Here is a 131,780-nt window from a genome sequence, read left to right on the forward strand (position 1 = left end):
GAAAAACTAACAGGTCTGTGAGAGCCGTAATTCTTACTGGTTGGTAGGTGATCAAATACTTATGTAATGCAATAAAATGCAAATTCATTACTTAAAAATCATACAATGTGATTTTCTGGATTTTTGTTTTAGATTCCGTCTCTCACAGTTGAATTGTACCTATGATAAAAAATTACAGACCTCTACATGCTTTGTAAGTAGGAAAACCTGCAAAATCTGCCAGTGTATCAAATACTTGTTCTCCCCACTGTATGCATAGGCCCCCGCCTCGTGTCTTACCAGAGGCTGCTGTCTTATCCTGAAGATAGAGTGTATAACAGGCCAGCTGTATATTCTTGATGTCGCCGTTCAGCCACAACTCGCTGAAACATAGATATTACAGTTTTTAAAGTCCCGTTGGTAGGATATACGTGCTTTCAGTTCGGCCCATTTATTTTCTAGCGATTGAACGTTAGCTAGCAGGAGGGAAAGCAAAGGCAGATTAGCCTGATCCTAACAAGGCACCCTGATCTTTTTCCGCAAAATCTCAGTTTCCTTCTCCAGCGAATGATGGGGATCTTGGCCTGGTCGGGTGTCTGTAGTAGTATATCCCTCCCTTCCAACTCATTGAAGAAAAACTCTTTGTCTAATCTGAGGTGAGTAATCTCAGTTCTGATGTCCAGAAGTACAGAGAGATCATTGATAAAAATCTGCTCCAGAGCACTAAGGACCTCAGACAGGTCAAAGGTTCACCTTCCCAACAGCACAATGACCCTAAGCACACAGCCAAGACAACGCAGGAGTGGCTTCGGGACAAGTCTCTGAATGTCCTTGCGTGGCCTGGTCCTTGCGTGGCACAGAACCCGGACTTGAACCCGATTGAACATCTCTGGTGAGAAAATATCTGTGCTGTGACGCACCCCATCCAACCTGACAGAGCTTTAGAGGATCTGCAAAGAAAAATGGGAGAATCTCCCCAAATACAGCTGTGCCAAGCTTGTAGTGTCATACCCAAGAAAACACAATCGTTGCCAAAGGTGCTTTTACTGAGTAAAGGGTCTGAATACTTATGTAAATGTGATATTTCTAAAAACCTGGTTTTGCTATGTCATTATGGGTTATTGTGTCTAGATTGATGAGTGGAAAAAACAATCTAATCGATTTTAAAATACGGCTGTCACGTAAAAATTCTGTAAAACGTCAAGGGGTCTGAATACTTTTCGAATGCACTGTATATATCTCCCTGGCATAGTACATAATTTATGTAGCAGAATTCAAGTCATTGTTGAACTCACCTTGTTGCGCTGTGCTCACTTGAACAGGAAGGTGGAGCAGCAGTCCTTCATGTACAAATTTTGTCATCAAAGTCTGGCATTCTCTGGATTTATGGTGCTTTCAACACAACTGGGAACTCGGAAAAAAACGAGGTCGAATCATGACATTAGTAATCTTCATCACTACCTTGATTACTTCCCCTTTTTCTTCACTCTGTAGCCTCACTCATTAGGCAGTATTAGTTCTGTTTTCATGTCCAGACGCTTCTCTTGTTTTGTAGTGCTCCATGTTCGTTATTATTAAACGCAACAACTGCACCTGCTCCCTTACTCTCTGCGTCTTCGTTACAGAACACTGCCTCAAAATATGAAAGCCTTCCCTTCCTCATCACTATGGCTCCCGTACACAAAGTCATCATATCGTTGGCCCCGTGTTTTGGGATGTAGATGTGGACATCCGCCAGACTCTGGAGAGGGAACGCGTGCCTACTACCTGCCCTCTTGAGTGCATTTACGTCCTCACGGAGGTGAGGGATCAGCTGTTGACCTGGGCGAATACATCCCTCGCTGCTGGACATCCAGGAATTACCTACACTATTCAATCCATCTCTGCAAAGTACTGATGGCCAACTTTGGCACAGGACATCGCCCGCTATGTCAATTCATGCTTCGTATGAGCCCAAACTAAATCTCCCAGGCACGCTCCAGCTGGGAAGCTCCTTCCCGTGCCTCAGCAGCCTTGGTCCTATCTGTCCATAGATTTGATTTCGTTACGGATCTCCCTCCGTTTGATGGTTTCACCACTATTATGTTTGTTGTGGACAGATTCTGTCACGCCCTGACCATAGAGAGCCCTCGGTTCTCTATGGTGTTTAGGTCAGAACGTGACTAGGGTGGTGTTCTAGGGTGGTGTTCTAGTCATGATCATATTTAGGAAGCTCTTTCTCCCACCTGCTTTGTGGGATATTGTTTTGAGTGAGTGCATGGAGCACTACGGTACTTCACAGTTGTTGTTTGTTTCACTAAAATAAAGATGTGGAAACTCCAATCACGCTGCGCCTTGGTCCGCTCATTTCAACAACTGTGACAGATTCTCTAAATCCTCCCATTTTATCCCTCTGCCTGGTCTCCTTACCGCACTCCAGGTCGCTGAGGCACAGTTCTAATAGGTCTTCCGGAACTATGGCCCCCAATTCACGTCACAGGTATGGAAAGCCTTCATGGAGAAGCTGGGGGTCACGTTACGTCACGCACACCTGCGACCCATCATCATGCACACCTGGACTTCATCACTACCTTGATTACTTCCCCTTTATCTAACACTGTGTAGCCTTTCTCATTAGGCCGTATTGGTTCTGTTTTCATGTCCAGACACTTCTCTTGTTTTGTATTGTGCCATGTTCGTTATTATTTAACTGAACAACTGCACCTGCTTCCTGACTCGCCTGTGTTACCATTACACTGGATGACAGTTCAAAACGTATTTTCCCAGTCGGCGCTCGTTTTTTTTCAGTGTTCCCAGTTGTCTTGAACTCACTGAAGTCTGACGTTTCAAGTTTTTTTGAACTCGGAAGAAGTCATGCTGGATTGACAGCATGGCCAATTCATTCAAACTTTTCTGGCACATGGTGTTGAAGGTTTTTCCTTTTAAGCTTAGAAAAGAGACCCTTAAACACCCCCACTCCACAGAATAGCAGGCTAGTGATTGCTTTGAGATGCTTGCAGTTAGCCACTGATACCTTCCAAACCACTCATTGCTGAATTTGCGATGTCCAACATGTTGTGTAATGTTTATGGCCGAAGAGATAATTTCTCTTATGACAAGGATTGACAAAGATTTGCAAGTAGTTTGTCGACTTGATTCATGATGATGAATGCTAGTTTGCTAGCTGATTTTGACATGATCAGTCCAATCAAAGCTATGGTATATATATAACATGATTTGATGTCATTTTATCTGTGGCTAATGATATTGATCCTTCTTGGATGGACACTTCTAATGTAACTCCAATTTTGAATTTTGCGGTGATGTGGTGTACCCATGAGTGACAGAACACTGAGCCAAACACAGTGCAACTAGAGAACATTACCAACCCCTACGCTCTGTATTTTCCGCTGGCTGCCCCACCACCACAGAAAGCACTGAACTAGGCTGAAGCACCTGCATTTTGGAGCTGCCTTACTCAAGAAAGCAAAAAAAGACCATGTTTGTATGCGGCTTTATTAACTGATATGTGAAACGTATTAATGCCAAAATATTATGCAAAGCAGGCAACAACAACAAAAAATGAAGAGTCGCAACTGGGTAGATGGTGGCAGATTGCAGATTGCAGTAAATTGCATCATATCATTGTGTCAGACTATCACAAGGGTGAGTTAGAGTGCTGATTATGCTTTTGTTTTCTCTCACTCGAAAAACAGAAAGAATGTATGATTTATTTATTAAATGTACTTATTTATTTAGCCAATAAAGTGTATTAGTCATCATAAAGCTGAGTGACTTACTAATTTGTTGCCACACCCTGATCTGTTTCACTTGTCTTGTGCTTGTCTCTACCCCCCACCAGGTGTCTCCTATTTTTCCCCATTCTCCACTGTGTATTTATACCTGCGTTTTCTGTTTATCTGTTGCCAGTTGGTCTTGTTTTTTCAGGTCTTACCAGCGTGTTTTCTGTTTCTCCTGTTCTCAAGTTTTTGTTTTCTAGTCTTCCCGGTTCTGATCTTTCTGCCTGTCCTAACCCCAAGCCTCCCTGTTGTTCTCTACCTGCTTGACTCTGACTTGTTTACCAACCTCTGCCTGTTCTGACCCCGAGCCTGCCTGTCATCCTGTACCTGCCTGACTCTGACCAGGTTTATAACTTTGTTATATTAAATATTCAGAGAATCGAACTATATGCCTCCTGTGTCTGCATCTGGGTCATATCCTGAGTCGTGATAGTACGAACCGGGCTCGACTAACCCAGCAGATTCAGACCAGCTTCGCAACGCTGTCTCCTCCAAAGGAGCCACCAGTGGAAGACACAAGGACCTACAACAAAACCTTATGAAAGGACTCCAGACCTTGGAAGAACGACAGGATCACACTTTCAATGCATTGCTCGAACAATACTGATGATTATCTACTAGGCAGCAAGCCACTATGGTAACCCCCCAGACTCTCAGTTACCCTGCTACCAGTGAGTCTTCTCCCCAGTCTACCCCGGCTTCTCAAGAACTTCGCTTACCTCCTCTGGAGTGCTACGCTGGAGATCCAGGAACCTGCCGGGCGTTTCTCTCCGTGCTCCCTCATCTTCGAGCTGTCTACCTGATAATGCTGATGTCTGGGAGGGCACTCACCTAGGCTACTGCAGTGTGGGAGCAACAATCCACTGTTTGCCTCAGTCTGGAGGAGTCTGTGGCGGAGGTTAGAAAGGTGTTTGATTCTCGGTTGTCCGGTGGAGAGGCTGCTCGGAATCTACTTCAACTGCGTCAAGACTCCCGTAGTGTCGCAGAATACGCGGTGGATTTTCGCACTTTGGCCGCCGGAGTCTCTGTTCAACACATTCCTTCATGGATTATCAGAGGTGGTTAAATACGAGCGTGCAGCCTGGGAGCTTCCCATGGACCTCGACTCTCTCATAGCCTTGACCATATTGATCAATGGCCAGCTTTGAGAACGTAGGACAGAGTGGAGGTCTGTTCCCGGTCACACTCGCTCGTCCACAGCTCCCACCTCACCTCCGGGGAATCCTGGAAGTCCCCGGTGTCTACAACACGGGGAGAATCCGATGTCACCCAAGTTCCCTTGGTAAGGGAAGACCCCCATGAAATGGACAAAAATGAATGGCAACTTATTGCCATTGGGCGAACCATATACACAATCGCAAATACCACTCAAATGGACGGCAGTTCATCCAAACCATATGGCAAGTGGAACATGGCAAAAGTGTCATACCCCAAAACTCCCAAAGATGGCTAGAGCGCTCTACCATAGATTTTCATATGGCAAATGGTCACAAAGTCAAGACCCAGGGGTCAAATTTTGAAAGATTACAACCCCCTCTAAAAAAGTGCTATCTGGACCATTTTTTGGACAAAACATGGATTTTTTTTGTCAGTTATACATATGTAATAACCGTATGAACATACATTTGTCTTCTTTTATTGAGTTTGTCCATAAGGCCTATGTTTTGTCCATTTTAAATATATGATCATAGGAAGTCGGCTTCCGAACCCAAAAGTCAGTAAACCGTGTCCAAATGGCATAAGAAATATCCAAATGGTATTTATACTGTCCAAATTATATATATCACTATGTTGAGCCCTGAATCAACTTATAAGGACTATTTGTCATGTTTGATCATAGGAAGTCATAGGAAGTAAGATTTGGTGCAATGAGAGAGAAGTGGGATTCTGTCGTTTTTTAAAATATTTTTTGAAAAACATCCAAAAGAATGAGCATGGGTGGGGTGTGCTCCCTACCCGGCCATGGACCCCTTGCACCCCCCTAAAGGCATTAATAAATCCTGTTAAGGCTAGGCATAATACTGCCCCCTTTGGATGAATTGCGTAAACTGAAAAAAAATCTGTCCAAAATTACTAATATATGCATATAATAATTATTATTGGATAGAAAACACTCTAAAGCTTATAAAACCGTTTGAATTATGTCTGTAAGTATAGCAGAACTCACAGGGCAGGCAATCTCCCAAACTAGTTTTGGAATCCTGAAACTTGGGGCAACTTTGATGTCATCGCCCCCACCCTTCCCAACCAGCTATGGATCTGGAGACACTTTCTATGTCTTCCACTAGATGTCCTCATTCAGTAAAGTGTTTAATTGTGCAAATCCCGCGAGCTTTGACCCTTTGGGAGGCAAAAGAGTGGGTGTCGTGAGAAAATACATGTGCGTTAGGGCGCGAATTGGACACAGACTGTTCCAGATTGCCTGAGAAGAAGTACGATTGTCCGGTTGAATTGAGAATTGTTTTGTACGTTTATAACATCCTAAAGCTTGATTCTGCACTCAGTTTGACCAGTTTAGTCGACATATAATTTGTAATTTTGAAGTTTTGATGCGCAACTGTTCGGGACCAGAAGTCATTTTGGGTGCATTTCAGCTGAAAGTGGTAGCAGATGCTACTATAAGGACACACGAACTGAAACAAAACGATGTATTGGGTAAGTATGACTCCTTCCACTACATTCTGATCGAAGACCATCAAAGGTAAGGGAATATTTATGTTGTAATTTTGTATTTCTCTTGACTCCAACATAGCGGAGAAATATTGCTTACGTCTGAGCGCCGTCTCAGATTATTGCATAGTGAACTAATTCTGTAACGTTAAAAATAAATGTGACACAGCGGTTGCATTAAGAAGCAGTGTATCTTTCTAACTATATGTAGAACATGTATATTTAGTCAAAGTTTATGATGTGTATTTCTGTTATCTGGCGGAGCTATCTATAATTTCTCCGGACATTTTTGAGCATTTTCTGAACATGGTGTCAATGTAAACGGAGATTTATGGATATAAATTGCATATTATTGAAAAAAAACATAAATGTACTGTGTAACATGTCCTATTACTGTCATCTGATGAAGATTTTCAAAAGGTTAGTGAATTATTTTTCTTTTAATCCTGCGTTTGTGATTGCATCTTTTGTTCGACAAAATGGCTGTATATCGTCTGTGTCTTTGTGGTGGTTTGACATAAATATGTGCTATGTTTTCGCAGTAAAACATTTTAGAAATCTGACACGCTGGGTAGATGAACAAGGTGTTTATCTTTCATTTGAGCTATTGGACTTGTTAATGTGTGGAGGTTAAATATTTCTAGGAATATTTTTGCATTCTGTGCGCCACCGTTTCAGTTGAGCGGGAGGTGTGGTACCCCCTGGGGAACCTGTACGGGTGCCGAATTCCTCCAGAAGGGGCAGTATTCAGGGCTAGCCCTAACAGGTTAACAGGTTTTAAAAACCATTTAAAAAATATGCTACTGGTAACCCTTTCAGATAACCAGGTGCATGGCTGTTCATTTGCAATGTCTTGCAATGGAAATTTACCATCACGAATTTGACATGCTCTAATATACTGCAGAAAGGCCCAATTGACTGGCCCGTTGAACTCGGGATGGCCGGGCAGTGATAGTGGTTCCTTTCCATCGCTCGTTGGTGTTGATTTCAGCATGTCAATTTGGTGATGGTAAATCCCTCATTAAAAACATTGGAAATGTACTTTCCATTTGCAATGTCTTACAATGGGTATTTACCATCACGAATTTGACATGCTCTAATATACTGCAGAAATGCCCAATTGACTAGCCAGCTGAACTCGGGATGGCCGGGCAGTGATAGTGGTTCCTTTTAGAGATCGACCGATTATGATTTTTCAACGGCGTTACCGATACCGATTATTGGAGGACCAAAAAAGCCGATACTAGTTAAACAGCCATTTATTTTTTATTTTTTATTTGTAATAATGACAATTACAACATTACTGAATGAACAGATATTTTTACTTAATATAATACATCAATAAAAATCTATTTAGCCTCAAATAAATAATGAAACAATTTGGTTTAAATAATGAAAAAACAAAGTGTTGGAGGAGTAAAAGTGCAATATGTGCCATGTAAAAAAGCTAACGTTTGAGTTCCTTGCTCAGAACATGAGAACATATGAAAGTTTGTGGTTCCTTTTAACATGAGACTTCAATATTCCAAGGTAAGAGGTTTTAGGTTGAGTTAATATAGTATTTATAGGACTATTTCTCTCTATACCGTTTGTATTTCATATTCCTTTGACTATTGAATGTTCTTATAGGCACTAGGGAGCACTATTTTTATGTTTGAAAAAATGACGTTCCCAAAGTAAACAACCTTATAATTGACAGATTAGGATAGAAAACACTCTAAAGTTTCCAAAACTGTCAAAATATTGTCTGTGAGTATAACAGAACTGATATTGCAGGCGAAACCCTGAGGAAAATCCAATTAGGAAGTGCCTCTTATTTTGAAACCCTTCCGTTCCTATGTATGCCTATCCTCCATTTAAAGGGATATCAATCAGATTCCCTTTTCTATGGCTTCCCTAAGGTGTCAATAGTCTTTAGACATAGTTTCAGGCTTTTATTTTGAAAAATGAGCGTGAAAGATCACATTGCATAAGTGGATAGGTGGGGGCTCTCAGAGTGAGTTTTTGCGCTACAGAGTAAAGCGGCCATTGTTCCTCCCGCTAATTATTTAAAAACCTACACACTCGGTTGATATACTATCGAATATATATTTTAAAAACTACACCTGAGGAATGATTATAAAAAAAAATTGACATGTTTCTGTGGACATTATGGAGACTATTTGGAATTTCCGTCTGCGTTGTTGTGACCGCGCTTTCCTATGGATTTCTGAACATAACGTGACAAACAAACGGAGGTATTTAGGGTTTAAAAATAATCTTTATGGAACAAAAGGAACATTTGTTGTGTAACTGGGAGTCTCGTGAGTGAAAACATCCGAAGATCATCAAAGGTAAACGGTTAATTTGATTGCTTTTCTGATTTTCGTGACCAAGCTTCCTGATGCTAGGCTATCGATAAACTTACACAAACGCTTGGATTGCTTTCGCTGTAAAGCATAATTTCAAAATCTGAGATGACAGGTGGATTAACAAAAGGCTAAACTGTGTTTTGCAATATTGCACTTGTGATTTCATGAATATGAATATTTTTTTGTAATATTATTTGACTGTTGCGATGCTATTCAGCGGTTGCTGACGAAAATGATCCCGCGACAGGGATGGGTAGCGTCAAGAAGTTAAGGTATCTTTCCTTTTATACTCAAGTATGACAATTGGATACTTTTTTCATCACTGCCTACATGTATCATTCAGTCATTACACTTGTGTAGGACCATCTGTATGGTGAGGTGTCCTGATTACCTGGCTTGAATGCTAAGGTGGGAAGATGTTCAATGGCTAGCACAGTTCACTTCGATTATTTTACGTGACTTTCTTTTGGCCTTTTAGGCTATAGAGGTCAGGTGAATAAGATAAATCAGTCAGTTGAATAAGCTAGGTGAATCAGGTGAATACAAATATAGCCCATGCCCATCTTGACATCAGGTAGGAATAGTAGATTGAGGTCTGTCGTCCTATTCCAGCTTTCATTCATCATACCCCTGTATTACAAATCTTGGTGGAACCACTTACAGGACTTAATAGTGCATGACTTATCCTCTGAGTTTCAATCAAACAAGCATAACCGGCATCACTGTGCTATCTTAGTATATAGCGCTGCCTCCCTTAAATTGCCTATGACTTGGCTTAACCAGGGTCCTCTACCTTGCCAACACAGGTGGCCACCCGCTTGACAACGTATGAACTGATTGAGCTATAGGAAAAGGATCCTGTTTGATAGCTCCATTGGCAATATTTCAAGCTAGCTGTGGAGTGAGCTTAAAACCTCTTTGGGACAGGTGGGGCGCTAGCATCCAGTGAAATTGGAGAGCGCGAAATTCAAAATACAAAATTTGTAATATTAAACATTCATGAAAATACAAGTGTCTTACATCGTTGAAAAGCTTAACTTCTTGTCAATCCAGCCACTTTGTCAGATTAAACAAATGCTTTACGCGAAAGCATACCATGCGATTATCTGAGGACAGCGCACTGCATACAAAAGCATTAAAAACATTTTCCAAACAAGCACAGGCGTCACAAAAGTCAGAAATAACGATAAAATAAATCACTTACCTTTGAAGATATTCCTCTGTTTGCAATCCCAAGGGTCTCAGCTATATAACAAATGATTGTTTTGTTCGATAAAGTCCTTCATATCCCCAAAATGTCTAGTTTAGTTGGCGCTCTTGATTCAGTAATCCACATATTTCCCTCGTTCAAAATACATGCAAAGGAATCCCTGAAGTTACCAATAAACTTCATCCAAACAAGTCAAATAACATTTCTAATCAATCCTCAGGTACCCTAATATGTAAATAAACAATCAAATTTAAGGCGGAGAATAGTATGTTCATTACCGGAGATAAGTAACGAAGTCAAAATGAGAGCCACTTAGAAAAACTACAAATTCTAGCTAATTTTTCAAAAAACAAACCTGAAACTCTTTCTAAAGACTGTTGACATCGAGTGGAAGCCCTAGGAACTGCAATCTGGGAGGTAATTCCTTTGATTTTCCCATAGACAGCCATTTCAATGGATTCTCCTCAGGTTTTCGACTGCCATATCAGTTCTGTTATACTCACATACAGTTTTAGAACTTTCTGAGTGTTTTCTGTCCAATACTACCAATTATATGCATATCCTAGATTCTGGGCCTCGTTAACAGGCAGTTTTCTTTGGGCAAATCATTCATCCGAATTTCTGAATACTGCCCCCTATCCCTAAAAAGTTAACTCTGTTATACAAGCATCACCACATGCACCACCTACGTCTCCAACGCCATTAGCGGTGACAAAGTTTTAGACCATTGCTATTCTACCCACAAACAAACGTACAGGGCCCTCCCTTGTCTGCAATTCGGCAAATCTGATGATGACTCCATAGTCTTGCTTCCTGTTTACAAGCAGAAGTTGACACAGGAAGTAGCCACGATTCACTCCGTTGAGAAATGGTCTCCAGAATCAGAGGTTATGCTACAGGACTGCTTTGCTAGTGCGGATTTGAAAATGTTTAGAGTCTCCGTCGATAACATTAACGAGCTAGCAACCTCTGTCACCGGCTTCATTAGAAAATGCATCGGTGACGTTGTATCCATGGTAATCAAGCCTACCACTGTAGTGTCATCTGCAAACTTGATGATTGAGTTGGAGTCGTGCATGTCCACGCAGTCATGTGAACAGGGAGTACAGGAGAGGGCTGAGAATGCACCCTTGTGGGGCCCCAGTGTTGAGGATCAGCGGGGTCAGATGTTGTTTCCTACCCTCACCAACGTCTCCTTGTCCCAGTCTGTAATCCCCACATGTTTTAAGATGACCACACATCATTCCTGTTACTAAACACTCTAAAGCTTCATGCCACAATGACCACCACCCTGTAGCAATTCTGTAATCATGAAGTGCTTTGAGAGGCTGGTTATGGCACAAATCTACTCCACCATCCCAGCCACCCTAGATCCACTCCAATTTGCATACCGCTCCAACAGATCCATAGACAACAATCTCAATTGCTCTCCACACTGCCCTCACCCACCTAGATAAGAGGAATATCTATGTTGACTTACAGCTCAGCGTTCAACACCATTGTCCCCTCCAAGCTCGTCACCAAGCTTGGGACTCTAGGTCTGAACATCTCCCTCTGCAACTGGATCCTGGACTTCCTGACGGGCCGACCCCAGGTGGTGAGGGTAGGACATATCACCTCCGCGACGCCGACCCATAACACAGGGACTCCACACGCGTGTGCTTAGTCACTTCCTGTTCTCCCTGTTCACCCACAACTGTGTGCCCACGCACGACTCAACACCTGATCACTGACAACGATGAGTCAGCCTACAGAGAGGACCAAGGAGCTGATGGTGGACTACAGGAAACGGGGACAGCTTCAAGTTCCTCTGTGTTCAACTCACTAAAGACTTAAAAATGTCCAAACACACACATGCAGTCATGAAGAAGACACGACAGTACTTCTTCCCCCTCAGGAGGTTGAAAAAGTTTGTCATGGGCCCTCAAATCCTCAAAAGGTTCTACAACTGTACCAGAGAGAATATATTGACTGGTTGCATCACTGCTTGGTATGGCAATAGCACCACCCTCGATTGCATGGCGCTACAGAAGGTTGTGCGGACAGCCCAGTACCTCACCGGCTGCCGAGCTCCCTGCCATCCAGGACATCTATATCAGGCTATGTGAAAAGAAGGCCCAGGAAATCGTCAAAGAATCCAACCACCCAAGCCATAGACTATTTTCTCTGCTGCCGCACGACAAGAGGTACCAGTGCATCAAGTCTGACACCATCGGGCTCTTGAACAGCTTCTATCTCCAAGCAATACGACTAACGAAATAGCTACACACACTATCTGAGTTAACCTGTATCTTTATTAACCTTTTATTTAAATCTTTGCACTGTCTCTATGCACACTCTCGGGGCCTTACACACTCGCACACACCGTCACTCCAACACACACACAAACACTCACTCCTTAATTTGCTCACTCACACATAATATGCACATATATTTATACTGACTAGATAATAAACAGAGTAGCAACAGTGTATGTGAAGAGTGTGGAAGTGTCTATATGTGAGTGTGTGTGTTTGGCGTCAATATTAATGTGTGTGAGAGTATGTAGTGTGTTTGTATGTATGCGTGTGTGTGTGTTGTAGTGTCAGTGTAGTATGTGTGAGTGTGTGGGTGAAGTCTAGTCAGTGTGCATAGAGCTATTGCAAGAGAGTTAGTGCAAAACAATAAAGATACAAAAAAATAATAGAGGGGGTTAATGTAAATGGCATATATTATATTACTCTAAAATATTTATAGGATGGCCAACCCTCTTGGGTGCAAAGCCAACATTGGATCTGACCTCAACTTTCCCGAAAATTCTGTGCTGCAGGATGACACACACTCGAAAATGCAGTCATGCAGAGCAAAACACATTAGTAGGGCCTTTTAAAATCAATTTAAATATTTAGCCTAATTCTGTATTCGCTTTTTAAAATTCTGTTTTCTCAGTTTTGTTTTTTCAGGATTTGGATATCCCCTGTTTTTTCTGGTTTTCCCCCAACTTTTTAAATTTAAAAATACTACAACATTTGATTTTCTGTGTTCACAACAATGATTAAACCGCATCAGTGGACCACTTTTATGGTCTGTGAAAAATCTAAGAAACTTTTGTGTAGTTACCATTTAAGTCAGTGCAAATGAACTGTTGTTTGGTTAATTAACAGTGTTTCGGTAGCGCAGTAAGCGCACATGTGATGGTGTTCGCAAATCAGACGGTGTTCGCAAATCAGATTTGTATTTATTTAAATTTGTTTTTAGTAATTAAATGTTGAGTTAGATTACATAGCTAGCTACCTCAACTGTTATTTCAAATAATTTTGGTTACTTCACAGCAATTGCTAGCCTGCTAACGGTAGCTGTTAGTGAGAACTTCCTAGGTGTTAACACATTTGTTTTTACATTTAAGCCTTTATATACAGTACCAGTCTGTCACAATCGCCTGGAGGGATGGGTGCAAAGTCAATTGCAGAGAGCAGAGGATACTGGGGAAAACCGTCTTTATTGGGATTCCCAAACGAACGCCCAAAACAATAGGCGATAAATAGACAGAAAAATAGTCCGACCCAACACAGGGCACAAACAGACAGGAACACAAAGACGCACACCCCTCGATGTCCAGAAAATAATCCTGCACAAACATAGGTGGGCCTAACAGGCTTAGATAGACATAAATTAAGAAACAAAATAAGGGACAGGTGCAACCAATAAGACCAAACGAACAGAAAAGGATAAAGGGATCGGTGGCGGTTAGTAGACCAGCGACCGCCGAGCGCCGCCCGAACAGGCAGGGGAGCCACCTTCGGTGGGAGTCGTGACACACTCAAACGTTTGGACACACCTTCTCATTCAAGGGTTTTTCAATATTGTTTCTATATTCTCCAATGTAGAGTAATAGTGAAGACAAACTATGAAATAATACATTTGGAATCATGTAGTAACCAAAACAGTGTTAAATTAATCAAAATATAAAAGATTCTTCAAAGTAGCCAACCTTTGCCTTGATGACAGCTTTGCACACGCTTTGCAATCTCTCAACCAGCTTCACTTTGAATGCTTTTTCAACAGTCTTGAAGGAGTTCCTACATATGCTGAGCACCTGCTTTTCCTTCACTCTGCGGTCCAACTCATCCCAAACCATCTCAATTGGGTTGCGGTCGGGTGATTGTGGAGGCCAGGTCATCTGATGCAGCGCTTCATCACTCTCCTTCTTGGTCAAATAGCTCTTACATAGCCTGGAGGGGTGTTGGGTCACTTTCCTGTTGAAAAACAAATGTCCCACTAAGCGCAAACCAGATGGGATGGTGTATTGCTGCAGAATGCTGCAGTAGTGTAACCGATGGCTAGCTAGTTAGCGGGGTGCACGCTAGTAGCGTTTCAATCGGTGACGTCACTCGCTCGGAGACCTTGAAGTAGTTGTTCCCCTTGCTCTGCAAGGGCTGTGGCTTTTGTGGAGTGATGGGTAATGATGCTTCGAGGGTGGCTGTCGTCGATGTGTGCAGAGAGTCCCTGGTTCGAGCCCAGGTAAGAGCGAGGAGAGCGACGGAAGCTAAACTGTTACATTGATGGTGTTGACCCGGATTACTGGTTGCTGTGGAAAAGGAGGAGGTCAAAAGTGGGGTGAGTGTAACATATGTGAAATGGCTAGCTAGTTAGCGGGGTGCGCTATTAGCATTTCAATTGGTGTGCACATCACACCAATTCAATTGGTGTGCACGTCACAACAGGGTCCCTGGTTCGAGCCCAGGTAGGGGCGAAGAGAGAGACGGAAGCTAAACTGTTACAGTAGCCATGCTGGTTAAGTGTGCCTTGAATTCTAAATAAATCACTGACCGTGACACCATAAAAGCGTCCCCACACCATCACACGTCCTCCTCCATGCTTCACGGTGGGAACCACACATAAGGAGATCAACCGTTCACCTACTCTGCGTCTCACAAAGACATGGCGGTTGGAACCAAAAATTTCTCATTTGGACTCCAAATTCCACCGGTCTAATGTCCATTGCTTGTGTTTCTTGGCCCAAGCAAGTCTGTTCTTATTGGTGTCATTTAGTAGTGGTTTCTTTGCAGCAATTCGACCATGAATGCCTGATTCACACAGTTTCCTCTGAACAGTTGATTTTGAGATGTGTTTGTTACTTAAACTCTGTGTAGCATTTATTTGGGCTGCAATTTCTGAGGCTGGTAACTCTATTGAACTTACCCTCTGCAACCAAGGTAACTCTGGGTCTTCCATTCCTGTGGCGGTCCTCATGAGAACCAGTTTCATTTTCCAGAATCCGGCTATCTTCTGTATACCACCCCTACCTTGTCACAACACAACTGATTGGATCAAACACATTAAGAAGGAAAGAACTTCCATAAATTAACTTTTAACAAAGCATACCTGTTAATTGAAGCTGGTTGAGAGAATGCCAAAAATCTCAAATATATTTTGATTTGTTTAAGACTGTTTTTTTAAAAGACTGTTTTGGTTTCTACATGATTCCATATGTGTTATTTCATAGTTTTGATGTCTTCACTATTATTCCTTAATGTATAATATAGTACAAATAAAAACAACAGGAATGAGTTGATGTGTCTAAGCCTTTGAATGGCTAAAGGTGTCTTACTTTACAGTAAGTACAGCATCATAAGATCCAAGGTATTTATGTATGTGTTATGAATTACCAAAGGGCTCTTACTTTTAAGTAAGTATAGCGTCATGCGATATAGAGTCTTTATGGATGTGTTAGGAATGTGCTGAATACTACAGGTGCAGACTTTACCGTGCAATGCTTACTTACGAGCCCTTTTCCAATAATATAGAATTAAAAAGTAAGAAAAAAATGTAAAGAAAAAAATTGCTAAATAAAACAGGGCAATAGTAACACAATAAAATAACAATAAGGAGACTATATACAATGAGTATCAGTACCAAGTCAATGTGCAGGGATACGAGATAGTTGAGTTAATTGAAGTAAAATGAGTAGCTGCAGCATACAGTGCATTTGGAAATTATTCAGACCGCTTCCCTTTTTCCACACTTTCTTACGTTACAGCCTTATTCTAAAATGGGTTCAATACTTTTTTCCACATCAATCTACACACAATGCCCAAAATGACGAAGCGAAAACAAGCTTTTAGACATTTTTGCAAGTGTATTAAAAATAAAATGTATTTACATAAGTATTCAGACCCTTTGCTAATGAGACTTGAAATTGGGCTCAGGTGCATCCTGTTTTCATTGATCACCCTTGAGATTGATCATCCTTGATGTTCGCCAACTTGATTGGTCCACCTGTGGTAAATTCAATTGGACATGGTTTGGAAAGGCACACACCTGTGAGGTCAAGCCATGAGGTCAAACGAATTGTATGTAGAGCTCCTACCTCGGAGGGTACCAAAAATGTCTGCAGCATTGAAGGTCCCCAAGAACACAATGACCTCCATCAAGACTTCCATAAAAAATCAGCCATTTCCAGCTACAATAGTCATTTAACTACATTAAGAATGTCTACACTGTATTTCTGGTCAATTTTATTTTATTTTAATGGACAAAAATTGTGATTTTCTTTCAAGGAAAGGACAATTCTAAGTGAACCCAAACTTATGAATGGTAGTGTACATATTACCTCAATTACCTCGACAAACCAGTGCCCCCTCACATTGACTCTGTACCGGTACTGTCATGCCCTGACCATAGCGAGCTTTTTATTCTCTATGTTGGTAAGGTAGGGGCGGCAGGGTAGCCTAGTGGTTAGAGTGTTGGACTAGTAACCGCAAGGTTGCAAGTTCAAATCTCCGAGCTGACAAGGTACAAATCTGTCATTCTACCCCTGAACAGGCAGTTTAACCCATTGTTCCTAGGCTGTCATTGAAAATAAGTATTTGTTCTTAACTGACTTGCCTAGTTAAATAAAGGAAAGAAAAAAAGAAGTGCAGGGTGTGACTAGGGTGGGTCATATAGGTAATTATATTTCTATGTTGGCCTGGTATGGTTCTCAATCAGAGGCAGCTATTTATCGTTGTCTCTGATTGGGGATCATATTTAGGCAGCCATTTCCGCTTTGTGTTTTGTGGGATCTTGACTATGTATAGTTGCCTGCGAGCACTATAGTAGCTTCACCTTTCATTTTGCGATTTATTCTTTTCTTTGAGTTTCACTTCCTAATAAAGAGGATGGAACCATACCATGCTGCATCTTGGTCCACTCATTATAACGATCGTGACAGAAGATCCCACCAACAACGGACCAAGCAGCGTGCCCAGGAGAAGCAGGGATCCTGGGCCTGGGAGGAAAGTGGGGAGTGGAGGACATCCTGGACGTAGGACGAGATTATGGCAGGAGACAGAAGCCTGCCATGGAAGCAGGAAGAAAGCAGCAAGGGAGCAACAACGACGACACCGGGGTTCGCGGCCACGACGGAAGCCCGAGAGGCAGCCTCAAAACATTTTTTGGGGGGGCACACGGGGTGGTTGGCGGAGCCAAAGGTTTGAACCAGAGCCAACTCCCCGAACTCACCGCGGGGAGTGTGTGACCGGTCTGGCACCATGTTTTTGGTGATACGCTCTCCATTGCACAGTCACAGCCCGGTGCGTTCTGTGCCAGCTCCTCACACTTGTCGTGCTAAAGTGGTTATCTGTCCAGGACGGATTGTGCCGGCTCAGCGCGCCTGGTCCCCAGTGCGCCTCCTCGGTCCAGGATATCCTGCGCCAGATCTATGCACTGTGTCCCCAGTGCGCCTTTACAGCCCAGTGCGTCCTGTGCCAGCTCTCCGCACTTGCCGTGCGAAGGTGGTCATTTGTCCAGGATGCGTTGTGCCAGCTCTACGCTCCAGACCTCTAGTGCACCTCCACAGTCCAGTACATCCTGTGCCTCCTCCCCGCACTCGCCCTGAAGTGCGTGTCACCAGCCCGGTGCCACCTGTACCGGCCCCACGCATCAGGTCTCCAGTGCACCTCCCCAGTCCAGTATGTCCTGTGCCTGCTTCTCGCGCTCGCCCTGAGGTATGTGTCACCAACCCAGTACCACCAGTGCCGGCCCCACGTACCAGGTTCCGGCGAGGATCCCCAGTCTAGAGCTTCCGGCGACGTTTCACAGTCCGGAACCTCTGGCGATGGTCCACAGTCCAGAACCTCCTGAGACGGTCTGCAGTCCAGGAACCTCCTGAGACGGTCCACAGTCCAGGAACCTCCTGAGACGGTCCACAGTCTGGAACCTCCTGAGATGGTCCACAGTCCAGGAACCTCCTGAGACGGTCCACAGTCCAGGAACCTCCTGAGACGGTCCACAGTCCGGAACCTCCTGAGATGGTCCGCAGTCCGGAACCTCCTGAGATGGTCCGCAGTCCAGAACCTCCTGAGACGGTCTGTGGTCCGGAGCCTCTAGCGATGGCGAGGCGAGGATCTACGGTCTGGAGCCTCCGGCAACGATCTACGGTCCGGAGCCTCCAGCGACGATCCACTGTCCGGAGTCACCTGTGACGATCCACGGTCCGGTTCCTACGGCGTCGACCCACGGTCCGGTTCCTCCGGCAACGACCCACGCACCAGTGCCGCCATTGAAGATGACGTATCCGCGAGCGAAGTGGGTACTTCGCCCCGCACTGGAGCCGCCCCCGACAGTAGATGCCCACCTGGACCCTCCCCTATTTAGTCAGGTTTTGCGGTCGGAGTCCGCACCTTTGGCAGGGGGAACTGTCACGCCCTGGCCATAGAGAGCTTTTACTCTCTATGTTGGTTAGGTCGGGGTGTGACTAGGGTGGGTCATCTAGGTGATTATGTTTCTATGTTGGCCAGGTATGGTTCCCAATCAGAGGCAGCTATTTATCGTTGTTTCTGATTGGGGATCATATTTAGGCAGCCATTTCCCCTTTGTGCTTTGTGGGATCTTGACAATGTATAGTTGCCTGCGAGCACTATAGTAGCTTCACCTTTCATTTTGCGATGTATTGTTTTCTTTGAGTTTCACTTCCTAATAAAGAGGACGGAACCATGTCACGCTGCATCTTGGTCCACTCATTATAACGATCGTGACAGGTACCCCCTGTATAAAGCCTCGCTACTGTTATTTTACTGCTGCTTTAATAATTTTTATTTGAATGTTTTACTCAATTTTTTCCTCAACACTTATTTTTCTTAAAACTGCCTTGTTGGTTAAAGGCTTGTAAGTAAGCATTTCACTGAAAGGTCTAGTCGGCGCATGTGACAAATACAATTTGAATTGATCATGGTAAGTGTTTCTTGATGTATTGCGCACACAGCAAATCTAAACCTACCCCTAACCACACTGATATCCTTATGTCTAAATCTTAAATTAATACCAAATAACACATTTTTGTTTTCATCCATTTTTATGATATAGCCAATTTCGACTTTGTGGCTGTGATATCTAGTGGAAGCAATTCCCTCTGGCCTCAAAGGAGAAACAACAGGCCGTACCTTCCAGCTAGCTAATTAGCAAAGAACATAGCTAGCTAGCTAATGGTTTCACCGAGAAGAAGAAAGACTACACCCTTAAAATCTTTGGTCAACGTGTAAAATGCTTGTGGGGAAAACAACGCCAATGAAAGTTACAAACACAAACCCTTTATTATCAAGACGTAGGACTGATACGACAGAGATGCACACGACACGTGGGGAAGGTGTTATAAGAAGTCATTGGTTGATAGATTAAGCCAATGAGTAATGCTTATCACGACACTTTGTATTGGCTAAGGAAGGCCAAGTTCTATGCATTGTTATTGTAACGTTGTTATCACTTTTCATCATGTCACAATAAGCTTTGTTAAACATCTGGTAAAAATGTTAAAAAAACATTTCATATTTTTTCATGTTGAAATTTTTTTGCATTCAGAACTTTGGACAATCTTAACCAGTGTTTCTTCTTGGTCAGGACCTTATTGTAAAATATAATGTGTTCTCAATTTGATAGGGCATTCATAAAGTCTTCATATCAATACTTCACAAATCATTTTGCCACCATTTAAATAGCATGACTAGATATTGAATGGTTTCTTTAGCATTTAGTTAAGCCTTAGTTTTGAAAAAGCTTCTTTACGTGTATAGTTTGTTCAAATTGGGACTGAAAGCTTTAATGCAAGTTTCTACAATGTTTCAGGTAGAAAATGCGACTTAAGGGTTAAAGGAGTTAGCCATATGTTCCGTGCACCCCTGCAATCCCTGGCACTCATCTGGTTTCCCTGTGCTGCCCCTCCTCACTCTTCCCCTCATTCGCTTGGCCCTCAGCCCAGAGAGAGCTGGAAAGTCCAATATTTTCCCCTCTAAGATTTAGACCTTACCAGTTTGTTAGAAATGCTGTGCCGATTTCTGGTCCCAGTACATCCCTGTGTGAATGTGTGAATCTTTACCCCAACATATACGCAGTATGGCTAATGTGCTGTTGCATGTCAATCATACTATCTTGCTTTATCCATGGAACATACATATATATTTTTATTCATTTAACCATTATTTAACCAAGTAAGACCCATTGTTTGAAACCTCTTTTGCGAGAGTGACCTGGCAAGAAGGCAAAACAGGGAAATAGCAGCATGTACATAAAATGTTACAGAAATACACACAAAATACAGTGTTATAAATACATTTGAATATTACCAAACCCTGCAGATGAGAAAGTTTAACGTGCATGTCACAGTAGGAATTAAATGATAAAACAATCAGACCCCTCTGAAAGATCAACGCTGATGTACTATCAGTCAACGTAAGGTTTGGCGGGATCTCTGGGGTACTGCAATGGAGAGATGTCTAATTTATTTAGCAAGTTACACATTTATCAACAGAGGGCGCTATTATGTCACAATAGCCAAATGCATAGACAGGTCATATCCAGATCACTGCCTACATAAAGAACAAGATATCAGTACAGCTGAATGTATGATCGCTTGCTTTGATCGGGGCAGGATTTGTGTTACCTCTGGGCCAGCAAGTCAAAGAAGAAAAGTGACACTGAAAACAGTGGGAGAGGGGAAGAGAGATAGAGCAATAAAGCATATGGGGTTTGGGAAAAGAGAGAGTGCAGGGGAGACCAATAACTTGGATGTGAGATGGAGTCCGAGGGGGAATGAAACAGAGCAGGAGAGAGAGAGGTTGCAGAGGAGAGAGTGGGAGCAGAGAGAGGGAGAGAGAGTTTGCTGAGTGTGAGTAGTATTTGATGTGTCTAGCCTCTCTTCTAAGCAACTTATTGGAATTAAGTGTCACTTCTACCTCCTGGAGCCTCTCAGCTGACCATTTCTCCTCTATCAGGAGTTAGCAGGCAGCTGCCCAGCCTACTGTCTCACACACACACACACACACACACACGCACACACACACACACACACCAACAGCGCTGGGGAGGAGCAGCACAAAGGCACTTCAAGAGGCAGTCGGATACACAGTCACCCTGGGATAGGAGTGTGTTTTCTATCAGGTAAGGTCAAACATTTGCTGTCAGTACTACCACTACTGTACTTCCTGCCTCTTTGCTTGGGCTGTGTTCAGTCAGTGTCTGCGTTTACATCCCAAGGCAATTGCTCATCAAGATGACATACATGCAATTGTGTTTTCATGGGATGAAAAGGATACTTTTAGCACAAATGCATATATGCATTTGTTGAGTGCCTATACAGTTGATAAAGTTGTTTACAGTGTCAACTCGGCCATAGTTTCTCATGAACCCCTTATGCTGTTGCTTGCCAGATCAAACAAAAACAATGAGGCTTGTCCTCACTCCTACTCAGTGAGTCAGTGGGTCTGGAGAAGGATTTGACATATTTTAAAACAAATAAGCCTAAGGCCTTCTCACAAGTCTGCAGCCTCCGTGTTTATTTTTTAAACTCTTGCTCATGCTTATGGAAAATCTATCTGAGAAACGGGAGGGGACAGAGGTCTTTCAAGCTGTGCTTCCCACAGGTGGGGAAACCTCTAGCTTAGAGTTAAATACTGTATAATGTTGCAGGGAGGTTGTATAGAAGTTTTGTTAAAGTAAAATACGCTTTTGGATGCCTAATGAAGAGCTTTGACATGCGCTAATCGATCGAAAGCAGCATCCAAAGAAGAGTCGGACAGATCCCATGCAGGCTTAAAGCATAGGGTGACAGGGACTAAAATATGACTAAATTACAAAAAATTGCTGAACTATGCCTTTGAAAAATGTCTCAACAATGCCTCAGACCGGGACGTTTCCATTGGTACAATCCCACTTAAGTAGTGTACTGTCATCATAACTCCCCATCCCCTCCCACCTCGTCCACTCCGTCATACCCCTGTCAGGATCTATTACGTTACACAGAAAAGCTATTAACATGAGATTGTTGTGTAATATTAACAGCATTTGAAATATATACACTACCGGTCAAAAGTTTTAGAACACCAACTCATACAAGAGTTTATCTTTATTTTTACTATTTTCAACATTGTAGAATAATAGTGAAGACATCAAAACTATGAAATAACACATATGGAATAATTTCCAATCCCTCTTATATTTTTATGGTAAATACACTGCTCAAAAAAATAAAGGGAAGACTAAAATAACACATCCTAGATCTGAATGAATGAAATATTCTTATTAAATACTTTTTTCTTTACATAGTTGAATGTGCTGACAACAAAATCACACAAAAATTATCAATGGAAATCAAATTTATCAACCCTTGGAGGTCTGGATTTGGAGTCACACTCAAAATTAAAGTGGAAAACCACACTACAGGCTGATCCAACTTTGATGTAATATCCTTAAAACAAGTCAAAATGAGACTCAGTAGTGTGTGTGGCCTCCACGTGCCTGTATGAACTCCCTACAACGCCTGGGCATGCTCCTGATGAGGTGGCGGATGGTCTCCTGAGGGATCTCCTCCCAGACCTGGACTAAAGCAAGGATGAAGCGAGACATGATGTCCCAGATGTGCTCAATTGGATTCAGGTCTGGGGAACGGGCGGGCCAGTCCATAGCATCAATGCCTTCCTCTTACAGGAACTGCTGACACACTCCAGCCAAATGAGGTCTAGCATTGTCTTGCATTAGGAGGAACCCAGGGCCAACCGCACCAGCATATGGTCTCACAAGGGGTCTGAGGATCTCATCTCGGTACCTAATGGCAGTCAGGCTACCTCTGGCGAGCACATGGAGGGCTGTTCGGCCCCCCAAAGAAATGCCACCCCACACCATGACTGACCCACGCCAAACCGGTCATGCTGGAGGATGTTGCAGGCAGCAGAACGTTCTCCACGGCGTCTCCAGACTGTCACGTCTGTCACATGTGCTCAGTGTGAACCTGCTTTCATCTGTGAAGAGCACAGGGCGCCAGTTGCGTATCTGCCAATCTTGGTGTTCTCTGGGAAATGCCAAACGTCCTGCACGGTGTTGAGCTGTAAGCAGAACCCCCACCTGTGGACGTCGGGCCCTCATACCACCCTCATGGAGGCTGTTTCTGACCTGCACATTTGTGGCCTGCTGGAGGTCATTTTGCAGGGCTCTGGCAGTGCTCCTCCTGCTCCTCCTTGCACAAAGGCGGAGGTAGCGGTCCTGCTGCTGGGTTGTTGCCCTCCTACGGCCTCCTCCACGTCTCCTGATGTACTGGCCTGTCTCCTGGTAGCGCCTCCATGCTCTGGACATTACGCTGACAGACACAGCAAACCTTTTTGCCACAGCTCGCTTTGATGTGCCATCCTGGATGAGCTGCACTACCTGAGCCACTTGTGTTGGTTGTAGACTCCGTCTCATGCTACCACTAGAGTCAAAGCACCGCCAGCATTCAAAAGTGACCAAAACATCAGCCAGGAAGCATAGGAACTGAGAAGTGGTCTGTGGTCACCACCTGCAGAACCACTCGTTTATTGGTGGTGTCTTGCTAATTGCCTATAATTTCCACCTGTTGTCTATTCCATTTGCACAACAGCATGTGGAATTTATTGTCAATCAGTGTTGCTTCCTAAGTGGACAGTTTGATTTCACAGAAGTGTGATTGACTTGGAGTTACATTGTGTTGTTTAAGTGTTCACTTTGTTTTTTTGAGCAGTGTATATATATTTATACATATGTACATACCCACATATAAATTCAGTAAAAAAAGAAACGTCCCTTTTTCAAGACCCTGTCTTTCAAAGATAATTCATAAAAAGTCCAAATAACTTCACAGATCTTTAGAAATATTTAACTTTCACACATTAACAAGTCCAATACCTCAAATGAAAGATAAACATCTTGTTCATCTACCCATCATGTCCGTTTTTTAAAATGTTTTACAGCGAAAACACAACGTATATTTATGTTAGACCACCATCAAATCAAAGGAAAAACACAGCCATTTTTTCCACCCAAAGATAAAATCACAAAAGCAGGATTAGAGATAAAATTAATCACTAACCTTTTGAAAATCTTCATCAGATGACACTCATATGACATTTTACACAGTACATTTATGTTTTGTTCGATAATATGCATATTTATATCCACAAATCTCGGTTTACATTGACGCCATGTTCAGAAATTCCTCCAAAATATCCGGAGGAATTATAGAAAGCTACGCCAGATAACAGAAATACTCATCATAAACTTTGACTAAAGATACATGTGCTACATATAATTAAAGATACACTGGTTCTTAATGCAACCGCTGTGTCAGATTTTCTTTTAACGTTCAGACGTAAAAGTATTTCTCCGCCATGTTGGAGTCAACAGAAATACGAAATTACATCATAAATATTCCCCTACCTTTGATGATCTTTCATCAGAATGCAATGAAAGGAGTCCTAGTTCCACAATAAATCATTGTTTTGTTCCATAATGTCCAATACTAGTGTCCAATTAGCTGCATTTGCTACCACTTTCAGCTCAGGTGCCCAAAAGCTGAAGTTGGTCCAGGACAACTCGCATGAAAACTTCAAAACGATATATTCCAGGTCGAATAAACTGGTCAAACTAAGTAGAGAATCAATCTTCAGGATGTTATTATCATATATATCCAATAAAGTTCCAACCGGATCATACATTTTCAGCTGCAGCCAAATGGAACGACGGTGGCACCCACAGAGAAATGCGCCACAGGAAAATGGCATTCTGTCGGGACAGTGACTATTTCCCCTCCCATTCGGTCAAAGTTCACAGCAGAAGCTTCATTCCATGTTCTACTGAATGAGGACATCTAGTAGAAGGCATAGCAAGTGCTACCAGATCCATATCTTGTTGGGAAAGGAAGGGGCGATGACGTCAAAGTTGACCCACATTCAGAATTTCACTTCTTGTTTGGAAGATTGCCTGCCCTATGAGTTCTGTTATACTCACAGACATAATTCAAACAGTTTTAGAAACTTCAGAGTGTTTTCTATCCAATAGTAATAATAATATGCATATATTAGCAATCTAGGACAGAGTAGGATGCAGTTCACTATGGGCACGCAATTCATCCAAAGTGAAAATACTGCCCCCTATCCTCAACAAGTTTTAAGGTCACAGTTATGAAAACTAAAGAGGCCTTTCTACTGACTCTGAAAAACACCAAATGAAAGATGCCCAGGGTCCCTGCTCATCTGTGTGAACGTGCCTTAGGCATGCTGCAAGGAGGCATGAGGACTGCAGATGTGGCCAGGGCAATAAATTGCAGTCTCCACACTGTGACACCTAAGACAGCACTACAGGGAGACAAGACGGACAGCTGATCATCCTCGCAGTGGCAGACCACAGGATTGCGGGACAGGTGCAGGATGGCAACAACAACTGCCCGAGTTACACCGGAAACGCACAATCCCTCCATCAGTGCTCAGACTGTCCGCAATAGGCTGAGAGAGGCTGGACTGAGGGCTTGTAGGCCTGTTGTAAGACACGTCCTCACCAGACATCACCGGCAACAACGTCGCCTATGGGCACAAACCCACCGTTATTGGACCAGACAGGACTTGCAAAAAGTGTTCTTCACTGACGAGTCATGGTTTTGTCTCACCGGGGGTGATGGTCGGATTCACATTTATCGTCGAAGGAATGAGCATTACACTGAGGCCTGTACTCTGGAGCGGGATCGATTTGGAGGGGGAGGGTCCGTCATGGTCTGGGGCGGTGTGTCACAGCATCATCGGACTGAGCTTGTTGTCATTGCAGGCAATCTCAATGCTGTGCGTTACAGGGAAGACATCCTCCTCCCTCATGTGGTACCCTTCCTGCAGGCTCATCCTGACATGACCCTCCAGAATGACAATGCCACAAGCCATACTGCCTTGTTCTGTGCGTGATTTCCTGCAAGACAGGAATGTCAGTGTTCTGCCATGGCCAGCGAAGAGCCCGGACCTCAATCCCATTGAGCATCCTGTTGGATTGGAGGGTGAGGGCTTGGGCAATTCCCCCAAGAAATGTCCGGGAACTTGCAGGTGCCTGGTGGAAGAGTGGGGTAACATCTCTCAGCACGAACTGGCAAATCTGGTGCAGCCCATGAGGTGGAGATGCACTGCAGTACTTAAAACGTCTTATGGCTTGGGGGCAGTATTTCGAGATCTGGATGAGAAGTGTGCCCAAAGTAAACTGCCTGTTACTCAGGTCCAGAAGCTAGGATATGCATATAATTGGATAGAAAACACTTCCAAAACTGTGAGTATAACAGAACTGATATGGCAGGCAAAAACCTGAGGAAAATCCATCCAGGAAGTGGGATTTCTTTGATGTGGATACTTTCCAATTGAATGCCTATCGAGTATCTAAAGGGTTAGCCTCTCTGGCGCAGGTGTTCCACTAGCGACCCACCTCGACAACATATGGTGAAATTGCAGAGCGCCAAATTCAAAATACAAAAATAGTCATAATAAACATTCATAAAAAATACAAGTGTTATACATCGGCATAAAGATGAACTTCTTGTTTATCCAGCTGCTTTGTCAGATTTCAAAAAGGCTTTACGGCGAAAGCATACCATGCAATTATCTGAGGACAGCGCCCCACTTACAAAAGCATACAAACATTTTACAACCAAGTAGAGGAGTCACGAAAGTCAGAAATAGCGATAGAATTCATCACTTTGAAGATCTTCATATGGTTGCAGTCACAAGAGTCCCAGCTACACAATAAATGTTTGTTTTGTTCGATAAAGCCCCTCTTTATATCCCAAAACCAACTGATCTTATTCTTGTGTGCAGCTGCTCGGCCATGGAAACCTATTTCATGAAGCTCCCGATGAACAGTTCTTGTGCTGATATTGCTTCCAGGGGCAGCTCTAGCAGGGCAGAAATTTGACGAACTGACTTGTTGGAAAGTAGGCATCCTATGACAGTGCCACGTTGATAGTCACTGAGCTCTTCAGTATGGGCCAGTCAATGTTTGTCTATGGACATTGCATGCCTGTGTGCTCGATGTTACACACCTGTCAGCAACAGGTGTGGCTGAAATAACCAAATCCATTCATTTGAAGGGTTGTCTACATACTTGTCTTTATATAGTGTATATTGGACATATAGCTATACATATTCCTGGTTCAAATCAACCCAAGATTATGAACCCTGAAGATGGGACAAAATGGATAACAAGGTGTCCCAGGGGAAGACAGCTGTTCCCAATCCCTACATTGCCCCATTCTTCCAAGAGCTCACTGAGCTTGAATGAAGACCTCAAGTGAGGTAAGTACACACACACACATACACACATGCTCCTCTGCATAGACATACAGTTGAAGTCGGAAGTTTACATACGCTTAGGTTGGAGTCATTGAAACTCGTTTTTCAACCACTCCACAATTTACTTGTTAACAAACTATAGTTTTGGAAAGTCGGTTAGGACATCTAATTTGTGCATGACATGAGTAAATTTCCAACAATTGATTACAGACAGATTATTTCATATATAATTCCCTGTATCACAATTCCAGTGGGTCAAAGGTTTACATACACTAAGTTGACTGTGTCTTTAAACAGCTTGGAAAATTCCAGAAAAGTATGTCATGGCTTTAGAAGCTTCTGATAGGCTAATTGACATAATTTGAGTCAATTTGAGGTGTACCTGTCAATGTATTTCAAGGCCTACCTTCAAACTCAGTGCCTCATTGCTTGACATCAAGGGAACATCAAAAGAAATCAGCCAATACCTCAGAAAAAAAACTGTTGACCTCCACAAGTCTGATTCATCCTTGGGAGAAATTTCCAAAAGCCTGAAGGTATCACGTTCATCTATACAAACAATAGTACGCAAGTATAAACACCATGGGACCAAGCAGCCGTCATACCGCTCAGGAAGGAGACTCGTTCTGTCTCCTAGAGATGAACGTACTTTGCTGCAAAAAGTGCAAATCAATCCCAGAACAACAGCAAAGGACCTTGTGAAGATGCTGGAGGAAACAGGTACAAAAGTATCTGTATCCTCAGTAAAACGAGTCCTATGTCGACATAACCTGAAAGGTCGCTCAGCAAGGAAGAAGCCACTGCTCCAAAACTGGCATAAAAAAGCCAGACTACGGTTTGCAACTGCACATGGTGTCAAGGTTGTGCGCTACTGGTGGAGAAGTCAGGTGCAGGAGAGCAGAGACTTGTGAACAGGCGCACACTTTATTAAGGCAGAGGCAATAAAACAGACAGATGCCACTGCGTCAAAACCTCCAGCCAAAGGTAAAAAGTGCAAGGAGTAAAACAGTCACAAAAATAAGCTAATGTTTAACAATTAACTTCATTAGGATAGGGGGCAGCATTGGGAAGTTTGGATGAAAAGCGTGCCCAGAGTAAATTGCCTGTTACTCAGGCCCAGAAGCTAGAATATGCATATGGATTTGGATAGAAACCACTCTAAAGTTTCCAAAACTGTTAAAATAATGTATGTGAGTATAACAGAACTCATATGGCAAAAACCTGAGAAAAATCCAACCAGCAACCAGGGAAATCTGAGGTTTGTAGTTTTTTAAGTGATTGCCTATCCAATATATTGTGTCTAAGGGGTCAGACTGGACTTCCTAAGTGTTCCACTAGATGCCAACAGTCTTTAGAAAGTTGTTTCAGGCTTCTATTGTGAAAGGGGAGCGAATAAGAGCTGTTTCAACAAGTGGTCAGGCTGAAAGCCTTTAGTTTAGTCTCGCACGTGGCCTTGAGCGCGAGCTCCATTCCCTTTACTTTCTAATGAAAACAGTATTGTCCGGTTGAAACATTATTGAATATTTATGATAAAAACACCTGTGGCAAAGAAGGGGGTCGAGTGATAAGTGGCAGATATGTGAGAGCAGAACTAATAAACGGGCTCTGCCCGATCACTAAAATGACCACCCCTGTCAGAACTACAGATCACAAAATGTCCGACCGCCAAAACTACAAGTCCCAGAAGCAAGGGGAACCCTCGGAAGGTGGAGCCGACTCACAGATAAAGGGTCAAGAAAAACCAGGAAGAGGGAGAGAGAGTGCTGGAAGGAGCTATGAACAATAGAGAAAGAGACTATAGAGATTGGCTGGATTTACCGTGTATGAGCTGGATTGTTTTGGACTTACCTGTTGGCGTTTGGACCTGGACCTACCGAGAACCCGATTCGTGTACCGAACCCTGCTATCCTTGACCTCGCCTACGGCCTGGGTGGACCAGGACGGAGAAACAAACACACAGGTACTGTCCTGTTCGAAAGAACTCTCATTCTTGGGTGATTTGGTGACAGTTTACCACTTAGGTTGTGACAAACGCTCCTAACCTTGAAGAGGTTTGCCACACGTGGTGGAGGATGCAGGTATGGACTAACATACCACTGGTTAGGTAGAAGAAAAAAAAAAAAATGTTCAGTTAGCACTCCAAAGGGGAGTCAGGTTTTTTTTTGTGTTTTGGCTTTGTTTGGTTAGGACAGTTTTTCAGGAAAATGAGTATGGAGGGAGCCATACAGGCCCTGTTACAAGCGGCCGCCCAACAAGAGGCAACTAGAGCTCAACAAATAGTTCATCAGGATGCAATGCGAATGTATCAGGACACGTTACAGATCCAGCACCGCACCAACCAGCTGCTCACAGAAGAGCAAGAGAGAAACACCCGGGAGTTAAGAGAAGGCCTAAAGGGGCTAGCGGACCAAATTGGGGCTCAATTACCAGCTGCAAATACCCAAAGGAGGGCCAATCATTTTCTTCAAAAATGACAGCGCAGGATGATGTGGAAGCATATCTTACCACCTTCGAAAGGACGGCAGAGAGGGAGAAGTGGCCGAAAGAAGAATGGGCAGGGCTTCTGGCACCATACCTGGCAGGGGACGCTCAAAAAGCGTATTTTGACCTGGAGTTGAAAGATGCACAGGATTACGATAAACTAAAGGGAGAGATCCTGACTAGACTGGGAGTGACTGATACCGTGAGGGCACACCGCTTCCACCAGTGGTCCTACCGACCGGGACAACCCCCACGAACACAGATGTTCGACTTGATTCACCTGGCACGGAAATGGTTGCGACCAGAGACCCGGTCATCCGCCGAGATTGTCGAGACCATCGTACTCAACCAGTTTCAGCGAGGTCTACCCCAAGAAGTGAGACGATGGGTTGGCCAGAACGAGGTACTTTCCGCCGACCATCTCGTGGGCCTGGTGGAACGGTATTGTACGGCAAGAACAGCTGAGCAGGCACAGGAGGAAAGATTCCCGTTCCCCAGGCATGGGCGAACCAGTGGACAGGGTAAGGCTGTCCCAACATTTAGAGGGGGAAGAGAGCAGCGTGGGGCCATGAGGAAAGAATCAGAATCAGGCCAAGACACTAAGGGAAAAACGGAAACCGGGACTGGGGGTCGAGGGGTCTCCCCGAACGCCTATTATCTGTTACAATTGTAATCAACCAGGACATATTGCAGCCTACTGCCCTATTAAAGAAGAGCCAATGCAATGTAACCTTGGTGAAAATGAAGATGATATACGGTATGCATGTCCTGTTGTAACCACTGTACTTGAAAGATCAAGAAACAAACATATGTGCAGGGTGAAGGTTGAAGGGAAAGAGGTTGAAGCACTGCTGGATTCCGGCAGTATGCTAACCCTGGTCGTTGCAGGCCTAGTGCCGAATCATAAACTGGATACAAGACAGGATATCAGTGTTACATGCATTCATGGGGATACCCGTCTGTACCCCACGGCCTTAGTGAGCATACAAACAGAGGACGGTCTGCTGGATTATGAGGTCGGCGTGGTCCCAAAGATGCCATATGATGTAATATTGGGTCGAGACTTTCCTAACTTTGCGGTTAGGCCACAAGAATGGCATATTTGAGAAGCCAACAACCCTGACCAAGCAGGAAGAAGCATGGGGCCTTCAACCAAAGCCAAGAAAAGAGGTCTCCCAGGGGACAACATCACAGGTGCTAGTAGGGGAGGAGGAGGATGAAGTGGCAAACCTCGCTGATAACGAACAGCCCAGTACTAGTGGGGCTGGGGTCGATCTGAATCCAGAGGACGACGATCTAGAACCAGCAGACCTGGCAGGGTCCTTGACTAATTTTGGGACGGCCCAAAACCAGGATCCAACGCTGCAGCAAGCCAGAGCAGATGTGCAGGTCGTAGATGGTACTCCCATAAATGTTGGGATGATGCCTAATAGTTTTCCCCACTTCATCATGAAAAAGGGTTTGGTGTACAGAGTCTCGAAAATAGGGGTTGATGTGGTGGAACAGTTGTTGGTTCCCACTCGCACCGGAGGACAGTACTGGATCTAGCTCATGGGCACATTCTGGGTGGACACCTTGGTATCGATAAAACCCGAGACCGGATTGTAAGGAGGTTTTACTGGCCAGGAATTCAAGCTGAAGTGGCTCGGCATTGTGGAGAGTGCCCGGAGTGCCAGTTAACAGCTCCCGACCAGCTTTTAGAAGCCCGTTAGTGCCACTCCCCATAATCGAAACGCCATTTGAGAGGATAGCGATGGATTTAGTGGGCCCACTACCCAAATCCGCCAGAGGGCACCAATACATTCTGGTCATTCTAGATTATGCCACTGCTACCCAGAAGCCATTCCCCTTCGGACGATGACTTCCAAAAATATCGCAAAGGAATTAGTGCTCTTGTTCACCAGGGTAGGGGTTCCAAAGGAGATCCTTACCGACCAGGGGACCCCCTTTATGTCCCGCCTTATGGCGGACCTTTGTAAACTGTGGCAGGTGAAACAGTTGAGGACATCGGTTTACCATCCTCAGACGGACGGGCTGGTTGAGAGATTCAACCGAACCCTGAAGTCAATGCTCAGGAAGGTAATCGATAAGGATGGGAAAACTGGGATTGCATGTTGCCGTATCTGATGTTTGCCATTAGAGAGGTTCCTCAAGCCTCGCTGGGGTTTTCCCTTTGAGCTGGTATATGGGAGGCATCCCCGGGAATCTTAGACATCGCCCGGGAAACCTGGGAGCACCAATCCACCCCGTATACTAGTGTCATAGAGCACGTCACGGAAATGCAAGATAGGATAGCCACAGTCATGCCCATCGTCAGAGAGCACATGAGACAAACACAGGAACACCAGCGGCACACTTATAACCGGCAGGCTACCCTGAGGGAATTTCAACCGGGAGATAAGGTGTTAGTGCTGATCCCCACGGTAGAGTGTAAACTACTAGCCACATGGAAAGGACCATATGAAGTACTGGAGAGAATAGGAGAGGTCAATTATCGGATCCGACAGCCAGGTCGACGGCCCCAGGAACAGATTTATCACATAAACCTGTTAAAAGCATGGAGAGAGAGAGAAACACTAATGGTCACATACCCCACACATTCAGGAGACAGCCGAAGTAAATATTTCACCCACTCTGTCCCCAGCGCAAGTACAGGAAGTAAAGACCCTGATCCAGAAAAACAGAGATGTGTTTTCAGAGGTACCTGGCCGAACTGAGGTTACGGCTCATGATATCGTATCCCTACCAGGGAGAAAAGTGAGTATGAGGCCATATCGGGTACCCGAGGCTCGACGGGCCGCGATTAGAGCAGAGACTGAGAAAATGTTGACAGCTGGAGTGGTCGAAGAGTCACATAGTGAGTGGTCTAGCCCAATTGTGATGGTCTCCAAGCCCGATGGGTCTTTGCGGTTCTGTAACGACTTTCGGAAGGTAAATGAAATCTCGAAGTTTGATGCCTACCCCATGCCCCGAGTAGATGAACTACTGGAGAAAATCGGTCATGCTCGGTACATTACGACCCTTGATCTGACAAAAGGGTACTGGCAAATTCCTCTGACCCCAGGGCCAAAGAAAAGACAGCCTTTGCAACACCTGACGGTTTGTTTCAATACACCGTCATGCCATTCGGCTTACACGGGGCCCCAGCCACCTTTCAACGGCTCATGGACAAAGTCCTAAAACCGCACAAAGCATACGCCGCAGCTTATTTAGATGACGTGGGGATCTACAGCCCAGATTGGGAATCCCACTTACCCCGGGTACAGGCAGTGTTAGACGCCCTTAGAAAGGCAGGGCTCACGGCAAACCCTGCCAAGTGTTATGTGGGTTAGAGGAAACAGAGTATCTGGGATACACTGTGGGAAGAGGGTTAATCAAACCCCAACATAAGAAGGTGAAGGCAATTAGAGAATGGCCGAAACCAGTAAATAAGAAGCAGGTTCGAGCCTTCCTAGGGCTGACCGGTTACTACCGGAAGTTCATCCCAAGTTATGCCACAGTGGCCGCCCCTCTTACCGACATGACTAGAGCCAGAGGGCCAAACATGGTCAAATGGGATGAAAGGGCCACCAAAGCATTTAGGACATTACAGGAGGCTCTCTGCTGTAATCCAGTGCTGGTGGTACCAGACTTTGAGAGAGAGTTTGTGGTTCAGACGGATGCCTCAGAGGTCGGCTTGGGAGCAGTGCTATCCCAAGAGGTAGAAGGGGTGGAACATCCCATCCTGTTTTTAAGCAGGAAGCTGGAACCACGGGAAACCAACTACTCAGTCGTTGAGAAAGAGGCGCTGGCAGTAAAGTGGGCTCTAGAAAGCCTGAAGTACTACCTGCTGGGGCGCCACTTCACCCTCATCAGTGACCATGCCCCACTCACCTGGATGCATAGGGCTAAAGAGAAGAACGCTCGGGTGATGCGGTGGTTTTTGAGTCTCCAACCGTTTCATTTTGACTTGAAACACAGAGCAGGGAAGGAAATGGGAAACGCGGATGGGTTATCCCGCATGCATGCATATTTTGCTGCGGTAGCCCGACCTAGGGGGTCGGATCTAGGGGAGAGATATGTGGCAAAGAAGGGGTCGAGTGATAAGTGGCAGATATGTGAGAGCAGAACTAATAAACGGGCTCTGCCCGATCACTAAAATGGCCACCCCTGTCAGAACTACAGATCACAAAATGTCCGACCGCCAAAACTACAAGTCCCAGAAGCAAGGGGAACCCTCGGAAGGTGGAGCCGACTCACAGATAAAGGGTCAAGAAAAACCAGGAAGAGGGAGAGAGAGTGCTGGAAGGAGCTATGAACAATAGAGAAAGAGACTATAGAGATTGGCTGGATTTACCGTGTATGAGCTGGATTGTTTTGGATTTACCTGTTGGCGTTTGGACCTGGACCTACCGAGAACCCGATTCGTGTACCGAACCCTGCTATCCTTGACCTCGCCTACGGCCTGGGTGGACCAGGACGGAGAAACAAACACACAGGTACTGTCCTGTTCGAAAGAACTCTCATTCTTGGGTGATTTGGTGACAGTTTACCACTTAGGTTGTGACAAACGCTCCTAACCTTGAAGAGGTTTGCCACACACCCTAAGGATCGATTAGAAACATTGTTTGACATGTTTCTATGAACTTTAAGGGAACTTTTTTGAATTTTCATCTGGACTTTGTGAGCGCGCTTTGTGCATTTGGATTACTGGACTAAACGCTAGAACAAAAAGGAGGTATTTGGACATAAAGATGAACTTTATCGAACAAAACAAACATTTATTGTCTAACATGGAGACCTGGGAGTGCCATCAGATGAAGATCATCAAAGGTAAATGATTAATTTTAACGCTATTTCTGACTTGTGACACCTCTCCTTGGTTGGAAAATGGCTGTATGGATTTCTGTGGCTAGGCGCTGACCTAACATGGTGTGCTTTCACCGTAAAGCCTTTTTGAAATCGGACACTGTGGCTGGATTAACAAGAAGTTTATCTTTAAAATGTTGCATAATACTTGTATGTTTGAGGAATTTCTGTTGTTTGAATTTCGCGCCCTGCAATTTCACTGGCTGTTGGCAAGGTGGGACGCTCACGTCCCGAACAATCCCAGAGAGGTTAAACATCCTTCGTGAAATACCACGGAATACAGGGGAAAAACCAGCCTGGCGCGTAACACGAAACACGTAACAAAAACAATTCCACACAAAGACATGCAGGGGGAACAGAGGCATAAATACATGCAGTGTGATTAGGGAATGTAAACCAGGTGTGCAGGGAACAAGACAAAAAAATGGAACAATGGAAAAATGGAGCGGTGATGGCTAGAAAGCCGGTGACGTCGACTGCCGAACGCCGCCCGAACAAGGAGAGACTTCGGCGGAAGTCATGACACATGGGGACAAAGATCGTACTTTTTGGAGAAATGTCCTGTGGTCTGATGAAACAAAAATAGAACTGTTTGGTCATAATGACCATCGTTATGTTTGGAGGAAAAAGGGGGATGCTTGCAAGGTGAAGAACACCATCCCAACTGTGAAGCACAGGGGTGGCAGCATAATGTTGTGGGGGTGCTTTGCTGTAGAAGGGACTGGTGCACTTCATAAAATAAATGGCTTCATGAGGCAGGAAAATGATGTGGATATATTGAAGCAACATCTCAAGACATCAGTTAAAGTTAAAGCTTGGTTGCAAATCGGTCTTTAAAATGGACAATGACCCCAAGAATACTTCCAAAATTGTGGCCAAATGGCTTAGAACAAAGTCAAAGTATTGGAGTGGCCATCACAAAGCCCTGACCTCAATCCTATAGAAAATATGTGGGCAGAACTGAAAAAGCGTGTGTGAGCAAGGAGGCCTACAAACCTTACTCAGTTACACCAACTTTGTCAGGAGGAATGGGCCAAAATTCAACTTATTGTGGGAAGCTTGTGGAAGGCTACCCGAAATGTTTGACCCAAGTTAAACCATTTTTAGGCAATGCTACCAAATACTAATTGAGTGTATGTAAACTTCTGACCCACTGGGAATGTATTGAAAGAAATTAAAGCTGAAATAAATCATTCTCTCTACTATTATTCTGACATTTCACATTCTTAAAATAAAGTGGTGATCCTAACTGACATACGTAAGACAGGGAATCTTTACTAGGATCAAATGTCAGGAATTGTGAAAAACTGAGTTTAAATGTACTTGGCGAAGGTGTATGTAACTTCCGACTTCAACTATAAATGAACACCCAAAGCATTGTCTTTTATGCTAGTCAGGAAGTAGAGGCTTTCATATTTTATTCTCAAGGAATATCTTCTGTCTGTATTGATTCCGGAGGGTTTTCATGACAGCTTTGAATGTCTGGAATTGTGTCCCAAATGGCATCCTATTTTCTATATACACAGTATGTATAGTCTATGGGCCCTGATCAAATTTATTGCACTTTATAGAGAATAGGGTGCCATTTGGTACGTAGTCTGGGAGATCAATATGAATTGCCTTGCTATTGTTAAGAGGAAGGTTATAACAGATGAGAGCAATGTTAATATGTTGAAAGGGCAACAATCGTTCAGATATAATTTCTCACATTGGCACAACATAACAGGAGATGCCTTGAACTTTATAGAGGCAGTAAAGTCATCTGTTTCACATTTGATTCGCTGGCAGAAAAATAAATAATTCTACTAATGATGCCATGATGAAAATATGACACCAATAAGGGAATGATTACGATGCCATAATAAATCAGGGGCCAAGTTCATCACCAAACATGGGAGGAGAGAGAGAGCTTGGATAGAGGCCTGCAGCATCTGGAGAAAACATTTAGACCATTAACCATTAACCATCCAAAACCTCTTAAAAGCTGATTAAAATATTCCCTGTTTGTGAACGACATGTTTAAAGGAAGTATTTGATGGCATGTATGGCTCTAAAGAGTCTCATGGTTTCGTGTTATAGAGTTAACACCAAGGTTTCATGGGTATTCACTTTTATCTATGAGAGGGTCTCTCTGGTGAGGGTTCCAGTGGTCGCCCTGTGGTCTAGGCTCTGTGTGTGTATGTGCATGCGGGTGTGAGTGTGTGCATGATTCTGTGTGTTTCTATGTGTGCTAATTTACAGTGCTGTAAATGTAGAAAATAGTCCAAATTAAGAAAAACCCTTGAATAAGTAGGTGATCTAAAACTTTTGACCGGTAGTGTATGTATTGGGGGAAGGTGTACATCTAACTGTGCATGTGTATGCGTGTAGCCCTGGTCTGTCTTTTTGTGTGTATGTCTGTGTCTGGGGTCCCTCCTCTGGCCCCACCTTTCTGTCCGGTGGGGGAGACAGTTTTTTAACAATTACCACTGACCTGTGAGTGATATACACAGTCTCTTGGTGAGGCTAGCTGTGGACGTGTGACTATTCCCCCCCAGCATACATCATACCTCTTCCACGTAAACAGAGGCCCCCAGACCCCTTCCCTAATGTACACAAACCCATGAGAAGCTGGAAACACAAAGAACTGATTTGGCGCATTACTCTTTTTCCCCTCTCTCTTGGGTAGGATGTGAAGATTATTCATAGATTATACATGTACAGTATGTACATTTGGTTGAAGTGAAGTTGAGGAAGAGCTCTGATTGTTTACATAGTGTGTTTATTTTTAATCTGTGATATTAAGGTTTACTTCCAAAAATGTGTAATCTCTCAAATTGCATAAGAATTTAAAGATGCTTTCCTCGCCCTTGTGATTGCAGAATGAATAACATACACAATTGCAGGATGTTATCTCCTAGGAAACAACATTACACAACATGTTTCTTCACTCAATTACACCATATGGAAAAACGTTTGTTCTCTCCTTACCTCGTGTCCAGTCAAATCAAAAACAAAAGTTGGAACAATTTTTTTTTTTATTGCTTCCCCTCTATAGCCCCTGCTCCTTTGCCTCCCCATCCCTCCATTGCTTCATCCCTCCATCTCTGTGAAAGAGCTTTTCACATCTTTCTGTTTTCTTTATGGTTTTCTGTATGGGCCCAGCTTGTCTGTCTGTCCGTCCGTCCGTCCTTCTCTCTCTCTCAGACCTCTCTCTCTCTCAGACCTCTCTGTTGTTAATCTCTTTAGGAGAGCCCTAAACAGAGTGAGTGTGACTTCTTACTGCCATTTTTTTCAGAGGAAAATGCCTTGACAACACAATGCTTTTGGAATACACTGCATAATATATGTTGCACAATTGATGGAGTTAATTAAGAGGGCTCATCAACTCTCATCACCTCTATTTCCATTTGGGTCCGAATGTCTTCCGAGTGTTTATACTTTGAAATGCCTCCTTAGTAGAGGCTGGTTGTGTTTTTTAACAGGGAGAGCAGAGAAACAGCCACATTATTATAATTATCAGATTATGGTTTGCGAGGCCCTGATCAAATGTGGCACAGAGCCAAAGGCAGCTGAGTGGCCCTTGGGGACCTGCATAGCTGGTGGTTAAAGTTGATTGATGACTAACGGCCCCGAGTGAACAGCTGTACTCAACATGCGGAGAGGAGAAACATCAGTTCCCAAACCTGAGAACAAGCAACAGTGAGAAACACTCCAACAATGAGAAACACTCCAACAATGAGAAACACTTCAACAATGAGAAACACTCCAACAATGAGGAACACTCCAACAATGAGAAACACTCCAACAATGAGAAACACATCATCAGTCAAAGACAGTTAAAAGGGCTTACACAACTACAATTTTTCAATAGCGACGTAAACTTTTATAGAATCGTTTTTTTATCACGATAATTGTCCCGCTCAGCGGGACAAACTGGGCAAAATTGGTTGAAATTATGTCATTATGACATAATTTCAACCTGTTTTTAGTTGTATTGATACCATTTCAACCAGTTTGCTAGCTGGATATGAGTTATCAACCATGACAGCTTGTCACGCCTTGGTCATAATGTTTTGTGTTTTCGTTATATATTTTGGTCAGGCCAGGGTGTGACATGGGTTATGTGTTGTGTTCGTATTGGGGTTTTATAGCATTGGGATTGTGAATGATTAGGGGTGTGTCTAGTTAGGCTTGGCTGCCTGAGGCGGTTCTCAATCAGAGTCAGGTGATTCTCGTTGTCTCGGATTGGGAACCGTATTTAGGTAGCCTGAGTTTCACTTTGTATTTTGTGGGTGATTGTTCCTGTCTCTGTGTAGTTTTCACCAGATGGGCTGAAATTAGGTTACGTTCTGTTTGTTGTTTTGTATTCAATAGTTAATTCATGTATCGCTATATCTTTCATTAAAGTCATGAGTAACCACCACGCTGCATTTCGATCCTCTCTTTCTACAAACGAAGAACGCCGTTACACAGCTGAGGTATTATTGTGGGAGATATCCAACTGCGAGGGCCAATCCTCTTTTAACAAGCTTCATTAAGTCACTTAACCTTGCCCTCGTAATCCTCCTGCAGAGAGTGGCTTACGTAAACAAGAACAGCTAATAGGCTTTGTTCCCTGACACTAGTGTTTGCTGAGACTGATCACCAGGGAGTTTCAGTGATACGTCATTTGTCTGTTATAATGCATATATGTAACAGAAGTAAGAATGAGCCGTAAGCTCACTTCACAGCTAGCTTGAAATTTCGCCTATAGAATAGAATAGAATAGAATCATTTTGTATAGCACAACTGGTTGGTATGTTGTCAAGGTCACGTGTTTGAGATCAGAGAACCATTGGTTTGAGGGGACAGGGACAGTGGAGGAAGCAAAGCTGTTAGCAGGACACTGTCAGTTTCATACACACACATGCAGTGAATTCGGGAAAGTATTCAGACCCCTTCCCCTTTTCTACATTTTGTTACATTACAGTCTTATTCTAGAATGGAGTGAATAAAAACATTTCTTCATCAATCTATGCACAACACGCCATAATGGGTTTCCAAGATGGCGTAGCAGTCGGACGTGTGTTTTGTCTTGTCCCGTCCTGTCTGGTGTAAATATAGTGTAAATATAGTTTTCCTCGTTTTTTTTTTTTTCTGTATATATTTCGTACCTATTTTAATCTCACTTTCCAACTACAGGCTGAATATACTCTCCTGCAACCCGCATCACCCAATGTGGTACGGATCTGCTTTTTCTATACTTTAGAACTGGAACCCTCATCAGAAGCTAGCCAGCTAACTAGCTACTAGCTAGTAGCTAGCCACTGCTAGCGGTCTTCAAAGCTAACTAGGACACCAGCGCGACATCAACCCAGAGCATATCAGACTGCTTTTTCTCTACCACATCTCCGGATTCCTACCGCAAGCTCTGAACCTTTACACCGGATCATCGCAACTAGCTAGCTGCAATCCGAGTGGCTACTCCTGGCTAACGTCTCTGTCCCAGAGCAAGCACCAGTTAGCCTTGAGCTAGCCTCGAGCTAAGCCCATCTCCCGACTAGCCGAAGAGGTCCAACAATACCTATTTTGCCAATTGGCCTGGAACCTCTACTGCCGACACGGAGCCCCGCCGATCCATCACGACTGGTCCGCCGACATAATCGTCCGAGGTGGTTTCAACAGGCTTTTCCGCTGCGACATCGCCAAAGATCCATCTGCTGGCCAAGGCCCGCGAGCTTTCTGAATCGCTGTGTCTCCAGCTCACCTAGCGTACTAGAGCACCTGTAGCATACTCCTGGGCTACAATTACCCGGCTTTGACCAGTCTGTCGATGTCACCGCATGAAGAGGAATAAACAGACTCACCCCATCGCGACGTCCCCCAAAGGTTAACTCTCTAGCCCTCGCTATCTCCCTGCTTGCTAATTCGGCCTGCTAACGGCTAGCTTGTCAAGCTCCGGTCCGCTAACTGCTACCTTGTCTAGCCCGGGCCTACGAACTGTTAGCTTGTTAGCACAGGCCTGCTAACCGTCTGAACCGCCACGTCCCAATCACTCTCTGACCCCATTTACTTTCTATCTCTTTTTGATTTTTAATTTGTTTATACCTTCCGGAAACCTGCCTCACCCAATGTGATAAGGAATCGCTATTACTTTTAATTTTAATTGTATTTTTATGACACACTCAAGAACCTCCAGACGCTAACCAGCTAACTAGCTACAAGCTATTTAGTCATTGTTAGTTTTTTAAAAACCTGGATAACACTCGCCAGCCCAGCTTCCCTGCCCATCCACCGCTGCCCCCTGGACACTGATCTCTTGGCTACATAGCTGACGCACGCTGGACTGTCCATTAATCACGGTACTCCATTCTGCTTGTTTGTTTTACCTGTCGGCCCCGTTGCCTAGTCAACGCCATTTTACCTGCTGTTTGTTGTGCTAGCGGATTAGCCTCGCCTACTGTTTTTAGCTAGCTTTCCAAATTCAACACCTGTGATTACTGTATGCCTCGCTGTATGTCTCTCTCAGATGTCAATATGCCTTGTATACTGTTGTTCAGGTTAGTTATCATTGTTTTAGTTCACAATGGAGCCCCTAGATCCACTCTGCATACCCCTGTTACCTCCTTTGTCCCACCTCCCACACATGCGGTGACCTCACCCATTACAACCAGCATGTCCAGAGATACAACCTCTCTCATCATCACCCAGTGCCTGGGCTTACCTCCGCTGTACCCACACCCCACCATACCCCTGTCTGCGCATTATGCCCTGAATATATTCTACCATGCCCAGAAACCTGCTCCTCTTATCCTCTGCCCCCAACGCTCTAGGCGACCAGTTTTGATAGCCTTTAGCCGCACCCTCATACTACTCCTTCTCTGTTCTGCGGGTGATGTGGAGGTAAACCCAGGCCCTGCATGTCCCCAGGTACGCTCATTTGTTGACTTCTGTGATCGAAAAAGCCTTGGTTTTATGCATGTCAACATCAGAAGCCTCCTCCCTAAGTTTGTTTTACTCACTGCTTTAGCACACTCTGCTAACCCTGATGTCCTTGCCGTGTCTGAATCCTGGCTCAGGAAGGCCACCAAAAATTCAGAGATTTCCATACCCAACTATAACATCTCCCGTCAAGATAGAACTGCCAAAGGGGGCGGAGTTGCAGTCTACTGCAGAGATAGCCTGCAAAGTAATGTCATACTTTCCAGGTCCATACCCAAACAGTTCGAACTACTAATTTTGAAAATTACTCTCTCCAGAAATAAGTCTCTCACTGTTGCCGCCTGCTACCGACCACCCTCAGCTCCCAGCTGTGCCCTGGACACCATCGCCCCCCATCTAGCTTCAGAGTTTGTTCTGTTAGGTGACCTAAACTGGGATATGCTTAACACCCCGGCAGTCCTACAATGTAAGCTAGATGCCCTCAATCTGACTCAAATCATCAAGGAACCCACCAGGTACAACCCTAACTCTGTAAACAAGGGCACCCTCATAGACGTCATCCTGACCAACTGGCCCTCCAAATACACCTCCGCTGTCTTCAACCAGGATCTCAGCGATCACTGCCTCATTGTCTGTATCCGCCACGGAGCCGCAGTCAAACGACCACCCCTCATCACTGTCAAACGCTCCCTAAAACACTTCTGTGAGCAGGCCTTTCTAATCGACCTGGCCCGGGTATCCTGGAAGGACATTGACCTCATCCCGTCAGTTGAGGATGCCTGGTCATTCTTTAAAAGTAACTTCCTCACCATTTTAGATAAGCATGCTCCGTTCAAAAATGCAGAACCAAGAACAGATACAGCCCTTGGTTCACTCCAGACCTGACTGCCCTCGACCAGCACAAAAACATCCTGTGGCGGACTGCAATAGCATCGAATAGCCCCGTGATATGCAACTGTTCAGGGAAGTCAGGAACCAATACACGCAGTCAGTCAGGAAAGCTAAGGCCAGCTTCTTCAGGCAGAAGTTTGCATCCTGTAGCTCCAACTCCAAAAGTTCTGGGACACTGTGAAGTCCATGGAGAACAAGAGCACCTCCTCCCAGCTGCCCACTGCACTGAGGCTAGGTAACACGGTCTCCACCGATAAATCCATGATGATCGAAAACTTCAATAAGCACTTCTCAACGGCTGGCCATGCCTTCCGCCTGACTACTCCAACCTCGGCCAACAGCTCCGCCCCGCAGCTCCTCGCCCAAGCCTCTCCAGGTTCTCCTTTACCCAAATCCAGATAGCAGATGTTCTGAAAGAGCTGCAAAACCTGGACCCGTACAAATCAGCTGGGATTGACAATCTGGACCCTCTATTTCTGAAACTATCTGCCGCCATTGTCGCAACCCCTATTACCAGCCTGTTCAACCTCTCTTTCATATCGTCTGAGATCCCCAAGGATTGGAAAGCTGCCGCAGTCATCCCCCTCTTCAAAGGGGGAGACACCCTGGACCCAAACTGCTATAGACCTATATCCATCCTGCCCTGCCTATCCAAGGTCTTCGAAAGCCAAGTCAACAAACGGGTCACTGACCATCTCGAATCCCACCGTACCTTCTCCGCTGTGCAATCTGGTTTCCGAGCCGGTCACGGATGCACCTCAGCCACACTCAAGGTACTAAACGATATCATAACCGCCATCGATAAAAGACAGTACTGTGCAGCCGTCTTCATCGACCTCGCCAAGGCTTTCGACTCTGTCAATCACCATATTCTTATCGGCAGACTCAATAGCCTCGGTTTTTCGGATGACTGCCTTGCCTGGTTCACCAATTACTTTGCAGACAGAGTTCAGTGTGTCAAATCGGAGGGCATGCTGTCCGGTCCTCTGGCAGTCTCTATGGGGGTGCCACAGGGTTCACCTCGGGCCGACTCTTTTCTCTGTATATATCAATGATGTTGCTCTTGCTGCGGGCGATTCCCTGATCCACCTCTACGCAGACGACACCATTCTATATACTTTTGGCCCGTCATTTGACACTGTGCTATCTAACCTCCAAACGAGCTTCAATGCCATACAGCACTCCTTCCGTGGCCTCCAACTGCTCTTAAACGCGAGTAAAACCAAATGCATGCTTTTCAACCGATCGCTGCCTGCACCCGCATGCCCGACTAGCATCACCACCCTGGATGGTTCCGACCTTGAATATGTGGACATCTATAAGTACCTAGGTGTCTGGCTAGACTGCAAACTCTCCTTCCAGACTCACATCAAACATCTCCAATCGAAAATCAAATCAAGAGTCGGCTTTCTATTCCGCAACAAAGCCTCCTTCACTCACGCCGCCAAGCTTACCCTAGTAAAACTGACTATCCTACCGATCCTCGACTTCGGCGATGTCATCTACAAAATGGCTTCCAACACTCTACTCAGCAAACTGGATGCAGTCTATCACAGTGCCATCCGTTTGTCACCAAAGCACCTTATACCACCCACCACTGCGACTTGTATGCTCTAGTCGGCTGGCCCTCGCTACATATTTGTCGCCAGACCCACTGGCTCCAGGTCATCTACAAGTCCATGCTAGGTAAAGCTCCGCCTTATCTCAGTTCACTGGTCACGATGGCAACACCCATCCGTAGCACGCGCTCCAGCAGGTGTATCTCACTGATCATCCCTAAAGCCAACACCTCATTTGGCCTCCTTTCGTTCCAGTACTCTGCTGCCTGTGACTGGAACGAACTGCAAAATCGCTGAAGTTGGAGACTTTATCTCCCTCACCAACTTCAAACATCAGCTATCCGAGCAGCTAACCGATCGCTGCAGCTGTACATAGTCTATTGGTAAATAGCCCACCCATTTTCACCTACCTCATTCCCATACTGTTTTTATACTGTTTTTTTATTTATTTACTTTTCTGCTCTTTTGCACACCAATATCTCTACCTGTACATGACCATCTGATCATTTATCACTCCAGTGTTAATCTGCAAAATTGTATTATTCGCCTACCTCCTCATGCCTTTTGCACACATTGTATATAGACTGCCCATTTTTTTCTACTGTGTTATTGAGTTGTTAATTGTTTACTCCATGTGTAACTCTGTGTTGTCTGTTCACACTGCTATGCTTTATCTTGGCCAGGTCGCAGTTGCAAATGAGAACTTGTTCTCAACTAGCCTACCTGGTTAAATAAAGGTGAAATAAAATAAAATAAAAAATAATGAAAAAGCGAAAACAGTTTTTTTTAAGAAATACTTTATTTACATAAGTATTCAGACCCTTTGCTATGAGATTTGAAATTGAGATCAGGTGCGTCCTGTTTCCATTGATCATCCTTGAGATGTTTCTACAACTTGATTGGAGTCCACCTGTGGTAAATCCAATTGATTGGACATGATTTGGAAAGGCTCGCACCTGTCTACAGAAGGTCCCACAGTTGACAGTGCATGTCAGACCAAAAAACCAAGCCACGAGGTTGAAGGAATTGTTCATAGAGCTCAGAGACTGGATTGTCTTGAGGCACAGATCTGGGGAGGGTACCAAAAAATGTCTGCAGCACTGAAGGTCCCCAAGAACACAGTGGCCTCCATCATTCTTAAATGGAAGAAGTTGGGAACCACCAAGACCAATATACTTATCCTCTTGCTCAGTTGTGCACCGGGGCTTTCCACTCCTCTTTCTATTCTGGTCAAAGGCAGTTTGTGCTGTTCTGTGAAGGGAGTAGTACATAGCGTTGTACGAGATCTTCAGTTTCTTGGCAATTTCTCGCATGGAATAGCCTAAATGTCTCAGTACAAGAATAGACTGATGAGTTTCAGAAGAAAGTACTTTGTTTTTGGCCATTTTGAGCCTGCAATCAAACCCACAAGTGCTGATGCTCCAGATACTCAACTAGTCTAAAGAAGGCCAGTTTTATTGCTTCTTTAATCAGAACAACAGTTTTTCATCTGTGCTAACATAATTTCAAAAGGGTTTTCTAATGATCAATTAGCCTTTTAAAATTATAAACTTGGATTAGCTGACACAATGTGCCTTTGGAACACAGGAGTGATGTTTTCTGATAATGTAACTCTGTACGCCTATGTAGATATTCCATTAAAAAATCTGCCGTTTCCAGCTACAATAGTCATTTACAACATTAACAATGTCTACACTGTATTTCTGGTCAATTTGATGTAATTTTAAAGGACAAAAAATGTGTTTTCCTCTAAACAACACGGACATTTCTAAATGACCCCAAACCTTTGAACGGTAGTGTATATAACGTGGAATAAAATTGTAATGAAATGTGATCTACTTCACTTTTTTATAATGAGGGGAGGTCTTCAGGCGACTAGAAAAAAATCCATGTTTGTAAAGTCAACACTAACCAGGTCCTTGATTATAATACGCCATACCTGGGTGCTTACAAGCCATGTGGGCATCATTAACACAAGTCCACCCTCTTACACATACTGTATATTACATGTTGTAATGATTTATGACAACCAAGTGAATTTAAGATTCATAAAACACAGATCTCTAACAATAATTTGGAATGCCAGATCAACTGAATGCTGGACTGTGTTTCCATTTTAATTTGACATGTCATAATGTTGTTGTTACTGATTAAATAAGCACTCAGCTTTGGTACAATATCCAAAGGTTTCAATACTGCCTTTACATAATGTTTGGACTTTGGGCGAAAGAGAATAATTCTAGTGATTCTGGGCAAATTCGTGGAAAAGAGCAAAGAGGCAAGCCAACAAGAACTGTGAGTTGTGGTTCTCCAGATTGTCTCTTTAGTTGTCAGAGGGATGCTTTTCTTCCTGGAACCCTTCCTTGTGCTAATATTTGAATTGGCTTGGGCTCGATAACTGCAGCATGTTGTCATGTGGAGAGACACAGCCATCTGAGTCAAAGTGAACTAAGTGTCAAGATTAAGTAACTCAATCGGCCATTACTTACGTGGCCTTTCTCACACCACACATGCATCTTAATCATTTACCAGCGCTAGCATTGTTATGGAAACGGTACACTCTTAGAAAAAAAGGTATGGGGGGTGCAGCAAGTCAGATACGTGACCTTTGAGATTGTGTGGGTGGGAGCAGGTAGCTGACTAGTGTTAGCTATTCATTAGCCTGAAAGTCTATGGTTAGAACTATTGGCCAGTCTTTCAGTTTTTGCCATGATACTCCTGTACTGCCTGCGTCTGAGTGATTGAAGCAGGGAGAACTTGGGTGGCCGGGGTCCCAGATTATCTTCTTGACCTTTTCGCACCCTATGGTGCGTTTGGCTGCACATATCCCCCTCTGAAGAGCCTGCAGTCTGCGGCGGTGGAGTTGCCGTAACAGGCTGAGATGCAGACCGACAGTATGCTTTCAATGGTGCTCCTGTAGAACACTGTGAGGACCCTGTCGCTGTCGTGCCTTCTTCACCCCAATAAAGAAAATGAGAAGTAAAAACAGGTTCAGCCCCTGGTTTGACCGTGATCTGGCAGAGTTACTCCACCTCAAGAAATCCATTTGGCGAAAGGCTCGGCACCCGCATACTCAGGCTGACTAGCTCTCGTTCAGGTAAATGGGAAATAAGTGCACTCAGGCTATCCGGAAGGCCAAAGTTAGTTACTTTAAGGAGCAGTTCTCTATCTGTGTGTCTAACCCCAAGAAGTTCTGGAAAAAGGTTAAAGACCTGGAGGATAAACCCTCCTCCTCACAGCTGCATATGTCCCTTAATGTTGATAATGAAGTGCTGATTAAAGAGCTCAGCCATGTGCTCCTTGTCAGTAATAACCACATCAAGTCAGGATTCTTATTTGACTCATTGCCAGTCCAACATTTCCTCAACTCCCACCCCTTCTAATGCGACTAGCCCCGATGCTCCTCCCTCTTTTTCCCCTGCCCGCTATGAAGTTTCTCCCTACAGGTGGTCACTGAGTCTAAGGTGCTAAAGGAGCTCCTGGAACTTGATCCCCAAAAAAACATCTGGGTCAGATGGTTTAGATCCTTTCTTCTTTAATAAGGTTTCAGCCCCTATCATTGCTAAGCCTTTCTCTAACCTTTTATAACTTATCTCTCCTCTCTGGGTAGGTTCCCATTGCTTGGAAGGCAGCCACAGTGCGTCCTTTATTTAATGGTAGGGGATCAAGCTGATCCTAACTCTTCATAGGACAATTTCTATTTTGCCCTGTTTATCAAAAGTGTTGGAAAAACTTGTCAATAATCAACTGACTGGCTTACTTGATGTCTATAGTATTATCTCTGGTTTGCAGTCTGGTTTCTGCTCAGGTTATGTATGTGTCACTGCAACCTTAAAGGTCCTCAATGGTGTCACCATTGCCCTTGATTCTAAGCATTGTTGTGCTGCTATTTTGATTGACTTGGCCAAAGCTTTTGATACGGTAGACCATTCCATTCTTGTGGGCCGGTGTCTCTGAGGGATCTTTAGCTTGATTTGCTAACTACCTCTCTCAAAGAGTGCAGTGCTACTATGTTGTTGTCATGTGGTGTTGATACCATGCTGTGTTGTCATGTGCTACTGCCATGCTATGTTATTGTCTTAGGTCTCTCCTTATGTAGTATTGTGGTGTCTCTCTTGTTGTGATGTGTATTTTGTCCTATATTTGTAATTTTAATCCCCGTCCCCGCAGGAGGCCTTTTGCCTTTCGGTAGGCCGCCATTGTAAATAAGAATTTGTTTAATAAAGGTTCAATTAAAAAAATAAAAATGCCCTACAGTGTCTATGTGGTTAGAACATTTCAGCTTCTGTGAGATGTGTACACCGTTGATGAGGATGGGGGCGTGTCCAGCCTGGTTCCTCCTGAAGTCCACAATCAGCAATGGTGCCAGGTTGTTTACACCTGTATGTCATCATCACACACTATTTAGTTCAGTTCTTTGCACAACATTATTGTGAGGTATTGTTTGTTTTGTGAGACACCTCCATTCGGAGCGCTGTTTTTCCCGTAATTTAATCCTCCCATGTATGATAGTTTTTGCCTGCCTCACTAATGATGCCTTTGCCTAAAATTGATGACAACATGTACAACAAATTAACAACATAATTGACAATAGAAGTAAAAACAGTTAACACATACAGTACCAGTCAAAATTTTGGACACACATTCAAGGGTTTTTCTTTATTTTGACTATTTTCTACATTGTAGAATAATAGTGAAGAGATCAAAACTATGAAATAACAAATCATGTAGTAAACAAAAAAATTGTTCAACAAATCAAAATATATGTGAACAGTAAAGTTTGTGCCTGAGCTGGCGGACGAAGGGTTCTTGCCTCTGCCTGCTGGAGTTACTTCATGTTGATTCCAACCTTAAAGTAACAACAAAGAAAGTTAGCAGCTCTGTTAGGATATTATTTTGTCACTCCATCTGGATAAGGGCATTTCTGTGCTGTGCCAAAAATTCTCAAAAAGGTGAGATGGGAAACTCCACTTGATTCGTATCATTGTAATCCTCTTTCGTTTACAAATCTCATGACATGACTATGAGATGTGGTTGTAACGTAAACTCACCCCATTCCGTACAAATGTGAGCAACCGCAACATTCAAACGAGGCTACAAAGAAAACTAATGGGACTGTAGCGACTGTGTTGACGTCAAACTCGGGGGTATGAACTATGTTTCTATTCAAGCGTTGATCGACATGGTAATGGCTCTATAGTATTGGAGAAAAGTTGAAAAAATGGAACCTCCGTTACATCTTGACTTGTCATGTCGTAATGTACAGCACGCATAAAGCAACTATTTCTGTCTTACAATCTCTCTCCACCAGGTGTAGCACTTCTATCATCCTTTAAAAACAAGAAATGGACAGCGACGGGGGTAAGGGGGGATACCTAGTCATTTTTTGCGTCATCATTGCATGCGATCATCCTTCTCAAAGCCGCTGTTTACTTCTAAGATCACTTTAGCACCGCCCTAAAAACCAGATTAAAATTCGACACAAACCTTCAAATAGGTATGTAATGACACATTATATTAACTCTTTATAGTTTATGTTTTATTTACATTTTAGAGGTGATAAGGTGATAAGTTGGACAGATCCAGTGAAAAAAAAAGCCATTTTCCCACACAACATCTCTCCTTCTCACGATCACGCATTAGTTTCGCTTTCCCAACCGCCATTTTTAAAAAGACCCGATGGGGCTCATTGCCTGCTTGAATTATGCAGAAACGGGCAGCGTTTAGGTCTTGTAATTGATTCTGTTGGAAAGGGGAGAAATTGTGCATTACAATGGTATTGACATTAAAGTTGATCTGGAAGTATTACGTTTTTGGGGCGCTAAAATAAGGCCGATTTTACGGACCAAGGCGATGTACGGGTTTAAGTGAGTTTACGTTATCTAGTGGAATTTTTATTCAGCTGAGCCTGCTAAGCTAGCAAAATGTTAGGAGCTAGCGAATTAGCTAGCGAGCAATTGCTGTGAAGTCACCAAAATTATATAAAATAACAATTGAGGTAGCTATGTAATCTAAGACAAAAAACTTAACTACTACAAACTAATTTAAATTACAATAAATAAAGGTTAATTTACAAGCAAATTGAACTGTCCAGTGGAACCACAAGTGGGCTTATGTCGCTTATCCCTGGAGCCGGCCCTGACCATCATCTAGTGACCTCTTGGCACACCTGATCCAGGTATTGTAAATAAAATAAAAAAATAAAATAATATATGGTGACCTGTGTCACATTAAGATGACATCAAATTGTTAATCTAACTTTATGCTGTTTGGCTACAATGCCACATATCACACCTTATTGGCACAAATGTTAACAACCTTGCAGACATTCTCAGTAGGTTTCACAGCTATTATTGTTGCAATGGCACAATAACTACAATGTGAGACGCAACAGATGCAAATGTTTACTCTCCCTTGGATCTTGTGGCGATGGAGCTGCACAAGATGGCTACTGGGTAGAGGGGACATTGCCAGGCGTTCCCCATTATCGGGTCACCATCTCAACTGGCAAGTGAGGCAGTTCAATATTGGCTGCTTATGATGTTATCATAGATAATTGTCTAAGATTTTTGTGTGATTCTGGATATGTTAAGCAGCCAAGTTAACTACAGTGTATAGCGAAGTTTTGAGCATCCATTCTTTAGATACAATTCCCATAGACAAAATGTATAGAAATCCCTTGGGAGAAAAACACATTGAAATCCTATAGGATCTTATAGGATTCCCTGTCCTGTCAGTGTGCTGATGTGTGGTACAGGGGTTTAAGCTCCTAACTCCAGACCACATATAACCCTTCAGCGACAAGGGTTCGAGCCCTGGCTCAGCTGATTGTCTGTGCCGTTAAGCCCCCAGAGTCAATGTCCACGCCCCCCTGTGAAAATATAACTAGCATTATAAAAAAATCCCCATTAAAATCAGTCTTATTAAGCTAGATACAGTATAACTGTTTACCATTCCCTCTATATCTGTCCTGTACCTTTTTTTAAATTAAAATAATGTCCATTTAAAAAAAATCATATTTGATTCCAATAACAAAAAATCGAATAAGAATCCAAAAGAAAATCCTTTTCAGATATAAGATAGGTTCCAAAATCTGCTAGGATTTTCCTGTGGATTCTAATATGATTTTTTTTTATTGGAATCCTATATGATTTTCGGACTAGGATATGTCTACAAAAGAGTCGTTAAAGGAGTATTTGTGTGGAGAGTTCCTTTGTTCTACTGTGACCCTCTCTCTCCCATACTGCATGGTCAGGGAGACAAGAGTCTCTGCAAGGAATTTATGACGTGGTTGTAAAGTCATAAAACTGTCCCCCCCCCCCCTCTTCGGCAAGCTGCAGGGTGCTCCAAGGATGGGCAGCGGAGGTCCAGTTGGTGAGTGTCGTTGATGTCCCCCTCTGGTGGTTTACACTGGGAGGATTTCTACAAGCCACCACAAGAATGGCCAGGGGATGTACTGGTTGGAGATCGCCGTAGCTGTCCCCCTCTGATGGTTTACCCTGGAAGGATTTCTGCAAGCTGCTGGCAGCTCCAAGGATGGGCCGGGGATGTCCGGGTTGGGCATTGCCGTTCAGGACCTGTTCTCTGTTTGTCCAGGCTGATAGATCTGGGCAGTAACTTAAATAAATACATAATTTCATTTCTTTACCAAATGAGCGGCATTTTGGCACTAAGTGTTGGTTGTATGGGGACTTTGTTTATGTTTATCACTTCCTAAGTGTCAAGGGAAATTAACCGAAAAGGAATGAAAGCATAAACAAAAGATATATAAAATATAGTTCTCACACCTTAATCATCTAATTGGACTGTATTCTATATACCTTCATGGTCGTTGCTACATGACTCTATCATGGCATTGTCTCTAATGTCATGTCTAGGGCATTCCTAATTTGCGGTGTGTTGCTTAGGGCACTATCCTAAGTTTATATCTTAAGTCTACAGCTGCAAGGCACCAGTTTCGGCCAGTCTACAGGGAAGACCTATGGACCTCTATGGAGAAACTGGTGAGTACTGTAGCTGTAGAGTAAAAGGCCTCAAAGTAAATGTTCAACTTTACTAAGTCTGGTATTTTGCTCGGACCACTAAGTGAATAAAATAAATATAAATCCTTACTGAATGTTCCGTTGTACGTGTGCGTTTATGCTTACAGAAGCTCACATGAAAAGGGAAGAACTTATTCAGAATGAGTCTGACATAATCAGGTAATGTCCAGGTCAATGCCTGGAGCTCAGTCAGAATTGGTATCGAGGGAGTCCGTAGTAGTTTTACTACAAGTCACTGTGTCTTCCACTATTGCAAGGGCGATGGGTATGAAGAAGTCTATTTCATAGCTATGTTATCCACGGAGGAGCTAACCTCACGACGGAAGTACTCTTTAAGTATTGGACCAGTTGTACATGGTGTGATCATGGTTCGTGACTTCTAATAACTTTCCTCCTGAATGAGGGTTATATTTATTAGTGGTATGTTAACCATTGGAAGAGTGTTCTGGAGATTTCCTTCCACGTGTTGCAATCTGAGTGACTGCTAACTATTCTGTCACTGTTGTCAAGGGCAATTTGATTTGTTAGGTCTCCAACCTTCTTACTGATTGTAGCTGGACTGACTGTTGCTGGTATTGGTACTGGTACTCAAAGGGACCAGATATCCTACCAATTTGTTCTGAAATATTATTCTACCGGAACACATGGTTAGATCATTATACTAGTTGTATTGTAGTTGAACCTACACATGGCAAGGCATGACTATTTTTGTAATTTGTTCTGGAGATGGAAGTTCACTGGACTTCTTTTATGACCAGTGTGGTACACCTCAGTAATACTAAATAGTAAAGTACAGATACCCAAAAAAAACTATTAAAGTAATACTTTAAAGTACTTTTATTTAAGTACCATTGCTAATATGACTATGATGGTCATAACTCTTCTTGACAGTGTCATAAAGTTTATTTTCTTAGTCCAAGTAAAGTTATACAGGATGTCATGGTGCTTCTTGACAGTGTCATAAAGTGCATTTTCTTAGTCCAAATAAAGTGTCATAGGATGGTCGTAATGCTTCTTGACAGTGTCATAAAGAGTATTTTCTAGAAGATATTTAAAATATGATGAAAAAAACGACTGTAAAGAATTCATAAGAACAAAAACAAAGAACTTAAAGAAACAAACTTTCAAATGAAAGGAAACTTCTTGGCAGGGAAAAAAATACATTTGAATAAATGTGGGTTTGACAGTCTTATGTAAGTGTCATAAAATAGTGCAGTATGTGACACAACAGGTGTAAATATATGAGTCATGGCAGTTTTATGACCATATTATGACAGGTTATGACATATTATGACATGGCTACGACTGGGCGTCAAGTAAAGTGTACCGTGTTTTGCTCAAGGGTACATCGACAGATTTTTCTGCTAGTCGGCTCGGGGCTTCGAACCAGCGACATTTCAGTTCCTGGCCCAACGCTCTTAAAACCTTTACAGAGTTTAATGGCTGTGATAAGATCAAACTGAGGATGGATAAACAATATTGTAGTTACTCCACAATACTAACCTTAATTGACAGAGTGAAATTAAGGAAGCCTGTACAGACTAAAAATATTCCAAAACACACATCTTGTTTGCAACAAAGCACTAAAGTAAAACTGCAACATGTGGCAAAGCAATTGACTTTTTGTCCTGAATACAAAGTATTATCTTTGGGGGAAATCAAATACAATACATTACTGAGTACCACTCCATACTTTCAGGCAGAGAGGTGGCTGCATCATGTTATGGATATGCTTGTAATCGTTAAGGACTGGAGAGTTTTTCAGGATAAAAAAATTAATGGAATGGAGCTAAGCACAGGCAAAATCCTAGGGGGAAACCTGGTTAAGTCTGCTTTGCACCAGACACTGGGAGATGAATTCACCTTTCAGCAGGACAATAACCTTAAACACAAGACCAAATCTACACGGGAGTTGCTTACCAAGAAGACAATGAATATTCCTCAGTGGCCGAGTTACAGTTTTGAGTTAACCTCTCTGAGCACCGAACCCGTTAGCGGGATTAAATTCGACAACATACGGTGATCGCTACATAAATAGTCATATTAAACATTCATGAAAATACAAGTGTCTCATATGTATCGAAAGCCTAGAATCTTGCTAATCCAACTGCGTTGTCAGATTTTAAAAAGGATTTACTGCGAAAGAATACGATGCGATTATCTGAGGATAGAGCCCCATAAAAAAACTATTTCAACCAGCACAGGCGTAACAAAGTCACAAATTACAATAAAATAAATAATTTACCTTTGACAATCTTCCTCTGTTTGCAATCCCAATGCTCATTGTTACACAATGAATGGTCTTTTGTTTGATAAAATTAAGTTTTATAGCCTAACACGAAACATTTTGTGAACCACTTGTGTCGTGAATTCCGTCTCATTCAATTTTCGACGACACATTCGATGTAAATACACTAAACGTGACTTTTCCAGTCATGTTTGGTTTCATTGCAATCAACTGGTTTGTTTGTAACACAACCAAACTTGATGGGTCCTTTCGCAGGACGTATTGACTGAAAGAAACCGATTTGAAGACAACAAGTAATGACATCATTGTGCACCAATGATATGACCGCTGTTTTGTTGATTGACTGTATTTTAACCCAATGACCACTGATCGTCTTGAAATCTAGCTGGGTAGATAGCCAATGAGCTGAGGTAAACAGCAATATGTAATGTTTATGTGTTGGAAGACCAACCCATGTAGTAAACTCCTGCGTAAAGACGGTCATTCGCCATTGAAGATTCATACTGGGAGGAGCTAAGCTTGTGACGCACAGCACTTTTTCGGTAACACGCATCTTCAGCTGTTTATATATCGAACATCATGGCGAAAAAGTCAGGGAAAGCTAAATCTAAGACTAGATATACAAATGTAGACAAAATTATTAGAGGAAATTGATTGTGTCAGTGAAACAGATCTTCTTTTGGAAGACGATTCAGCTAGCGACCATAGCTATGACTCCAAAATGGAAGCATATTTTTTGAACAGAGAGGACATTGTTTTGGACTGGTAAGTTCTTCTCATGCCAATGCCGTTGTTTGAAATTAATAATATAAAATATTATTTGTGAAATATATATTTATTTTTTAAACAATTTATTTGCAATATATACAAATTTTATGAAATGTGTAAAGTATACATTGGCTATGCGTTGTGGGTGGGGGTATGTTTGTATGTATGTGAACGACCCATAGCCTATGTTTGTGTATAGACTGAGAGGAAGAAGCATGGTCGCTGTGTTACGATGTGTGGGTTTGCTGTTACATTGCTGTTACATTCTACTCCATTCCATGTTTATATATATATATATATACACACTGTCCTAGAAGATGATGTGGAGCCACCGCAACCAACATTTAGGCCGAAAAGGAAGCCAGGACCTCAGGTGAACATGACCGCAATTTACAGCCCCCTTCAGATTTTTCAGCTGTTTTTCACCCAATCCATTGTTGATTCGCTCGTGTCTAACACGAATAAGTATGGGGAGAAGAAGCAAGCAGGCAAAAAGGTAGCATGGAAGTCCATATCCATGTCAGACTTTTTCTGCTACCTTTCACTGGTCGTCTACATGGGGCTGGTGAAGCTGAAAAGCCTGAGGGACTACTGGAAAACATCATCTCTCTACCAACTGCCTTCCCCATGACTGTTATGTCTTGCAAAAGGTTTCTGGTTATCTCACAGGCGCTTCACATCAGTGACCCAAAGGTTGATGAAGCGAATGACAAGAAGAGAGGCACAACAACGGTTGATAGACTGTGCAAAATAAAACCTCTCTACTACAGCATTGTTGAGGCCTGCAAAACCTACTTTCAGCCAGCCCAGAATGTGTCAATAGATGAGAGGATGGTAGCCTCAAATGCCAGAATTGACCTCAAACAGTACATGAGAAACAAACCAACCAAGTGGGGTTACAAGCTGTTTGTGTTGGCTGATTCTGTGTGTGCCTACACATGCTATTTTTTTGTCTATGAGGGGAAGAACAGTTTTTCTACCGATACGGGACTTAGCTATGACTCTGTAATTTAGTTATTGGATTTTCAACTGCTAGGGAAGGGCTACAAACTGTTTGTGGAAAACTTCTACACAAGCCCTACCCTGTTCGCAGATCTTAGGAAGCGGGAAGTGTGGGCTTGTGGCACCATTCGTACCAACAGGGTGGGCTTTCCGAAGACAGAGGTGAACGACATGCCTAAGCGGGCTGAGCGGGGAACCATGCGATGGATCCGTGAAGATGGCCTGCTTTTTGTAAAGTAGATGGATACCAGAGAGGTGGTGATGTGCACAACAATCCACAAGTCCTTCAGTGGGGATCATGTCGTCAGACGTGTGAAGGACGGTGCCGGGGCATGGACCACCAAAAATGTCCCCATTCCAACTGCAGTAAAGGACTACAACAAGAGCATGGGAGGTGTGGACCTGTGAAATGCGCTGATAGGCTATTACAATGTTCTCTATAAGACGATGAAATGGTACAAGACGTTATTTTATCATTTCATCGATATTGCTGTGGTGAATGCATTAATCCTACACAAGGAAATGGCTAAGAGCTTCCTCTCACAGAAAGCCTTCAGAGAGCTGCTCATAGAGGAGCTTGCTGGCTACAGCACCACTGCCCCACGTTCTACCTACTCTACCTCTGTCCCTTCTGCTCCTGCCACAAGTGTTCATCTGCCCAAATTTATTTCTGCAGGTATGGATGTGCCTAAGGGCCAAAAGGGCACAGCATGGAGGCGTCGCTGTGTTGTTAGGATAAAGTAATCCTTCTCCCCCTCCCCCCCCCCCTTAAAAGACCTAGATGCACTATTGTAAAGTGGCTGTTCCACTGGATGTCATAAGGTGAAAGCACCAATTTGTAAGTCGCTCTGGATAAGAGCGTCTGCTAAATGACTTAAATGTAAATGTAAATGTTGTTTGCAAGATTAAGTCCCCCATCACCTGCACCTCATGCTTGGTGACCCTCTGCTTTACAGCAGAAAGAGACTGCTATGGCAGCTGGCATCAGCAGCACAATATTGTGTAGAGCTTTGGCAAAGTGGGTGGGGTTATATCCTTCCTGTTTGGCCCTGTCCGGGGGTCTCATCAGATGGGGCCACAGTGTCTCCTGACCCCTCCTGTCTCAGCCTCCAGTATTTATGCTGCAGTAGTTTATGTGTCGGGGGGCTAGGATCAGTTTGTTATATCTGGAGTACTTCTTCTGTCTTTTCTGGTGTCCTGTGTGAATTTAAATCTACTTGAAACTCTATGGCACAACCTGAAAATGGCTGCCTGATCAATAATCAATTTGACAGAGAAGAATTTTGAAAAGAATAATGGGCATATCCTTTCTAGCGCAGGCGTTCCGGTAGCGACCCACCTCAACAACATCCGGTGAAATTGCAGAGCGCGAAATTCAAATGACAGAAATATAAATATTTAACATTCATGAAAATACAAGTGTGATACATCAGAAAAAAGTGTAACTTCTTGTTAATCCAGCCGCTGTGTCAGATGTCAAAAAGGCTTTATGGTGAAAGCACACCATGTGAATATCTGAGGACAGCGCCCCGCATACAAAAGCATGAAAAACATATTTCAACCAGGCAGGTGCAACACGAAAGTCAGAAATAGCGATATAATAAATGCCTTACCTTTGAAAATCTTCTTCTGTTGGCATTCCAAAAGGTCCCAGGAACATCACAAATGGTATTTTTGTTCGATAAAGTCCATAAAAACTCTGTTTAGCTGGCGCTTCATTCAATAATCCACCTGTTTCCCTCCTTCAAAATGCATACAAAATGAATCCCAAACGTTAGCAATAAACATATCCAAACAAGTCAAACAACGTTTATAATCAAACCGCAGGTACCCTAATACGTAAATAAACAATACCATTTCAGACAGAGAATCGTTATTGTCTATACCGGAGATAAACAACAAAGAACACGCTCTCATCCACGCGCTTGGAAACACTACAGCCAAAATGGGAGCCACCTAGAAAAACTACAAATTCTAATTTTTCCAAAAACAAGCCTGAAACTCTTTCTAAAGACTGTTGACATCTAGTGGAAGCCATAGGAACTTCAATCTGGGAGGATTTCGCCTTATAATAAAAATGACAGCCATTGGAAACAGTGGTAGGCTGAAATTTATTTTGGGGGGATGGTTTGTCCTCGGAGTTTCGCCTGCCATATCAGTTCTGTTATACTCACAGACATATGCATATCCTAGCTTCTGGGCCTGAGTAACAGGCAGTTGACTTTGGGCACGTTTTTAATCCAGACGTCAAAATACTGCCAACCTAAGCCAAAGAGGTTATTAAGTTCCACAATTCATGTGTGGAAAGATTTTAGAAACTTACCAAGGAAGACTCACTGTCACGCCCTGACCATAGAGAGCCCTCTGGGTTCTCTATGGTGTTGTAGGTCAGGTCGTGACGAGGGGGTGTTCTAGTCTTTTCATTTCAATGTTGGTGCTCTTAGTATGGTTCCCAATTAGAGGCAGCTGATGTTCATTGTCTCTAATTGGGGATCATACTTAAGGTGTCCCTGTTCCCACCTGCTTTGTGGGATATTGTTTTGGTTAGTGCATTATGCGCTCCGTGACTGCACGTTTGTTGTAAGTTTCACTATTAAATTGTTATGTGGAAATCTACGCAAGCTGCGCCTTGGTCCACTCATTTCAACAATCGTGACACTCACAGCTGTAATTGATGCCAAAGGTGTTTCTACAAAGTATTTGAAAAATTATTGTCAATACTATATGTATTTCATTTTCAATAAATTTGCAAACATTTCTAAAAACATGTTTTCACTTTGTTATTATAGGGTATTGTGTGTAGATGGGTGAGATGTTTTACATTTTTGATTCATTTTGAATTCAGGCTGTAGAATAACAAAATGTGGGATAAATCCTGCTAGCTGACATGGATATTCAGCTAGCAGGATATACGCTGCACCGGCTAGATAGAACAGCACACTCCGGTAAGACGAGGGGGGGGGGGGGGGGGGGGGCGGTCTGTGCATGTTTGTAGACAACAGCTGGTGCACGAAATCTAAGGAAGTCTCCAGATTTTGTTCGCCTGAAGTAGAGTATCTTATGATTAACTGTACACCACACTATTTGCCAAGAGAATTTGCATCTATTTTCATCTACATGTCCCTGATTGAGTCTGTAATACCAACATGTTTCAAGCAGACCACCATAGTCCCTGTGCCGAAGAACACTAAGGCAACCTGCCTAAATGACTACAGACCCGTCGCACCCACGTCCGTAGCCATGAAGTGCTTTGAAAGGCTGGTAATGGCTCACATCAACACCATTATCCCAGAAACCCTAGACCCACTTCAATTTGCATACCGCTCCAACAGATCCACAGATGATGCAATCTCTATTGCACTCCACACTGCCCTTTCCCACTTGAACAAAAGGAACACCTACTTGAGCATGCTATTCATTGACTACAGCTCAGCGTTCAACACCATAGTACCCTCAAAGCTCATCATTAAGCTAAGGATCCTGGGTCTAAACACTTCCCTCCACAACTGGATCCTGGACTTCCTGACGGGCCGCCCCCAAGTGGTGAGGGGAGGTAACAACACATCTGCCACACTGATCCTAAACACTGGAGCCCCTCAGGGGTGTGTGCTCAGTCCCCTCCTGTACTCCATGTTCACTCACGACTGTGTAGCCAGGCACGACTCCAACACAGTCATTAAGTTTGCAGACGACACAACAGGGGTAGGCCTGATCACCGACAACAATGAGGCAGCCTATAGGGAGGAGGTCAGAGACCTGGCCGGGTGGTGCCAGAATAACAACCTATCCCTCAATGTAACCAAGACTAAGGAGATGATTGTGGACTACAGGAAAAGGAGGACCGAGCACACCCCCATTCTCATCGATGGGGCTGTAGTGGAGCAGCTTGAGAGCTTCAAGTTCCTTGGTGTTAGCATCACCAACAAACTAGAATGGTCCAAACACACCAAGACAGTCGTGAAGAGAGGCATGGGTCCTCAGATCCTCAAAAGGTTCTACAGCTGCAACATCGAGAGCATCCTGTCTGGTTGCATCACTGCCTGGTTGCATCACTGCCTGGTACGGCAATTGCTCGGCCTCCGACCGCAAGGCACTACAGAGGGTAGTGCGTACAGCCCAGTACATCACTGGGGCTAAGCTGCTTGCCATCCAGGACCTCTACACCAGGCAGTGTCAGAGGAAGGCCCTAAAAATTGTCAAAGACCCCAGCAACCCCAGTCATAAACTGTTTTCTTTACTACCGCATGGCAAGTAGTACCGGAGTGCCAAGTCTAGGACCAATAGTTTTTACCCCAAAGCCATAAGATTCCTGAACAGGTTATCAAATGGCTACCCGGACTATTTGCATTGTGTGTGTGTCCCCCCAACCCCTCTTTTACGCTGCTGCTAGTCTCTGTTTATCATATATGCTTAGTCACTTTATCTATACATTCATGTACATACTACCTCAATTAGCCCGACTAACCGGTACCTGTATATAGCTTAATTCATGTACATACTATGTACATACTACCTCAATTAGCCCGACTAACCGGTACCTGTATATAGCTTCGCTACTGTTATAGCCTCGCTACTGCCTCACTACTTGTTATTTTTCACTGTCTTTTTACTGTTGTTTATTTATTTATTTACTTATCTGCTGCCTGCTACTATGATAAATCACATGGTGAGGGACATTTGCTATCAAGCTATTAATGTGCATAATATCTAACAAGAGGGGTAAAGGTAGGGAAAAAGGATGAAACGATAATGCGCAAACTGACTGAGTGACAGCAAACTTGGCTGACCGCTGCAAGTTGAGAACACAGACAGACAAACACCCCTCCGTGCGCTGCTCCTGCTCCAGATTTTTATGCAGTGAGAACATGCAGGGAGGTATTTTGCCACATCTACTTAGACATATTGAAAAGCTTCCGTTTTTTCCAATCACGAATATCATCCAATCCGACTATCAACTATCAATTTACAGATATTATTACGAATACGAGGCACACTCCTAGTAGTTAATCTAGCTAGCTATCTAAACTTGTACTAATCATGGCCCTGGGGCCCTGATTGAGTTAGTCATTCTCACTCAGATATCATATTAACATGAAATAAGTAATGGCAAAATGTGTAGATTTTTTTAAATTCGCTTTAAAATGGCAAAAATGTATCTACACCAAATGGAAAAATGAGTAGAATTGCATTACATTTGTTATCAAATTGCAGAATGTTCTCATCGCCACAAGGCAAAATGTGTAGAACTGCAGGAAATGAATAAAACATGTTCTCTCCGATGTCTTGGGGGGGTCCACTAAAATGTTTTGCCACGAGGTAGGGGCCCCCAACCAAATCGAGTTTAGGTTACAGCGAGCCCTGTTTATTATCCTAGTAATTTGATATAGTAATCATCATAAATTATCCTAAATTGTCATGGTTGAATAGACATAATTACACAGTTAAATACAGCGCATTCTGAAAGTATTGACTTTTTCCACATTTTGTTACGTTACAGCCTTATTCTAAAATGCATAAAATTGTTTTTTCTTCTTCACCAATCTACACACAATACCCCATAATGCCAAAGAAGAAACAGGTTTTTAGACATTTTTGCAAATACAGTATATATGGCAGGGATTACAGCTTTAGGAATTCTTGGGTATGACGCTACAAGCTTGAATTTTGGGAGTTTCTCCCATTCCTCTCTGCAGATCCTCTCAAGCTCTGTCAGGGTCGATGGGGAGCGTCGTTGCACAGCTATATTCAGGTCACTCCAGCGATGTTAGATCGGGTATAAGTCCGGACTCTGCCTGGGCCACTCAAGGACATTCAGCGACTTGTCCCGAAGCCACTCCTGCAATGTCTTCGCTGCGTGCTTAGGGTCGTTGTCCTGTTAGAAGGTGAACTTTCTATCAGCCTGAGCGCTCTGGAGCAGGTTTTCATCAAGGATCTGTCTGTACTTTTCTCCGTTCATTGTTCCCTCGATCCTGACTAGTTTCCCAGTCCCTGCCGCTGAAAAACATCCCCACAGCATGATGCTGCCACCATCATGCTTCACTGTAGGGATGGTGCCAGGTTTCCTTGAGACATGTGCCTTTTACTGGGCAGTGGTTTCCGTCTGGCCACTCTACCATAAAGGCCTGATTGGTGGAGTGCTGCAGAGATGGCTGTCCTTCTGGAAGGTTCTCTCATCTCCACAGAGGAACTCTGGAGCTCTATCAGAGTGATTATCTGGTTCTTGGTCACCTCCCTTACCCAGGCCCTTCTCTCCTGATTGCTCAGTTTGACCGGGTGCCCAGCTCTAGGAAGAGTCTTGGTGATTCCAAACTTATTCCATTTAAGAATGATGGAGAATACTGTGTTCCTCGGGACCTTCAATGCTGCAGACATTTTTTGGTATGCTTCCCCAGATCTGTGCCTTGACACAATCCTGTCTCGGAGCTCAACGGACAATTCCTTCGTCCTCATGGCTTGGTTTTTTGCTCTGACATGCACTGTCAACTGTTGGACCTGATATAGACAGGTGTTATCTACTATGCATAGTCAATTCACCCCTACCCACAGTGCCTTGCAAAAGTATTCATCCCCCTTGGCGTTTTTCCTATTTTGTTGCATTACAACCTGTAATTTAAATAGATTTTTATTTGGATTTCAATGGACAGACACAAAATAGTCCAAATTGGTGAAGTGAAATGAAAAAAAAAAACATGTTTAAAAAAAAACGGAAAAGTGGTGCGTGCATATGTATTCACCCCCTTTGCTATGAAGCCCCTAAATAAGATCTGGTGCAACCAATTACCTTCAGAAGTCACATAATTAGTTAAATAGAGTAAACCTGTGTGTAATCTAAGTGTCACATGATCTGTCACATGATCTCAGTATATACAGTTGAAGTCGGAAGTTTACATACACCTTAGCCAAATACATTTTAAAATCTCAGTTTTTCAAAATTCCTGACATTTAATCCTAGTAAAATTTCCCTGTCTTAGGTCAGTTAGGATCGCCACTTTATTTTAAGAATGTTGTGAAATGTCAGAATAATAGTAGAGGGAATGATTTATTTCAGCTTTTATTTTTTTCATCACATTCCCAATGGGTCAGAAGTTTACATACACTCAATTAGTATTTGGTAGCATTGCCATTAAATTGTTTAACTTGGGTCAAACGTTTCAGGTAGCCTTCCACAAGCTTCCCACAATAAGTTGGGTGAATTTTGGCCCATTCATTCTGACAAAGCTGGGGTAACTGAGTCAGGTTTATAGGCGTCCTTGCTAGCACACACTTTTTCAGTTCTGCCCACACATTTTCTAAAGAATTGAGGTCAGGGCTTTGTGATGGCCAATCCAATACCTTGACTTTGTCATCCTTAAGCCATTTTGCCACGACTTTGGAAGTATGTTTGGGGTCATTGTCCATTTGGAAGACCCATTTGCGACCCAAGATTTAACTTCCTGACTGATGTCTTGAGATGTTTCTTCAACATATCCACAGAACTTTCCTCCTCTTGACGCCATGTATTTTGTGAAGTGCACTGTATACACCTGTTCTGAAAGGCCCCAGAGTATGCAACAGCACTAAGAAAGGGGCACCACAAGGCAAGCGGCACCATGAAGACCAAGAAGCTCTACATACAGGTCAGGGACAAAGTTGTGGAGAAGTACAGATCAGGGACGGGTTATAAAAAAATATCAGAAACTTTGAACATCCCACGAAACACCATTAAATCCATTATTAATACATTGAAAGAATATGGCACCACAACAAACCTGCCAAGAGAGATTTGCCCACCAAAACTCACAGACCACGCAAGGAAGGCAATAGTCAGAGAGGCAACAAAGAGACCAAAGATAACCCTGAAGGAGCTGTAAAGCTCCACAGCGGAGATTGGAATATCTGTCCATAGGACCATTTTAAGCTGAACACTCCACAGGGTTGGGCTTTACGGAAGAGTGGTCAGAAAAAAAGCCAAGAAGAAAATAAACAAACACATTTAGTGTTCACCAAAAGGCATATGGGAGACTCCCCAAACATTTGGAAAAAGGTACTCTGGTCAGATGAGACTAAAATTGAGCTTTTTGGCCATCAAGGAAAATGCTATGTCTGGCGCAAACCCAACACCTCTCATTACCCTGAGAACACCATTTTGCATCGGCAGGGACTGAGACACTGGTCAGAATTGAAGGAATGATGGATGGCGCTAAATACAGGGAAATTCTTGAGGGAAACCTGTGACTGGGACCGAGGTTCACCTTCCAGCAGGACAATGACCCTAAGCATACTGCTAAAGCAACACTCGAGTGGTTTAAGGGTAAACATTTAAATGTCTTGGAATGGCCTAGTCAAAGCCCAGACCTCAATCCAATTGAGAATCTGTGGTTTGACTTAAAGAAAAGTATGTACAAAGTATTGACTTTGGGGGGTGAATAGTTATGCATGCTCAAGTTTTCAGTTTTTTTGTCTTATTTGTTGTTTATTTCACAATAAAAAATATTTTGGATCTTCAAAGTGGTAGGCATGTCGTGTAAATCAAATGACACAAACCCCCCCAAAATCTATTTTAACAGGTTGTAAGGCAACAAAATAGGAAAAATGCCAAGGGGGTGAATACTTTCGCAAGCCACTGTACATGTACAAATTACCTCAACTAACTTGTACCCCGCACACTGACTCAGTACCGCTACACCCTGTATATAGCCTCGTTATTATTATTTTATTGTGTTACTTTTTGTTATTTTTTACTTTAGTTTATTTGGTAAATATTTCCTTAACTCTTCTTGAACTGCACTGTTTGTTAAGGGCTTGTAAGTACATTTCACAGTAAGGTCTCCACTTTAGACAAATAAAGTTTGATTTGATTTGTGAGTGTCACACCCTGACCATAGTTTGCTTTGTATGTTTCTATAGTTTTGTTTGGTCAGGGTGTGATCTGAGTGGGCATTCTATGTTACATGTCTAGTTTGTCTATTTCTATGTTTGGCCTGATATGGTTCTCAATCAGAGGCAGGTGTTAGTCATTGTCTCTGATTGGGAACCATATTTAGGTAGCCTGTTTGGTGTTGGTTTTGTGGGTGATTGTTCCTGTCTCTGTGTTTGCACCAGATAGGGCTGGTTTGGTTTTTCACATTTCTTGTTTTGTTAGTCTATTCATGTATAGTTTCTTGATTAAAGAACCATGAATAATAACGACGCTGCGTTTTGGTCCGCCTCTCCTTCAACTCAAGAAAACCGTTACAGTGAGCCTTTCCAAATCATGTCCATTCAATTGAAGGTACCACAGGTAGACTCCAATCCAGTTGTAGAAACATCTCAAGGATGATCCACGGAAACAGGATGCACTTAAGTTCAATTTCGAGTCTCCTAGCAAAGGGTCTGAATACTTATGTAAACAAGGTATTTCTGTTTTTTTACACAACAACTCTGTCAATAGTGCCCAGTGTGAGGCATCTGATCTGATGTAATGTAACAATGCATCTATAACTCATCCTATGATCTTCCCTTAGTTCTTCCAAAGGCCCAGAGTGTTTTGGGAGGGGTGTACAAGCAGCGAGTCGCCCCTCTGTTGCCCCGCTGACACATTTGTCAAGACCCTGAGGAAACGCTACATCAACGAGGTTAAAGCCAAAGAGCCCGGCCAGCCAGACACAGGTCAGCACTGTAGCACAACAGCTAATTCAATGGTAGATCAAGAACAAATAGCTACCATTTGGGTCGGACTTCAGTATAGGCTGTTCATAAGGTTTTCTGGCCTAGTTTTCTGGCCTGCTCTGTTACTGCTTTAGCCAGCTTATTGTTTTCTTGACAAGGCAACAATATAGTGTCATTGAATGCAGAAGCAGGTACCCACGCTAAAAGTATGTCACATTATCAAATCTGTTGATTGACGCAAAATATCACAAATGGCAGCTGCCATCCTTTAGCTCCAGCAGTTAAAGGCCACAGACCTGTCACTGATCGGTTTCGTTCAAATTACTATGACTTAAGGTCGATAGAGGCTGGCTGGTATTTGACTGTAAGTCCCTGATACATTGTGTCATCTGCAGTGTTTGCACAGCTGTTGCAGCATATCCAGGCTAGCTGTCAGATGGTACCTATGGCCCCCTGCAGTCCGGAGAGGGTCACCGTCTTCCAGCTTTCCACGTACCTGAGCCGCTGGAGTTTCACAGACCTGGGAGAACACATCTTCCGCCTCTCCAGAGAAGATATCCTGTCAGAAACTAATTTCCTTTTCACACTATTGCGCCGACCTGAAAAAAACTATTCTGGTTTTGCTCAGCTCTTTTTGATTGAAAAAGGAAAATGTACATAGCATCTGAACAAAGCACTGGAGCTAGACCAAAGAATGGACTCAGTGACAACTTTCCACATTTAAATGTTGTTACTGTATCACCTCATTCAGTTCCATGGATTTGAGAACAGTTAACTACAGTATGTTCAATGTAGGACCACAACGGAAGACTTACTCTCTCCTCTTCCATCCTATCATCTCTTCCCTCTGCTCAAACCTTCTCCAACCTATCTCCTGATTCTGCCTCCTCAACCCTCCTCTCCTCCCTTTCTGCATCCTTTGACTCTCTATGTCCCCTATACTCCAGGCCGGCTCGGTCCTCCCCTCCCGCTCCGTGGCTCGACGACTCATTGCGAGCTCACAGAACAGGGCTCCGGGCAGCCGAGCGGAAATGGAGGAAAACTCGCCTCCCTGCGGACCTGGCATCCTTTCACTCCCTCCTCTCTACATTTTCCTCCTCTGTCTCTGCTGCTAAAGCCACTTTCTACCACTCTAAATTCCAAGCATCTGCCTCTAACCCTAGGAAGCTCTTTGCCACCTTCTCCTCCCTCTTGAATCCTCCTCCCCCTCTCCCCCCCTCCTCCCTCTCTGCAGATGACTTCGTCAACCATTTTGAAAAGAAGGTCGACGACATCCGATCCTCGTTTGCTAAGTCAAACGACACCGCTGGTTCTGCTCACACTGCCCTACCCTGTGCTCTGACCTCTTTCTCCCCTCTCTCTCCAGATGACATCTCGCGTCTTGTGACGGCCGGCCGCCCAACAACCTGCCCGCTTGACCCTATCCCCTCCTCTCTTCTCCAGACCATCTCCGGTGACCTTCTCCCTTACCTCACCTCGCTCATCAACTCATCCCTGACCGCTGGCTACGTCCCTCCCGTCTTCAAGAGAGCAAGAGTTGCACCCCTTCTGAAAAAACCTACACTCGATCCCTCCGATGTCAACAACTACAGACCAGTATCCCTTTCTTTTCTCTCCAAAACTCTTGAACGTGCCGTCCTTGGCCAGCTCTCCCGCTATCTCTCTCAGAATGACCTTCTTGATCCAAATCAGTCAGGTTTCAAGACTAGTCATTCAACTGAGACTGCTCTTCTCTGTATCACGGAGGCACTCCGCACTGCTAAAGCTAACTCTCTCTCCTTTGCTCTCATCCTTCTAGACCTATCGGCTGCCTTCGATACTGTGAACCATCAGATCCTCCTCTCCACCCTCTCCGAGTTGGGCATCTCTGGCGCGGCCCATGCTTGGATTGCGTCCTACCTGACAGGTCGCTCCTACCAGGTGGCGTGGCGAGAATCTGTCTCCTCACCACGCGCTCTCACCACTGGTGTCCCCCAGGGCTCTGTTCTAGGCCCTCTCCTATTCTCGCTATACACCAAGTCACTTGGCTCTGTCATAACCTCACATGGTCTCTCCTATCATTGCTATGCAGACGACACACAATTAATCTTCTCCTTTCCCCCCTCTGATGACCAGGTGGCGAATCGCATCTCTGCATGTCTGGCAGACATATCAGTGTGGATAACGGATCACCACCTCAAGCTGAACCTCGGCAAGACGGAGCTGCTCTTCCTCCCGGGGAAGGACTGCCCGTTCCATGATCTCGCCATCACGGTTGACAACTCCATTGTGTCCTCCTCCCAGAGCGCTAAGAACCTTGGCGTGATCCTGGACAACACCCTGTCGTTCTCAACTAACATCAAGGCGGTGGCCCGTTCCTGTAGGTTCATGCTCTACAACATCCGCAGAGTACGACCCTGCCTCACACAGGAAGCGGCGCAGGTCCTAATCCAGGCACTTGTCATCTCCCGTCTGGATTACTGCAACTCGCTGTTGGCTGGGCTCCCTGCCTGTGCCATTAAACCCCTACAACTCATCCAGAACGCCGCAGCCCGTCTGGTGTTCAACCTTCCCAAGTTCTCTCACGTCACCCCGCTCCTCCGCTCTCTCCACTGGCTTCCAGTTGAAGCTTGCATCCGCTACAAGACCATGGTGCTTGCCTACGGAGCTGTGAGGGGAACGGCACCTCAGTACCTCCAGGCTCTGATCAGGCCCTACACCCAAACAAGGGCACTGCGTTCATCCACCTCTGGCCTGCTCGCCTCCCTACCACTGAGGAAGTACAGTTCCCGCTCAGCCCAGTCAAAACTGTTCGCTGCTCTGGCCCCCCAATGGTGGAACAAACTCCCTCACGACGCCAGGACAGCGGAGTCAATCACCACCTTCCGGAGACACCTGAAACCCCACCTCTTTAAGGAATACCTAGGATAGGATAAAGTAATCCTTCTCACCCCCCCTTAAAAGACCTAGATGCACTATTGTAATGTGGCTGTTCCACTGGATGTCATAAGGTGAAAGCACCCATTTGTAAGTCGCTCTGGATAAGAGCGTCTGCTAAATGACTTAAATGTAAATGTAAATGTCTTGAGTTGATCTTGAGGGTAAAATGAGTATCATATTATGCATACTTTAAAGCCCCCAAATCCTGTCCACACAAAACAATGAGGTTTTGTTCAGGAAGCAGAAGTACAGAATGCAAAGACAATGCAGTAGACCACAGCAAAATAGATTCTCACAACTATTTCAGATCCAGGATAACATGAGAGTCCCAAAAACATTCCCAAAACATCTGAATATACTCTGTCGACACTTCCTGCTCCATGTTAGGGCCGTTGCGGTGACCGTATTACCGACACACTGGCAGTCATGGGTCATGACTGCTGTAAAATTCTGTGACCGCTCAGTCACGGTAATCTCTTCTTATGCTCTCTGGACATGTGTTAGTAGTACCCAACTTGCTAATTATCATCAGGTCACTAATGGCCTGGTACTCAGGGCTCTATTGTCACTCTAACCACTCTGACATCAATGCAAATGCAATCAAAAATCACATCTAACACTTATCACGAAAGCAATATGTGCTTTTCAAACTCACCTCACTGTGATTGATCAATTTGAAGCAAGAAGATCAACAACAGGTTGAAACTGAGTAGAAAACATGGTCGTTATAGGTGTTGTGTCAAAACCTAACACAACGAAATGCTTTCTAAGGTGATGATTAATTCAAAACAGTAATCTGATTATTAGAGCTATATATGAGCCCCCTTAAAATAATGATTGTACCATTATACAATATATAGCCTACCGCATATTACACATGGCAGAAAAAAACACAAAGAATACTCATTTAAGATCTCTTTGGTACATAATTGGTCTAGCCTAAATTAAACACATTCATAGAAAGTATAGGGCATTTGTATGTTTTCCTAATTAACAGCCTGACACATTACCTTTAGCTACAGAATATCTCATCACTGTGCATTTCCATCTCCTGCCCTGTGTCCTTCATTCCTTTCTCCAGTGCTCAAAGAGAGGGGCTATCAACAGTTTAATGAAATTTGTTTAGTTGTGAAAACATACTACTATCGATGTTCCCGAAACAGATTTCACTTGGTTTTCCAAATGAACAGGGTAGAAGAGCCTCTCATTCAGAGTTTGGGGGAATATTACCTATTGCACAGCGAAATAACCGGAGTAGCCTACCAGACATGAGTGAAAGTTGCCTGGTGGGAAAGAGGCCTGGATTCTCTATTTGAATGCATACGGATGACATGCCTTTTTTCTCTTGCCCTATTCCTGCCCATTTGATAATGGGCTATTCTAAATCTAAACTAATTTTACATGCCAGTAAAGACTAGATTGAATTGAGAACAGTCTGATGGGTGAAAATATGATCACTTGATGAGAGAACAGCGTGTGTAGCCTGAGGCAACGAACACAGAGCGCAAGCTTTCTTTTGCAACTTTCTCAAATCTGCCTAAAATAAAAAATGGATTTAATGTGATGGTGTATATTCAATTTATTTATTAGACTTTTTTAAATGTAGATGTTCCAAAGGCGCGCATCAGAAGCTTGTATATGGCTTGTATGTGTGGAGGCCTGGAGATGCTAAACATCTTTATGTTAATTTGCGGTCAATTACCATGAAACTGGCAGTCTTTTGCATGAAAATAATCGGCTGACAAAATGTCATGACCGCCACCGCCCTACTCCATGTACACCAGAATTAAGTCATGAACTGGAGCATGTGGGCATGGTGTGAAACAAAGGACAGGTTTCCTTAGTGGCCTCTACAGCTGTGTCTTCAAAAGGCAGAGGGGACACCCACTAAAGGCCCATACTAAATCTGCATGTACAGAATGTGATGGGTTACCCAGTAGAGAATGCTGCAGAAAAGTTTAGATAATTGGACACGTATGGTCTGAGCCAGACCTGGGTTCAAATACTGTATTCAAATGCATTTAGCTGTGCTTGATTTAGCTTGCCTGTTGCAATGGAACAAATAGAAAAGTCCCAAAAGTGCAAACCCCACACTCCTGGCACTCCAGGCAGGCTAAAGGAAGAGTTTAAAGTATTTCAAATACTATTTTAATCCAGGTCTAGTCTGAGCTGCAGCAGCAGTTGGGAAGAGTCCTAGAGTAATGTGTTGGATGGAAGCCATGCATGTTTTTTTTATTTATTGTACAGTAGGATATGCATTTTGACTGATTGGGGATGGTATAGCCTTGTGGTTTTTACTGATAAGCCTTTTTGAGTTCTGCTATCTCCACAACATGCATGTCCTTCAGCTCTCTATCTATTTCCTTTCCAACTGTTGTTGTGCAAATATTTAGCCTCTGTACCTTCTTTACTGTTTCTGCATTCAACAACACCTACCGAGTTGTTTGGCAACTTGCAAGACAATGCCAAGTTGCCTATAAGCAGACAAAGAGAAAAGCAGACAGATACGAAGATGGAAAAAAAGGGACAGCTTTAAATTTACTGGTCCAACTCGAGGTGTCATAAAAAAAATGCGCCCACTTCCCAAAGTAAAAAATATTTTCACACAACCTTGAAATGTCAACAAAAATTGCACCCGCTCCCCCTCATATAATTAACTTCAAATAATGTTTACAACCAAAAATAACAATAACTGCAGCGACCCTGTGTTTATGAATGTGGATATTCGACTTTGGAAGTTTAGCATGTTTTTGTGGCACAGTCTGTGCCACCCAGGGATACAGGCCAGAAGGTTGAGGGTTCGCTGACTGACCACCACGGATGAGCGAACTCTCCCTGCCTGTTTCATCAGACCTACACTACAATCAGAGCCGGTTGCAGACATTGATCAGCTAGTCAAAATCAGATTTTAACATTTAGATGCTATATTTATAATTATATAAAATATATGCAATACATTTTCCAGCAACAGGTTTCAGTGCCAATGCACCCCAATCAATAAGCAAAGCATTCCGACTTCGGGCGCTTCAACATCTTCATTTGCTTTTTCAACACCACTATCTACACAGTCCGGATGCTGGAATTACAGTGCATTCGGAAAGTATTCAGACCATTTTACTTTTTCCAAATGTTGTTACAATACAACCTTATTCTGAAATGAATTAAATCGTTTTCTTTGCCTCATCAATCTACACACAATACCCCATTATGACAAAGCAAGAACACATTTTTAGAAAGTTTTTTCTGATTTACAAAAAATAAAAACAGAAATACCTTATTTACATAAGTATTCAGACCCTTTGCTGTGAGACTAGAAATTTAGTTCAGGTGCATACTGTTTCCATTGATCACCCTTGATGTGTTTTACAACTTGATTGGAGTCCACCTGTGGTAAATTCAATTGATTGGACATGATTTGGAAAGGCACACACCTGTCTATATAAGCTGAAAGTGCAGGTCAGAGCAAAAACCAAGCAATGAGGTCAAAGCAATTGTCCGTAGAGCTCAGAGAAAGGATTGTGTCGGGGCACAGATCTGGGGAAGGGTACCAAAAAATGTCTGCAGCATTGAAGGTCCCCAAGAACACATTGGCCTCCATCATTTTTAAATGGAAGAAGTTTTGAACCACCAAGACTCTTGCTAGAGCTGGCAGCCTGGCCAAACTGAGGAATTGGAGAAGGGCCTTTGTCAGGGAGGTGACCAAGAACCCGATGGTCACTCTGACAGAGCTCCAAAGTTCCTCTGTGGAGATGGGAGAACCGTCCAGAAGGACAACCATCTCTGCAGCTCTCAACCAAGCAGGCCTTTGTGTCAGAGATGCCAGGCGGAAGCCACTCCTCAGTAAAAGGCACATGACAGCCCTAAAGGGCTCTCACACCACGAGAAACAAGATTCTCTGGTCTAATGAAACCAAGATTGAACTCTTTGTCTGAATGCCAATTGTCACATCTGGAGGAAATCTGGCACCATCCTTACGGTGAAGCATGGTGGTGGCAGCATCATGCTATGGGGATGTTTTTCAGCGGCAGGGACTGGGATACTAGTCAGGCTTGAGGGAAAGATGAATGGCGCAAAGTACAGAGAAATCCTTTATGAAATCCTGCTCCAGAGCGCTCAGGACCTCAGACTAGGTTCACCTTCCATCAGGACAACAACCCTAAGCACACAGCCAAGACAACACAGGAGTGACTTCGGGACAAGTCTCTGAATGTCCTTGAGTGTCCCAACCAGACCCCCAACTTGAACCCGATCTAACATGTCTTGAGGCCTGAAAATAGCTGAGCAATGACGCTCCCCATCCAACCTGACAGAGCTTGAGAGGATCTGAAGAGAAGTATGGGAGTAACTCCCCAAATACAGGAAGCTGTAATCGCTGCCAAAGGTGCTTATGTAAATGTGATATTTCAGTTTTGTATTTTTAATACATTTGCACCAAAAAAAAAGGTTTCGCTTCATCATTATGGGATATTGATGAGAACATTTTTTTTTTAAATCAATTTTAGAATAAGGCTGTTAACGTAATAAAATATGGACAAAGTCAAGGGGTCTGAAAACTTTCCTCAGATAACCTTCAGGAGACTTTTGAGCTTAATCAGATTAAAACATTGTGACTGGTGGTGTTTATCTAATCAAATGTATTTATAGAGCCCTTTTTACATCAGCCGATGTCACAAAGTGCTCTACAGAAACCCAGCCTAAAACCCCAAACAGCTTAGGAATGCAGAGTAATGTGCATCTCAGTATCAGAACTTAAAATACAACCAGACTGGCCTGCTATTGTGCCTGATCCAAATTAAACAATCAAAATCACAGGGCTTTTGCACCGTTATCCAAATGACATTTTCACTGCAATCAACAGCATGCAGTAGAATTGTGTACTTACTTGAAAACAATAATGCAATCATTCTTTGCAATGTGGTGTTGTAGGCTAGTCTAGGTATTGTGTTGTCCCTGAATAAGATCATTAGGGTAGCTTTTTGAGCTGCATGTCACGTCTTCACTGTTCTTTCATGCGTAACCTGGCCTCTCCGCTTGCATTGAAAATTAGTGCAGCTTTGAATGATTTTATGTGTGGTATGATTGCTAGTTAGCATATTGTAGATCTGGACAAACGATCCACCTCCCACTATTGTCAGTATGAATGGTGGATAGAGACAGGGCCATAACCAGGGTTTGAGTTTTAGTGAGGTCCGGAAAGCAAAATTACCCCAGCCATTATCATCTTGGCTGCTGTAGGTTCATTCACCTCAGTCAAACACAAATACATTTGTATTTGTATTTATTATGGATCCCCATTAGCTGCTGCCAAAGCAGACCCCTTGTTGGCATGTCTTGTGGGGTATGCATGAGTGTCCGAGCTGTGTGCCAGTAGTTTAGACAGACAGCTCGGTGCACTCAACATTTCAATACTTCTCATAAATAAAAGTAGTGATGAAGTCAATCTCTCCTCCACTTTGAGCCAGGAGAGACTGACATGCATATTATTAATATTAGCTCTCTGTGTACATCCAAGGGCCAGCCGTGCTGAGTCAATTGCAATTTCCCTAAGTCCTTATTTGTGGCACCTTACCACGCGACTGAACAGTAGACAAGGTGGCCTGTAGGACCTGCCTTGTTGATAGTGTTGTTAAGAAGACAGAGTATCACTTTTTTATAGACAGACTTCTCCCCATTTTAGCTACTACTGCATCAATATTTTTTGACCATGACAGTTTACAATCTAGTGTTACTCCAAGCAGTTTAGTCATCTCAACATCCTCAATTTCCACATTATTTATTACAAGTTTTAGTTGAGGTTTAGGGTTTAGTGAGTGTTTTTTTCCAAATACAATGCTTTACGTTTTAGAAATATGTAGGGCTAACTTATTCATTGCTGCAGCTCTTTGTTGAGTGTTGCAGTCATTTCAGTCATTGCAGTAGCTGACGTGTATAGTGTTGAATCACTGACAATCTGAAATGGTCCACCCACACAGACAGTGTGGTAAAGAAGCCGCAACAGAGCCTCTTCAACCTCAGGAGGCTGAAGAAATTCAGCTTGGCCCAGAAGACCCTCACAAACTTTTACAGATGCACAATGGAGAGCATCCTATCACCACCTGGTATGGCAACTGCACCACCCGCAACCGTAGGGCTTTCCAGAGAGTGGTGCGGTCTGCCCAACGCATCACTGGTGGCACACTGCCTGTCCTGCAGGACACCTACAGCACCCGATGTCACAGGAAGGCCAAAAAGATCAACCACCTGTTGATGGCCTGTTCCGACATTCTTGAAAGGACCCCGAAAATAATTTTTAACCATTTTCAAAAAACAAAAAAAAAAATTTTTTTTTTTTTTTTCGGGACTTGTTCACTCCGCTACCATCCAAAAAGGCGACGTCAGTACAGGTTCATGAAAGCTGGGACCCAGAGATGGAAAAACAGCTTCTATCTCAAGGCCATTTGTCACGTCCTGACCTTAGTTCCTTTTTTATGTCTCTATTTTAGTTTAATCAGGGCGTGAGTTGGGGTGGGCATTCTATGTTTTTGTTCTATGTTTTGTATTTCTGGTTTTGGCCTGGTATGGTTCCCAATCAGAGGCAGCTGTCAATCGTTGTCTCTGATTGAGAACCATACTTAGGCAGCCTGTTTTCCAACTATGGGTTGTGGGTAGTTATTTTCTGGTTAGTGTTTGTTGCACCTGTCAGAACTGTTCGTTTTGTTGTTTTTGTTCGTGTATTCATTTTTTATTAAAAGTATTATGGATATGTACCACGCTGCACTTTGGTCCTCTTCACCTTCTTCCACCAACGAAAATCGTTACATACTTTCCTGAACATACTTTCCTGCAACCCGCCTCACCCAATGTAGTATGGATCTGCTATTTTTATACTTTAGAACAGGAACCCCCTTCAGCAGCTAGCCAGCTAACTAGCCGTCATCACCGTTAAACTCTGACATCTGCCGACCTCTGCCCGGTAAACTCCTGCCAGGCTGCACAGCGTGATATCAACCCAGAGCATATCGGACTGCTTTTCTCTACCACATCTCCGGATTCCTACCGCAAGCTCTGAACCTTTACTCCAGATCATCACAACTAGCTAGCTGCTATCCGAGTAGCTACTCCTGGCTAACGTTTCTGTCCTGAATCAAGCACCAGTTAGCCTGGAGCTATCCTCAAACTAGGCCCATCTCCCGGCTAGCCGAAGAGATCCATCATGCAATTCCTGGGCTTCAATACCTCTTTTGCCAATTGGCCTGGACTCTTTGCTGATGACATGGAGCCCCACCGATCCATCACAACTGGTCTGCCGACGTAAACGTCCGAGGGGGTTTCATCAGGCTCTCCCGTTGCGATGTCCCCCTGAGGCCATCTGCTAGCCTGCTGCTAGCCTCGGCCTGCTAGCTGTCTGAATCGCCATGCCTCCAGCTCGCCCAGCTATTCACTGGACCCTATGATCACTCGGCTACATATGCCTCTCCCTAATCAATATGCATTTACATCATTTACATTTAAGTCATTTAGCAGACGCTCTTATCCAGAGCGACTTACAAATTGGTGCATTCACCTTATGACATCCAGTGGAGCAGCCACTTTACAATAGTGCATCTAAATCTTTTAAGGGGGGTGAGAAGGATTACTTTATCCTATCCTAGGTATTCCTTAAAGAGGTGGGGTTTCAGGTGTCTCCGGAAGGTGGTGATTGACTCCGCTGTCCTGGCGTCGTGAGGGAGTTTGTTCCACCATTGGGGGGCCAGAGCAGCGAACAGTTTTGACTGGGCTGAGCGGGAACTGTACTTCCTCAGTGGTAGGGAGGCGAGCAGGCCAGAGGTGGATGAACGCAGTGCCCTTGTTTGGGTGTAGGGCCTGATCAGAGCCTGGAGGTACTGAGGTGCCGTTCCCCTCACAGCTCCGTAGGCAAGCACCATGGTCTTGTAGCGGATGCGAGCTTCAACTGGAAGCCAGTGGAGAGAGCGGAGGAGCGGGGTGACGTGAGAGAACTTGGGAAGGTTGAACACCAGACGGGCTGCGGCGTTCTGGATGAGTTGTAGGGGTTTAATGGCACAGGCAGGGAGCCCAGCCAACAGCGAGTTGCAGTAATCCAGACGGGAGATGACAAGTGCCTGGATTAGGACCTGCGCCGCTTCCTGTGTGAGGCAGGGTCGTACTCTGCGGATGTTGTAGAGCATGAACCTACAGGAACGGGCCACCGCCTTGATATTAGTTGAGAACGACAGGGTGTTGTCCAGGATCACGCCAAGGTTCTTAGCGCTCTGGGAGGAGGACACAGTGGAGTTGTCAACCGTGATGGCGAGATCATGGAACGGGCAGTCCTTCCCGGGAGGAAGAGCAGCTCCGTCTTGCCGAGGTTCAGCTTGAGGTGGTGATCCGTCATCCACACTGATATGTCTGCCAGACATGCAGAGATGCGATTCGCCACCTGGTCATCAGAAGGGGGAAAGGAGAATATTAATTGTGTGTCGTCTGCATAGCAATGATAGGAGAGACCATGTGAGGTTATGACAGAGCCAAGTGACTTGGTGTATAGCGAGAATAGGAGAGGGCCTAGAACAGAGCCCTGGGGGACACCAGTGGTGAGAGCACGTGGTGAGGAGACGGATTCTCGCCACGCCACCTGGTAGGAGCGACCTGTCAGGTAGGACGCAATCCAAGCGTGGGCCGCGCCGGAGATGCCCAACTCGGAGAGGGTGGAGAGGAGGATCTGATGGTTCACAGTATCGAAGGCAGCCGATAGGTCTAGAAGGATGAGAGCAGAGGAGAGAGAGTTAGCTTTAGCAGTGCGGAGCGCCTCCGTGATACAGAGAAGAGCAGTCTCAGTTGAATGACTAGTCTTGAAACCTGACTGATTTGGATCAAGAAGGTCATTCTGAGAGAGATAGCGGGAGAGCTGGCCAAGGACGGCACGTTCAAGGGTTTTGGAGAGAAAAGAAAGAAGGGATACTGGTCTGTAGTTGTTGACATCGGAGGGATCGAGTGTATTCAGGAGGGATTCAGGAGGGAGGAGAAGGTGGCAAAGAGCTTCCTAGGGTTAGAGGCAGATGCTTGGAATTTAGAGTGGTAGAAAGTGGCTTTAGCAGCAGCGACAGAAGAGGAAAATGTAGAGAGGAGGGAGTGAAAGGATGCCAGGTCCGCAGGGAGGCGAGTTTTCCTCCATTTCCACTCGGCTGCCCGGAGCCCTGTTCTGTGAGCTCGCAATGAGTCGTCGAGCCACGGAGCGGGAGGGGAGGACCGAGCCGGCCTGGAGGATAGGGGACATAGAGAGTCAAAGGATGCAGAAAGGGAGGAGAGGAGGGTTGAGGAGGCAGAATCAGGAGATAGGTTGGAGAAGGTTTGAGCAGAGGGAAGAGATGATAGGATGGAAGAGGAGAGAGTAGCGGGGGAGAGAGAGCGAAGGTTGGGACGGCGCGATACCATCCGAGTAGGGGCAGTGGGAAGTGTTGGATGAGAGCGAGAGGGAAAAGGATACAAGGTAGTGGTCGGAGACTTGGAGGGAGTTGCAATGAGGTTAGTGGAAGAACAGCATCTAGTAAAGATGAGGTCGAGCGTATTGCCTGCCTTGTGAGTAGGGGGGGAAGGTGAGAGGGAGAGGTCAAAAGAGGAGAGGAGTGGAAAGAAGGAGGCAGAAAGGAAAGAGTCAAAGGTAGACGTGGGGAGGTTAAAGTCGCCCAGAACTGTGAGAGGTGAGCCGTCCTCAGGAAAGGAGCTTATCATGGCATCAAGCTCATTGGTGAACTCTCCGAGGGAACCTGGAGGGCGATAAATGATAAGGATGTTAAGCTTGAAAGGGCTGGTAACTGTGACAGCATGGAATTCAAAGGAGGCGATAGACAGATGGGTAAGGGGAGAAAGAGAGAATGACCACTTGGGAGAGATGAGGATCCCGGTGCCACCACCCCGCTGACCAGAAGCTCTCGGGGTGTGCGAGAACACGTGGGCGGACGAAGAGAGAGCAGTAGGAGTAGCAGTGTTATCTGTGGTGATCCATGTTTCCGTGAGTGCCAAGAAGTCGAGGGACTGGAGGGAGGCATAGGCTGAGATGAACTCTGCCTTGTTGGCCGCAGATCGGCAGTTCCAGAGGCTACCGGAGACCTGGAACTCCACGTGGGTCGTGCGCGCTGGGACCACCAGATTAGGGTGGCCGCGGCCACGCGGTGTGGAGCGTTTGTATGGTCTGTGCAGAGAGGAGAGAACAGGGATAGACAGACACATAGTTGACAGGCTACAGAAGAGGCTACGCTAATGCAAAGGAGATTGGAATGACAAGTGGACTACACGTCTCGAATGTTCAGAAAGTTGAGCTTACGTAGCAAGAATCTTATTGACTAAAATGATTAAAAATGATACAGTACTGCTGAAGTAGGCTAGCTGGCAGTGGCTGCGTTGTTGACTTTGTAGGCTAGCTGGCAGTGGCTGCGTTGTTGATTCGGGGGCTAGCTGGCTAGCTAGCAGTGTTGATTACGTTCCGTTGCGTTAAAAGAACGACAATAGCTGGCTAGGTAACCTAGAAAATCGTTCTAGACTACACAATTATCTTTGATACAAAGACGGCTATGTAGCTAGCTATGTAGCTAGCTACGATCAAACAAATCAAACCGTTGTACTGTAATGAAATGAAATGAAAATGTGATACTACCTGTGGAGCGAGGCGGAATGCGACCGGGTTGTTGAGTTCTAATCGGTAGACGTTGGCTAGCTGTTGGCTAGCTAGCAGTGTCTCCTACGTTAAGGACGACAAATAGCTGGCTGCGTTGTTGATTCAGGGGCTAGCTGGCTAGCTAGCTAGCAGTGTTGATTACGTTACGTTGCGTTAAAAGAACGACAATAGCTGGCTAGGTAACCTAGAAAATCGCTCTAGACTACACAATTATCTACACAATTATCTTTGATACAGAGACGGCTATGTAGCTAGCTAGGTAGACGGTGGGCGTTAGCTAGCTGGCTAGCTGCTGGGCAGATACGTTAGGACGACGAAATACGATAATTACGCAATTATTTTTGATACAAAGACGGCTATGTAGCTAGCTAAGAAGAAATTGCTAAGATTAGACAAATCAAACCGTTGTACTATAATGAAATGTAATGAAAAGTTATACTACCTGCAGACCGAAGTGCAGACCGAAGTGCGGATGCGACTGCTCGCTCCAACCCTGTTCTTTATGTAGAAATAAGAGAAAGATAGTTGTCACATTTTATGTATAGATAAGTAAATCCAAGCCATGTATAAACTTGGACACTTGTTGAATATATTTTTATTCAAACGTGTATTAGGCGACCAATTTTAAGGATCATGAAAGCAATGTATTGGATAGCCTCGTTCCTTGTCCCTCCAGAAAATGCTGCAGCGACTACACAGCATAATCGGACTGAGCTTGTTGTCATTGCAGGCAATCTCAACGCTGTGCATTACAGGGAAGACATCCTCCTCCCTCATGTGGTACCCTTCCCGCAAGGTACCACATGAGAAAGACAGGAATGTCAGGAATGTCTTCCTGCAAGACAGGAATGTCAGTGTTCTGCCATGGCCAGCGAAGAGCCCGGATCTCAATCCCATTGAGCACGTCTGGGACCTGTCGGACCGGAGGGTGAGGGCTAGGGCCATTCCCCCAGAAATGTCCGGGAACTTGCAGGTGCCTTCGTGGAAGAGTGGGGTAACATCTCACAGGAAGAACTGGCAAATCTGGTGCAGTCCATGAGGAGGAGATGCACTGAAGTGCTTAATGCAGCTGGTGGCCACACCAGATACTGACTGTTACTTTTGATTTTGACTCCCCTTTGTTCAGGGCCACATTATTCAATTTCTGTTAGTCACATGTCTGTGGAACTTGTTCAGTTTATGCCTCAGTTGTTGAATCTTCTTATGTTCATACAAATATTTACCCATGTTGAGGTTCGTTGAAAATAAACACAATTGACAGTGAGAGGATGTTTCTTCTTTGCTGAGTATAAAAGCTCAATAAAAGGTCCTCCCAAGTGGCGCAGTGGTCTAAGGAACTGCTTCGCAGTGATAGCTGTGCCACTAGAGATCCTGGTTCGAGTTAAGGCTCTGTTGCAGCCGCCGAGACCGGGAGACCCATGGGGCAGCGCACAATTGGCCCAGTGTTGTCCGGGTTAGGGGAGGGATTGGCCGGCAGGGGTGTCCTTGTCCCATCGCTCTCTAGGGACTCCTGTGGAGCATACACGGTCACCAGGTGTACGGTGTTTCCTCCGACATATTGGTGTGGCTGGCTTCGGGTTAAGCAAGCATTGTGTCAAGAAACAATGCGGCTTGGTTGGGTTGTGTTTCAGAGGACGCACGGCTGTTGACTGACGCCTCTCCCGAGTCTGTACAGGAGTTGCAGCGATGAGACAAGACTGTAACTACCAATTGGATATCATGATAAAGGGGTACAGAAATGTTTAAATGCTCAATAATTGTAATGCTAATAAATGTTTAATAATAATATACTCATGTATTAATAGTATGTATACTACTTATAAATTGTTTATTTATTCTCAAAGAGTCCTGGTATACATACAAAACATTAATCCATTACAAAAGGACAACACAAGCATCCCATTCTAATTATTCTTCACTGTAGCTGTAGTCTAGATCCATCATGCCTCCCTCAGTTGGTATGGTATTTATTACAATTGATTAAACTAAGTGATATGAGCAGCAGTTCAAAGATAGCGTGAGGCAAGAGGCTGCAATCGTCAGCACCCACACAGATTCTGCAAATGCATGGGAGTTTTCTTCACTCTCTGCAACGTGATAGCTGCTTAACAACTTTGGTTGAGATTAGCCTCTCATTTTGTGCTCTTTGTTGTTGCGGGTGGAAGTCATTGATTCTGATAATGCTCATTTCGTATAGCTGAGTCTTTAATCATGGCCTTTACACTTGGGTTGAAAACCTCTCCTATGCTCAACCATGTTCATAATGAAATATTTACCCTAATGATAGATTTACCACATTATACTTTGTTAGTGAAGTACTTGTAGGACCGGTTTCCCAGACACAGATTTAGCCTAGTCCAGGACTAAAAAACATTCTCAATGGAGATTCTCTATTGAAGTACTGGGAGTCTGGGAAAACTAAACAAAATCTTACAAAAAAAATATGACATGCTATAATTTCAAAATTGGATGGATTTTATGTCCTTATTGTCTTATTATCCTCCTAGGCTGTAGTCTACTACACGGAAATCCTGAGGAACAGTGATGTCCAGCTCCAGCAGACTGCCTGTCTGGCCCTCAAGTGTCTCAAAGTGAGTGCTCTTGGTTGTGTACAATGTATATGTGCCAAAGCCAAAGGGTGTCGCAAGAAGGGGACATGTGTCGCCAATTGCCACTCTGCATCAACACACTCAATCTTATCCTGGACACTAATGCCCGTAGATTGTTTGTTTTGGCATGGCAGTTCTCTCTACTGTCTTATTTCACTGGGATTTTTTGATGGCATATTTGAGGGAGCCACTGAAGTGTAGACATTTGGCCCGCTTGAAAATAAAGACACCAAGCCAATTAAAAACTAAGGGATACCTTTGAGTGTTTGTACTTGAGATGTATTGCCGTCGTGCTTTTTGGAGACTTATCATGCACATGAGGGTTATCATGTGCATAGACAAGATTACATTTTGAAGAGATGGCAGCCTAGCTGTTTGGTTTATATGACATGCTTTGAACTTTGATCTCCTGTGTTTGGCAGGCGATGGAGAGCGTGGAGCAGGAGGCTGAGTTGTGGTGGTCATCTGACGAGGACCTGCGCAGTGCTGTTAGAGAGACCGTGCTATCATAGGGTAATCATTCAGCCCTGTTCATTTGCATGCAATTACATTACTAGATAAGTAATAACTGACCTGGTAGGTTAGTCAAATGGAAATGTCTGTGCCTAAATGGGCTAGATTTCCACCTCATCTGAATCGGAATATTGTGTTCTTGAATGAATGAATGAATGAATGAATGAATGAATGTGTGAATCTGTGAATTCCTCTTGGCCCATATTCACAAAGCTTCTCAAAGTAGGAGTGCTGATCTGGGATCAAGTTCCCCCAGGTATTCATTATGATTTAAAGGGTAGGTAGCATAAACCTAACCACCTGTAACATATGGTTTTGCATTAGTATACACATCAAAAGTCCCAATGCAAAGTTACCTCACTTTTCTGTCTTTCATGTCAAAAAATATTTGTCCTGGGTGTGATGCAATATGGAGGACCCGGTAAGCCAGCCAATTCCCTACAATGTAAGCTCCAACAGAAATAACTTCAAATTAAACAAAATCGTTTGCACTCATGACTACTGGTTTAACTTGCAAGGTTGCTAGGCAACTATTTGCCATCGCACTGCACACTGCCTTATCCCATCTGGACAAGAGGAATAACTATGTACGAATGCTGTTCACTGATTACAGTTCAGCCTTTAACACCATAGTACCTGACAAGCTCATCATTAATCTCGAGGCCCTGGATCTGAACCCCGCCCTGTGCAACTGGGTCCTGAACTTCCTGACAGGCCGCCCCAGGTGGTGAAAGTAGGAAACAACACCTCCACTATGCTAATCCTCAACACAGGGGCCCTGCGTGGCCACGCACACCTCCAACTCAATCATCAAGTTTGTAGACGACACAACAGTAGTAAGCCTAATTACCAACAATGATGAGGAGGTGAGGGCCCTGGCGGAGTGGTGCCAGGAAAACTACTTCTCCCTCAACGTCAACAAAACGAAGGAGCTGATCGTGGACGTCAGGACACAGCAGAGGGAGCACGCCCCTATCCACATCGACTGAACCGTAGTGGAGAAGATGAAAAGCTTCAAGTTCTTCTGCGTACACATCACTGACAATCTGAAATGGTCCACCCACACAGTGGGGTGAAGAAAGTGCAACAGTGCATCTTCAAACTCAGGAGGCTGAAGAAATTCAGCTTGGCCCCTAAGTCCCTCGCAAACTTTTACAGATGCACTATTGATAGCACCCTGTCGGGCTGTATCACTGCCTAGTATGGCAGCTGCACCGCCCACAACCGCAGGGCTGTCCAGAGGATGGCGCTGTCTGCCCACCGCAGGCACACTGCCTGCCCTCCAGGACACCTACAGTACCTGATGTCATAGGAAGGCCAAAAAGATCATCAAGGACATCAACCACCTGAGCCATAGCCTGTTCATCCCATTATCATCCAGAAGGCGAGGTCAGTACAGGTGCATCAAAGCTGGGACTGACAGACTGAAAAACAGCTATTATCGCAAGGCCATCAGACTGTTAAATAGCCAACACTAACCGGCCTCCACCAAGTACGCTGCCCTGAACTTATTCACTGTCACTAGCCGGCTACCACCCAGTTATTCAACCCTGCAACTTAGAGGCTGCTGCCTTATGTACATAGATATGGAATCACTGGTCACTTTAATAATGGAACACTGGTCTTAATAATGTTAACATACTGTTTTACTCATTTCATATGTATATACTGTATTCTAGTCAATGCCACTCCAACATTGCTCGTCCTAATATTTATATATTCCATAATTCCATTCCTTTACTTTTTGATTTGTGTTGTTGTTACTGTTTGATTTGTTATTGTTCTGAATTGTTACATACTACTGCACTGTTGGAGCAAGGCTCACAAGCATATCGCTACACCCACAATAACATCTGATAAATAAGTGTATATGACCAATAGAATTGGATTTGATTTGAACTTGACGGAGCGTGAAAAATAAAACTAATTATATTGTACAATCCAAGTGTGCAAAGCTCTAGGAGACTTACCCAGAAATACTCACAGCTGTAATCACTGCCATCTGCTCCTAATTTACTTCACATTTTCTGTGATTAGTGGATTTTAGCTCACCACCACCAACAGTTGGTCTGGAATGTAATTATGTGCTAGCATGGCTAAGGGCTAACATTAGCCAGCTTGAGTTAGCTACCGAGCTAGGATACAAACTCGGTAGCACAGAGTACAGTCGTGGCAAAAAGTTTTGAGAATTTCCACAAAGTTTGCTGCTTCAGTGTCTTTAGATATTTTTGTCAGATGTTACTATGGAATACTGAAGTATAATTGCAAGCATTTCATAAGTGCCAAAGGCTTTTATTGACAATTACATCAAGTTGATGCAAAGAGTCAATATTTGCAGTGTTGACCCTTCTTTTTCATGACCTCTGCAATCCGCCCTGGCATGCTGTCAATGAACTTCTGGGCCTGACTGATGGCAGCCCATTCTTGCATAATCAATGCTTGGAGTTTGTCAGAATTTGTGGGTTGTTGTTTGTCTACCCGCCTCTTGAGAATTGACCACAAGTTCTCAATGGTATTAAGGTCTGGGGAGTTTCATGGCCATGGACCCAAAATATCGATGTTTTGTTCCCCGATCCACTTTTGCCTTATGGCAAGTGTAACAGTATAACTTTAGACCGTCCCCTCGCCCATACCCGGGCGCGAACCAGGGACCCTCTGCACACATCAACAACAGTCACCCACGAAGCATCGTTACCCATCGCTCCACAAAAGCCACGGCCCTTGCAGAGCAAGGGGAACTACTACTTCAAGGTCTCAGAGCATGTGATGTCACCGATTGAAACGCTATTTAGCCCGAACACCGCTAACTAGCTAGCCATTTCACATCCGTTACACAAGGTGCTCCATCATGCTGGAAAAGGCATTGTTCATCACCAAACTGTTCCTGGATGGTTGGGAGAAGTTGCTCTCGGAGGATGTGTTGGTACCATTCTTTATTCATGGCCGTGATCTTAGGCAACATTGTGAGTGAGCCCAGTCCCTTGGCTGAGAAGCAACCCCACACATGAATGGTCTCAGGATGCTTTACTGTTGGCATGACACAGGACTGATGGTAGCGCTCACCTTGTCTTCTCCAGGCAAGCTTTTTCTGGATGCCCCAAAGAATCAGGAAGGGGGTTCATCAGAGAAAATGACTTTACCCAGTCCTCAGCAGTCCAATCCCTGTACCTTTTGCAGAATATCAGTCTGTCCCTGATGTTTTTCCTAGAGAGAAGTGGCATCTTTGCAGCCCTTCTTGACACAAGGCCATCCTCCAAAAGTCTTCGCCTCACTGTGCGTGCAGAGGCACTCACACCTGCCTGCTGCCAATCCTGAGCAAGCTCTGTACTGGTGGTGCCCCGATGCCGTAGCTGAATCAACTTTAGGAGATGGTCCTGGCGTTTGCTGGACTTTCTTGGGCGCCCTGAAACCTTCTGCACAACAATTGAACAGCTCTTCTTGAAGTTCTTGATGATCTGATAAATGGTTGATTTAGGTGCAATCTTACTGGCAGCAATATCCTTGCCTGTGAAGCCCTTTTTGTGCAAAGCAATGATGACGGCACGTGTCTCCTTACAGGTAACCATGGCTGACAGAGGAAGAACAATGATTCCAGTGCAATCCGTTTTGTCACCAAAGCCCCATATACTACCCACCATTGCGACCTATACGCTCTCGTTGGCTGGCCCTCGCTTCATACTCGTCGCCAAACCCACTGGCTCCATGTCATCTACAAGACCCTGCTAGGTAAAGTCCCCCCTTATCTCAGCTCGCTGGTCACCATAGCATCTCCCACCTGTAGCACACGCTCCAGCAGGTATATCTCTCTAGTCACCCCCAAAACCAATTCTTTCTTTGGCCGCCTCTCCTTCCAGTTCTCTGCTGCCAATGACTGGAACGAACTACAAAAATCTCTTAAATTGGAAACACTTATCTCCCTCACTAGCTTTAAGCACCAACTGTCAGAGCATCTTACAGATTACTGCACCTGTACATAGCCCACCTATAATTTAGCCCAAACAACTACCTCTTTCCCAACTGTATTTAATTTATTTATTTATTTTGCTCCTTTGAACCTCATTATTTTTATTTCTACTTTGCACATTCTTCCATTGCAAAACTACCATTCCAGTGTTTTACTTGTTATATTGTATTTACTTTGCCACCATGGCCTTTTTTGCCTTTACCTCCCTTCTCACCTAATTTGCTCACATTGTATATAGACTTGTTTTTTTTACTCTATTATTGACTGTATGTTTGTTTTACTCCATGTGTAACTCTGTGTCGTTGTATGTGTCGAACTGCTTTGCTTTATCTTGGCCAGGTCGCAATTGTAAATGAGAACTTGTTCTCAACTTGCCTACCTGGTTAAATAAAGGTGAAATAAATAAAATAAAAAATTCCAAACACCAACCTCCTTTTGAAGCTTCCAGTCTATTATTCGAACTCAATCAGCATGACTGAGTTATCTCCAGCCTTGTCCTTGTCAACACTCATACCTGTGTTAACGAGAGAATCACTGACATGATGTCAGCTGGTCTTTTTGTGGCAGGGCTGAAATGCAGTGGATTTTTTTTTTTGCAATTCAGTTCATTTGCATGGCAAAGAGGGACTTTGAAATTCATTGCAATTCATCTGTTCACTCTTCATAACATTCTGGAGTATATGCAAATTGCCATCATACAAACTGAGGCAGCAGACTGTGAAAATTAATATTTGTGTCATTCTCAAAACCTTTGCCCACGACTGTAGATCCTCCATATGACATTGAGAAATAGTGCATTGTGGTAGTTTAGAACATATCTGTAAATAATTTATTAAATATGTAATAACCCAAAAACATAACTATTTTTGTAGTTATAGGTAGCCAGATTATGACTACAACTAAGTTACTAAGTCTCTGACCACATTGTGTTACATTAGTAAGTAAAAACTCATGCTTTCTAGCCTTTAAAGGGCGACTGCACTTCCTGATTTGACCTTGATTTTCATCAATGCTCATTAAGAAATGCTAGAGGCCATAACTGAAGGCAAATGAGAGCCATTCAATCACAACAAGCAAGGGCAGTAGTGAATACGGTGAGGTAAGCTAAGATAGCTTTGCTATGAAGAGAACAAAGTTTTGAAGTTGAGGACTTCTCCCCTCCTGACCGACTCGCCATCTCAAGTTGGTCATCTAATTCAGTTACAAGTATAGGCTAAAGGCTGCGCTGACCTTGTGTTTTGCCAAACTGACAGTAACTACCTAGCATAGCTTGGTGATAACTGTAGCTGGCTATCATATTTAGCTGATATTTCTCTGTCAAATCAGTTATGCCAAGAATGTGTTTCATAAGACACTTGCTACGAAAGTAATTTAGTTTCAGCGTGTCACGACTTCCGCCGAAGTTGGTTCCTCTCCTTGTTCGGGCGGCGTTCGGCGGTCGGCGGTCGGCGTCGCCGGTCTTCTAGCCATCATTGATCCACTTTTCATTTTCCATTTGTTTGGTCTTGTCTTCCCACACACCTTGTTTAAATTCTATCATTACATGTTGTGTATTTAACCCTCTGTTCCCCCCATGTCCTTGTCCGGAATTATTTATTGTAAGTGCATGTGCATGTTTATTCTGGTGTGCGACGGGTTTTTGTAACCATTTATTGTTTGTTCTGATCTGGGGGGTTTTATTATTAAACTGCTCCGTTGTAAACCCAGAGTTTGCTCTCCTGCGCCTGACTTCTCTGCCGCCAAGACACACCCGTACACAATTTATTACGTTACATCCTTATTCTAGAATTGTAATTTTTAAAATGTATCTTAAGAAAAAATATATGAGTGTGTTTGTTTTACAAATACAACACATTTGATGCTGTAAATATCATATTGATATGCTTATAAAGACAGCATAACTACATTTACCAAGAAAAGGTTAATCAATTGTGGGCTCCTGAGTGGCGCAGCGGTCTAGGGCACTGCATCTCAGTGCAAATACACTGTTGTGTATTTGGCTTGCATTGGATTTGTGACACACATGCTAAAAAGTTAGCAGTTGAAACAGAGGCCAGGTAAACAAAGCTAAAGCATGGGTTGCTTTCATACCTGGTCCATAGACTGCTTACAGGGTAAGAAAACCAAGATGTAATTTTGTTATTTGGGTGAACTATCCCTTTAACAAGGGTGGGGTGGGTCTTTAGAGAATAATAACCTAATAGCAGGAAAAGCATCATCTAGTTGTCAGAACCTGGTAATATCCGGATGTAGGACGGGACATGAACCAAACAGCTTCAATGACTAATTTCTCTGAACAGGTGGAAAAAACATCACCAAATTCACTGAAAATATATTACATTGGATGAAGAAACAATACTCCGGGCCTCTGCTCCATACTACAACAAACAAAAATATGAACGCAACATGTAGTGTTGGTCCTATGTTTCATGAGCTGAAATATTAACTCCCAGAAATGTTCCATATGCACAAAAAAAACATTTATCTCATGTTTACATTCCTGTTATTGGCCATTTATTCTTTGCCAAGATAATCCAATCCATCCACCTGACAGTTGTGGCATATCAAGAGGCTGATTAAACAGTATAATGGGTACTCTAAAATGTACAGTTTTGTCACACAACACAATGCCACAGATGTCTCAAGTTTTGAAGGAGCATGCAATTGGCATACACTAGAGCTGTTGCCATAGAATTGAAAGTTAATTTCTCTACTATAAGTCGCCTCCAACGTCGCTTTAGATTAGCAGTACATCCAACCGGCCTCACAACTGCAGATCACGTGTAACCACGCCAGCCCAAGACCTCCACATCTGGCTTCTTCACCTGCGGGATCGTCTGAGACCAGCCACCCAGACGGCTGATGAAACTGAGGAGTATTTCTGTCCGTAATGAAGCCCATTTGTGGGTAAAAACTCAGTCTGATTGGCTGGACCTGGCTCCGCAGTGGTTGGGCCCGGCTCCGAAATGGGTGGGCCTATGCCCTCCCAGGCCCACCCATGGCTGCGTCCTTGCCCAGTCATGTGAAATCCATAGATTAGGGCCTAACGAATTTATTTCAATTAACTGATTTCCTTATATGAACTGTGACTTAGTAAATTCATTGAAATTGTTTCATGTTGCATTTATAATTTTGCTCAGTATATTTTGACCATTAACCGGATCAAATGTGACCAACTTGATTTAAGTGTCCTCCATTATTCTGAAGTGGGGCTGGTGTTTGGCCACTGCCTCAGCCTTCTGTAACAGCTCCTAATATGATAGGGGAGTTCCCACGAAGAATGCTGAACAAACAAATCCACCAGGTGTTGTACGTAGCCTGTGAATGAAATAAAATATCACTCAATAAATGAGAAATTTAATTCTCTAGTTTGGAAGTTATTTGAGTTGAGTTTATTTTTTATTTTTACAGGGACAGTGCACATTAATCAACGTTTCAGTAAAAGTGCCGGTTTTAGCCAGCCGGCTAATTTTCAACCGCAGTCCCTGGGCAGGTTATTAAAAACAATTACAATATAGACAATAGCAACATAGGACAAGAAGACATAGCATACAGACAGAGCAACATAGGACAAGCAAGACGTAGCATACAGACAGAACAAAAAGCAGCAAGACAAAATTCATAAAAGCAACAAAGTGTTTCCACACCTCACAAGCTACAGACAACAGACAACATGGAAAGCGGCAACACACAGCTAGGGACCATGTTCACGAATCTGATTGACCTTTAGCCATGTCTTCAAGCATTTTGTGAAAGTGTGATATGTGGTGCAGTTATGTGTGTCTGATGGCAGTGTATTCCAGACATGGGAAGCTCTCACAGAGAATGCAGATTTACTAAAGGTGCTTTTCCATAGGGGAACTATACAGTCACCTCTCATGGCAGACCTTGTGGATCTGCTGCCATATGTCTGGGTTTTCTGTTTAACAAAAATATTGAGTGGAGGGGGAGCCAGGCCATTAAGGATCTTGAATACAAGACATGCGTCGGTGTATTGCACAAGATTTTCCCAACTCAAGAGCTCATGCTTTCTAAGGATGTGACAATGATGATGGCTATTGGTCTTCCTATCAAGCACTTTGAGAGCCTGTTTGTAGACAGACTGAATAGGTTTTAATGTTGTACAGCAAGCTTGGGCCCAACTAGTCAAGCAGTATGTTAAGTGGGGGAGTATCATAGTTTCGAAGTACAGTTTTGCTACCTCTGTAGTCAAACAATTTCGTATAAATCGGAAATTAGCTAGGTTGAATTTGGTTATTTGAATTACCTTTTTCACATGCTTTTTAAAAGAGAGGTTGGAACCAAGTATGATGCCAAGGTACTTAAAATCGGATACCACCTGGAGCTTCTCCCCTGACACATTTATATGTTACCTTTGCTGCAGAGGATACGTTCATTACAGTTATCAGGCTCAGAAATGGGCAATTAACTGCACTTCAGATTGCAGCCCAAATAAATGCTTCACAGAGTCCAAGTAAGACACATCTGAAAATAAACTGTTCAGAGGAAAATGCGTGAATCAGGCCTTCATTGTCGAATCGCTGCAAAGAAACCACTACTAAAGGACACCAATAATAAGAAGAGACTTGCTTGGGCCAAGAAACACGAGCAATGGACATTAGACAGGTGGAAATCTTTCCTTTGGTCTGATGAGTCCAAATTTTAGATTTTTGGTTCCAACCGCCGTGTCTTTGTGAGACGCAGAGTAGGTGAACGGATGATCTCCGCATGTGTGGTTCCCACCTTGGTGACATGGAAGAGGAGGTGTGATGGTGCTTTGCTGGTGACACTGATTTATTTAGAATACAAGGCACACTTCACCAGTATGGCTACCATAGCATTCTGCAGCGATACGCCATCCCATCTGGTTTGAGCTTAGTGGGACTATCATTTGTTTTTCAACAAGACAATGACCCAACACACCTCCAGGCTGTATAAGGGCTATTTGGCCAAGAAAGAGAGTGACGGAGTGCTGCATCAAATGACCTGACCTCCACAAGCACCCAACCTCAACCAAATTGAGATGGTTTGGGATGAGTTGGACCACAGAGTGAAGGAAAAGCAGCCAACAAGTGCTCAGCATATGTGGGAACTCCTTCAAGACTGTTGGAAAAGCTTTCCAGGTGAAGCTGGTTGAGAGAATGCCAAGAGTGTGCCAAGCTGTCATCAAGGCAAAGGGTGGCTACTTTGAAGAATTTAAAATCTAAAATATATTTTGATTTGTTTATGACTTTTTGGTTACTACATGATTCCATATGTGTTATTTCATAGTATTGATGTCTTTGCTATTATTCTACAATGTAGAAAATAGAAAAAAATAAAGAAAAGCCCTTGAATGAGTAGGTGTCTCCAAACTTTTGATTGGTACTGTACATCCACATACTTCTCTCCTCTCTTCAGGTTCAGGAACTTCAGTGGATGCTCGTGACTGCACGCCATCCCATACACACCAGTTATGTCCAGTTTCTGGGTTTTGTGTTTGGATCACAGCACATCCCGGCTTGAACTCCCTGGCACCCCTGTAAAATTAAGTGAATAAGCATGAGTGAAAAAAATCCTCCATATTCACTAAGCAGTTCATGTTTCATGAAATCTGTTCAACATAAATATTTTTATGGACAGAATAGTCCAATGCTAAAATAACACCATCAAGGATAAATGTCTTCTCCTGATTTCAATAAAACCTTTTAACTTCTCCAACATTAGCCCAGCTGTTGATTATACACACAAACAAACATCACAAGTGACACAGATGAGGGCTAGTGAAATTAACTGATTGTGAGATACATCACATTCTTTAAAATCCAGTATACCTCAGTTGGTGTGTCTGATGCTCCTCCTACAAAGCAGTCGACATTGTCTTGGTCACAAAATAACCGCCCAGCATGTTTGGGACCCTCAATGCTGGTCCCAAATTATCTTTGGCCTACCTCTAAAGTAAACAACAGTCAGAAGATGGTTGTACTGGCTGTGACAGTCATGGTCATCTTGTCTCCTCCACTCCCATCGTCGGCCCACCGGGACACATGGTATGAAGTGCCCTGACTAAGACAGACACAAAGTTGTTGTAGAACAGACTACATTAGCTGCAGATTTTAAACTACACTATCAAGAGGGGATATTTCATTTGACAAGGTTGTTAGAAAACTCAAAACCAACTCTGTGCTTGGTACAACAGATTTAGTCACATTTACCTTATCGCTGCAGGGAACTATAACTTATAGCCATTTTTTTAAGCAAGAAGTTGACAGGTTTTTTGACATAACATAAAATACATTACCTTCCATAACTCCAAATGGTGGACAATGTTGGGAGTGCTGTGTGTTCTCACAGCACAGGTGGCACAGAAATATTTATCTGAGACACAATCCCCACAGTGCCAAAGCTCAGCCTCCTCCAAAACTCTACACACAATGCAGATGGCATTGGATGCAGGACATTCCTGTTCCACTGCAGGCATGTGGAGTAGCTCCCTCAACACCTTCCAGGCCTCAACATCCTCTGCAATACTTTTTTTTATGCCGGTGGGCACAACCTCTGCTGCAGAGGGAACGGACTCTGTTCTCCCAGTACTCCCTTGAGAGTAGTGACAATTGTTCCTGAGTCGACTATCCTGGTTAAATTAAATTGAACAGAACTGAACAGAGCAACTTTCTCACTGATCCAAGTTGATGGCGGGGTTACACGTGCTATCACGCCTCAAGTCAGGTCTCTTTAAACCAGCGTGGCTATTTGTCTTCTAAACCAGGCCTGGGCAACTCCAGTCCTCAGGGGCCTGATTGGTGTCACAGTTTTGCCCCAGTCCCGGCTAACACACCTGACTACAATAATCAACTAATCATGATCTTCAGTTTAGAATGCAATTAGTTTAAATCAGGTGTGTTTGCTAGGGATGGGGAAAAAGTGTGACACTAATCTAGCCCCCAAGGACTGGAGTTGACTAGGCCTGTTCTAAACAATGATATATGTAAAGCAAAACAAGACCATTACTAAGTTTGATTCATTCTAAATGAAGATATATTAGGACACATAATAATAGAGTTACTTTACTTTCGCTCAATTATTTTCTTATAGTGAATCTAAAGACAGTTATGGATAGGAAGTTGTGTTCCACATGGACATTAAGTAGTCTGAAATGCCTCCAGAGACAGGTGATGACACAAATCCTTGGGCTTCAACAAACATGGTACATGTTGGCTAATGGATGATTATTGTTGGGATTTTTATAATGTACCATCAAATACTTGCCAAGTCCAGTGGTTCTCAACCTTTTTTTGATCATTGGAGGCCCAATCACATCTTGCTCTGCTCATAGTGCCACCAAAGTACCGACTCATATGCATTTTAAATGTAGGCATATCATATGAAATGATTCTAAGTACCCCCTTTGGATATTGGTTCCTGGTTATACAAATGGTGTAAGCATGGCTAGATAGTTTAAATCCATGCAAGAAAGTATACAAGTGCACACTTCGGGAAAAGTATGGACATTTAAGACACAGGGACAGGAGACGCGCAGCCAAAGAAATTAGACGCAACCTAGTGTCAAGTTTTGTCAATTTAATCAGTATTTTGTTTGGTGCGCTTCTGTCAATGTTGAGTAAGGACACGCACCTATAGAAGTAGGCCTATAGGCTACATGGCCTACATGCAAATGTAGGTATAGAAATGTGCCCAATTTGGGGATCTGATAGTATTTCTGATTGGCAGGTAAGGGTGCTATCGAGAGGCTAGATGTTCATTACCATTCGGCCATCAGATTTGCCACCAATGCTCCTTATAGGACACATCACTGCACTCTATACTCTGTAAACTGGTCATCTCTGTATACCAGTTGCAAGACCCACTGGTTGATGCTTATTTATAAAACCCTCTTAGGCCTCACTCCCCCCTATCTGAGATATCTACTGCAGCCCTCATCCTCCACATACAACACCCGTTCTGCCAGTCACATTCTGTTAAAGGTCCCCAAAGCGCACACATCCCTGGGTCGCTCCTCTTGTCAGTTCGCTGCAGCTCGCGACTGGAACGAGCTGCAACAAACACTCAAACTGGACACTTTTATCTCAATCTCTTCATTCAAAGACTCAATCATGGACAATCTTATGGACAGTTGTGGCTGCTTTGTGTGATGTATTGTTGTCTCTACCTTCTTGACCTGTGTGCTGTGAACTGTGCCCAATAATGTTTGTACCATGTTCTGTTGCTACCATGCTGTGTTGTCATGTGTTGCTGCCTTGCTATGTTGTCTTGGGTCTCTCTTTATGTAGTGTTGTGTTCTCTCTCTTGTTGTGATGTGTTTCGTCCTATATTTATATTGCATTTATTTAGTTTTTTTAAAATCCCAGGCCCCATTCCCACAGGAGGGCTTTTGGTGGGCCTTCATTGCAAATAAGAATTGTTCTTAACTGACATGCCTAGTTAAAGGTTAAATAAAATAACACACCACCACTAATGACCCGTGGAGCTTCTCAAAGTAATGTTTTCTTCACCTCAAACAGCAAGAAAGGTATTTACAATAGTTCCTCAGCGTATTTGAAAAATCTTTCCAGTTCTCTCCCTTTCGATAACCACTCAGCGTGAAAGCGAAAAATGTTATGCTTTGATCCAGTAGAAACGTCATAAAATAGGCCTACCTGATTGCTTATCAGTGCTCGACTTACTGAAATAGGTTCCGGTTCTCATTTTGGGTGCTCCTGCCTAAGTCAAGCACGGCTTCTTATCCCTTGAGCAAATAGCCTACAGCTGTGTCGGTCCCTAGCTCACTGGCAGGGAAACAGAGGGCCCAGAATATTTTACACAATGTAGCAAGTTTGCTAGGGAAAACTTTGGGTTGAAACCAACTTAGTTTATACAATGTTTCAAGGTTGTTGCAGACAGCCAATGTGATTTATAAGATATTTATTTTATCAGAATATTTTCTACCTGCAGACTGCAATGTTTATGTTAGCTTTATGTAGGCTATTTTTACATAGTTGGCAATGGCAATAGAAGTTACGTTTTAAGTTTGTATCTTTTTAATTTAGATTTGGATCGAATTTTGAGTAACCACATGACAAGGATTTTCAGATATGAAGACGTTATTACTCAAATGAAACTGTTTTACAAAATGTGAAAACCATAACGGCACAGAATGGTAGGATAAATTGACATTCAAAATGTGAAAGGTTGCCAACCCCTCATGTAGCCTATTGCTAGCAACTTCAGGAAAGTAATTGCAGAATCTGCGAAAGTCAGCAAGAGAATAGTTGGGTCAGGTTACGTTTTTTTCCCCTTCTGGTAATGTAGATCTCTGGCGCCCTCGAGGCATTTGTCTTATTTCATCAAACTGTAAGCATCAGACAAGCTCAATGCGTATAGTTGATTTTATTAAAACACAGAGTGTCTATATATGGAAAAATACTAAAAACTGCAGTCAATTGATTGGTCGAAAGAACAGACGACTCTCGGTTTACCAAAATCTTTCTTTAGTCGGGCCTAAAGCAAATATTTGCAATACAAACCTCTCATGTATTGAATGTAGCCTCCAAATAACATTGGCAGCACAATCTTCACAAACGAACAAATTGAGACTGATGATCTAACCTATTTTAATGACAAACAAAATGTCATCAGCTACAGCAACCTAACAGAATATAATACAATTTACTTGAGTATCATTGTCAAAAGTTCTCAAAACCAGACTGGGCTAAATGATGTGAACATTTTGTTAGGCCTGTGGTTCACTGGATAGCCAGCTACAAAATGGTGACCTTTCTGTGATGGGTCTCACACTGGGCTGGAGTTAAAAATAACATAAAACATTTTGATCAAAAGCTCATTAGCTTGTCCAGCAGTATCTATATGGGCCAACTTAAAATAAAATTTGATGTTTGCCGACCAGCACCAGACAACATGCAGTAAATAACCTTCTCATTTCAATTACTTTCATAATAAACTCTATAAAAACAGACTTGTCTTTTCAAATATTGAGATTCTGTGAACCCTAAAAAAAGTATTGTTTTTCTTTCACCACCAATATTTGCTTTTCCTTCTTAGTCATGAGGCATTCACTCTCTCAAATGCAGATAGTGGGCAATTGATAAAACTTGCAGTTGACATAAAGCCTAGAAGAACCAAGAATAAACACGAGGCCACCGCATCATGGTCAGTGATAACACCTTCAGACGTTGAACTTTAATAAATTAAAAGCTGTGGTAACATTTGAGCTCTGCAGAGGAAGTGACATGAAAATGGTTCACATCACTCTTCTGCTCTTGACGTCAATAAAGCTCAACAAGGACGCAGGATATTCATGTTCACCTTCCTGCTACCATAACATTCTGATAGTATGACTTGTGAAAATGCTGACTAACACACACACAATTTCTACCCTTTGGAAACTTTCAGCATTCTGTAATTAAAATTGATGTATTAGCACGACATATGAAAACTATAAAGGCAACCATTGCAAATGTGAGTCCAGTGGTTCACTCAAGACCAGGGGATAAAGGCAGGGGTGGAGGGCAGTAGTGAGGAGGGATATGGGCAGGATAGGCCATTTTCTGGAAAGTTTACATATGCACTCCTCCCCATGCATTTAAATGCACTGGATTGGTGTAATCGTGGGAGAGGGAATTACCACCCTATTTTTTGCAACAGTCAATTCCTTTGAAATCCATGAAGGGAAGTGAACAAATGTACACTAAGGGCAGAGGGGATGAGAACCCGGACACTGTCTAGGTTTCTCAGCATCTCGACAGTCAACTGGGGGATTTTATTCACAGCCTAGATAGAGATTGTCCAGGGTCCGTGTGCTCCTAGTGTCAGTGGGATCCTCTTAGTTACCCACAATGCTGGGGTCGTGTGCAGAGTCTGGCAGTGTGGAGTCATGGCAGTGGTACAGAAAACAGTTTCCCCAGCAGCTGTAGCAGATGAGAAACAGGGCTGCCAGGAACACTAAGGCACAAATGGTACATGGCTTCCTCTCCAGAAGGAAGCTGAGCAGGTAGAAGCCCATGAACATTGAGTGATTGAACCATAAGGCTGGATTCAGGGGTTTCGGGATGAGGAGGACTGGGAGCAACCACTGAAGGCAGTACATTGTCTGCGAGGGGGACGCGAAATCACACCAAGCTCAATCAGTTGGCCACAGGGCTAGGTGGAATGTCACACAGTGAGGTTTCCCAACCACGGCAGATGTGACGTGGGAGCAGGTTGTAACCGTTTACCTTCAGGTTAGGCCTAAAAAAAGGAAAGGAAACAGTAAATAAAAAGGTGCAGACACGCATCAGCTATACATTTCTCTTTGACATGACATAGTTAGCAATATTTCCCTGCAAATGCAAAAATAGCTCAACTTGGTCACGCTCTCATCACCTAGCTACGCTAGTCTGCTAACCCGATGGATGTTGGGTTAGATCGAGCACAACAAATATCTTTCATTGCATTAAAGGCAAGTTAACTATGGTGGGGTTGATTTGGTTGACTAGCTGCAGTTAGTAACACTATAATGTTAGCTAGCTTCAAGAAGAAAACAAGTAGGGACGTCAAACATTCAGCCTGTTGCACAGACCCTATGGATGCTCTAGTCTAGAGCACCTGGTTAAATTGTGGTTAGGAGCATTTTCTAACTCTCTCCATGGTTAAAGCAGTAAGAAATTCAGGTCATTGTTGTAAAAATATGGGTGCTTAATTTACGATCATCCTAATTGGAAATTCTTTTGACATTGAATTCTTATATTATGCTAAATGTCCCTATGGTGGACAGAACGTGTTACTAAATTGCACAGATTAACGTTTTCACCACACACCAATTACAGGAAATAAAAAGTATGTGTATCTCAGATTGTTGTTGATACCATGAAAGATTCCTCCGCTACTGGCTTCCAGTTGAAGCTCGCATCCGCTCAAGACCATTACGGAGCTGTGAGGGGAAAGTACCTCCAGGCTCTGATCAGGCCCTACACCCAAACAAGGGCACTTATCCACCTCTGGCCTGCTCGCCTCCCTACCACAGGAAGTAAAGTCAAAACTGTTCGCTGCTTTGGTGGAACAAACTCCCTCACAACGCCAGGACAGCGGAGTCAATCACCACCTTCCGGAGACACCTGAAACCCCACCTCTTTCAGGAATACCTAGGATAGGATAAAGTAATCCTTCTCACCTTCCCCCCCCTTAAAAGATTTAGATGCACTATTGTAAAGTGGCTGTTCCACTGGATGTCTTAAGGTGAACGCACCAATTTGTAAGTCGCTCTGGATAAGAGCGTCTGCTAAATGACTTAAATGTAAATGTAAATTATAGCCATCTCAATTACACAAAATCTATGGATTAAAACAGATAAATATATTTGGTTTTGTACCATGGGTTTGGTCATATACACTGCTATTCGCAGAACTTGTCATTTTTAAAAATTCTAATGGAATGAATGGCCGTGTGGCCAATACGTCGATTTGAGAGTCAAACTATCACTTAAATTACAGGCAACCGTTGTCAGTGTTGATATTAGGGCAGGGACGACACCAGTATGTCGATACTCAGTACCATGGCAAGGAAACAAAACACAAAGCGGATTCTTTAGGACAACAGCCCTAATGCTGGAAACATGTTGTCATCCAGAGTCACCTTTATTCTTTTCCAAGCTACAGCACACGATATTTTACATAAAGAAGATTCTTTAAAACCCACTGTGTTTTCCTTTTTGGCATGGGGAAAAGAATACTGCGATACTGGCATTGCCACAGCCCTTGTTCATAACATATGGCAGGTCATGATTTGTTAAATAAAGCAACTGATTTGTTTCCTTCCCCGTTTCGTCAGCCTCCCAAAATCGCAATTGCCATTCTAGAATTTAGATGACGGTCTTCTAACTAGTGATGGAAAAATGATTTTCCGATTCCGTTTGGCTTTTGAATAGTTTTAGTTTAACAGCGCATACACCCAACGTTTACCCCCTGTTGCATTACCCTTACTGCATTGGCAACCCACTTGAATCAAAATTCAACACTTAAGAATGTAGCTAGGTGTTTCTGCAAGTTGTCCTCTAAGCAGTGATTAGTGCTGAGCGATTAACCCAAAATGTTTTTTCCCGGCTTTTAAAACACATACAGTGGGGCAAAAAAGTATTTAGTCAGCCACCAATTGTGCAAGTTCTTCCACTTAAAAAGATGAGAGATGCCTGTAATTTTCATCATAGGTACACTTCAACTATGACAGACAAAATGAGAAAAAAAAAATCCAGAAAATCACATTGTAGGATGTTTAATGAATTTATTTGCAAATTATGGTGAAAAATAAATATTTGGTCAATAACAAAAGTTTATCAATACTTTGTTATATACCCTTTGTTGGCAATGACAGAGGTGAAACGTTTTCTGTAAGTCTACACAAGGGTTTGCCTACGGAGCTGTGAGGGGAACGGCACCTCAGTACCTCCAGGCTCTGATCAGGCCCTACACCCAAACAAGGGCACTGCGTTCATCCACCTCTGGCCTGCTCGCCTCCCTACCACTGAGGAAGTACAGTTCCTGTTGCCCAGTCAAAACTGTTCGCTGCTCTGGCCCCCAATGGTGGAACAAACTCCCTCACGACGCCAGGACAGCGGAGTCAATCACCACCTTCCGGAGACACCTGAAACCCCACCTCTTTCAGGAATACCTAGGATAGGATAAAGTAATCCTTCTCACCCCCCCTTAAAATATTTAGATGCACTATTGTAAAGTGGCTGTTCCACTGGATGTCTTAAGGTGAACGCACCAATTTGTAAGTCGCTCTGGATAAGAGCGTCTGCTAAATGACTTAAATGTAATGTAAATGGGTCTCACACACTGTTGCTGGTATTTTGGCCCATTCCTCCATGCATATCTCCTCTAGAGCAGTGATGTTTTGGGGCAGTTGCTGGGCAACACGGACTTACATGGCCCCATTCAATCTTTCCTTTACACGGATCAGTCGTCCTGGTCCCTTTGCAGAAAAACAGCCCCAAAGTATGATGTTTCCACCCCCATGATTCACAGTAGTTATGGTGTTCTTTGGATGCAACTCAGCATTCTTTGTCCTCCAAACACGACGGGTTGAGTTTTTACCAAAAAGTTATATTTTGGTTTCATCTGACCATATGACATTCTCCCAATCTTCTTCTGGATCATCCAAATGCTCTCTAGCAAACTTCAGACGGGCCTGGACATGTACTGGCTTAAGCAGGGGGATACGTCTGGCACTGCAGGATTTGAGTCACTGGCGGCGTAGTGTGTTACTGATGGTAGGCTTTGTTACTTTGGTCTCAGCTCTCTGCAGGTCATTCACTAGGTCCCCCGTGTGGTTCTGGGATTTTTGCTCACCGTTCTTGTGATCATTTGGACCCCACGGGGTGAGATCTTGCGTGGAGCCCCAGATCGAGGGAGATTATCAGTGGTCTTGTTTGTCTTCCATTTCCTAATAACTGCTCCCACAGTTGATTTCTTCAAACCAAGCTGCTTACCTATTGCAGATTCAGTCTTCCCAGCCTGGTGCAGGACTACAATTTTGTTTCTGGTGTCCTTTGACAGCTCTTTGGTCTTGGCCATAGTGGAGTTTGGAGCGTGACGGTTTGAGGTTGTGGACAGGTGTCTTTTATACTGATAACAAGTTCAAACAGGTGCCATTAATACAGGTAACGAGTGGAGGACAGAGAAGCCTCTTATTAAAGAAGTTACAGGTCTATGAGACTTGCTTGTTTGTAGGTGACCAAATACTTATTTTCCACCATAATTTGCAAATAAATTCATTAAAAATCCTACAATGTGATTTTCTGGATATTTTTTCTCATTTTGTCAGTCATAGTTGAAGTATGCCTATGATGAAAATTACAGGCCTCATCTTTTTAAGTGGGAGAACTTGCACAATTGGTGGCTGACTAAATACTTTTTGGTCCCACTGTAATTGACTCAAGTCAGTTAAATTATTTGAATTACATTTCGTTCTAGGTTTTTCCTGTGAGCTCGATGTGCAGAACTGTTCGATGTAGTAGGGAATTGTAGTTTCCAACAGGCCAATATTCCACATTGTTCAGCACAGAAAACGTGGTAATTAACTACAATGACCATAATCCACTATGTGCCCGCTTAAACTTCAGAGCGGGTGCCCGATTGACAGGGATAAAAAGCAGTTGTTTCGCGAGCCTGAAAATACATGATCTAGCTTTTGTGACGATAGCATTATGTTGTCAAGCTTATGGGCATGTGGCAGCCATGTGTGGGAGGGAGGTTCCTAGGTGTGAGAAGTGTACAAAAGAACATAAGACAAAGGAATGTGTAGTATTGGGGAAAGTAGTGGTAGGTGTTAATTGTAAGGGTGCCCAAGGGGCTGGGGATCAGAAATGTCCAATGCGAGAGAGACATGTTGAGGTTCCCAGGGTTAGAGTTGTGCAGAAGTTGTCGTATGCTGAGGCAGTGAAGAAAGTAGAGGGAGATGAGTCAAGGGGGAGGGATCCTGAGGAGTGGTGTGAGTAATCGATCTGAACCAATAGAGGGATAGGCCAACAAGTGATAAACATTTCAGTAAGATTGGATTTTTTAGTGAGTATAGGGTTAGATGGTAGGGTATTTGTTTATTTTCAAGCAAAGTATAAGGAAGTTATACTCTAGTCTAGTAGCTGGCGGTAATGCAACACTTATTGGATGTCAACTGCTGTTAAACCTCATTGAAGAAGTGAAGCATCTTGAAGTGTGTGACACCCTGGCTGTGTTCGGATACCCATACTAACATACTTTATACATACATACTTAATGACTCGTTACTACATACTATTAGTTAATTTTAGTGTACTGTACTTTCTGTTGAGCATACTAGCCCTACACCTGTGTTCCGGAAATTGATTATGTTGTTATGCAACCTCATGCTAGCTTGTTAACATAACAAATCAATACATTTTTGTGTTCCTAAATTCAATCTGGAGTGCCATATTAAACGGGTGCTGAGCGTTCGTAAATTTATTCTGCTGCTCTGGTACACTCAGACAAGTGTGCTCTGAAATTGAGTAAATAGCCAGAGCGAATGTATGTCCATTGAGAACGCACAACGACTATACCACTTAGCTAAGAATGATGTGAATAATCAAGTCAATAAACGTTGGGTAGTTAGTTAGTATATAATTAATATACTGGCCAGTTCAATGTATTAGTAGCCAACTAACGAGGTAGCTAGCTAACATACCGGTAGTACCTACTGCTGTAATGATATGCATGCTATGCGGTTTGTAAGGATAGCGTAGCCAACACATTGTCAGCCAACATTACGTGTAGCGTATATAATTATTAAGTCATTACTTTATTATATTGCTCAACATTTTCTTAACATTTGTCATAATTAGTTAAAGCAATTCGTTTGTATCCACTCTCGTCGGACTTCGGCTGCATATTTTCCGCAATTTTCTTCAAATCTGAAAACGTGAAACCACACCAATTTCCTGAAGAATTGCATTATGGGCTATTTCCGCAATTTTCTTCAAATCTGAAAACGTGAAACCACACCAATTTCCTGAAGAATTGCATTATGGGCTATTTCCGCAATTTTCTTCAAATCTGAAAACGTGAAACCACACCAATTTCCTGAAGAATTGCATTATGGGCTAATATACTCAATTCACCTCATGTCGTACGTTTAGTACGAGTATTCGAACGTAGCTCCTAAATATATATATATATTCGAACACAGCTCCTGTCTTTAGTGCACACCCGTCATGTAAAAATATCACATTTAGGCTACATGTGGTTTTTGAATGGTAGTAGTTTCAACAGCGCATACAACCATATTTTCCGGTTTATTGCCACTTGTCAAACGTTTTTGTGTGTGTTTGTGCAGTGTACAAAGTGCTTGTTTAAAAAATACAAGTAAACTGATTATTGTTACACATGTGTAGATAGTATATTTTAGGTTTCCGAAATATCACGTAGTGTTTCTGCATATTGGTTATTGATTTGGACACGTTCAAACTGTTTTGACTTTGGACTATTTATCAAAAGGTCTTGTCACCAGGAAACAACGACAAAACATTATACTGTAATGTTAAACTTAAGTTTTAGGAGTAACGTTATACATTTACCTTTCAACATTAATTTCCAATGGTATCGTAATTCGTTGTGTAAAAACTGTTGAATAAATCCAAAAACGTGCGGTGATAGATTTATTTTGATGATATATCACCAAAACGAGTAGTTAGCTGGCGAACGTTAGCTTGTTCGGTTAATAATTAACGTTAGCTGGCTAACGAGCTTCTAGCTAGCTAAAACAATCGTGTTGAAATAGTAGTTTGTAACAACTTGTCCAATTGAATTATACATAGCTAATATTTCGCGTTTGAAGCTAAGTATTTGAATAACACATCATACAAAGAATAGAACCAGACCTGTCAGTTTCCAGGTTCATTCTTGATGGACTCCATTGCTGCTGCCTAGACGACTGCGTAGCAATCCCAGAGAGGAAGAGGCGGCGCCAGAGGCTCCCCTTCCGTCAAAATCTATCCACACGGAAATACAGAGGTAAGCTAACCGATAACTATAGCAGACTACTCCCATTCCCAGGACGGACACAATACCATCTCGCCACTAAACAGTATCTCTGGCTTTAGCATTTCAATTACAAAACCAACATAAAAAGATGGTAACAAATTTGCCTTGGTGTAAATTATGTTCAAATTATTTTATTCACTAGTAAGAACCCAATACATGTGCTAAAAACATATATAGTGTCCTACATAATAAATATGAGGTCAATAATTATATAGTTCCAAATTTAAATTACGTCAAATATTTTTCAGGCTTCATTCTATTGATCCTTATCCAATATTGCTGTCTTCGAAACTGTAGCTTGACCACTCCAGAGATGTTACAAAAGAAAGAGACACGAATTCTCCTTCTTCGGTGGGGTTTATCGGCAGTTGGCATCCAACGTTATGGGGCATTACCGCCACCTATTTTACTGGAGTGTAGGCCAGAGACGGATAAACTAAATCCTACCTGCCAGCCCTGTTGCTCTTAAATATATAGTCTCAAATATTTTATCTAATGACGTTCTACTCAATATAGTCTTTCAATTAATTTCCTGTATCCCCTTTTCCTTCATACTAGATCTCATCATCTCTGTTTCCCTCCAATAATGTCCACACTGTATCAATACATGCTCTGTTTCCTGGCAATACTCACATTTTCCTGTTGGATGCTTTCCTATCACATGGTAAGGTCTTATTCAACTGGCTATGTCCCACCCTGAAACGTATAACTGTGTAATAATTAGAATGAATCGACTGTAATTCTCTAATGTGTGTGTGTAGGACTAGTTAAGACTTTACTATTTAGCAATTCAAGTGAGACATTCAAGGCTTTCATTATATGATGCTGGTCTCCCACTGGAGCAGCAACTGGCACAGAGATTATTAAGGGCTTAAAGAGCAGGGGACCTAGCATGGGCCTTTGCCTGCAACGCCACTAAAGTTCTACAGAAAGTTCTACAAAGCCATTGCACCCAAGATGCCAAAAAGTGTTAAAATCTTGGAAATACAGCCTCCTCTCTTCTGTCCTTTCCTGCCGTTCTCCACTCCCCAACTTTCCTCTGTACTTGAAATAAATGCCTGCCCTTAGTATCTCTATTCCACTACTCCTGCCATTTCTCCACCATCACTGTCCATGTCATGCTTTTTGCCTCTGCCTTGCTCATTGAAACTACCACATCAACATCCCCACTACTTAGTGCTTGTTTAGCCAGTACATCAACTGCCTCATTCCCCTCGACCTCCACGTGAGCTCGGATCCATGTAAATATTATCTGTATACCCATTTATTTATTTATTTACACATCTCCTTCGCCTTAGTATTAACCACCCACCCAAAGCTTGTGTTCTGTCTTCGCTCATGTTCCCAGCATGCCTGTAAAATCCCTTTCGCAGGATGAGATACCCCATGTCCTTGTAGGCTGACCCAATAATTCATTGCCAGCTGCTGTCTCCTGGTCTGCAATGGCATTTCCCCCAACTCCACCTGTAGTGCAGCCACTGGGGACGCCTGAAACGCCCCACTACTGAGTCCTTGTATGACATCTAGCCTTTCCAATGATGGACGGGTTGCCAAACCATATGCTATACTTCCATAGTCTATTACAGATTGGATCAATGAAACATACATGGTCTTCAATGAGGCACACCCAGTCCTTCCCTGTCAGACAGAGCATCACATTTAGTACCTTCTTACACTTTCCCACCGTAGTACGTAGTATAAAAGTATACCCCAAGGAACCTAAAGGCCCCCACCCTCCATGTTTTTCCCATATAACCTTAAGCATACCTCATCTCCCACCTTCCTCCTGGTAAAGAACACTGTCTGAGTTCTCTACACAGAACCTGAATCCCCACATGAATACCCACTGCTCTACCTCATCAATTGCTTCCTGTACCTTCCTGACTATATATGGCACATTTCTTCTTCTCTTCCATAAGGCCCCATCATCTGCAAATAACGACCTCCCAATGTCCGGCTGTACCTGAGAGTAAGCATCATTGATCATGATTGAGAACAACAGAGGACTTATCACGCTCCCCTGTGGTGTACCATTATCCACCATGTAGCTGCCTGAGAGAGACTTCCCCACCCTCACCTTCCAAACAGGAAATCCTTTATCCAGTTGTATGTTCTTCCTCCTACCCCCATAATATCAAGCTTGATTAACAACCCATCCTTCCACGTCATGTCATATACCTTCTCCACATTAAAAAAAATACAGTTAACAACAGTCTCCTTGTTCACCTAAGCAGAGCACTGGGTCCATTGTTCCCCTACCCTTCCCGAATCAGCTCTGATGTGGCGATACTAACCCCCTGCTCTCCAGGAAGTAAGTTCGCCTCTTATGGCTATTGGCCGATAGCTTGTTGGCCTCGTTGGGTCCTTCCCTGGCTTCCGGATTGGTACCACCACTCTTTCCAGCTGCCTGGTAGTTTATCCTCCTCCCATACTGTTGTACAACACCAATACCTTATCCAGTGCCTCATCACTAAGATGGGCCAACATAACATAGCACACCTCATCTTTCCCAGGTGAAGTTAACTCAGCCTTACCTATTGCCCTGTTCACCTCTGCCATGGTAAATGGTGCATTCAACGCATCATTTACATCCTCCCTCCTATCCAGCAGTCCCGGATGCTCCTCTCTCGTTCTCTCTCCCCCTCTTTTGACAAATTTGCTGAGCTATGCACTTGGACAAAAGCTTTGGCCATCATCTCTGCCACACGTCAACACTGGATAATCCCACTCCCTTCTGACCCCACTCATCCTCTTAATCATCCCCCACTGGTGTCGACCCTTCCAATGGTGTCACAGAACCAACGCCAACATGACCTCTTTGCCTGTCGAATAGTTCTCCTCACCAGAGCCTGGGCCTGCTTATACTAAATCAGATGTTGGAAGTTGTGTGTCCTTTTTAGTACTCTGAATGCCCTGTTCCTACTCCTCACCATTGCTCCACACTCCTCCAACCACCACGGGACTGCTTTCCCCCTCCCCCTCCTCCTCCCTGAACTCTTAGGGATCGCCTCAGTAGCTGCTCCCACTAAAGCTGCTCTCACCCAGTTATTCATACTATCCACTTCCCCTCTCAAATCCACCCAAGCCATCACCCGCTCACTTAACTCCTGAAACGGAATCCCACTTTGCTCTTTCAAACACCCACCTGCCTACTCCATCCACTGACACCTCCTCCTCCCTCTGGCCTACTGTGCATACTATGGGGTAATGATCACTCCCTACTGTCGACTCTTCCCATTAACAGATTCCTGACCATTCCATAAAAATGTAGTTCTATAGGAGAAAGCCCTGCCTCCAGCTGTTTGCTTAGACATTCTAAGGACAATAAGGAGGCCAACATCTTGTGACCGTAGTATACGTGTAGGCATGTACAGCAGGACTAAATCAGAGAGATTGGTGGGAGCAAGTCCATTTAATGTTTTGTAGGTTAGCAGTAAAACCTTAAAATCAGCCCTAGCCTTAAAAGCCCTGTGTGTGTGAGTGAGTATCCCTAATCTTGGCAACAGACAAAGAACTATGAATGGATCAGTGGTTCACCAATCAGGGCCTTGTGTAGTAACAGTAAAAATACATTATGTGTTTTTAGGGGCACTAAATGTTCTTGCAAAGATCCCATGAAACGTGTCGAACATTAATATCTTAAATTCTGAGACCACGGTAATCACGTTCTGGGTAAGTTCCATTTGACATTAAGGGAATGTGCTCCAAAGTTGTGGGAACATTTCTTGTTAGCTGGGATTGAACTTTTCAATTGAGCCTTGTATCATGTGCCATATTACTTTGCTATATCTTTTATTGGTTTGAAGGCAATCCCCATTGTATAGAATGAGCAATCTTAGGTATTACAGTCTGGTACCAGGTCCTTTCTAAATGTGACTGACGACTCGATTCGGTCTTATGTATCAAAATTTAAAAGTGCCATTTTTACATTTGAGAAAATGGCCCTTGAATATTTTGGTACACCTACTGGAGAGCTCGTCTTTGTATACACCCATTCAGCATCATTCACACCCTCTTAAGCCTTAGCCCCACCCACCTCTTTAAGGATTCACATGTGAGGCCATGTACTAAACAACCAAAGATTTCAAGATTAAAGGCTAATTTAATCTGGAGTGCCAGAGTGTGCTCTGGGAGTTCGTAAACTCTGAGCTTTGTCAGATTGTCTGTTTGTAAATTCAGAGTTTTTCTCTCCCTGAGTATTAAGCGCGCACATTGGCCGAGGAGTAGGGTTGATCCGAGTGTTTTGACCCAACAACAGCAGTCAAACACCCAAGCTATCTGGCTAATGTTGGCTAGCTTACTAGCTACTTCCAGACACAAATGAGAGAACATCTCACTCTGACCATTTTACTCACCCTAGCAGAGCTGGTTAGGCTGTTTTTTTGTTATCCAGAGCGTTGATGACTGCAACTGTGCTGTAGGCAAAAAATGTATTACGCTTTTTTGCCAAGGTTAACTAACATGTGTTCGTAAATTCCTCAGTTATTCTGCGCTCTGGCACACTCAGACGAGAGTGCTCTGAAATCTCAGTAGATAGCCAGAGCGAATTTACCAGCTACGTCTATCGGCAGTTGTCGCTGTGTCATTATGAACATTCTATTGAAATGGTTACTTGCATAGTGGAGTCTTTTGTTTAGACATGTAGCTAGCTAGCTAAAGAATGAACCATAATCCCATCTCACACCGTTACTACCCTGCATGAATCTGCAGGTAGCTAACCAACCAGGCTCAATGTTAGCTAGCAAATGGCTCTGAGATACGAATAATGTTGCTACACAGATCATACAAGTAACATTAGCTAGTGAGCCAGCCAGCTAGCGTTAGAAGGCCAGCATCCCAGAGTCGCTTCTTCCCTGTTGACGTTGAGACTGGTGTTTTATGGGTACTATGTAATGAACCTGCCAGTTGAGGACTTGTGAGGGGTCTGTTTCTCAAACTAGACACTCTAATGTACTTGTCCTCTTGCTCAGTTGTGCACCGGGGCCTCCCACTCCTCTTTCTATTCTGCTTAGAGTCAGTTTGCGCTGTTCTGTGAAGGAAGTAGTACACAGTGTTGTACGAGATCTTCAGTTTCTCTGCAATTTCTCGCATGGAATATTCTTCATTTCTCAGAACAAGAATAGACTGATGAGTTTCAGAAGAAAGTATTAGGTTTCTTGCCATTCTGAGCCTGTAATCGAACCCACAAATGCTGACGCTCCAGATACTCAACTAGTCTAAAGAAGGCCAGTTTTATTGCTTCTTTAATTAGCACAACAATGTTCAGCTGTGCTAACATAATTGCAAACGGGCTTTGTAATGATCAATTAGCCTTTTAAAATGATAAACTTGAATTTAGCTAACACAACGTGCCATTGGAACACAGGAGTGATGGTTGCTGATAATGGGCCTCTGTACGCCTATGAAGATATTCCATACAAAATCTGCCGTTTACAGCTACAATAGTCATTTACAACATTAACAATGTCTACACTGTATTTCCGATCAATTTGATGTTATTTTAATGGACAAGAAAACATGTGCTTTTCTTTCAAAAACAAGGACATTTCTAAGTGACCCTAAACTTTTGAACAGTGTCACGCCCTGACCTTAGTTATCTTTGTTTTCTTTATTAATTTGATTAGGTCAGGGTGTGACAAGGGGTGATTTGTTGGGTTTTTGTCCGGTCTAGGGTTTTTGTATATGTTTGGGGTTGTTTACTAGTCTTGGTGTGTTGTATGTCTATGGTTTCCTAAATTGGTTCTCAAATAGAGGCAGCTGTTTATCGTTGTCTCTGATTGGGAACCATATTTAGGCAGCCATATTCCTTGGGTAATTGTGGGTGATTGTCTATGTATTAGTTGCCTGTGTCTGCACTTAGTCTATATACCCTGCATACCACTGCTGGCTTGCATCTGAAGCTAAGCTTCAGATATATATGTATGAAGCTTAGCTTCAGATGCAAGCCAGCAGTGGTATGCAGGGTGGTCCTGGTCAGTCCCTGGATGGGAGACCAGATGCTGCTGGAAGTGGTGTTGGAGGGCCAGTAGGAGGCACTCCAACACACTCCAGGGCAGTGATTGGGGACACTGCCCTGTGTAGGGTGCTGTCTTTCGGATGGGACGTTAAACGGGTGTCCTGACTCTCTGAGGTCATTAAAGATCCCATGGCACTTATCGTAAGAGTAGGGGTGTTAACCCCGGTGTCCTGGCTAAATTCCCAATCTGGCCATCAAACCATCATGGTCACCTAATAATCCCCAGTTTACAATTGGCTCATTCATCCCCCTCCTCTCCCCTGTAACTATTCCCCAGGTCGTTGCTGCAAATGAGAATGTGTTCTCAGTCTACTTACCTGGTAAAATAACGTAAAAATAAAAAATATATCTTCACGTTCGTTTGTTTGTTTTTGTAAGTTTGTTTTAAGTGTTCTTCGTTTCATTAAAATAGAAGATGTATTCACATCCCGCTGCGCCTTGGTCTCATCGCTATAACGAACGTGACAAATGGTAGTTTAGATGTGATTGAAATGAGATAATAATTGTTTGATTTACACTTTGTTTCAAGCTTGAGCATTTATTGAGTGTACTTTTGAGTTGACATGTCTTCCTTTTAATAATAAGTTGTAACTGGTAATTGGTTGTTTGTGTTTAATTCTTATCTTCAATGGATATTTAATCATTGAGCAGTTCCCCATACTGTGTGGGTTTATTATATTTCCTATTAAGTAAATACATATCTTTAGGAGTGCCTTACATATTAGGTGTAGGCACTGCTCTACATTATTTATGGTTATGCCTATACATGTTGACACACATTAACTGTCACATGCTGACTACTTACAGACCACCTAGTCTAAAGGACCTATTATTTAGGTGTGTGAGAGTACTATTAGACTAGATGGTCTCTACGAAATCAGACTGTCAGTCTTTGTTTAGCTAGCAAAAATATCTAACTCAAGTCCTTTCTCTTCCCCTCTCTGGCCTTGGACTGTTGCCTAGCAACAGGTCAATTCCCAAAATATGTCACACATGCAATACGGTAACTAATACAGTCCCTGACAGAAAAAGCTAACCAAGGGGAAGAAAAAAATTCTGGTGGGAAAACAAATGTGTCTCACTACACTCCTGTAACGCACTTCTATGAGTAGTGGGTGCGGAGTCAGGCGCAGGGAACAGAGGGTAAAGGACAATTGTTTTTTATTCCGGCGCAGGAAAACGGTCACGCCAAAATGCCAGGCGCATAACAAAGACCCAACCAGTCCGGAGAAAAACAAGAAAATCGCATAAACACGAACAGAGGAAATAAGCCCGCACGAAAGCAGGCAGGCATCACCGTGTTAAAAAGCCCAACTAAAACCTAAACAAGAAACCGGTATAACCAATAAGACAAAACCAACAGAAAAGGGAAAAGGGATCGGTGGCAGCTAGTAGACCGGTGACGACGACCACCAAGCGCTGCCCGAACAGGAAGAGAAGCCACCTTCGGTGGGAGTCGTGACAGTACGCGCCGACACCGGCCTCGAGGGCGACCTGGAGGGCGAGGCGCAGGGTGATCCGGATGGGGGTGATGGAAATCCCTCAACAGTGACGGATCCAAGATATCCCCCACCGGTACCCAGCACCTCTCCTCCGAACCGTACCCTTCCCAGTCCACGAGGTACTGCAGGCCCTCACCCGGCGTGAGAGTCCAGAACAGCACGTCCTGTGTACGCCGGGGACCGGTCAGCGCTCCTCTTCAGCCGTCCACCGGCTTGCTTAAGGGATTCCTGGACAGCCCTCCAGGTCTCCTTAGAGCCCTGCACCCACTCATCCACAGCAGGAGCCTCGGTCTGACTCTGATGCCACGGTGCCAGGACCGGCTGGTAGCCCAACACGCGGAGTGAGTTCTGAGCCCACGGGACGTCCGCCCATGAGACCCATTCTCCTGGCCGGTTCTGGCAATACGATCGCAGAAACCTACCCACCTCCTGGTTCACTCTCTCCACCTGCCCATTACTCTCGGGGTGATAACCCGAGGTCAGGCTGACCGAGACCCCCAGACACTCCATAAACGCCCTCCAAACTCGGGACGTGAACTGGGGACCCCGATCAGAAACAATGTCCTCAGGCACCCCGTAGTGCCAGAAGACGTGGGTAAATAGGGCCTCCGCAGTCTGTAGCGCCACACTCTGCCCGTGCAGGTCCCTGAGAATCTTGTCTACAAAGGATTGAAAGACAGGAGAACGGGCAACGGGAGGAGACGGCAGGACTTAGAAAACAGATCCACAACGACTAGGATTGTGGTGTTCCCCTGAGACGGGGGAAGATCCACCGACAGATGAGACCACGGCCGTTGTGGAACGGGGAGGGGCTGTAACTTCCCTCTAGGCAGGTGCCTAGGAGCCTTACTCTGAGCGCACACCGAACAGAAAGAGACATAGAACCTCATGTCCTTAACTAAGGTGGGCCACCAGTACTTTCCCCTAAGAACCCACACTGTCCTCGCCACACCAGGATGACCCGTAGAGGGTAGCGTGTGAGCCCACCAAATCAATTGATCATGGACACCAAGCGGCACGTACTTAAGACCTGTAGGACATTGTGTAGGTTCCAACCGTAACGCCCGCTCAATGTCCGCGTCCACCTCCCATACCACCGGTGCCACCATCCTTGAAGCTGGAAGGATGGGAGTCGGATCGATGGGCCGATCCTCGGTGTCATAGAGACGGGACAGCGCGTTGGCCTTCGTGTTGAGGGAACCTGGTCTATACGAGACAGTGAACCTAAATCTGCTGAAAAAATCATGGCCCACCTTGCCTGACGAGGATTCAGTCTCCTCGCTGCCCGGATATACTCCAGATTACGGTGGTCAGTCCAGATGAGGAAAGGGTGGATGGCCCCTCAAGCCAGTGTCTCCACACCTTCAGGGCCTTTACCACAGCCAACAACTCCCGGTCCCCCACATCATAGTTTCACTCCGCCGGACCGAGCTTCTTCGAAAAGAAAGCGCAGGGGCGGAGCTTTGGTGGTGTTCCCGAGCGCTGTGATAGCACGGCTCCAACCCCAGCCTCGGACGTGTCCACCTCCACTATGAACGCCAAAGAGGGGTCTGGATGTGCCAACATGGGAGCATCAGTAAACAGCGCCTTCAAACGATTGAACGCTCTGTCCGCCTCTGCCGACCACCGTAAACGCGCCGGGCCCCCCTTCAGCAGTGAGGTAATGGGAGCCGCCACCTGGCCAAAACCCCGGATAAACCTCCGGTACTAATTGGCAAACCCTAAAAACCGCTGCACCTCCTTTACCGTGGTCGGAGTCGGCCAATTACGTACAGCGTTAACGCGGTCACACTCCATCACCATCCCCGAGGTGGAAATGCGATAACCCAGGAAGGAAACGGCTCGTTTGGAGAACACACATTTCTCAGCCTTAACGTACAGGTCATGCTCCAGCAGTCACCCAAGTACCTTGCGCACCAGAGACACATGTGCAGCGCGTGTGGTGGAATAGATCAGGATATCATCAATATACAACACCACACCCTGCCCGTGCAGGTCCCTGAGAATCTCATCTACAAAGGATTGAAAGACGGCTGGAGCATTCTTTAACCCATACGGCATGACGAGGTACTCATAATGGCCAGATGTGGTACTAAACGCGGTTTTCCACTCGTCTCCATCCCGAATACGCACCAGATTATACGCGCTCCTGAGGTCCAGTTTCGTGAAAAAACGCACTCTGTGAAATGATTCTACCACAGTAGCGATGAGAGGTAGCGGGGTAACTAAACCCCACTGCGATGGAATTGAGACCTCGATAATCAATGCACGGACGCAGACCTCCCTCCTTTTTTTCACAAAAAAGAAACTTGAGGAGACGGGTGACGTGGAGGGCCGAATGTACCCCTGTCCCAGAGATTCCGTGACATATGTCTCCAAAGCCAACGTCTCCTCCTGTGACAATGGGTACACGTGACTCCTGGGAAGTGCAGCATTTACCTGGAGGTTTATCACGCAATCCCCCTGTCGATGAGATGGTAATTTGGTCGCCCTCTTCTTACAGAAATCAGCATACTCTGAGGGAATGCGCACAGTGGAAACCTGATCTGGACTCTCCACCGACGTGGCACCGATGGAAACTCCTATACACCTACCTGAACACTCCTCTGACCACCCCTGGAGAGCCCCCTGTTTCCATGAAATCCTGGGATTGTGACTAGCCAGCCAGGGAACCCCCAGCACCACTGGAAACGCAGGTGAATCGATAAGGAAGAGACTAATCCGCTCCCTATGATCCCCCTGTGTTACCATGTCCAGTGAAACCGTGGCCTCCCTGACCAGCCCTGACCCTAACGGTCGGCTATCTAAGGAGTGCACGGGGAAGGGTGGATCTATCGGCACCAGCGGAATCCCCAGTTTACGGGCGAGTCCGAGAAGCGCCTGAAATGACTAGTACCTTATGCTGGAGAGAGGGAGAAAACTCAGAAAAAGAAATTAATACAAACATGTGACCAACAGGGAGCTCTGGGTGAGTTTGGTACTGACTCACCTGGGGTGACCGAGAAGTGTTCTGCCTGCCCTTTCGACTCCCAGACGAGCTCCCCCAGCACCGGTCGGAAGTGTGTCCTCTCCGACCACAGCTGGTGCTGGAGGAGCCTCCTCCTCCGGTTCCCCTCGATGCGACCCCCCCTAACTACATAGGTATGGGAGCGGGAGAGCCAGGAGGTGGAACTGACAAGGCCCTTTCTGAACGCCTGCGGGCAGCTAGCAGATTGTCCAGTCGGATTGACATGTTTATGAGTTCATCGTGGGAGAGAGTGGCGTCCCGACAAGCTAGCTCCCTGTGGACGTCCTCCCGGAGGCTGCACCGGTAGTGGTCCATCAGGGCCCTGTCTTTCCACCCAGCCCCAGCGGCCAAGGTCCGGAACTCCAGCATGAAGTCCTGCGCGCTCCTCATTTCCTGCCTAAGGTGGAACAGCCGTTCACCCAGAAACGGAGGGTGAACTCTGGGTAGTGGTCCCTAGCCGAGTCTGGGCCATTCCAAACTGCGTTGACCCACTCCAGGGCTCGGCCCGTCAGGCAGGAGACGAGGACGCTCACACTCTCTTCACCCGAGGGAGTCGGCCTCACGGTAGCCAGGTACAGCTCGAGCTGGAGCAAAAATCCCTGGCACCCAGACGCCGCTCCATCGTACTCCCTCAGGGGCACGAGACGAAGTGCTCAGCTCCTCGGAGGAGCTGGAGGCGAGGTAGGGACACCACTCCTATTCCATCGGTCCATTCTCTCCATCATTTGGTCCAGCGCCGACCCAATCCGATGGAGGATGGCGCTCCTCCATAGATGGAAGGGGGGTGGCCGCTGCTCCTGCTGACTCCATGGTGGTGCGGGCTTCTGTAACTACTATGAGTAGTGGGTGCGGAGTCAGGCACAGGGAACAGAGGGTAAAGGACAATTGTGTTTTATTCCGGCGCAGGAATAAATAAAAAAACACCAAAAGCATAACAAAGACCGTCCCAAAAACAGGACCCAACCAGTCCGGAGAAAAACAAGAAAATCGTACAAACACAAACACGAACAGAGGAAATAAGCCCGCACAAAAATAGCCCAACTAAAACCTAAACAAGAAACAGGTGTAACCAATAAGACAAAACCAACAGAAAAGGGAAAAGGGATCAGTGGCAGCTAGTAGACTGGTGACGACGACCGCCGTGCGCCGCCCGAACAGGAAGAGGAGCCACCTTCGGTGGGAGTCGTGACAACTCCACTGTAAACAATATGGCAGTACTTGAAATTGATACAACTTAATTTGAAAGGACTTTTTCTCAGATTCAGATTCCCTTTCTTTATATTTATGGCTTCTGTTCTAGGAATAGGGCATGCCTTTCATTAAATAGTAGAAAACAAATAATTCAGTCGACATTCATACCGGTTATAGATTATGGTGACATCGTCTATATCAGTGTTTCCCAACTCCAGTCCTCGAGTACCTCCTACAGCACACACTTTTGTTGTAGGATTTGGGAACTTAGCTTTAAAAATGCAAAATTCTCTCAGCCTCATTGCAAAAAAAATGTTGAATAGCATGAGATTAGCTATAAAACGTAAAATTTTCTCTCTCCCCCATTGCAATATCTGTAGAATTGCAGAAAATTAGCTTTAAAAGAGCAACATTTTCTCTCGGCCTCATGGCAAAATGAGTATAATAGCGTAACATTTGTGTGGTGGGGGGTCCAGCCCAACGCTGAACTAGCCGTATGCAGTCACAATGGAAAATGTGAACAAATCTTCAGAGAGGGACTTTCTACCACAGTACAATGTCATGCAAACTGGTACTGACAAATCTGGAATTAAAGATGATACAAGAGGTATTCAATACACTATAGAAAATCCAACCTTGCCCGCGTTCCCCTTCCTATATCAATCCCACCAATCAGATAACCCCTTTTATCACCGGCCAGTCTTATTTACAAGTCCACAGATGGAGCTGAATGTTCATATTGGGCTTATAAGCAGCAAGAATAACTGAGAGTCAACCACTAAGAGAAACAATAAAGAGGACACAATAGAAAAGTAGAATAGAGAATAGAAACAAGAGCAACAAAGGTTTATTTGTCATACTGAAATTATTCTTAAAAATGGTCACATATACAGCTCTTAGATATATCATAAATGCAACAAAAATGGGGCATTGGATTTTCACAATATCTCACAAAACACACATGCAGTTTCAACAGCTTACTCTCTGTTACTCTTCTATCGCCACATAAGACTTCATTACTAAGTAACTGTATGACTGCTCCTTAAGAACAAGACACACATTGGCTAACAGTCGATGGTACACAAAGTTGTCCTTTACTGATCCTTAAACATGCTAGTTCATTTTGCTGTGCTGATCATTATCATGGCTTAATAACTTAAAATCAATTGAGTCATCACTGGTCAGTTTTCCAAGGTCTCGGGATGTATCCACTTCCTTAAAGGTTTTGTGTCCTTGCTTTTTTTAACATTGAGGGCATTTATACACTTTAAGATGAATCCAAAACAAACAGGATTGTTTGGAAAACAGTGTGGTGGCTACCTTGATGATAATGTACAGTTGAAGTCGGAAGTTTATATACACTTGAACTTGTTTTTCAACCACTCCACAAATTTCTTGTTAACAAACTATAGTTTTGGCAAGTCGGTTACAACATCAACTCTGTGCATGACACTTGTAATTTTTCCAACATTTGTTTATAGACAGATTATTTTACTTATAATTCACTGTATCACAATTCCAGTGGGTCAGAAGTTTAAATACACAAGTTGACTGTGACTTTAAACAGCTTGGAAAATTCCAGAAAATGAATTAATGGCTTTAGAAGCTTATGTTAGGCTAATTGACATAATTTGAGTCAATTGGAGGTGTACCTGTGGATGTATTTCAAGGCCTACCTTCAAACTCAGTGCCTCTTTGCTTGACATCATGGGAAAATCCAATTAAATCAACCAAGACCTCAGAAAAACCTCCACAAGTCTGGTTCATCCTTGGGAGAAATTTCCAAATGCCTGAAGGTACCACGTTCATCTGTACAAACAATAGTGCGCAAGTATAAACACCATGGGACCATGCAGCCATCATACCGCTCAGGAAGGTGACACGTTCTGTCTCCTAAAGATGAACGTACTTTGGTGTGAAATGTCCAAATCAATCCCAGAACAACAGCAAAGGACCTTGTGAAGATGCTGGAGGAAACAGGTACAAAAGTATATATATCCGCAGTAAAAACCAGTCCTATATCGACATAACCTGAAAGGCCGTTCAGCAAGGAAGAAGCCACTGCTCCGAAACCTCCATTAAAAAAGCCAGACTACGGTTTGCAACTGCACATGGGGACAAAGATTGTGCTTTTTGGAGAAATGTCCTCTGGTCTGATGAAACAAAATGTTTACTGTTTGGCCATAATGACCATTGTTATGTTTGGAGGAAAAAGGGGGCGGCTTGCAAGCTGTAGAACACCATCCCAACCGTGAAGTACGGGGGTGGCAGCATCATTTCGTGGGGGTGCTTTGCTGCAGGAGGGCCTGCTGCACTTCACAAAATAGATGGCATCATGAGGCAAGAAAATTATATGGATATATTGAAGCAACATCTCAAGACATCAGTCAGGAAGTTAAAGCTTGGTCGCAAATGGGTCTTCCAAATGGACAATGACCCAAGCATACCTCCAAAGTTGTGGAAAAATGGCCTAAGGACAACAAAGTCAAGGTATTGGAGTGGCCATCACAAAGCCCTGACCTCAATCCTATAGACAATTTGTGGGCAGAACTGAAAAAGCGTGTGCGAGCAAGGAGGCCTACAAACCTTACTCAGTTACACCAGCTCTGTCAGGAGGATTGGGCCTAAATTCACCCAACATATTGTGGGAAGCTTGTGGAAGGCTACCCGAAATGTTTGACCATAGTTAAACAATTTAAAGGGCAATGCTACCAAATACTAATTGAGTGTATGTAAACTTCTGACCCACTGGGAATGTGATGAAAGAAATAAAAGCTGAAATGAGTCATTCTCTCTATTATTCTGACATTTCACATTCTTAAAATAAAGTGGTGATCCTAACTGACCTAAGACAGGGAATTTTGACTTGGATTAAATGTCAGGAATTGTGAAAAACTGAGTTTAAATGTATTTGGCGAAGGTGTATGTAAACTTCCAACTTCAACTGTAATTGTGATAACATAAGTTCTTGTGTGGTTTTTGTGTGTAAAATGTGAAGATGATATCATGCTAACCGTCATTCAATCATCAAATGTCAACATACATCAGTATTGCATCAACCATAATATGAATACTGTGAGTATTATTGTGATGCCACAGTTGTTCACCTTTTGGGATAGTTTACATTCATTCATGATCCTTGAGTGAGAAGTAGCCTAGTCCCAGATCATGTTGGTGCTATCATGTCAACTCATTGTCGTTTTTGGCATGACAAAGAGTGGCAAAGAGTGGCATGACGGCAAAAACAGACTGGTACCCAAACTAAGTGAGAAGGTATTGAAGTGTATTCCAGTTGTGCATATTCCAGTTGTATGTATTCACGTGTAATAACTGAAAACTTAGACTAGCAGGGCCTTTATGAGTCCAACATCTCTGTAGTAATACAACATTACCTAACATTCATCAAACACAATCAGATTAACATGGACATTCAACGGATCCTCTCTATTTAACAGTTTGAATAACAAGCAATGCAACATTACTCTTGGTCATAACCTATAGACAGACACTTTATTGATTGTTGAAAACACCATTATAAGAAAAAGCCTCCTAAAACCTTGAACTGATATCTACGACTAGATTACTCTGCAAGTTTCATCAATGTACAATACTTATGAGTAGGCCTATGATGTGAACAGCAGCAATTGTGGAGGTCAAATATTTTCTACGATACATTGATCCAACAATGGTTCTGTATATATATGTATATAAATAGTTGTTAAATATCTGTAAACTTAATTCTCTGATATATTGTCTATATTTGTTGTGAATATAATATTAACTCCATGATTTAAAATTAAAACAATGGCCACCTTTACATAACTTACAGTATATATGGCTAATAGCAGTAAGCCAGATATTTGTAATTTCTTCCAGGAAAATGTGCTCCTCCTTTCCAAAAGTGCTCTTGCCAATATAGACCAACAATGAGTGTACAACACAGCATTTGATTTTTTTGATTATTATATATTATTTTACTTAGTATTATTTCTATTACTATTTGTTATTATTGTTTCACTCACTTCTCTTTGACCTGCATTGTTGGAGCTCTGAGCATACGAATATCAATGTACCCTGCAAACACATCTAACCCTGTGCATGTGACTAATACACTCTGATTTAGATGTGTTTTTATGTTGGGCTATTACATTTATTACATACACTGAATGGATATCAACTTCGCATTTGAATTGTAAGAGAAGACAAATTGCCAAATCCTTAGCCTCAGTTGATGTTAAAGGAGCCTTAGCTTTAAATCATGAATATGCTTTCTGAGCTTTATAAATTGTCTCATTCAGTTGCTCTATATGTAATGCATCACCAGATGGTAAGAAAATCATCATCTGTATACTAGTACTTTGTTCTTACCACTTTCTTTATAAGTGATTAGCTTTCTCCATTAAATCATTTGAAAAGGCCTTTGGTTTGCATTAAATAATTTGGTCTGTAATAATATTTCATTTGGATAATAACTTATCTGGAGGCGATATATTTAACTATCATGAATGTTTGATATTTATAATAAATAAATATTGTGCTGCTGCTGTTTAACATGCTGATTTGAAAAGAGAGGGGGGAGAGAGAAAGAGAGAGATTTATTCTTCCAGCTCCATTAATTCCATTGCAAAGTTTCATAAGGACTTCTATGATATATGATCTATGTTACCAAATGGCTCTAATGTATTTTTAAAGATAAAGGCTAAATTTGTAGCAAACAACTGGGACACTTATAGTATATAATTATGACCCCATTTCTTTGGTCAAGACCTTGCATGATGGTATGTGTGTGTGGACAATCTCCTTTAACACATTTTGGAGGAAAAGTTGTTGCCGGTTCTCCACATTTGGTATATATATTTCCACATCATTATGAAATATGGATGTCATAAGGTGAACGCACCAATTTGTAAGTCGCTCTGGATAAGAGCGTCTGCTAAATGACTTAAATGTAATGTAAATGTAAATAAAATAATCTGTTGTTTTCTTAAATTCATCAAAAACCTGGCCCAAAGCCTCTGATGCATATCTAACATTTCACTTGCTTCGATGTTATTGTTTGTGCTGCTGTATTTTCTTGCCAAGACCACGTTATAATAACAACCAACAGGTTAAGTGGCTCCAGTGAGTTGCTACATATTTAACTTGGCTTATTGGCTCACATGAGCTTAGAATGTTAGCATATGTGTACACCACAATTTACAGTGACTAACTTTTTAAGGCATTGTATCCTTACATGATAACAATAACAACAACAGCATTTGTAGGCCTATACATATTGTACATGTTTTGTTCATTAACAATGTGATAAATATATTATCCAGACATATATTCAAGTCTTGAAAAGATGCTGATAGCCATCTGTTTACAGCATGTCAAGTTAGCCTATACAATGAGTTCCTCAAGGGTGCCCATTGTGCTTTTCAGTTCCATCTCAGTCTCTGATTTGATCCTACATCCAACAATACATGATGTGTAGTTCCAGATGTGCTCTTAGTCTTAACCACATTCAGCTTACCTTGCTTGCTTCACTTTTCACAAAGCCCCTCAAGCAATGATTACAACCCTTCACATAGTCTGTGGATAGAAATGTGCTCAGATTGTGCTACTCCTGTTGGGTCCCACTGGACATCTGTGTTCCATCTGTACTTATGGCTGGAGCTGTGGTGCCAGTGTGACTAGGTTCACATTCAACAATAGATTCTCCCCCCTCGCCCAACTGTCTCATCCGCAGGTGAATCGACCCGTACGTCTTCCTGGGTTGGACAAAAGTCCTCTGGCGGTACAGCTCACCTTTGCATATGGACACCATTAGCAAGATGGACAAGAGCATTCCCCCTAGAGTCAACAGTCCCAGGCCTGCTATGATACACTTGTCGAGGTGCGAGCCCAGTTGTGCGTAGTACATCTCCAGTTTCTCCATCTGACGAGCTGACACCAGGTCTGGGTTGACCTTAGCCTCTCTGGGGATGGTATAGGCAATGATTACCAGTACTATTCCACCCACCAAGAACACCAGGGCAGATATGAACCCATAGTCGACAGAATGGTCATTGAAGTCAGTCACATGGCCCTCCTCAGACCGGGGTGACAGCTCATTTCGCTGGAAAGGCTGGGGTTGTGTCTGGTAGCCCCTATCATTAGACATGGACCGATGAACACTCGAGCTGGCTGGGTCACTGAACCTCATCTCGTGCTCTTCTTCCTGATATGACGTGTTCTCGATTCCAGCTCTGGGCGCTGTCCGAGGACCTTGTCCCGGAGTTGTAGCGGCCTCGCAGGCTGCGCGCTTGTCCCCATCCCCCAAATCATGGAGCTCTACGGATTTCACAGACTCCATCGACATTCAGTGGATCTGCTCATGTCGTTAAATTATGCCACCCTTAATTATTTTGCTGAACACCTGCAGAAATTTATGAAATAATGAAATAGACATTGACATGTAGGCTTATTACGCATGCAGTGCCTGCCTCCCAAATTTGAATAGTCCACCATATTTAGTGAAATCTAAGCGTAATTTAAATCGAAATAGAATATTCTAGGTTAGCAAAGGCCACAATATATTTATTTAAATGAGATAGAATAACATATGCAGTCGTCACAAAACAATAAGTATTTCAAATTAAAGCGTTGAAGTGTGTAAACCTTGGTCATGGAGAGCGCATTCCTTAATCAGGAAAATCACTGCCTAGAAGTGCACTAATCACATTGAACGCTGGCAATGTTAACAATCCAAACCAGCATTTACTGATCCATGCAGGCTATTTTAATTATACGTATATTAAACACTTCACTGTTGATTCGCAGATTGTAGACTATTTATTTGGGAATAAATGCATCCCTCCAACCATTTAACCTCGATGGAACGCCACCATGTAGTGCTACTGCTGGTAACACAGATGCTCCGATTATCATTAAAAAGGGTGGAGAGAGTCAAAAAACGTTGATATAGTATTAACAAGAACAACCTTTTTCATTATCATAATCATATCTCATCTGCTAATTGTAGGCTACCAGATCTAGAGATTGACGAGAGTCTAGCTGTGTGACAATAGGCTGTAGGCTAAATATTTACCTCAAACAGTCGGCTACTGACACATTTTCTATATGAATTAGGCCTATATATCATGAAATCCCTTCAATTTTAACACACGATAGAGGTTTAATAGTTTTTAAAAACAGTGCACAATCAACACTGGGATGACCTTGATGACCATCACAATAACGTTGCCTATTTATTAGATGAAATGTTACGTTTTAAGAGGTCGATATCTATATATAGGCCTATGCGTCAATGAATCAAAGAGGACAAATATTCAACAATAATCACATTAGCCTACAATACTATAACAAACATCCTATGCATAAAAAAACAAACGGCCGACTCCTCTCTTGATATATCAATATTAAACACAATAACGAAAAACCTACCCCAGGTGTTGATGCACCAGTGATAAGATTTTTTTTGTACAAAGATGCCGGTTGCGAGTGAGACGGAAAGACCTCGAGAGCGACTGGCCATGCGCAAACAAACAGCGCCGTGAAATTGGTGGTTGAAGGCGAGCGCATCGCTTCAGTCGGTAGTAGAGCCTTCAGTCATATTAAAAGCATAACCTGCACACACAGAGCTGTAACTACATATGAGTACGAGATCCGGACCTCGGTCATTTTTCCTCATTTGTAAAAAATAAAATAAAACTATATATAGCCTGTTTATATATTTTATACACAATCAAGAAATCAATTACGGATCAACATTAAATATTATGCCCAGCATTGATCAAAACTCAGAACGCTTATGGGCCTATTCTTGATCGAACTGAGTTTCTAATCACGCCTGTCTCTTTGTGAACGAGTAGAATCATTCGTTTTGTTCGTCTGCTTCCCCCGGATTTGCCTTTTTTAGCAGGACATTCACCCCTCTCTCAATCGGCTTCCTCCGAGGGCCTGAGACGTGAAACGAGGGCCTGAGACGTGAAACGACCTAGCCTACCCCAGCTCGCAGTCGGCTCAAGTTTGTAGCCTGTCATGATTCACACGTGTTATTTAATTTCACAGATAGAACAATGAGACAAAAATTCCACCGGATGTATAAATGTAAAGCATTCCCTTGGCTTTTCCACTCACTACAAAATTTAGTCCACTCTGCAGTCGGAGAAGATGTAACGAGATGGATTACATTTTATCTCAATACAATTTTCTGTTCCCAAAACTAAAATCTGTTACGAACAGAGTAAACTAAGTTTTGTAGACCTTACGCTTTGCCAAAGTTTCAAAAGATTGCGTTGTTTTGAAGGAGTGCAAATGCGAATTTAGTTATTACACACGCGCACTTCACAAAGTAGGCGTTCCCTAATGGTAATATGCAAATATATGACAGAACGCGCCAATACGATCTCTCTACCTCTGCTTGGCTCCGCCCATCTCCTTGCTTGTTCTTCCACTATGACTCATTTGTTACCATTTGAAATGACAGGCTGTGGTCTTTCGTGGTTTATTTATTCATTTATTTGCTTGTATCATGACGTGTGAAAAATGTAACGTGGCAAAGTTATAACTTGACATTTGAATACATTCAGCACTATTTGCAAGCGTGCAGCTCAATTTGAGGTGCAACTCATTTAATAAACTTGCGACAGCTGAATCTTCTGTGAATAAAACATACATTTAAAATGTCGAAGCTGCATGCTGAAACAAGTATTGGTACAGCGTCCCAAAGTATGGTTAACGTCACACGTGTAGTGTGTGGAAGTGGGCGTGTCAACTGAAGTGGGAGGATCAGCAGCGAAAGGCGTCACACGTGCGCTCTGGTTGTGTTTGGTTGTGTTTGAAAGTTGGCGTGTCAACCGAAGTGGAGGAACAACAACAATAGGCGTTAAACAAAAAGCCAGTCTTTGTTGTTGGAGAATCATTACTGTGCCGTTTGAATGTTAATAAATACAGTGTATAGTTGTCTAATGTTTGTGGGGCATATAACTTGGTTAATGATACTCCTCAATCACTAGGATCAATAAAATATTTTCTTGAGTGTAATTTAAACAGAGCTGAGATTTGCTTCAAAGTGCATTCACCCTATTGCTTAGACCTATCAAGTTGTTTCAGATATACACAAGTGCCTAGGGAGGAGGGGTTAGAGTTTCTTCTGGTCAGGGCCTAACTATACTGGCCCAATATTCACATTGCCTAGAGATATCACTTATTGGGACAGTGGTTTGGGTGTTTGTCATTAGTGCTGGTGACCTGGGTTCAAGACTTGTTAGGGGAGACACCCTACTCTCATATTCTTAGAAATCTACTACATGTTAATGTTATTATTGCTGTTTTAAATATAATTTATCAGACATTTCGATTGTTTTTGTCAAAATGTAGTTGTATATGCATATTTGTTTATTATCATTTACATTTACATTTTACATTTAAGTCATTTAGCAGACGCTCTTATCCAGAGCGACTTACAAATTGGTGCTTTCACCTTATGACATCCAGTGGAACAGCCACTTTACAATAGTGCATCTAGGTCTTTTAAGGGGGGTGAGAAGGATTACTTTATCCTATCCTAGGTATTCCTTAAAGAGGTGGGGTTTCAGGTGTCTCCGGAAGGTGGTGATTGACTCCGCTGTCCTGGCGTCGTGAGGGAGTTTGTTCCACCATTGGGGGGCCAGAGCAGCGAACAGTTTTGACTGGGCTGAGCGGGAACTGTACTTCCTCAGTGGTAGGGAGGCGAGCAGGCCAGAGGTGGATGAACGCAGTGCCCTTGTTTGGGTGTAGGGCCTGATCAGAGCCTGGAGGTACTGAGGTGCCGTTCCCCTCACAGCTCCGTAGGCAAGCACCATGGTCTTGTAGCGGATGCGAGCTTCAACTGGAAGCCAGTGGAGAGAGCGGAGGAGCGGGGTGACGTGAGAGAACTTGGGAAGGTTGAACACCAGACGGGCTGCGGCGTTCTGGATGAGTTATGGGGGTTTAATGGCACAGGCAGGGAGCCCAGCCAACAGCGAGTTGCAGTAATCCAGACGGGAGATGACAAGTGCCTGGATTAGGACCTGCGCCGCTTCCTGTGTGAGGCATAATGTGTATAGATTTCTACGCATTTCTGGAACTTTGGCTACCGGCTTTATGGCTTTGTGCACCACCTCCAGATGCTTCTTCAGGTTTGATGTGGTGTTTCTGGACAAAGAGATCAATGCTGCCTTTGCAGAGTTTGCATTTGACTAAAATGTTGTTCTCTTTCTCCTCGATTAACTCAAAATAATGGGACCATATTCACAAGGAAAAGGTTAAGTGGGGTAACAACACAGCTTTAAGACAGCATGAATTCTGTTAGCATTAGACAATGCTTTAAAAATATATATATAACACGTCGGTAGAGATATGCTTCTGAAAGTAATATATAGCTTACTTGAAAAAGTAACAAATAATATTACAATATTTGAAGACAGTAACTCGTTATATTACTCTGTTACTCATAAAAGTAATAAAACTGTAAGTAATATATTACCCCCAACACTGGTCCCAAGCTATTCTATTGCAATTTGTCTATTTTTCCACATTCAAACTTGGAGATGGAACTTTGTGTTGTGTATTGTTTTGGAATAACTGGCAACATCATTGCTTAAACAGCAAATGTGAGAAAGTTTCTGATATTCTAAGAATATGGCAACTATGTTCTGAGTACATTTCAGAAGCAACACTACCACCTGGGCCATGTTTCGGCAACAGTCCCGTTAGTTCTCTTATAAACTGCTTACACAGACAACTTATATTTGGATGATTTAGCTTATTCATTATTCATAATTAATTCATCATTATCGTTTTGGTTCATGCATGTGACCGACCAATACCTCACAAGGTTTCTTCTCTCCAAGTTGAGACCCTGAAACTGAGATATCCCTTTCATTCTCAAAACAAGGTTCTGGGCATACTGACAAATTGCAGATACTGATAGTGAGGATTCCTCCGAAGCACGATCAATCAGTCACTTACATAAACCCAGAAATTGGTCATTAGAAAAGTACAAACATAACATTTTCCATCACACAGTTTGTGTTTTATGCCAATTTTCTGTATAAATAGCCTGTATATATACAGTATATATATATATATATATATATATATATGTAAACAAACCATAAAATGTCAAAATGTTTGGTTTCTTGGAAAGCTGTGAGTGCAATTATGATCAGTACTTGTTGCATTTAGGCCTACAACTTGTCTTCGTCCTATCAGCAACTGATTTCAGCCAGTGTATAGCTGTGGATTGACTGCATTATTTGAATGTAATGTTGGCATATAGGCAGTTATTTAAAAAAAATGTATGGAATCATTCCTCTAATACTGTCTGGCTAACTAACATACAGTACAGATAAATACTTCAAATTCATTATTTTACATAGTATCTTATCACAGCACTGGCAAACCATGGCTGACCAACTCCCTGACCAAAATAATGACATTTAGACCATCGTAAGAAGGTTCATGTCCATTTTAGTATTCACTCACACCACAGATTAAAATTTTCAGGTTCTCTCACAGCGTTCCCGCCTCAGAGTGAGCGGTGGTGGTGCAAGGGGAGACATAACGTTAGCCAGTCTCTCGACAGTTGCCTTCTAAGAGCAAGAAACAAACAAAATGGAAATCCCTCACCGTCCTCACGGCGACCCGCCGTGGCTAAGAGTTGATTATATTTGCCAACTACAATTTATATTAGCTAGTTATAGAGTGGCGAAGAGGAGGAGGACCTCAGCGGACCCTTTGTGTCCGGAAGTAATTCACCCCTTCATTTTTGTCATTGCACTCTGTGGAGTTACTATTTTCTCGTGTCAATTCACTCGTGACATTCCTGGATTACTCATTATATTAATAAAGTTGGATTTAAATAACAAATATGATTGTCCATTTTTTTTTTTAAGTTAAGGGTACAAGACCGTGTACATATCTGGCTGTGTTGGCAAAATCACAACATATCCCATCAAGCCATGGTCGAGGGGAGAGGCTGCCCATTGTCACAGTTCCAAGACAAGTCAGAAACGTCCAGTTACCCTACGCCAATAACATGAAACTTGAATCCATGTTAGGTACCTGGGGTGGTAGGTAGCCTAATGGTTAGAGCGTTGAGCCAGTAACTGAAAGGTTACTAAATTGAATCCCTGAGCTGACAAGGTAAAATCTGTCGTTCTGCTCCTGAACAAAGCAGTAAACCCACTGTTCCCCGGTAGGCTGTCATTGTAATAAAGAATTTGTAATTAACTGACTTGCCTAGTTAAATAAAAGGTAAAAGAAAAACATTGTCTTATGACATACAGTTAAAGTTGGAAGTTTATATACACCTTAGCCAAATACATTTAAATTCAGTTTTTCACATTCCTGACATTCAATCCCAGTAAAAATTCTGTGTCTTAGTTCAGTCAGGATCACCACTTTATTTTAAGAATGTGAAATGTCAGAATAATACTAGAGAAAATTCTTTATTTCAGCTTTTATCTATTTCATCACATTCCCAGTGGGTCAGAAGTTTACATACACTCAATCAGTATTTGGTAGCATTGACATTAAATTGTTTAACTTGGGTCTAACGTTTCAGGTAGCCTTCCACAAGCATCCCACAATAAATTGGGTGAATTTAGGCCCATTCCTCCTGACAGAGCTGGTGTAACAGTCAGGTTTGTAGACCTTCTTGCTAGCACACGCTTTTTCAGTTCTGCCCTCACATTGTCTATAGGATTGAGGTCAGGGCTTTGTGATTGCCACTCTAGTACCTTGACTTTGTTGTCCTTAAGCCATTTTGCCACAACTTTGGAGGTCTGCTTTGGGTTGTTGTCCATTTGGAAGACCCATTTACGACCAAGCTTTAACTTCCTGACTGATGTCTTGAGATCTTGCTTCAATATATCCACATAATTTTCCTACCTCATCATGCCATCTATTTTGTGAAGTGCACCAGTCCCTCCTGCAGCAAAGCACCCACCACAACATGATGCAGCCATCCCCATCCTTCACGGTTGGGATGGTGTTCTTCGGCTTGCAAGCCTCCCCCTTTTCCCTCCAAACATAACGATGGTCATTATGACCAAACAGTTCTATTTTTGTTTCATCAGACCAGAGGACATTTCTCCAAAAAGTATAATCTTTGTACCCATGTGCAGTTGCAAACCGTAGTCTGGTTTATTTAATGGCGGTTTCGGAGCAGTGGCTTCTTCCTTGCTGAACGGCCTTGATTGATTTTCACATTTCACACCAAAGTACGTTCATCTCTAGGAGACAGAGCGCGTCTCCTTCCTGAGCGGTATGATGGCTGTGTGGTCCCATGGTGTTTATTATTGCGTACTATTGTTCGTACAGATTAACATGGTTTAAATTGAAATTGCTCCCAAAGATGAACCAGACTTGTGGAGGTCTACAATTTTTTTTCTGAGGTCTTGGTTGATTTCTTTTGATTTTCCAATGATGTCAAGCAAAGAGGCACTGGGTTTGAAGGTAGGCCTTGAAATACATCCACAGGTAACACCTCCAATTGACTCAAATGATGTCAATTAACAGAAGCTTCTAAAGCCATGACATCATTTTCTGGAATTTTCCAGGCTGTTTAAAGGCACAGTCAACTTAGTGTATGTAAACTTCTGACCCACTGGAATTGTGATACAGTGAATTATAAGTTAAATAATCTGTCTGTCAACAATTGTTGGAAAAATTGCTTGTAGATGTCCTAACCGACTTGCCAAAACTATAGTTTGTTAACAAGAAATTTGTGGACTGGTTGAAAAACGAGTTTTAATGACTCCAACCTAAGTGTATGTATACTTCCGACTTCAACTGTATATTTAGCAAAAATAATTGTCAAGTTTTTTCCCAACTAATTTCTTAGTTACATGATTGTATAACTAGCAAAGGTGTTTTGAAGTTGAGGGTGCAGTATTTATGAAGTTTGGCAATGAGAATGAAAACTAGCATAGTTCAGCAAGTTAAGCCAGGGATAAGCCATGAGATAATTCAGAAAGTTAACATGACCTTTGTGAATGATGAAGCTTTTATGTGTTTATGTGCTTTTTTTGATGACATAAATGCTTCAAAAGTCACAAAAAGTGATGATAACTGGAGAAGATTATTTCATATAACAAAACATGCATTATAATGCGAAACATGATGTGATGGCGACAGATGAATGGCACAAGAATGAGCCTCAGAATATCATCACGGTATCTCTGTGCAAATTGCCATCGATAAAATGCAATTGTGTTTGTTGTCTGTAGCTTATACCTGCCCATACCATAACGCCACCGCCACCATGGTGCACTCTGTTCACAATGTTGACATCAGTAAACCGCGCACCCACACGATGCCATACCCGTGGGCTGCGGTTGTGAGGCCGTTTGGATGTACTACCAAATTCTCTAAAACAATGTTGGAGGTGGCTTATGATTAAAAAAAAATTAACATTCAATTCTCTGGTAATAGCTATTGTGGACATTTCTGTATTCAGCATGCCAATTGCACGTTCCCTCAAAACTTGAGACCTCTGTGGCATTGTGTTGTGTGACAAAACCGCACATTTTATAGTAGCATTTTATTGTCCCCAGCCCAAGATGCAACCGTGTAATGATCATGCTGTTTAATCAGTTTATTGTTATGCCACACCTGTCAGGTGGATGGATTATATTGGCAAAGAAATGCTCACTAACAGGGATGCAAATAAATGTTAGCAATTCTTTTTAGAGAAATAAGCTTTTTCTGCATATGGAACATTTCTGGGATCTTTTATTTCTGCTCATGAAACATGGAACCAACACTTTATGTGTTGCGTTCATTTTTTGTTCAGTGTATTTAGGCTTGCCATAACAAAGGCTTTAAATACTTATTGACTCAAGACATTTCAGCTTTTTTGAGGCTCAGTGTATCACACCGTGTGTCAGCTGGTTGCAGGAGGATTTAATACGTGCCCTGGTGTTTAAATCCACAGGATGAATAGCTATTCCCAGAGCATAACATATGCCCACAGGCAATCTGAGATCCATCCCTCCCTTCTCCCCACTCCTTTCCCTCCCACTCTCTCTCTGTCCTTACACAGCCAGTCAATGACCTAGGAAGCCATCTAAACCCCTGAGGACACATTCACCCCGGCTGGGGTTTCAACAGCACTGGGCTAGATGGAACCACAAAGCTTTTTATCATTTGGTCCCAGTCTTAACACCACACATTACATCGAGTTACTGGATATGAGAGGCTCTTCTTCTTGCTGTTGGCATCTGTGAAGAGGAGGAGGAGGACGGGAGAGTTTGGGGAATGTGAGTCAGCCATGTGATTACTCGCATTGATTTCCGTTACATCTGCTCCGTCCCACTCCATCATTAAGGGAGAGGGCTCCCACAGCGAATTGACAATTCCAATTTAGCAACTTTCAAGAGATTGATTATGTAGATTTGGTTGGATGTTGGAGAGACAACAGTACAGCAGGTAGGTGATCCACTAGGGTTGAACCATCCTGTAGTTGGAAAACACAGAGGTAACACCTAGGCCTACTGTAACATGTACAGTGGGGCAAAAAAGTATTTAGTCAGCCACCAATTGTGCAAGTTCTCCTACTTAAAATGATGAGAGAGGCCTGTAATTTTCACCATATGTACACTTCAACTATGACAGACAAAATGAGAAAAAAAAATCCAGAAAATCACATTGTAGGATTTTTAATTAAACAAACACATTAGCACATTAGCCAAACACATTAGCTAGCGAGCTAACTCACCCACGCACTGTAAAAAAAGCGTTGATGGATAATGTAAACTAGCTCGTTCCTTAAACATAAAGATGTGTCATATGTGATTATTTTTTCTGAAGCATATTTTGTAAAGTGGGCTTATTAGCTACACCATGTTTCCTGGTTATGTGCAATATAATGGCTTGCTAGCTATCCTACTTTTCTAGCTTGCTAGCTGAGGTAACTAGCTAGCTACCTCATTTGGCGAATGTCTGCAATTGTGAC

The 131,780-nt window shown here is 43.4% G+C and overlaps 2 protein-coding genes and 2 long non-coding RNA genes across 7 annotated transcripts; 2 read left to right on the top strand and 2 right to left on the bottom strand.

Moving 5' to 3' along the window:
- The first annotated feature begins 21,037 nt into the window (after positions 1-21,037).
- Positions 21,038-52,342, top strand: LOC115135045 (uncharacterized). Its single transcript, XR_003864440.2, has 2 exons — positions 21,038-21,380; positions 51,567-52,342. It is a non-coding gene; the product is annotated as an uncharacterized LOC115135045 (long non-coding RNA).
- A 26,878-nt stretch (positions 52,343-79,220) lies between these two features.
- On the top strand, positions 79,221-92,252 carry LOC115145248 (uncharacterized). 3 transcript variants are annotated; one of them, XR_010465542.1, is made up of 4 exons: positions 79,221-81,213; positions 81,991-82,074; positions 82,515-82,605; positions 86,164-88,277. It is a non-coding gene; the product is annotated as an uncharacterized LOC115145248 (long non-coding RNA). The 3 variants fall into 3 exon arrangements; XR_003865937.2 differs by lacking the exons at positions 79,221-81,213; positions 86,164-88,277 and adding an exon at positions 91,970-92,252 and having other exon boundaries at positions 81,228-82,074; XR_010465541.1 differs by lacking the exon at positions 79,221-81,213 and having other exon boundaries at positions 81,228-82,074.
- Positions 92,253-96,710: 4,458 nt separating this feature from the next.
- LOC115135049 (bladder cancer-associated protein) lies at positions 96,711-104,402 on the bottom strand. Of its 2 annotated transcripts, XM_029669272.2 has the most exons (3): positions 104,330-104,402; positions 103,935-104,045; positions 96,711-97,792 (listed from the first exon to the last, which is right to left on the bottom strand). In XM_029669272.2, exon 3 carries the CDS (start codon positions 97,650-97,652, stop codon positions 97,389-97,391), a length of 264 nt encoding a protein of 87 aa, XP_029525132.1. In that variant the 5' UTR covers positions 97,653-97,792; positions 103,935-104,045; positions 104,330-104,402; the 3' UTR covers positions 96,711-97,388. The 2 variants fall into 2 exon arrangements, with proteins under 2 accessions (XP_029525132.1, XP_029525141.1); XM_029669281.2 differs by lacking the exons at positions 103,935-104,045; positions 104,330-104,402 and adding an exon at positions 103,632-103,872.
- A 12,240-nt stretch (positions 104,403-116,642) lies between these two features.
- Positions 116,643-123,476, bottom strand: LOC115135059 (transmembrane protein 74B-like). Its single transcript, XM_065026295.1, has one exon. It carries the CDS (start codon positions 122,154-122,156, stop codon positions 121,416-121,418), a length of 741 nt encoding a protein of 246 aa, XP_064882367.1. The 5' UTR covers positions 122,157-123,476; the 3' UTR covers positions 116,643-121,415.
- Positions 123,477-131,780: the final 8,304 nt, after the last annotated feature.

Source organism: Oncorhynchus nerka, linkage group LG2 (assembly GCF_034236695.1).
Source record: "Oncorhynchus nerka isolate Pitt River linkage group LG2, Oner_Uvic_2.0, whole genome shotgun sequence".
NCBI lineage: Eukaryota > Metazoa > Chordata > Actinopteri > Salmoniformes > Salmonidae > Oncorhynchus > Oncorhynchus nerka.

Excerpts from the sequence above, each read along its gene's own strand:
- LOC115135049 (XM_029669272.2), bottom strand. The coding sequence starts at position 97,652 with ATGTACTGCCTTCAGTGGTTGCTCCCAGTCCTCCTCATCCCGAAACCC.
- LOC115135059 (XM_065026295.1), bottom strand. The coding sequence starts at position 122,156 with ATGTCGATGGAGTCTGTGAAATCCGTAGAGCTCCATGATTTGGGGGAT.